This window comes from Heterocephalus glaber, unplaced genomic scaffold (genome assembly GCF_053883595.1).
Source record: "Heterocephalus glaber isolate CG9 unplaced genomic scaffold, H.glaber_assembly_v1.0 deba00000594, whole genome shotgun sequence".
NCBI lineage: Eukaryota > Metazoa > Chordata > Mammalia > Rodentia > Bathyergidae > Heterocephalus > Heterocephalus glaber.
Genome location: NW_028258151.1, coordinates 7,541,891 through 7,683,301, shown reverse-complemented (window position 1 = coordinate 7,683,301; position 141,411 = coordinate 7,541,891). Strand labels below are relative to the sequence as shown.

General features: G+C 38.3%; 1 protein-coding gene across 6 annotated transcripts; it reads left to right on the top strand.

The window, feature by feature from the left end:
- Positions 1 to 20,305: 20,305 nt before the first annotated feature.
- On the top strand, positions 20,306 to 92,767 carry Phf3 (PHD finger protein 3). Of its 6 annotated transcripts, none has more exons than XM_013072690.3 (16): positions 20,306 to 20,562; positions 31,172 to 31,440; positions 57,735 to 57,896; positions 61,054 to 62,803; positions 68,226 to 68,535; positions 71,627 to 71,822; positions 76,734 to 76,881; positions 76,962 to 77,118; positions 79,702 to 79,818; positions 81,788 to 81,919; positions 82,953 to 83,088; positions 85,745 to 85,940; positions 86,332 to 86,479; positions 88,427 to 88,516; positions 89,992 to 90,187; positions 90,399 to 92,767. In XM_013072690.3, exons 2-16 carry the CDS (start codon positions 31,197 to 31,199, stop codon positions 92,519 to 92,521), a joined length of 6,105 nt encoding a protein of 2,034 aa, XP_012928144.2. In that variant the 5' UTR covers positions 20,306 to 20,562; positions 31,172 to 31,196; the 3' UTR covers positions 92,522 to 92,767. The 6 variants fall into 6 exon arrangements, with proteins under 6 accessions (XP_012928144.2, XP_012928145.2, XP_012928146.2 ...); XM_013072691.3 differs by having other exon boundaries at positions 20,307 to 20,562; positions 71,627 to 71,804; XM_087205149.1 differs by lacking the exon at positions 20,306 to 20,562 and adding an exon at positions 26,327 to 26,907.
- The last annotated feature ends 48,644 nt before the right edge of the window (positions 92,768 to 141,411 follow it).

Sequence of the window (141,411 nt, the reverse complement as noted above, 5' to 3'; positions counted from 1 at the left end):
ACTTTCAGTCTATGAGTTTCATTTTGAATTAAGTGTGTTTCTTGTATGCAGCATATTGTTGAATCTTGCCTCTCGACCCATTCTGCCAGTCTATTTCTTTTGATTGGTGAATTGAGACCATTAGCATTGATGGTTATAACTGATACATATTGCATTATCATTGCCATGACTTTTTCTTTTTATTGGATTCTCCCCCTTTACATTTAATTTCTTGTTGTGCCTGATGGGTTCATTCTGTTGTGCTTCCTGGGGTTGTGATCCTCATTGTCTGTTCCTAGGATATTGTCTCAAAGTTTTTTGGAGTGCTGGTTTGGTATTCATGATGTTCCTAAGGTGCTCTTCGTCATGAAAGTATCTTATTTCTCCATCGATTTTGAAAGATAGTTTTTCAGGGTACATCAATCTGGGTTGGAGGCTGTTTTCCTTTTGGGCTTGAAATACGTCACTCCAAGCTCTTCTTGTCTTGAGGGTTTGTGTTGAGAAGTCTGCTGTAATTCTGATGGGTTTTCCTTTTGTATGTGATTTGTTTCTTTTCTCTAACTGCTTGTAGAACTTTGTTCTTCTGTTGAGTTTCTGTAATCTTAACAATTGTATGCCTATGTGTAGATATTTTTCCTTTTTTTTTTTTTTTTTTTTACTTTTTTGGTACCGGGGATTGAACTTGGATCCTTGCGCTTGCACAGCAGGTGGCAAAACCACTGAGCTAAATCCCTGGCCCAATGTGTAGATTTTTTTTTTTTGATCAAGGCTAGTGGGAATCCTATATGCCTCCCTTATGTGTATGTCATGTTCTTTTTCCCTGCTTGGGAAGTTTTCTGCCATTACTTCCATGAACAGTTTTTTTTAATGTCATCTGCACTCTCTCCTTTTCTTCATTGACTCCAATCAGTCTTATGTTATTCTTCTTTGCATCATCTAGCAGCTGCTGGATTCATTTCTTATGGTCCCTTACAATTTTGAAGCAATTTTTCTTTTCTTGGTTACTGATTGCAATCTTATCTTCTATATCTGAAATTCTGTTCTCATATTTCCTCATTCTGCTGTGTAGACTTTCAATGGAGTTTTTGATCTCCTGGAAATCTGTTTGCATCTGTTTTATGGATTCCATTTATTTCCTATGTTGGGATTCCATCATGTTCCTCAGCTCCTCTCTAGATTTATTAATCATATCTTAAACTATGAGCACAATCTCTGCTGTTGTCTGAGAAATTATTTCTGGTTTCATTTTTTCCAGATCCTCTTTTTTTGCCAGTTCAGGGAGTCCATGTGGTTAAGTATCAGAGTGTTCCATCTCATTTCTCTTTGGGGTTGCTGTAAGTGATCTGGAAGTTTGGTTTTGAGACTTGTTTACATGTCTTCTTATTTCAGGAGGTGGGGGGGGTTGGAGGGGGTGCTATTGGTGCCCATGCTGCTCACTTCCTCTGGGCTGGGGGTGATGGAATGGTATCCCAGAAGCCCCTTCCTCTGGGCTGGTAGTGGTGGAACAGTGGCCCAGAAGTGCCTTCCTCTGGGCTGGGAGCAGTGGAACAGTGGCCCAGAAGCCCCTTCCTCTGTGATGGGATCGGTGGAATACAAGCTTTCCATTTTTGTATGGAATGATTTTGAAAATTGAAAGCCCACTAAAGTAACATTTACATTATTAAAATAATGTTAATATTGCTTACTATATAGTGAAGTTAAGTAAGACTATACTTTGCTCTAAGTCCAATAACTTTAACTTATACCAACCAAAGAATGTTCCAAATATTGAGGTAAATATTTTCTTTTTTTTAATTTATATATTAATTGGTACATTTTAGGTATACAATACATTTACATTTATCATTGGGTGTTTGTACCTGAATGTAATGTATCTTAGTTCTTATTTTTTTCCCCATTACCTATGCCCCCTTCAGCCCCACCACCCTTCCCTATTTATATAGATTTTGTTTCCCTTTTTTTTCCTTTCTCATAATTTTTCCTTTCCTTTCTTCCCTTTTCCCTTCTCCTCCTGCCACCCCTCCACCTTTGGACCTTTTCCTATTTCAAATTATCAATTATTCATTTTAATCATTTTAATCCTTATTTACACTTTCAGTTTCTGACACTAGAGATACTATTCGGTATTTACACATGTGTGTTCTATTTATTTCACTTAAGAGTATGGCCTCAATATGCATCCACTTAGCTATAAATGACTCTAGTTTCTCATTCTTTATGGCCCAGTAGTACTCCATTTTATAAAAAAAACCACATCTTCTTTATCCAGTGTCCAGTCGATGGGCACTTGGTCTGTTTCCAATCCTTAGCTATTACAATTTGTGCTGCTATAAACATAGGTGCACATATATTGCTGTGGTATGATTCTTTTAATTCTTTGGGGAAGATACCCAGTAGGGGAATAGCTGGATCAAATGAGACCTCTAGTCCTAGTTCTTTGAGGTATCTCCATACTGATTTCCACACTGGTTGCACCAGTCTGCACTCCCACTAACAATGGAGAAGGGTTCCTTTCTCTCCACATCCCCACCAGCATTTGTTATTGGTTGATTTCTTGATAGCAGCCATTCTTTGTGGGGTGAGGTGGAATCTGTGTTATTTTCACCTGCATCTCTCGAATGACCAGTGATGTTGAACATTTTTTCATATATTTATTTGCTGTTTTTACTTCTTTGTCTGAGAAATGTCTGTTCATTTTGGATGCCCATTTTTGAATTGGGTCTTTGAATTTGGGGGGTCTGATCTTTTTCAATTCTTTATATATTCTAGATTGTAGACCTTTGTCTGAGGTACAGCTGCTAAAAATTTCTTCCCATATTGTAGGTTGTCTCTTAGCTCTGTTGGTAGTTTCTCTTGCAGTGCAGAAGCTTTTTAATAAAATGAAGTCCCAGTTGTTGATTCTTTGTGCTAGTTCCCATGCTACTGAAGTTTTATTCATAAAGTCTTTTCCTATGCCAATGTCATTGAGAGTTCTACCTAACTTATCTTCCAGCAAGTTTACTGTTTCTGTCTTGATATTTAGCTCTTTAATCCACTTTGATCTTAGTTTAGTGCACGGTAATAGGTATGGGTCTAGTTTTAATCTTTGGCAGGTTGAAATCCAGTTTTTCCAATACCATTTATTGAGCAGGCTATCTTTTCTCCAATGAGGGCAATTGGCTCCTTTGTCAAAGATGAGGTGGCTGAGTATGTCTGGAGTTGTTTCTGCATCTTCTAATCTATTCCACTGATCCTTGGGTCTGTTTCTTTGCCAGTACCATGCTGTTTTTATCACAGTAGCTTTGTAGTATAGTTTCAAGTTGGGGATTGTGATACCTCCAGCCATGTCTCTGTTGCCCAGAATTGCTTTTGCTAGTCTAGGTTTCTTCTGCTTCCAAATGAATTTTTCTATTGTTTTCTCTAGTTCTGTGAAGTATATTGTTGGAATTTTAATAGGTATTGCATTAAATCTATATAGTAGTTTTGGAAGTATGGCCATTTTCACTATATTGATTCTTCCTATCCAGGAACAAGGGATATCTTTTCATTTTCTTGTATCCTCTTCGATCTCCTTCTTCACATTGCTGTAGTTTTCAGTGTAGAGGTCTTTTGCTTCCTTTGTTAGGTTGATTCCTGGATATTTCATTTTTTTAGATGCTATTGTAAAAGTAATTATTTCCCAAATTTCTCTCTTAATGGGTCTGCTATTTGCATATAAGAAGGCTATTGTCTTTTGAGCGTTGACCTTATATCCAGCTACTCTACTGAATCTGTCAATTAGGTCTAGAAGGCTTTTGACGGAGTTTTTTGGGTCTTCTATGCAAAGTATTATATCATCAGCAAATAATGACAGTTTCACTTTTTCCTTTCCTATCTTTATTCCTTTTATTTCTTTCTATTGTCTAATTGCTATAATATTTTCTTTACTTCTATTAAATCCACTATTCAAATCATTCCATATTTTGGTTTGTTTTATATTTAAACAATCATTTTTGGGCCTGGGATTTAGCTCAGTGTTTCTGTCGTCTGCCTTGCAAACGCAAGGTCCCGAGTTTGATCCCGATTGCAAAAAAAAAATCTTTTTTATAAATCTTTTATTACTTTGTATATTTCTGGGGTTTTTTTGGTCTTACTGAGAAAAGAAACAATCCTTTCCTATGCTAAAGATTATATAGCCTGTGAAAATTACTGTCTGTTGCAGTATTGTTCCTTTGGATTCCTTGTTTCTACCTGGACAAATTTTGCCTTAATTTTCTCCTGGCTTAGCTTGTTTTTACACTATCCTCACTTTCAGTTTTATTCCATGTTTCTCTAAACTATATATGTAAATAAATGTGCTCAAGAAAGGTGATGTAGAGGTCAGAAATATTTCAGAATATAACTGATATTACTGATGTCCCTGGCATCAGAATTTTGTGGGATTTGCCCACATCAATTAAGAAAATAGATATTTTGTAGCCAGATGATGTATTCATAGCTATGTGCTCTACTTTAGATTCATATCTTCTCCCAATAAGAATCCTTGAGACAGCATAAATCCCTCTAACTATGCTTCCTGTCCTTTTATAGTTCAGCGTCTGTTTTGTTTATCAGCTCATGTCTTCCATTCTGGCTAAATAGATAGATGTTGTCTTCAGCATCTTTCCAGGCATCCCTAAACTTGTGCATGAGAAGTGATTCTCTGAGCACACTGGTCCCCGTCATAAGCAGTACCTCTAACACCCCTTAATATGGTTGATCTCATATGTCCCAGATAGACTTGCATGGAAGGCCCGATCCTAGCCCCTCATGCTATTGGAGGTGATGGCACCCTTAGGAGGGGTGATAGTTAACTGTAGTGTCAACTTGAATAAGAAACACCTACAGATTAGCTTAGCACAGCTTGGGATGTCTGCACAATGGGCTTACTGAAGAGGAAAGACCCACCCTGGTGTGGGTGGCACCAGCCAATAGGCTTATGTGTTGGATGGAATAAAAAGGGAAAAAAGAAGGAAGTGTCCCTCAGCTTCTTCAGAGGAACTTAAGTCTTGACTATTGCCTTTGGATGTCCGTCTCCAGGCTTTCAGTGCAGACTCTTCAGCTTCTTGATATGGATTCACATGGGACTCTGCAGTGAGCTTTAAGCTTTGACTTTGCACTGGATCCTCCGGTTACCTGCTGTGCAGACAGCCCTTTTGTGCCCTTCTGTACCTGACTCTGCAGGCATCCATGGTAGGTCTACCTTGTAGAACCTTTATGTATCATAATATAATATATTGTGTCTGTTCCGCTCGTGACCCTAAGAAAGGAAGTAAACCCTAGTAGAAGGAAATGAGGTCACTGGGGATGTACCCTTGAAGAGGATATGGGTACCTTAGCCCTTTCCTCTTTTTTGCTTTGCTTCCCACTACCAAAAGATAAACATACTTTCTCTACCACACACTCCCACCATGATACACTGTGTTATCACAGGCCCCAAGTAACAAGCCTATCACCCATGAACTGAAACCTCTGAAACTATGAGGCAAAATAAACCTTTTCTCCTAATAAGTTGATTCAACTTAGTGATTTTGTCACAGCAAGGGAAACCTGACTAAAACACCCAGTAATATATGCTAAACATGTCATTTGAATTAATTATTGACATCTGAATACCCACCATACGGTATAGGTTAGCATTCCAAAAATATTATGACAATATCCTAATGGGTTTTATATTTTGATTGTGTGTGTGTGTGTGTGTGTGTGTGTGTGTGTGTGCTACTGTGGATTAAGCTCAAGACCTTCTCACTGAGCTACATCTCAACTCCTTTTTTTTTTTTAATTTTGAGACCAGGTTTCATTAAGTCACTAAATTGCCCAGGCTAGGCTTGGACTTGGAATCCTCCTGCCTCAGCCTTCCTGAGTGCTGTGATTATAGAAATGTCTCTCCATGCCTGGCTTGTACTTTGTTTTCAGCTATGCAACTTCACTGATATTATGAAATATTTGAAGGAAAAAAAAATTTTCATGGGATTTTATTTTTTACATCTGCAAAGAATTAAAGCAATAATTAATCTTGTCAATTTGGATATCAGAATTGCACTTTAATGTTCTTATATAAACTGTTCAATGAAAATGAAATATCTGCTATTATATATATGAAAGGCTACTGAAAGAAAAGAAAGACTTTGCAGATTACAGTATTACCACAGCAGGGCTTACTAATAACTAATGATGACCTGCAAAAGAAGTTTATTTGCTTCTAAAGAAGTGACAAAACTGACGTGTGAAGAAAGGGCAAACATTTCTCATATGACCCCAGCGTAGAGATCTTCCTGTCATTTAATTCCGAGGAAGAATCTGGAACTGGTAGGCACATCATATAGTGAAAGATAAGAGTGAAATGGAAATTCAGAGATTATTTTCTTCCCTTGAAGCCCAATCTGCCACATTTTTAGACTCAAAATTTAAAACATTTGTATAAAGCAAGGAGTTCATGAAAATATATTGATACACAGTAACTGTATGTGTGTAAAAATAATAATCTTTTTGGGGAGAAGGGAAAGGGGAAGGGCGATATAAAAAGGATTAAGATGTGTTATGTACATGTGCCAAGTCCCCATGTTGAATATAATCATTATGTACTGCATATATGAAATAATAAGAGTAACAATTAAAAAACTTTTTAAAATTTCACTTATTTTGGAATTTTTCAAACATACTCAAAAGCAAATACAGAACAGTATAATAAACCACTTTGTACTTGTCCCTAAATGTACAATTACAAGCATCTATTCATTCTAATTCATCTAGTCTCCATCCATGGATTTTTATTTTCTTTTCTATAACATTTTAAATAAATTCTCAGATAGCTTATGATTTAACCCATATGATTTCCTACAAATCTCTAAAAAGATAAGAGTTAGAGAAAAAACATAGTCCATTATCACACTTGACGTTTTAAAATGCCTTGCATATCCGATCTGTGTTCAATTTTCCCTGATTGTTTAAAACACCTTTTTGTCTATGCATGAGGCCCTGGGTCCAATTTTCAGCACTGCAAAAAATAAAATAGTCTATTAATTATTCAGTTATTATTTTCTTTTTTTTTTTTTTTTTTTGGTACCACAGATCGAACTTGGGTCCTTGCGCTTGCAAGGCAGGCAATGGAACCACTGGGCTAAATCCCCGGCCCAATTATTATTTTAATTATTAGTTTGCTCAATTGCTTATTAGTTTGTTCAAATCAGAATCCAAAAAAAGATTCACACATTGTATTTACTTTATGTGTCTTTTCTTTATCAATAATATTTTTTCCTCTCCTTCTGGTTCTTTTTAAAAAATTTCATTCATTTGATGAAGAAATGTGGTCTTTTGACTTTCAGACATTTCTACCTTCTGTGTTTTCCTGATTGCCTACTCAAGGTGAAGGCACATCAATCTTACAGCTAGTGAAAATGATCAAAGTTTTCTTCATGAGTAAGTACACAAAGCTTTATAGCACACAAAACATGTATCAAAAGCCTCAAAGCAACCTTCAAGTTAGAAGTAAAGTTATTTTCTCAGCCAATTACTTCTGAAGAAGAGGGGAAGCTTAATACACTTATTAGCAACATCACCATCAGTAGTGCTGACACTGACAGACCTAGACATGGAAAAATAACTCATCCAACAATCTCAATTGAAAGTAAGCTGAGGCCGGGGATTTAGCTCAGTGGTTTTGCCACCTGCTGTGCATGACAAGGACCCAAATTCGATCCCCTGTACCAAAAAAAAAAAAAAAAAAGAAAGTAAGCTAACACAAAAACCCCAATTTGATACTTAGTCTTACAAATTTACACACAGTGAGCATAAGGGCAACACAATATTTGAGCAATGAACCATTATTATTATTATTATTATTATTTTTGCAATGTGAGGTAAAACGTCAAAATTGGGCTGCTGGTATTTTTAAATAATACCTTCTGTAATATATTTCTAATAAAAAATTTTGTTCAAAGTTTCAGATTATTATTTTCTAGAGGTTGATGCTTTCAGGGTACATTTAGCTTGGCATCACTTTTTGGTGAATATTAACTGCCAGTCAGCAATTTGGCATTTGCCAAAAAATGTTCAGGGCCAAGGATATAGCTCAGTGGCACCATGCTTGCCTGGAAAGCTCAAGGTCCTGAGTTCAATCCCCAGTACCACACACACACACAAAATGTTAATCTGTGCATGTGTAAATATTTATTTAATTTCACCATGTGAAAGAGATGCCTACCTCCTCTGATCCCAGCTGGAGATGGTGTGCTCCAGTCCAACTGTAATGTATAGAAATTTGTATAGAAGTTCAGTGATACCATATTTAGAATATCATTCATTCCTCCTGCTACCTTTGTAGGAAGCTGGAGGCCAAGAGTCCAGTAATCCCATAAGGACTCTCAAGAGCTAAGACATATGTTTAGACATATTGCTTTAGTCTGAAAATTAGTGGCTTTCACAGGAATTCAAAGGCTGCTTGTGCTACTCTGCTCCAGCTTTCCTCCCTTATGCTCATTACCTACTAAACTGCTATTACTTCTGTATGTGCATGTACGGAAGGGGACACTGTGACAGTTGTGATGGCCAGACTGAAGACCTCTCAGAGATACCAGAACTGCCAACTCTGAGGTGCCAAGAAAGCACCATATTCCCTGCAATCTTGTAGCTACTCCAACAATGTATATTCTACTCCAGAAATGGGGTGATGCCTCCTCCCTCTTCCATACAGCGGTTGGCCTTCTGTACTTTCTACCTTCAAATTGCATGAAGTCCTTCAGGGAACACATCTATCTCCCTTGACTTCACTCTCAGGAATGCAGGAAAAAAATTATACTGAACCAGTATCCATGCTGTTCAGTCTCCATCCTTTGATCCTTGGTTCCTGGGGGCTTTGGGGCTGGATGATTGGCACATGGGTGGGGAGGACAGTGTGAAAGATGAAAGAGGACATGCAACCAGAATCCCTTCTCAGAGGTTCAAATCCTTGTGAAAATCCATTCTTGACAGATGTAGGTCACTCAGCCAAGGAATGTCTATTAAATTTCTACTGAGCCATGTGTCATGCTTAGAGAAAAAGGTTTGAGCAATACATAGCCTTGCTCTTTTGAAGTTTATAATCTATAATTGCATAAGATAATTAAACAATTATTTTATATATCCTTGATTAAGTAATCATGGTAGATAGAGTTAGGTAAAAGTTCTGCCCCGGAGAATACACCCACTGAAGCTGGGCACAGAGACCAGGACTCAGGCCTGGCTCCCTATTCAACTACACATGACCTCTGCCTTTCACAAACATCGAGTGAGCCTGGTGATCAGAGAGAAGACATTGGCGCAGTGCCTCTACTAGCTAGTGCATTGTATAATGTCAACCTGTAGATCACCAATCAGAGCTCTTTATGCCATCTTTTCATAAACTGGATTATCTTAATAAAATTCCTTCTGGGCTGGGGATTTAGCTCAGTGGTTCCGCCACCTGCCTCAAAAGCGCAAGGTCCAGAGTTTGATCCCTGGTACCAAAAAAATAAAAATAAAAATAAAATTGGGGCTGGGGATTTAGCTCAGTGGTTCCACTGCCTGCCTCGCAAGCACAAGGACCCAAGTTCAATCCCGGTACCAAAAAAAAAGAAAAAAGAAAATTTAAAAAATCCCTTTTGTACCAACCACTGCCTTTTTTTTTTTTAATTGTTTGAGACAGCATCTTGCTATGTTGTCCAGGCTGGACTTGAACTCACGATCTTCCTGCTTGCTGTGATTATAGGCATGTGCCACCACACCCTGCCTCTACCATTGCCTTTGCCTCTGGACTAACTGGCTTCCATATTGCAGCAAGCAGACTAAGGCTTTGTCCAGTAGCACCATAGTGTGAGGAGTTAGGGAAAGTGTCCCTGAGGAAACATTGTAATGTTAGAACTAAAACAACAAACAGCAGGTTTCTAGTTCAGTGAAGTGAGCTTTCAAAGATCATTTCAAATAGGAGAAATATAATATGCAAAGGTTATAGAGTGGAAGAGAACATGGTATTTTATTATTGTTATGGGATTTTTAAGAGACAGGAGAGACCAACCAGTGATACAGAAGGATTTTTTCCAGGTTTTAGATGCACACTGACTTGGCAGACTAATGTCTAAAGGCTGAGCCCTGTACAAAGAAAAGGCCCCAGTTTTTATTTATTTTTTTCTTAAATTCTTTTATTGGTACATTTTAGGTGTATAATACATTTGCATTCATCATTGGGAATTTGTACCTTTACATGATGTATCTTGGATCTTTTTTTTCCCCATTCCCTGTCCTCCCTTCACGCCTTCCACCCTTCCCTATTTATGAAGACTTTGTTTCCATTTTTTCCTTTTCTCATATTTTTTCCTTTCCATTCTTTCCTTTCCCCTACCCCTAACACTTCCTCTACCTCTTTGGATCTTTCTTTCCTATTTCACATTTACTAATTATTCACTTTAATCCTTATTTACACTTTCAGTTTCTCACACCAGAGAAACTATTAGGCCCCAGTTTTTATACATGTGGCCAAGGGGGTGGTCTTTCTAGTGGCATGAAATTCGGGGAGGGAGGTAGACAAGCAAGGTTATAGAAGCTAGACAAAAGCAGACAAAAGCAATTAATTACCCTGTGATAGTCTTGTAACTTAGCCTTGAAAGAAGACAGAGCTTTGTGAATCTTGTGAGAACAAGATGTCATAAACTTCCTTTACAGGACATGGTTGTCCATTTTGTCTGTGTCAGAACAAGGAGTTATAGCTATGGGGTGTTGGTGGTGGTAATCTCAGTGGGGACTGTCCAAGGCTGGAAAAACTTGTTTTCCTTCAAGTCCTGCTTTTTTTTTTTCTTTACCTTTTGAGACAGGGTCTCACAATGAAGACCAGGCTGCCCTTGAACTCACTAAATTTCCCAGGCTGGCCGTGTACTAGTGACCCTCCTGCTTTATCCTCCCGGGTTCTGGGACCACAGGAGTGTGCCATGGGCTACGTCTGAGAACACAGTGTTTTGAAAAAGAGAGGAGTAACTAGGTTTGTGACAGTTTGAGCCAGGCCTGGACAATTTAATGAGACCCTGTCTCAGAATAAAAACTAAAAACAGGGTTGAGGATGTAGCTTAGGGTGAAGGCCCTTGGTTCAATCCCCAGTTTGCAGGTGGGGGTTAGGGGAGTGGGAGAATGGGATGGGGTGGGAGTGGGGAGAGCAGTGGAGCTGAGAGGTAGAAGTTCAAGTGTAGTGTCAGCAGGGGCCAGATCTTGCAAGGTCTTGTGGTCATTTTAAGGACTTTGGATTTTACCCTAAAATCAATAGGAAGAAATTAATCAGATTTGCATTTTAAAAAGATAATTTTGGCTTCAACAAGAATAAATTGAAAGGGAGGAAAGATAATGAGCCTTGATTTGGGTAGTGACCATGGGGATTGGGAGAAAAGATTTACAGCTTTTCAAGAGGTATAAAGCTTGGTGACTGATTAGAAATAGGGGATGAGGGAGAAAGAGAAGTAAAGCACGACTCCTGGGGGACCTGGCAACAAGGACAGTGGAGGAAAGGTAAGCTTAGACGGGAAAGTTATGAATTTAGTTTTGTGCATTTAAAATTTTCAGTGTTCTTTAAACCCTTGCATGGGGATTTTGAGTAGTTCCTTTGTTCTATGGGCCTGCAAGTGAGTTGAGAGGTGTGAACTGGAGGCAAAATTGGGTATTTTCAGCTACATACTGCTTAAAGAGTGTAGCAAATATGGAGAAGTAGAAAGGACAGCTTTTTTTCACAATAAAATTATAAGTCTATGTGGATTAGTATGTGTTATGTACATGTACCAACTCCCATGATGATTGTAATCACTATGTCCTATAGGCATGTACTAATATAAATGAAAATTGAAAAAATTTATGCATGCTATATACTATGTGGATGCTATATACTCTACATTATATTTAATCTCAGGTTCTCAGAAAATGAAAACTATTTATTGAATAAATGAAGCCAATTTAGCTGCTGATCATCCTCTAATAGCTCAGATATTGATAACTTGCTTTGTTCAAGTTCCCAGGCTATGCCGCATTTCAGAAACAGGATCCCCTTTTTAAGGTATGCTCCCAAAGGATTATCTTGCCTGGCTTCATGTGCCTGATTAGTCAGATACCCAACACCTTTTGACAAACTCCCCTTTCAAAGATATTCTTCCAATGACTGGAAGACAACCACCAACCCCTACTCTTAAAGTTTCAACAGCTCCCAATAGTGACACGGAAATAAAAGTCTTTAGGAGACATTTAAGATCCAGCCTTAGAACTCTCCTTCACATCCCTTCCAATGTATGCTCTAAATTCTGATTTGTGATCAATGGTATCTTATGTATTTCTGTTGTTGGGACAACCTGAGAAAAATTTCCTCATAGGCTCTAATAGACTCTCCAAGGAAAATCTACATTTTCTTGATTCCTTCTCTCTCTAGACCTTAAATTGTACATATGATTTGTAAATTTTTCTTGAGTTATAGTTGGAATTCAAATATAAATTATACACACATTATTGGCTTTTAGTGATGTAATCTGAAAGAATTATGAACGGGCAACCTATCCCAGGTTCATCTCCATAAGAAAGAAATCCCATAACCTGTGTTTTGAGGCAGCTTTGCCTAACGAACATGCCTTCTGTTGTTGCTATAGTGCCGAGAGCTTCCTGGTGAAGCTGCTTCCCCACCTCTGAACTACCCTGATGCAGACCGACTGCATCTCGGAAACCTGCAGGCTGAAGAGCTGGGCAAGTACCAATGCCCAAGGGACTTGATTACCATATTAAGAAGTTTAAATTTTTATTGTTTACATTTTGGAAAATTGTAGAAAGATTTGAAGTAGGAAGGTGATATTGTCACCGAGGGGCATTATCAAAAATGCTTTTTTTTCTCCACTATTAAGTTTATTGGTACATTTTAGGTATAAAATACAGTTACATTCATCATTGGGATCTTGTACCATTACATGAGTATCTTGGTTCTTACTTTTTTTCCCCCTTCCCCTGTCCTCCCCTCCCCTCCTCCACCCCTTCCCACTTGCAAAGATCCTGTTTCCATTTTTTTCCCTTTCTCATATATTTTTCCCCTCTTTCCTCTGCCCCCCACCTCCCCCGTCCCCCTAGACCTTTACTGCCTATTACACAATATCAATTACACATTTTTAAAATTAAAATATCAAGACCTAGGAGACATTACCACAGATTTTACAGAATTTTAAAGGATATAGAAAACATATTTCAAAAATCTGTTTTGAAATAAATTTGACAACTTCTAAGAAGTACCTTGGAAGACAAATTAATGAAACTAACTCTGGAGGAAATATAAAATTTGAATAGCACCTATTAAAGAAAGTATATTCCTAGCTTGAAAACCTACCTATATGACAACAACAGGCTCGTATACATTTTAACTGATAAATTATATCAAACAAAGCAGAAAAAAGAAGGAACACTTCTCCCCTCATTTTAGGAACTCAACATTGTGCTAATCCTAAAACTGGAAAAAGATAATAGAAGAAAAAAGTATGAACACAGATAAAAATTTGTTTAACAAAACAAACTATTAGAAGTCAGATCTGGCAGGATGTAGAAAGTGGTTTTGTTACAGGGATGGCAGTGCTGGTTCAGCATTGGAAGATCCACCCCCAAAAGTCATCATTTTAACAGAGGAAAGGAAAAAGCCATATGATTCTGTCACTGGTTGGAGAAAAAGTATTGGACTAAATTCTACAGCTGTTCATGGTAAAAGCTATCAGGAGACTAGAAGTAGAACAGAACCTTCTCAACAGATCAAAGACATATACTCCATACTTCCAGTGAGAACGCCTTATATAAATGGAGAAGATACAATGCTTTCTCCTTAAGGTGGGGAACAAGGGCAGATATGTTTACTCTTTATCTGTCCATTAAACTTTGAAACCTAGGCCCAACCAAAATAGTCTGCAAATAAAATGACACATTAGGATAGGATCAATTTTGAAGCAATTTTTCTTTTCCTGGTCACTAATTGCAATCTTATCTTCTATATCTGAAATTCTATCCTCACATTGGTTCATTCTGCTGTGCAGACTTTCAATGGAGTTTTTAATCTCCTGGAAATCTGTTTGCATCTGTTTTATGGATTCCATTTGTTTCCTATGTTGGGATTCCATCATGTTCCTCAGATCCTCTATTTTTTATCTGTGTCCTCCCTAGATTTATTAATCATGTCTTGCACTATGAGCACAATCTTTGTTGTTATCTGAGTAATTATTTCTGATTTCATTTTTCCCAGATCCTCTTTTGTTGCCAGTTCAGAGATTCCAGGTGGTTGAATATGAGATTGTTCCATCTCGTTTCCCTTTGGGGTTGCTGTAGGTGATATGGAAGTCTGTTTTTGAGGCTTATTTACGTGTCTTTTCATTTCCACTGGGTGGGGGGTGCTCATCTCCTCTGCCCTAGGAGCGTGGAATGGCAGCGGGGGAGCTTCCTTTTGGGTGCTGGGACTGGCTCAGCTTCTCTTCCCTAGAAACATGGAATGGCAGTGGGGGAGCTTCCTTCCTGGTGCTGGGACTGGCTTACCTTCTCTGCCCTAGGAGGGTGGAATGGCGGTGGGGGAGCTTCCTTTTGGGTGCTAGGACTGGCTTAGGTTCTCTGTCCTAGGAATGTGGAATGGCGGCAGGGGAGCTTCCTTCTGGGTGCCGTGACTGGCTCAGCTTCTCTGCCCTAGGAGTGTGGAATGGCGGTGGGGGCCAAAAATGCTTTTGAAGGGCTGGGTATTTAGCTCAGTGGTGCTGCCACCTGCCTCCCAAGCTGAAGGTCCTGAGTTTGATCCCCAGTACCAAAAAAAATGCTTTTGTTAAAAGATTTTTGAGTATTTTTATGATGGCACCACCATGGCCAGTTCAGACAATGAATCTTTTGTAGTTCTTGAAACATACCAAGTTCCTTGTTACTTTTTGGCCCTCAAGGGCATTCTCACTGTCAGAAATGTCTCACTCCAGGCCGGAGCAAATATGAATACATATACCAGGAGGCACCATAATTGTCTACTGCCCATCTTTCCTATTTTTCTGAGTTCCTTGAACTAAGGAACAATATGTTTATGTCTGAAACCTATTGGGGTGCATAAAGGAATGGCTAAATAAGATGAAACTGTGGGTTGGCAGGAAAAGCCCTATGGAGGAGTTGAGAGGTCACAGGTTTGAGTATGATTACAAACGTGGTGCCTTGATCTCTCTTTGCTCCTGTTCCTTAGAACTGCTGAAGTCTTCAAAGGTGCCTTATGCTGCACAGTCCTTGGTGCAAGGAAAACTTGTCATTATTTGACCCAGTCTTTCTAGTTCTACCCCTCATTTGTATGAGATGCAAATTATTTACCCTTGAATGGGGCATGCACTTCCCTTTACTCATTGATTACTGCTGAAAGTAGGCATCTTTTTGGAGAAAGTAGGTAAATAAATGTGTAGAATGGAGAAAGCCTGACAATGTAAGAAAGGGTTCTTGGTTAAGCCCCTAAGTCTAGTGATGATCTTAGTAAGATAAGTTGTGGATATTTTGTATTTTATTTCTTTTTATTGCAGTACTAGAGATTGACCCAGGGCCTTCACACTGAGTTACATTCCCTAGCCTTTTCTTCTTTTTTGATTTTGAGACAGAGTCTCACCAAGTTGCTAACTTGCCCAGGCTGGGCTTGAACTTTGAATCCTCCTGCCTCAGCTTCCCAGAGTGCTGGGGTTACAGGTGTTTGCTACCACATCTGGTGCCGATCTTATGTTTAAGCATAAAAATATTTAAATGTACTCTAACATGAAAGCGTGTTATGTAGAAACTTTAGAAGCTAGACACAGTGATGCATACCTATAATCTCAGCACTCAGGAAGCTGAGGCAAGAGGATGGCAAATTTGAGGCCAGCCTGGGCTACATAGTGAGACCCTACAGCAAAACCAAAATGAAATAAAATGTTTTCCAGAGATAACTCTATTAAATAAATTTAATATTTTTATCAATTTTATGCTCATTGCAGTTAATTTTTCCAAGTTTTTCCATTTTTGCTACTCTAGGGCACTGACACTATAGAAACCAGCATTTCAGTGATGACATCTTTCATATCAAAACTGACATTTATATTAGCACTGTGTACTGTCTTCCATGGCCTTAAATTTCCATGATCTTACCTTCTAATTCTTCAGTTTTCCTGGGTCAAATGTTATCAATTTTCTTTCACATTTTTAAAAAAGTGTTGGGGATTGAGCCTTGGGCCTTTATCAAAGAAAACCTTTTATATTACACCCCTACCATACTTTTCTAATGAAAAGATGTACTTTTGCATAACGCTGGCCAGCTGTGTATCTCAGTAGCTGTGCTGAGGGAACACAGGAAGCAATGTTTGTGTTTAAGCATTTGGTATGATGAGTGGCAAGATGTATGCACATGTGTCAAAGTATAAACAGGTGAGTTTTACCCATGTTATACACCATGTTACACTTTTGTGTTCATTAATGTTTCAATGTTTTATTAAATGTTTCCTTTTAATTTTTCTTGTAGAATTAGCCCAATTCAGTACAATATTGCACGAAAATTTGCTTTCACAGCTTTGGGAGGAGGGTGAAAGTGAGTCATCAGGTGAGTGAGTCATCAGTAGCCAATGACTTGGATCATGTAAGCCAAAGAAGATAGCAAGATTCTACAGATGGAGAAGTACAAAATAAAGACCTTGATTCAGAAGAGGAAGAAAACAGTAATGTAAATCAATATCTGACTGCTTAAAATGCTACAAAATGGTCATGTATATCCGAACAAGCAGAAAATGTTATTAAGTTCTTGCCAGGGATGAAACCTAATGGATGGAATGGCAACACTGCAATTCAATGCTGGAAATTGTTTGTAACGGAATATATGCTACAAGATATTTTGCAATACACTAATAATAAAATATAAATAAAATGTTCTGTATGCACCAATAGTATTACTCAAAAATATATTTATCATGACATGTCACTGTTTGAAACAAAAGCCTTCACAGCAGGACTTTATCATTCTAATTGTCAGAACCTAAAGGATTTATGGAGAAGTGACAGATGTGGGATTGAGGGTTTTTTTTTTATTAAATTCTTTTATTGGTACATTTTAGGTACACATCACAATTACATTTCTCATTGGGAATTGTATCTTTACATAATGCATCTTGGTTCTTATTTTTTCCCCATTCCTAGCCCACCCTTCCCTATTTACAAAGACTTTATTTCCATTGGTCCCTATTTTTCACCTTTGCCCAGCCCTCCCTTCAACCCCCCCATTCCTCCCTATTTACAAAGATTTTGTTCCTATTTTTCCATTTTGTCATATTAATCCCTTTCCCTTCTACCCTTTCCCCTAGCCCTCCCATTTCCTTCCCCTTTGCCCCTTTTCTTCCTATTTCACATTACCTATTATACATTTAGTCCTTATTTACACTTTCAGTTTCTCAGGCATTGAGATTTTTAAAACAGTAATGACACTCAAGAGATTTAGTTTCCTTCAAAGTTGCCGACATTTTGATGACAAAAAGACCCACCAAGAAAGAAAAAAAATCTGACAATTTGGCTATTCACTCATCTTTTGCAAGCTTTGTTTTGTACTGTCAAGCAATTTATACACTGTCTGAATACATAACAATTGACAAACAACTTGCATCATATTGTGGTTGCTGAAGGTTTCAGCAATATATGCCAAATAAACCTTCCAAATATATTACAAAAATATATGCTCTGGTAGATGCAAAGACATTTTACATCTTGAATTTAGAAATTTATCCTGGAACTCAGCCACCAGGTCTTTCTTCATGTGCAGTAATAAACTGTATGACTTTGTGAATAGATCTGTTGTATCTATTTCAAAAAGTGATCCAAATGTCACATTGATAATCGATTCACTCATTACCCATTAATGTTGCACTTGCTAAAAGAACACCAGTTGACCAGCACAAGAACTATTTGCAAGAACAAAGGAGAAATTCCTGAAAAACTATTGCAAGTTCACAATAGAGAAATGTGTAGTACAATCTTTGGATTTCAGAAGGACATAACATTGGCCTCCTATATAGCGAAGAAAAACAAAGTAGTATTGATTCTGTCAATGTTACACCATGATGAAAAGATTGATAGTGAAGCCAGGTATGGTAGTGCACACCTGTAATCTCAGCACTGAGGCAGGAGGATCCTGAGTTCTAGGTCAGCTTTTGCTACATAGTGGGTTCAAGGCTATCCTAGACTACATAGGGAGACCCTGTCTCAAAGAAACAAAAACAAAACAAAAAAGATTGATAATGAAAACAAATGGGGCCAGAAATGGTCACATTTTACAAAACAAAAGGCAGAGTAGATGTTGTTGATGAGTTATGCAGTAACTATGATGTCACTCAAAACACAAAGCGTTGGCCAATGGTTGTGTTTTACTCAATCCTAAACATGTCAGGCATAGTTTCAGTTTACAAAAAAAAAATTAGAAGCACAAAAATATCACAGAAATTTTCTTAGAGGGTTGGGACTGGAATTGATAAATGAACAATTATGACAGAGAAAGAATAATATGTATCTGCCCAAAGAATTCTACAAAAGAATACTGGAGCAGACTGGTGAACAGGATGGGTGAAACATCACAAGAACCTCCTAAGAAAACAGGAAGACCAGCAAGATGTCAAGTGTATCCTACCAAAGGAGACAGGAAAACAAAACACATGTGCTATCAGTGTAATCGAGACGTGTGTGGAACATGCTGCTGTCATGTGTGAAGACAGCCTTAGATGTGATAATTGAAGCAAAGATTATTTTTGTGGTAGAGTGTTGTTTGCATTTTCACTGTAGTTCATATAGGAATTTGTTATTTTTTAGATTTTATAAGCAAGTCAACAGATGATGTTGAATATGTTTATTCAAAACACTCATTACACATTAACATTTAATATTTTATTTTATTGATATTTTAATTTCCTATTAAGTACATTGCTTAATAAAATTCATAAAATAATTATCAATAGAAATATTCTTTAAGTATTCAAGAGGCATTAAACACCCCCTCATAATGCGCCTTTCAAAGAATTTGCCATGATGCCCTGAGGGTTGCAAATAAAGTCTTGAGAGGTTGAAGAGTCAAGGCAGGGGATGGAACTCTTGAAATCCTGTAGAATCGCGACAACAGAAACCTTCGTGGAAGAACATCTGGTATTAGGAGTGCTTAAAACATCAGAAGACTGGAGAGAGCACAGAGAAGATCTGTACTTGTGATCTGTGCTTCCCAGCACTCAGCTTACCTTATTCTCAACTCTGGTAGGTATGAGGATACCAAGTGAAGGTTTTAGCAGAGTGCAGGCCACCTGGAGGTGCTCAGCAGGTGTTATTGTAGTGGTCTGTGCAGTTAGAAGACACAATTCCTGTTCTTCCTTATGGGGCTCATTTTGGTCAGAGTGACAGGCAACACTTGCAGCAAGGTGCATATGAAGGGCTGGGATGGACTTAGGCAAGCCGCTGTCCAACACCTAACTGACCAGTGACTGCAAAGATTTTGGGCTCAGAATCTCTACACACTCACAAACTAAGGGACTCCTCAAGAGCTTTTTTTTTTGTATTACGGGGGATAGATCCCAGGGCTTTCACAGTGAGTACATCCTCAGCCCTTTAAAAATTTTTCTGACTCAGAGTCCCGTTAAATTGTCCGGACTGGGCTCAAACTTGCAATCATGTTGCCACAGTCTCCCAGAGTGCTGTAGCTACGCCTGTCTCCAAGACGTTCTCTTCACAGTATACGGTTGTATCTACTGGTATTTGCCATTTTTGAAGTTAAATGTAAAACATTTATCACTCAACAACAGCAAAACCCATTGAGTGTTACTGTAAGCAATAGATCATTAAAAATATATCACCCCAGCAAATTAATGAAAGGCGTGGCATTGTTTAACTTTTCTACAAGTACCCTTCATGCCTAGCCTTACAGGAGGCCGGGTTCCGTATTCATTGTTCCACAGTCAGCTCTAGCGGACAGGCGGGAAGACGCCCTGCCTCGCCGGACACCTCAGAGACGGCCGCTGGACGCTCCCGGCCCCAGAGACGCGGCCCGGGGGCGGGCTCCAGCTCCGAGGCGGACAGCGCTGCGCGGCACCCCAGGCAGAGGCCCGAGGCTAGGTTGCGATGCGGGCCTTCCTGCGATCACCCGGGGTCCTCAGGAAAGTGCCCAAGCGCTAGGGGCAGCTCAGAGAGGCGGAAGTCCTGCCCACCCGGCGGGGCGCGCGCAGGGGGCGGAGCCCTCGGAGCCCAGCGCGCAGGCGCAGCGGCTACGGCCCGGAACGGTAAACAGTACCGTCACGTGACACGCCGCTCCGCCCCGCGCCGGCGCACGCCGATGGCCGCGGGCTCTCCGGGCGCCTCGGGTCTGCGCGAGGCGGGCGAGCGTTGGGCCCGGGCGGCGGCGACTGCGTGCGCGAGATTGGCAGGCCGGGCGGCGGGCAGGGCCGGTGGCGGCGGCGCCCCAGGCCAAGGAGCGGAGGCCGCGGCAGCGACGCTGACGTCCCGCGCGCACCCCCTCGCCGCGGCGCCCGGCCCCTCCTCCGCGGCGGCCTCCATCTTCCCTGGCTGCCCGCGGCGGCGCGTCCGGCGGAGCGGGTGAGTGCGGTCGGCCGCGCGGGAGCGGGCCCTTCCCCGCCGCCCCCCTCCGCACGCACGGCGCCCTGCGGCTCCGGCTTGGGCTGCGGCTCTCGGGCTCGGGTGGAGGCGGCCCGGAGGCCGGGATTGGGGGCTCGGCCCCGGCCCCAGCCCTAGCCTGGCCCCGCCGGAAGCCGGCCCGCGTCCGCCAGGCCCCCGGGGTGCAGAGCCGCTGCCCTGACGCGCGCCTTTGTGCTTGGGCCTCGGGGCGCGGGGCGCGGGGCGCGGGAGGCCGAGCAGGGCCTCCCCGGAGCGCGGGCCGGTGCGGCCTCTCCCGCCTGCGGGCTGCAGACGTCTCTCTCCCGGCCTGGGCTGCACAGGTGTGACCGGGAGCGCCTCCCAGCAGTTCTAGCGTCCAGCCTGCAGTGTGCGGAGGGCCTTGGAAGGGACCCTGGATGATTGAACCTTCCCCCGGCCTAAACTTCACTGCTTTAAACATGAAATGTAGAAACGGTAGACGTAAACGACTTACATTGTACATTGTTATATTTAGTATTTTGGGGCCGAACTTTTGTCCACTGGTTGTTCTAGAGGCCAACTGCTTACCCACTACACCATACTGCCTTTTTGTCAACTGGTTGTTGAAGATCTTCTAGAACTACACATCAGTCGCACATTTCATTTCCCACCTTTTAAAAAAAAATTCTTGAATGAAACAAAATGTAGGTGTAGATGTGTTTCATAGAGATGTGAGTCACAGAACCAGGTTATTTTCTATTGTAGCATGCTTGTATTTTTGAATTTATAGCTCTGCCAGAGTACACAGGTGTCGAGTAAAGATTATTGTTATTCCAAGTGGTAAGTTTTTAGCTTTTATTACCTCTTAGACCTTTTCTTTACTTTTTTCTTCCCATTTTTCTGTTCACTACCACAGTGATTCTTCCCTAGGCTACCGTTATTATTATCCCTGTTGTTATTTTTAAATCTGTACTCTGCTTTTCAATGATAGTAATAATTTAAGGGGGACTTTTAAGAACTGTTGTGGCTCTGATTAAGCCAGAAAGTCATCAGTAAATTCCTTAAGAACAATACTTGTACTTAGATGAAATGGGCTACTTTAAGAATCGCAATTTTAGGTTTTCAGCTTTACTTGATAGCTGTACCAGTGACTTGGAGTGAAAAACAAGTGAGTTGGTGATGGGAGCCGTTTTCCCATTTTCCTTCTGTATTTTATGGGTCCATCGATTGAAGAGCATGAGAAGTGTAGTGTGTTATGTTGCTTTTGCATCTGTGTGGGAGAACAGTGAAATTCTCTTACACTGAATTAGTAACAAGTGTGTTGTTGGAGTGGCCTTAGATAACTATCAAGTTGATCTGATGGTATACTTGGGTGTTGTATATTTCACTAGGTCAAATCTAAGAGAAATGGCCTGTATAAATGTAGGTGAAAAATAGGTTTGGTCAGACAGCAGTTTCAAGTGGAAAAGTTGAAAGAAAATTGTAAATCATTTAAAATCATCTTACTAGAATTGAAATTATATCGAGTATTGAAATGAGCTAGGAAAGGTTGATAGTCTGATTTATGTAATGTATTATTGATAAAATTTGGAATGTAGCAAATGACTGTTTTGATTGTAAGCTATCTTATAAGATTTCAGACTTTTACATAGTATGGGGGATACGTGGGAAAACTGGTGAATGAAAATTATGAATATGGTTGTGTTTTGGATGCTAATAATAATATTTCCTTGATAGGCTCATATGCTTTTGAGTTCCTTTATAATTTTTCATAAAATTCTTTTTGGTATTTTTGGCAGCTTATATCTTTTCTATTTTTAAATGAAATAATGGAGCTTTATTGATCAGCAGTACCCAGATTTTTGTATTACCCATAACTAATTCACTACACAGTATCAAGGAGTTAGGGGTTCTTAGAGTGTGAATTCTAAACAGTATTCATTCATCCATCCACATTTTCAGTATTCTTGCTGACAGATGACTTTTAGGTTTTCCTTTCTAGATAAGATCTTGGGCTCTATTTCTTTTTTGTTTCTTCTTGGAGCATCCTCTGAGAATCCTGGACTGTGTTTTCAGAAGCACAGCCATCTTATTTTTTAAATTACAGAAATGCCTTGCAAAATGTTACACATTTATGATACAGTCAGAATTTTGTAAATAGTAAAAGCTACTTTCTTTTCATTTTTGCTAATTAATTACACCAGGAAAGCTACTGACAAATGATTTAATTAAAAATGTTTGAGACTTGGGTGCTGTTTCTACACTTAATGAATATAATTTAAGCTGGAGAATATGAGGTATTAAATCAGTGTATTAGAGGTTTTATTTTTTTTTTTTGGTACTGAGGATCAAACTCGGGAGCTTGCACTTGCAAGGCAGGTGTGGCAAGGCGCGGTGCCACTGAGCTAAATCCCTGGCCCTGGTGTATTAGAATTTAAAAATGCATTTCAAGAGTTATTAGGCATTGTACTAGGCATGGTACCACATACCCGCAGTCCTATACTCTGGAAGGCTGAGGCAGAAGGATTGAAAGTTTTAGACCAGCCTGAGTACCCTAACAACTTAGTGAGAGCCTGTCTCAAAATGAAAAAAAAAAGGGCTGGGGATGTAGGTCAGTGTGAAAGCTCTGGGTTCAATCCTCAGGACTGTAAAAAACAAAGACAGAAAGGAGTTACAAGGCATTGTGTAAACTACCAAATAAATTCTCATACATTATGTTTTTAAGTTAGGTATTTTTTAATGGTCAGAGAATTTAAACTATTTGTATAATGAGAACATGTAGAGGAATTGTTAGAATTTAAAATATTCCTCAGAAGTTTTTATTTGTGTGGATAATCTTTATTAGATAATTTTGAATGGGATAGGATGTATAGAAAGACTAAATTTAATAATTCACAGTTGGTGTGAGTCGGACACATGAAAACATGACACTTGTCTGTGAAAATAAATTACAAAGTTTTTAGTTGATAACTTGACTTTTCCTCCAGATGATACTGTTCACACATAACTGAAAATAGCGTTTTTGTTTTAGGGTGGCTAATTGTGTATTTCCTGCATTATTTTGAAAGAAGAGTGAGTCACTTTCGTTTTTAGTATTTTAAAGATTTTATTAGTATGTTAAAAGCAGAAAAATTAATACCTGGTATTTAGGTAGAGTGTATAAAGTCCAGTAGTTTAAAAGTGCTGCTTAGGAATCACTGTGGGTTTGAATTTGAGAATATTGGGTATATAACCTTTGGAGAATTGTGTACTTGCTTGGGCCTCAATTTGCTGTTCTGTAAAAGAGAAATAATAATTGCACCTACTTTACAGAGTCCTGGTAAAGAGCTAAGGAGATAATGCATACAATACACTTCCCATACATAGGACCTGGTACAGTATGTAGCAAGTACCAGTAAGTACATATTGGTGGACCTAGGCCCTAATTTCAGTAATGAGCTAGTTCCACTATTCTGTCATTAATTCAGTTGTCTGATGCTTCATAAAATGTCAGTTATAAGGGCAAAATAACTATATGCCAGTTTCAGCTCTACCTGGTGATCTTTGGTGTCTTTGTGCAGCAGACGCTTCATATCTTGGACTGTATACACCCTTTTACCAAACACTTTTGGAAAAGTTGTTTTGAGCCTTGCTTCCTTTTATGAGGTCTTGACAACAGATCCTAACTAATGAAGCTGGACCAGAATTTTGCTATAGGTGTGAGAAACAGGTGATGAGGGTGATTGCTTTGCTGAGTGTACTTTGTAGAATTGTATCATAACATGTGGCTTAACATTTACTAATTTTCTTGACTCTAACATGGTTAACTTATGACTCACCTTTAATGTTTTTTTGTCACAGTAGTGAAAAATTGACCTTGGTGTCATATAGCTGAATCACAGCTGTCATTTATTCTATAGTAATGAGTGTGACTTTGCTAGCTTTAGCCCTTCTCTTGTAAGTTGAGAGTAATAGTAGTACCTGCCTAATTATGTGATTGTGAGGATTAAATGGTATAACACATTTAGGTTGTTTACAACAGTGTCCTGCATAATAAACATTTTAAACTTTAAAAAAGATAACATAGGGTAGTAGTAAGCACATTGAGTCTTTTTTTGGGGTGGGTACTGGGGATCGGACTCAGGAGCTTGCAGTTGCAAGGAAGGCGGCGGCACCACTGAGTAAATCTCTGGCCAACGTTGAGTCTTGAATGAAATTTTCTGGGTTCATATTTTAGCTCTACCACTTATTATAGCAAATAACTTAATCTCCGTAATTCCAGTTTAATATTTCTGATATAATTATTAATAAAATACAGGATTGTTATAGTAAATGAGTAAGTGTAGAGCAGAGTTTCTTAGTCTCGGCAGTGTTGACATTTTCGCTGGACAATTCTTTGTTGCAGGATTTTTGTACAATGCAGTGTATCCTATTTACTGTTGCATGTAGTACACTTTCCAGTTGTGGTAACGGAAATGTCTCTGAACATAGCCACGTGTTCTCTGGCTTACCTTTTGCCTCTGACTGAGGATTTTACTGAGGCAAATCATGCATAACAGTGCCCCATGTGAAGTCAGAGCACATTATGTTTTTTTTTCCCTAGGTACTAGGGATCCAACTCAGGACCTTGCGCTTGTAAGGCAGGCGTGGTGCCACTGAGCTGCATCCCTGGCCCTACCACATTGTGTTTTATATTTTATTATTGGCGTTAGTTCATTCATTCATTCATTTCTTCATGTATTTATGGGTATGAGGGTTTGAACACAGGGCCTTTGCAATGAGCTACATCCCTCCCCCTTTTTTTGTCATTCCCAGACCTTTTTACAATTTTTTAGTTTGAAACAAGGTGATGCTAAGTTGTCCAGGCTAGGCTTGAACTTTTTTTTTTTTTTTTTTTTTTTGGTACCGGGGATTGATCTTGGGATCTTGTGCTTGCAGGGCAGGCAGCAGAACCACTGAACTAAATCCCTGGCCCATGGGCTTGAACTTCTGATACTCCCTTAGCCTCTCAGTGTGCTGGGACTACAGGCATAAGTTACTATGTGCAACATACTTTATTCTTTCACTGCTACTCCCCTTAGAAACTTGTTCATGGTAAGCTTGTTTGAAATTGACAGCTTAACTTACACTGAAATGTAAAGGATGGAAGTTATCTAGTGTGCTCCTCCGTTTCCAGGGCCTTTGCACATCTAGGTTTTGTCTGGATTGCTCTTACCTATTTATGCATCCATCACTCCTTCATTTCACTCAGTTTTGGCTAAAATGTCATCCTGTTAGTGAAATTTTCATTTACCATTGTATATAGACGGTCCGCATAGAACTACTATTACCATTGTCCTAATATTTTCATAGGTTTTATAATGTTCTGACACTGTTTTGGTCCCCGATGCCAGCCCCTGCACAAACATTACAGAAGACAGATCTTCATCATAGTATAAATTTAAAGCTCTGATAGCTTTAATAATTTGTGTAGACTTATTTGTGCTTAAAAAAAAAAAGGTACTGTAGTACTTTGAAAATTTTTTTTTTTTTTTTTGGTACTGGGGATCAAACTTGGGTCCTTGCGCTTGAGCAGCAGGCAGAGAAACCACTGAGCTAAATCTCCGGCCCTTTTGTAAATGTTTTTAAAAATTAAAGTTGACATTTTAAATCTTAAAGTGGGTTTTTATAGAAATGTATTTTTTGTTATAAATTTGTACATTTTAAAATAAATTATTTTATCATTCTGTTTGTACCTGAAACATGTAGAAAATAATATAATTTGGTTTTATTATTATGTACTGAATTTGGCTGTAGTATAATTTTTTGAGTTACTGATAAAATATTTTTCTTTTGTTTTTTTGGAGACAGGATCTCACTGTGTAGTTCAGGCTGCCTTGAATTCACTAGCCCAAGTTGGCCCTGAACTTGCAGTGATCCTCCTGCCTCAGCCTCCCCAGTCCTGGAATTACAGATGTGTGCCACCATGCCCAGCAGAAGCAAATATTTTAAAATGGGAAATATCTTTGGGCTTAAAGTTTAGTTAGAATGTTAGTACTAAGTACTAGTGTACTTATATTCCTAGTCTTTATAAACAGTCTGTAGCCATTCGTAATTAGCATCTGCTTTCCTTTCACAGGGAGGGTCCTCTGGACACTTAGGATCCAGCTCCTACATCTCCTAATGAGCCTTTCTTGACCTTTTATGACAGTACCTGCTTTACTCCCATATGGCATTTCACATTTTGTTTAGATGTTTTACGTACCTTTGTTTTGGTATATTTTTATATCCTGAGTTCCTTGGCCTTGAGCCTGGGTTTTGTTTTTTTTTTGGTACTGGGAATTGAACTCAGGACCTTGCACTTTCAAGACAGGCAGCGGAACCACTAAGGTAAATCTCCAGCCCAAGCATGGGTTTTTTTTCACTGGTGCTAATGATGATGCTTTGCCACAGGTATTTAATAAATGTAAGAATGAATGGGTAATTTAAATTGTAAGCAGATTATCCATCTCTGACTTAGCTACTTGCAGTCTCATATCTGTAAACAGGTCTGATTCTGAGCACACAAATAATTTCTGACTTTAGTATGTATATTTTGACATTGATACTGCTTTAACTAGATATACACATATATTAGGCATTTAAAATACTCTGTGGGGGCTGAGATTTAGCTCAGTGGTGCTGTGCCTGCCTTGCAAGCGCAAGGTCCTGAGTTTGATCCCTGGTTGGGGGGGGCTGCACTCTGTGTAAACTTGCTATGTCTTAATAAATTTAGAATGATAAATGTTAGGAAGTATTTAGAATTTCATTTTAAGAAACAGGAATTTACCCCTCCTGCCCCTCAGACACTTTCCTATCAATAAATATCTTCCTACTTTAAAAAAAGAAAGAAACAGGAACTTGATAAAATCAAGAACTCTGAATTAACAAAGATACTAAATCAGTTATTTTTGTCCTTAATTAGATCTCATTATCTTTGTTTTCCTGCATTACTATGTAATATTTTGGAATAATTTTAAATGTACAGGAAAGTGGCATTGAGGGTATAGATACCTTGGATACCCTTCACTGAGTTTCCTTGATTTTTTTTTTTTTTTTTTTTTTTTTTTCTGAGACAAGAGTCTTCCTGTGTTTCCTAGACTGGCCTTAAACATGTGGACCTCCTGCCTCCACCTACTGGATCGCTGGGGTTACAGGTGTGCACTACTGCACCTGAAAATCTCCCTAATTAACATCTGACATAACACTCTAGTGCCTTTAGCAGAACTAAGATTACTTTTACTACCTTACTATTAGCTAAATTGCATACTTTATTATGATTTCACCAGTTTTTAAACTGCTGTCCTTTTTCTGTTCTGTGACTCAGTGCACATTGCATTTAGTAGATTAGTATGTCCATTTTGACTAAATATTTCCACAATTAACATTTGCTCTTCCACTTAACATTTTAATTTTATTATTTATAGTGAGCATTTAATATCTGAAACTGACTTTTTAATATAAATTGTGCCTCTGATAAATGTTACTTTCAAGATAGTTGTGTTAGATGGCTGTGTTAGCATTTTGAAGAGTTTTTTCCTTTGGAATTGGTTGCACAGCCAGGAAGCACCTAAAGAAAAACAGACTCACAGTTTGTAACAAATTTTCCTTAAAATGTACTTCACAGAATACTAGCTTATGATGGATGTATCCCTTTGAAAGTGTCTTCTTTGGATCCATAAATTTGGGGTGCTTTATATTGTTTTGTTTTAGAAGATTCCCATTCATCTAATAAAGTGTCTCATGTAGTGGTAGCTGTTTAGTAAAAATCAGTTGAATAAAGAAAAGGTATTGCTAAAGAAATGTAACTTTGTTATACTTAGTCTTTCTCCACTTTTGACCATAGAAACCTTTTTTCTTGATAATCCCTATCATGTCAGTCTAGGGAAACACATCTTGTGAGCCATACCTACCAGCTTTGACTACAAAAACTACTGGAAAGTATGATTCACTCATGTAGAGCATGATTTACTTTTTTGTATGTTTGGTTCTTATTTTTTCTTTTTGTTTTGATACGGGGATCAAACTTGGGTCCTTGCACTCGTGAGGCAGGCGGTGGAACCACTGAGTTAAATTCCTGGCTTTCCTTTTCTTTTTTTTTAATTGGTTTGTAAAGACTAGGTCTTATCTTTTGAGTTTAAACAATTGGCCACAGCCTCTGAAGGCACTTTTGGTTAAAGATTTTTAGTATGTTTTCTTTTTTTTTTTTGGTATTGGGGATTGAACTCAGGAACTTGTGCTCGAGCTCGCCAGGCGCTGGAACCACTGAGCTAAATCCCTGGCCCTAGTATGTTTTCATAAACAGTAGTAGTATTGGGGAAAACTCTCACTCATTTAGAAGATTGTTTAGAATGGGCTGGTCTTCCATAAAGCTTTGTGATCTTGAGTTGGGTCATCATAACTTCTGAGGGTTCTGAATGTTTCCAAAACTTGAAAGCCCACAATATGTTTGGTGTAACAGAAAGACATCAGATGAAGTTTATTGAATTTATTAGCCTTGTGTTGCTATGGGAATAAGTGTATTTTTTTCCAGTAGATTCAGCATATGATTTTTATTTTATTTTTTATTTATTTTTTTGGTGCTGCGGATCAAACTCAGACCTTGCACTTTCAAGGCAGGTGCCGGAACCACTGAGCTAAATCCCCAGCAGCATATGATTTTTAGAAGGGAAATTAGCAATTTATTTCTAGAGCTGGAGTTGCCTTTTTCTTTTTGATTCATCTGAGGAAAAATGACTAGTTGGATGCAACTCTGAAGAGAGAGTAGTTTTGGCTTGTGTTAAAGCTTGGAGTCCAACATATCCAGATAAATGAATTAATTGGTAGTCTGGTCTACTTAATTTTGTAAACATTAGTCATTGCTTTTGATAATTTATTTTTTGTTTATTTGTTTTGTTTTTTTTTTCCGGTACCAGGAATCAAACTCAGGACCTTGCGCTTGTGAAGCAGGTGCGGTGCCACTGAGCTAAATCCCCAGCCCCCGATAATTTATTTTTAATTAGATTTATTATATTGGAATTTCTTTGGAGCCAAAAAACAAAGTAGAAGTATTGGTAATGTATAATTGAATCTTTCTTAGGTGCTTAGATCATGTAGCTAAAGGGAGTTCTTAAAGGAAATTTTTCTAACTTTTGGTCAGCAAGAATGCATATAAAATAACCAGTGAGTCAGTAAAATAGTTACTCACTTTCATTAATATTTCAATGTAAATACATAGCCGACTTTGAGAAGAGACACCACAGTCTTCTGTGTAGCAAGGGGTCAACCTCTGTGCGCAGAGGTCCTTCAGAGTCAGGCCTTCCTGGGTCCTTCTTAGTGCAGTGTGAGAACCTGGCCTTTACGTTGGCTCAGTATCTGGGCTACACTTTGTGGCTGTGGGAGGATATTTAAATTAAGTGCAGTTTTTGGTAAAACAAGGTGTGGGCAGTTTAGTGAGACTGTGTCTCAAAAATGAAAGGCGTGAGATGTATCTCAAAAAGAAAGCCCTGAGCCCAGTCCCCATTCCTGTAAAATACTAAACCCAAAGCAACAACAGCAACAAAACAAAGATGATAATAGATTCTATTCATTTTGGGGGTTAAATTATAAATTTGGGCAAGATGTTTATCACAGTGTGGCATATGATATATACCCAGTAAACGGTAGAGTATCTGAGTTTTCTACTCTCATTTTTATAGGGGAAGAATTCAAGGCCAGTTTGAGAGTTTCGGTAGATTTGTAGCATATCTAAAATACTTTGAAATTACAGAGCTCAGGATATTCTGTTTAATCAATGGAATTTTCTAACTGAATATTAATTTTTTTGGTTGATTCCTCTTCATGCCCTAAGATATGTTGGTTCAGCTGTATCTGAAACCAGTATGGAAAATAATTCAATAATTGAATTTATAGTTGATTCTCCATTAAAATTTGAGATAACTTGCTGAATAATAAATACCTTGTAGGTAAAGTTCAAGTGGGAGACTAATTTGCAACTCGTGTAGATAAAACTCACTAAAATCAATTTAAATACGTGCGATTGTTTTCTTGTAATTCTTTTCATTTTGTCCTAAAAGGGGACCCGCAGGAGAATATGTTTGCATGTGCACGCCTTTGAGTGCCTCTGTAGTTTTTGTTTTGGTTTGTTGGGTTTAATATTTTCTTTGCATTTTCCTCCTCTACCCTTGCAAAACAATTTTTGGTTTATACATTACCTTCCTGTAAATCATTTAAATGATTGGATTTTAGTTCTTGTACGTGGACCTACTCTAAAAGCAGTGTTTGATTTTTAATTCATGAAAGTGTTATGGTTAAAACATATGGTTTTATGTTTAAGCCATGTAATTCTTTCAAATGTGACAAATTAATGAACTATACATGATTTTTTTCCCTAGAAATAATGAATTGAGTAAACATCTTGTAGGATTTCTGGTAAAATAATACATGCATGATAAAGATAATTTAGTAAGGATTCGTTCCACAATTCCAAATGTATATTCTAAAAACAGTGAGGACTTTTTTTAAAACAAAAATTCAGAAGTGTGTTCTTAGACTCAAAACTATTAAAATAATTTGGTATAGGTGATTTTCAATTGGTAGCTTTATTTCTTATGGTATTTTTTTTGTCTTTCTATAGGGCTGAAAGACACACAGAAGTCTTCATGGATATAGTTGATACATTTAATCATTTAATTCCTACTGAACACTTAGATGATGCCCTATTTCTAGGATCCAACCTGGAGAATGAAGTCTGTGAGGATTTTAGTGCAAGTCAAAATGTCTTAGAGGACTCGCTGAAGAACATGCTCAGCGATAAGGATCCTATGCTAGGATCTGCGAGTAACCAGTTCTGTTTGCCTGTTTTGGATAGCAATGATCCCAATTTCCAGATGCCTTGTTCAACAGGTAATTCTTACTTTTTTTTTTTTTTTTTTAGTCTGCAATTTAAAATGAAAAGAATTTTCAGCAACTTTTTTTTTTCTTTTTGGATGATGAGGGTAGTGAATTTAGGGTTCTTTCCTTTGACTGTAGAGTTGCTTTTCCAGGCATCAGAATTAGACTTAATACTGAATTTTCTTCCAAGGAGTGTAGAGTCATCTTTAAGGGTATTACAGATATAGGTAGAGGGGCCATAGAACTTGTCATCCAGAGTCGAGTACTTGTGAGAATTCCAGCTGGTGCTATTAATAATGATGTTGTTGTAGCAGGTGTAAATAGGGACTCTCCCGAGCACATAGGGGATTGCCTTGAAAATTGGGACATTGCATTCCAGGCCTGCTGTCCCTCCCAGCCCTACAAAGTTGGTACATTCTTTGCTCCAATTTTGTATCATATTTTGTATATCTACCCTAAAACCAGAGAAAGAACTCTAGACTTGTGCTGTCCTGTACAGTAACCACTAGCCACATATAACTTGATATCTTGAAATAAATCTAGTCTTATTTGAATGTGCTGTAAAATGCACAGTAGAATTTGAAGACGCGATATGAAAAGATTAAACTATTTTATCAGTTTTAAAGTTGATTATGTGTTAAAGTGATAATTTTGGATATTGTTGGTTAAATTAATTTTTTATGTTTTTTTATTTTTTACTTTTTTTTTTTTTGGTACCGGGGATAGAACTCGGGACCCTGGGCTGTTTTTTTTTTGAGACTGGTTCTCTCTATGTTACCTATTCCAAAATTCCTGGGCTCAAGCAGTTGTCTTGCCTCAGCCTTCTGGATAGCTAGGGCCACAGCCCCAGGATTATTTTGTTTTTTCTTGGCCAAGTGGCTGTTTAAAAATTCAAAGTAACACATGTGATTTCTATTATATTTCTGTTGGACAGCACTGTTCTAGAGTCTGTAGTTTAAATAGCTGGAGGAATAAGGATAGTAGCTGGGCGTGTGACTCACATCTGTAATCCCAGCACTGGGAGGTTGAGGCAAGAGGATCAAAAGTTCAAGTCCAGCTTTGGCAATTTAGCAAGACCTTGTCTCAAGAAAGAGGCAGGGGATATAGCTCAGTGAGAAGGCCGTGAGTTCAGTCCCCAGTACTGCAGTAAATAAAGGAAAGAAGAAGGTTATTAACTTTATGCAAGGCTAAACTATTCTGAATTAGAAATTACTTTGGTGTCATGTTAGTACATAGAAAAATAAGTTTTTCTTTTTAAAGCAAAGAAATTATTACTATAAACTTTGGAGCAATAACTTCTGTAAGTTCAGATTAGATAAAGGTAAATCAGTCTCACATGGAGAAATAAACCAGGCTTTCTCCCCATTTTCTAAGGTAATTCATAGGTTTATGTGATGTTGGTTTGTTTTTCAGTGATTCTAGACTTCTCCTAAAGTGCAGTTTTCAGTATATTTTTCATTTCCTTTTAACATTTTCTGTCTTTTAAGTTATGTGGTAATTTTATGTAGTAATATTTAAAGTTTGGAATGGGTGGTCTGCTGTTGACCCATGAATGTGTCAGATTACTCTGCCTGAAGGCCTCAACACTGAGTACTAGGAATCTTTTCATTTTAACCACTCTTTAATATTGGGGGATTTTGAATTGTTTGCTAATTATGTACCTTTGAATTATGTACATTGTGTTATGTTATTGAATAGGCTTACATTGTTGTTGTATTCTAAATGTTTTAAAGCTTTTAAAATTTTGTTTCATGTATACATTGTTTTAAGTTTTTTACTTTGGTCTTTGTGTCAGTACAGTAGTTCTAATTATCTATTGTTAATATTAACACTTTAGACAGTGTTTGGTTGTATGTACATTGTTTCCCAGTTTAGTCCAATACCAGGCTAAACATTGAGTCCGTACTTCTACCAGGATGTTGTGTACGATCTGGAGTTGGAAGTGGCACATGTATCAGCCTGTTATTCCGGCTCTCTAGTAATACTGTTATTCCTACTTGGTGCCCTTTTTTAAAATTGGATGATTGTTGAAGAGTTTTTATTGATATGGAAAGTATTCAGTTTTGGCGAACATTTCTTTTCCTGTTAGAAGTTTTAAAACCCCCTCATTAGAGTATTTAATTTTTTTGAGGTTTATTAATACTTATTTTTAATTCTGTTTTAAAGTTCGACTTAAGTAGTATTGGTTTCTGAATTTTCTTATCATTTGTTTGCTGTAATTAGATTCTGTAACAAAACTATATTCATGTGTATGTAGTAGGTGTTTTTAAGATGTTAGAAAGTTATATGAGGAAGCTTACAATAATGATAAAGCTCTTGAGCTTAGATTATTTAACTTTCTTTGTGCTATTAGGGAGAGGATTTATCTTAATTGGTTCAAAGTTCTTTTTTTTTGGTACCAGGGATCGAACTCAGGACCTTGAGCTTATCAGGAAGGTGCTGTGCTGCTGAGCTACATCCCTGGCCCCAAAGTTCTTTTTGCCCTGTGGAATATTTGGTTTAGTAAAAAGCCTATGCATTTTCTAATGGCCACCAAATAAAAAACACTTGAAAATTTTTTAGGTTTTTGTTTTGGAAAATCAGATTCAGGAGAGCGTTTCAAAGAATAAATCTTATTGTAACTGTTAATAAAAACAATGTTTCGGGGCCAGGGATTTAGCTCAGTGGTTCTACCACCTGCCTTGCAATTGCAGGGACCCGAGTTCGATCCCCTGTACCACAAAAAGAACAATGTTTGGACAGTAGCTTTTTTTTGAGACAGAGTCTTGCGATGTAGTTCAGGCTGGTCTTGAACTCACTGTATAGCCTGGGCTGGACTTGAATTTGCAGTAATCCTCCTGCCTCAGCCTCCTGAGTGCTGGTATTAAAGGCATGTACTACCATACTTGGCCAACGATAACTTTTCAGCTATTCATAAATTACTTCAGCTTTTTATTATGAAGTAAAAATGACACAATTCTTACCTGGTTGTTTTTGCCTGAATCTATAGGTTTTTACTAATGGCCTTGACTGGAGAATCCAAGAAGGGAAATGTCCACATTCCTCAGGACAGGAAGATATGTAGATTGCGGTTATGATTTTCCCAGTGCTGTAAAATTAGCAGACCAGTAGCTGCTCTGTTTTGTTTTCTGTGATGCTGAACTAGATTGTATTTTGTAATTGTTAAAAGGCCAAGTTTTTGTTCATGTAGTTGAGTGGTTTGCATTGTTTCATTGTCTCAGAAGTCTTAACGGGTTTTAGAAGTTATAAAAGTAGGAAACAAAATTACTATTAGCACTGTGAGAGGCACAAAAGATGGTATGCTGATTGATTTTGAGAGACCAGCCAGTGGAGCCCTGATCCTTTTTGACTCTGTGGTACTGTTTTACAGAACGCTTTTAACTGTGTAAAGTACTAGTTTGCATCTAATTCTTAGCTGTGCTGCCCAGGAGGAAACACATGGTTTGAAATATTTGACCTCGAGTGTTGGTATTCATTTGTGTTTTTGTGCCAGGGATTGGGCCTAGGGGCTTCTCACTGAGCTTCATCCCCATTCCCTTTTATTATTATTATTTTTTAATTTAAATTTTGAGACACAGTCTTGCCAGGTTGCTGGGTTTCCCAGGCTGGTCTTGACCATCACGTCCTCCTGCCTCAGCTTCCCAGAGTGGTGGGAGTACTGTAGGGGCATGTGCCATCTGGAAGTCATTTATTTCTCTGTACAGGACATTGAAAGGTCTTATGGCTATAATTTGACTTATTTTCCCTGTGTAGACAGCGCTGCCCAGTGATGCACACTGCAGGTGTGTGTACTGAGAGCAGCCTTTTCCTCACAGCATTTTTACACATTAAACTTTTAAGTGAAATGAAGATGCCCTTTCCAGCTGTGTCATGGCATAGAAACACCCCTCCTATAACATAGTTTTTAGAGATTAAGCAAATTAAAAAGATCATTGAACTCTTAGAGGTACCCTGCATATTTCCTAAGAGTTGATTTATATTATGTACTTAAATGTTTCTGCAAAGGTAAAGGAAAATATCTAACATGCACATGTGATGGTTGTTTTCCAAACTTTAAGAAAAGAATTTTAGCTTGTGCTGCTTTCCTTCTGAACAGTGTATTGTAATACACATTGACTGGTTTCACAACTTTCTTGACAGTCATGTAATTTAGTCCCACTTTTTGGAACACACATTTTTTAATGACATATAATACACATATTTATGGGTAAAGTGTGATAATTTGGTATATGTACACAGTGTGTAATAATCAGGGTAATTAGCATTTCAAAGCTCCGCACTTAGCGTTTGTGTTGGGAAACTTGGAATTCTTTTAGTTTCTTATATGTAATAAATCATTGTAAACTAACTATAGCACCTACTGTGCTGTGGGATATTAGAACGTGGCTCTTCCACCTGGCCTTACTTCGGTATCTGGTATTCAGTGACCCCCTCCCTTCCATCCCCTTTATCATTCCTAGCCTTGAGTGACCACACTTCTCTTTTCTCCAGTGATAGCCACATTTTTAGCTTCCCCGTGAGTGAGAATGTGCATGTTGGTACATAGTTTTAATTTGGAATCATGCTTCTGAGGTTTGGAGCTGCTCCATCATTAGAGACTGAGTTTGACTGTAATACTGGGAACATACTGCACTCATTCTGGAAAAATGACTGTGTGGCCTGTTGTGTCACTGAGATGAATTTAGAAGACATTTGAAAGTTTAATAGCTCCATGCATGCTGCTTTTTGGACAGCATCTTTGATCGGATAATGTATTAAACCTAAGCATGGCGATTATTTTCTAGTTCAGTAAAACCCAGTTTTCAGTACTTATTTGTACTTTTTCTTGGGAGGTGTGTAGGAGCTATTTGTGTAAATTAATTATACCTGTGGATCCAACTGTATATAAAAATTCATGATTTGCCCTGGAACTCTCACTTTTTGTTTATCCTGAATACTAATTGTTAGTGTTTTAAAACTTATTTGCTTTGATATACCTCTTACACCATTGGCCAGACTTTTCAGGATCCCCTTTAAAACAGGAAAAATACAGATTTAATACATAAAAGTCATGCACATATTATGAAAATACAAAGTGTACTCTTAATTGAATATTAGAAAATTTTAACTGATTTTCTAAACAAATGCATGGCCTTTAAGAATAAAATTTTATTTCTATAAGATTAATGTTAATATTAAATGCCATTTGATATTTACTTTGACCTTAATATATTCCATTGCTTCTTTATAAGAAATATAGCTTAAAAGCAATGTGATATCATATAAGCTGCTTTATTATTCATTTTGTTTCTTGCCATCTTATTTCTTGCACTTTCTCTGTGTTACAGCCTTAATTGATTTAGACATTTCTAATAGACTGTCAGTTCTTCTCAAAACAAGTATTTTCCATTGGTCATTTCTGCAAGTTATCTTTTTTTTTTTTTGGGGCCGGGAATCGAACTCAGGTCCTTCCGCTTAGCGAGACAGGCGCCGAAACCACTGAGCTAGATCCCCAGCCCTGCAAGTTATCTTTAAAACCAAAAATAAAAAAATTAAACTCAAAAAGATGGAACAAATAATATTTTTAACATAAATGCTAAAATATCACTCATTAAATTCAGAGAGAATTTTGGCCCAAGGCCAGAGTTTTCCAGTTTATTTTATATATTAGATGTTTTCTCTTTTATTTCTACTTGATTCCATTTACTTCTGCTTTCCTTAGCTTGACATATGATAAACCAAGTATATTTTACTTTGCATTGACTATTTAATTTTTGTTCTTCTTAATTTAAAATGTGAAATAAAATTAACCTTATTTTTCATCACTATATCCCTGATATCTTGGTTTCTTTTATTTAGTGCTTAACTTCATTTCATTGTTATTTTTGAAGCCCATTGCTTGTTTCACTTAAAATGCCAAGCAGAAAAATAACCTTGGGCTGAGAGAGGCACAGCTTTATCCTCTGAGTTGATGACTATACAATTTTAAAAACTTGGTTTCTGTGGTCATCCTAACTGGCTGCTTTTTGGGAAGGCTTGATGTGTTCTGGGGTTCTGTTAAGCTCACCTGTTTCTTTTGCCTCCCTGGATGTCCGTTCTTCTGTCTTCCTCCATCTGGCATTTTTCTAGGCCTGTTGCACCTCTGTCAGCCCAGAGCGCTCTGCTCTCCCTTGCTTGTGCATCTGTTCTCCTGTATTTCTCTTTGCTTCATGAAATCATTATTTGACTGCTGGTTTGTTTTTGTGTAGAGTACAAAGCTGGATCTCACTTTCCCTTCGCCTTTTCAGGTATTGCTAGTTGGCTTTCTAGCCTCTGGTTCTGCTGATGGGTTGGTTGCCTTATAAAGACCGTTGCATTGTTTTGTTTTGTTTTTGTACCTGGGATGGAACTTGGGTCCTTGCACTCTTGATGGTGGAACCACTAAGCTAAATCCCTGGCCAAGACTGTTGCATTGTTTACGAGGCCTTCCCCAAGGCCTTTCCTACGCACCAGCCTCAGGGCTTTTCCTTGTCTTCTGGTGTTCTGACAAGTTAGTGATGTTTGTAGGCTTGATTTTCACTTTTTTGAGGGGGCACTTAGTGGGCCTTTTAATTGGAGAGTGATTCTTTCAACTTTGAGAAATTTTTTTCTCTGAACATGTATAATAAACATGTTGGCTCATGTTTTTTATTGCATCTTTTCTATTTTGCTTTGTGTCTTTTCAGAGATACATTGCCATATTTCTCTATATTTGAATATTTAATTGTGAAAATTATTCACTATTTCTTGGACTCTTGTGTTCTTTTTATTTATACCATTTTAACTAGCAGTCTGGTCAAAGGGATGCGTGATCTCATGTGTTCTGAATGAATCTTTTATTAATTAAATTAATCTTTTTATGTTGCTCCTTCCATAGTATTGTGGGTTTTCCCCAAATGTCTGATTATCTTTGATAGGTTATGTTTAAACTGAGAGCAATAGGAAATTGAGTTGTGCTGTGGGATAAATGGTGTTAGCTGGATATCCTGCAGTTACTTCAGGGAACTTTTGGATAACAGAATGAGAAGCATCTAATTAGCTTAGGTAGTGTCTGTACTGTTTCCTCAAATTTGGCCAGTGTCAGCTTAGGGATAAGAAGTGACTTTCGTGCTTGGAATTCAGTGCTTATTTGTAGGCCTTGGGAAGTAATGAAGTTGGAAGAGTGGGAGCTGACCTAGCGGTGTTTAGGCCTAAGTTAATTTCCTACTCTGGCTGCGCTCACTTTGTATGGTCTCCGTTCCCCATTTTTGGAGGCTCAGAAAGGTTGCTGGACACATTTACTCTCTTTTAAACTTTAGATTTGATTCCCTTTGATTCTCAGCTCTCATTTTTTTCATGCTCTTGTATTAATGTCTGCTACTCAGTTTTCTTTTCATCTTCTAGAAATCTTTCATCTGCTTTTGGTCTTTTTATTCTCTTTATTGTAACAGATTTTGGCTTTTATTTTTTTATTCCTACTTTAATGAGATTTAGGGAGCAACAGAAGATAAAAGATGTATAAAGCTTGCTATATTGAACCAGTGACTCTTAATTCAACCATACTAAATATAAAAATTACTGATACCTAGTAGTTCCTAAGGATTTTGGAATTTTGTCCATTATTGTCTTTGTCAGTGGTGAGTTTTAAACTGTTATTTCTTCCAAAGTTAGTTTGCATTTGTTTCTTTGCTTTCAAGATCTTTTTCACCCCTTAGAAATGCCGTTTGTGAAGATAACAGAGCTATTAACATACTTTTCAGAGTCACCAAGTGTACTCTATTAGAGTTCTCCAGAGGAACGGAACTAACTGTATGTGTGTTGGGCTGTGCATTTACAGAGTGACTTGTTGAAGGAATTGTTTACATAGTTATGAGGGACTTCCAAGCCAAACTATGCCAGGTAGCCTGGCAAGCTGGAGACCTAGGGGAGGGTGGATGTTACAGCTGAGCAGAAGGCACTAGGGGTGCCGAATTCGCCTTAATCCAGGGGACAACTGTCTTTTGTCTCTTGAGGCCTGCAGCTGATTTAATGGGGCCCACCTGCATTGAGGAAGGTAATCTCTTTTACTCAGAGTTTGGTGGTTAAATATTAATCTTATCCAAAAAGTGCCTTTACAGCCACCATTAGATTGATGTTTCACCAAATACTGTGTTCCAAATCCTAGCCAAGTTAACATAACATTAACCAGCACAGCAAGGTACCAAAATTTGGGGCTATGACAAATTATTTGAATTGTTAACTTTAGTCTCAGAATTTTTGAGAAAGTAGTTTAAAGGTGAGTTTGCCAGCAGAGGCAGTTTATAAAGAAAACCCCCATTTCTTTTCTCACAAAATACATAGGAAGTTTATAAAACAATATGTGTGTACCAAGTACTGTAGAAAAGTACTGGCAGCGAAGCCTCGTTAAGTCTTCACAAGAGCCTTAAGAGCTTAAATACATACTGTTATTAATTCCACTTTATGGTTCAGTAAGTGGAGGCTTCCAGGATGATGAGTTTTCCAGGTTCACAAATCAGTGAGGCACAGTACTCAGATGGGAATAGAATCTTGTTTTTCAGCCTCTCGGTACATGAGTACGGTTAAGATCAAGATTTCACACTAATCCTCAGATTTTATTTACTTTGTAGTCAACAAAATTAGGATTACTTTTCTTAAAATTCTTTTTACAAAAGAACAAAGAGAACAGTTCTTTTTCTTCCCTTTTAACATATTTGTAGGAGAGGTGTATTGTGCACTGATAATTATTAAAGCTAGGCGGCTTACGGGGGGAGAGACAGTCCCTAGCCAGTGAATGAACTGAGCATGAATACTACTAGAAAGAGGCTCTAAGGTGGTGCTAACAAGTGTAAAACACTACCAGCTGCCCTGAACCACCTTTTTATCAGGTGAAATGCTCACTCAGGATGGGGAAAGAAAAACCCATCTTTTCCCCTGTAAAAATCAGAAAGAAAATTAGTAATTGTAAATATTCTCATTACAAAAGAGGAACACTTAGGATAGAAAGAAATTGGACCAAGGAAGACTAAAACCCAGCAGGACAAAATGAAACTCTGTAGCTCTGTGTCTGACACCTGGGCAAGCTATGGGGGAAGCGCTCTAGCAGCCTGGCCCTGTGGCCTGCTAGTTGTAGCCCACACGGCCCCTCTCTCTAGGGCTTGGCTCCACTCAGTCCCACAGCTCTCCTTGGCAGACATTCTGTGTTCTGGCATCTCTGGCCTCCCACGTTCCCACAGTACCTTTGGCACAGCTTTGTGCATTGCGCTCTTGGGCTCCTTGCCTGGCCTTCCAAGTCTTCCTGTGGAATCTAGGTGAAAGCTCCCCTGACCCCATAACTTGCATTCTGCATGCCAGTAAGCCCAGGACCATGTGGATGACATCATTATGGTCTGCTGTGAGTGGGAACAGAAGCTGGGCTTCCTTGGATCATGGCTGCAGTGGCCTTAGTGCCTGGATTGCTGAGCACAGTGAGATATGTCTTGGGGAATGAGTTCTCTGGGAAGCCCTTCTTGGGCAGGGTTCCCAGGAACACTTGAGAAGGAAGGCTGAAAGTTTGTGCTCCTGAGCCTGCAATGGGTGGGGTCTTGCAGATTGGCAGAATGCCCGCAAGGCATGTTTCTTCCTGTCCCTGTATGGAGTATTTGGCTCTTTTCAATAGTGCTGATTTCTTTAGCAGCCATAACTCCTTTGGCCCCAACTTTACACATGGTTCTGGGCCAAAATTTAAGTTTTTCAAGTTTTTCTGCTCTGCCTTTTACCCGATTCTCACTATGGATTTGGCTAGAAGCACTCAGTAGTAGCTATGCCATGGCCTTTTTCCCTTTTGCCAGCTGAGTGCATGGGTACAGGCATTATTGATCATTCATCACCAGGCTGCCCATGAGGTTGTGTAAGTTTCAGGGGTCTGGTAGAGGGATTTGTTTGACTAGGAGGTGCCTTGTCCCTGTGGAAGACGGCCAAAATTCTCCTGAAAGTGCTTTGCGAGTCCCTCTAATCAACAATAAACACATGAAGCCTTGTAGTTTCAGACTTAATTGAAGATCGTTTTGGCATAATTTCTGGCTTATAGTCCACTTTTAAAAGTGCAAACTTGCAAGTAAAACTCCCATGTTCCTTCTTACAGAATATATTGTCCAGTGATTATCTTTGGTGTTTTCCATTTATTGCAGGATTGCAGAATTCCTTGTTGCTATTTTCACTATTGTTGCTGCCTGGCTTGCTTTGGAACTCTGGTCTGTGTCTTCTAGCCTGTACTCTTCTCCCTTTATTTGCTTTAGTTGGAGAACTTCCCAAAATATTTCTGAACTGGAGCTATTGGCGTTTGTTCTGTTATTTTGACACCTTTCTTCCTAAAATACAGTACTTCTTTGCTAGTTCTGATCCTGTGTTACAGACTCTTTATCTTGACACTGACTGTACCTTGAATCATAAGTTAAGGAATGTATACTTACATAATAAGAGGGGTAAGCTGTCTTGGGATGCTTACACAGAAGTTCGTTAAACTATAGGAATGTCCAGAATGATGACAATGTTCAACACTTACTTGATCTAATAAGCCCCTTTCTTCCTGGTCAGGCCAGTTTCCTGTGATCAGATCCTGAGGTTAGAATGAAAGTATTATTCTACTGGCTGGGTTGCACAGCTCCAGGGGGTACTCATCTCAGAACAGAGAGGACAACGTCCCCTTGTGTTGATCGGACATTGGCTTGGGATAGTTCAGGGGAGTGAACATTATTTTTTTTTTTTAAACAACACATATTTAAGGTAGCCAGGAATCTGGCTTGACTCTGCTTTAGGTTGAAATCAAGTTTTTGGCCTGTTAGATTCTTACAGGGAAGCTGTAGTAAAAATATGCTTCAAGCTTGAGTGAACATTAATTTATACAGATACTGAATAATTATTTGATTACATGTGGTAGTTTTAATAGCTTTAAATTTTCTTCAGTAGGAGAAATGGCATGTGTGAAAAAAATTACATTGTAAAACTAGTTTGAAAACGTAGTCTACAACTAAGACTTTCTGGCTGATTTGTGGTATGCTCTAATTGCATGAGAAAAGCAAGGTGCTTTTCTTTAAAACTGTAATCTGATCATCCATAGCCGTCATTGGAATTAAGAAACATTCTTTTTATTATTTACAAATGTAATATTAATAAAATATAGTTGACAATATTTTGGAGAGAATGCAATTCAGATAGTAAAAGTATCCTAAATTGTATTATAATTACAAAATTGTATAAAATATAATTACCTTAACTTGTATACAGTTATAACATGACAAAAATGAGTCAGTTCAGAAAATGTGAAAATTTGAATTTATTTTTCTTATTTAAGGAAGATTAGAAATGGGTAAATTTCCAGCTTAGCATTCAAATTTATTTACTTATTTATTTTTGGTACTGGGGATCATGTGTTTGTGCAGCAGGCGTCGAAACTGCTGAGCTAAATCCCTGGCCCTCAAATGCATTTTGAACCCCTGTCTCTGCTGATTTAGAATAGTAGAATGAACTGTGAGTCCCAGCATTATTGTATAGAAATAAGAAAAAGAAGTGTTTTTAGACATTTTGAAAATATGTGAAATGCTTGTTAGTGGCCATCGTCAGTTTTAGTTTTTGTATTCTCCTCTTCTTGTTCTGCCTTTTCCTTTATTCCCCAATGAATTCATTTCAGTCTCATTCTTTATCTGCCCTCTAGGCATAGTAATCAGAATTTGTTTTCTTACCTTGTCTGTAATCTCAGTTGAGAATCCAAATGTCTGTCATGTTAGTGTATACTAGTGAGGCCTTACTGATCTTTAACACTTCCAGAACTATATGCATTATCAGAGATTTGTTCTCATTAAGTGATTTTGAAATTATTTGGTGTTAATATGTTTTAATGGGAAGTCTTTTGGGCAGAACAACTAGTAATAGTTTTAGTTTTGCTATTTCAACAACTAGTATTCTTAATGTGATAATTGTTTCAACCTGATCGCATATATTTAATTTATCATAATCGTGGAACATTTGTATACTAGATGTGTAAACATTGATATTTACCAAACTGAGATAGTTCATGAGCAACTTTTCAGTTCTTAAGGTAGTGAATTATTTTACTTTGCAATTTAAAAATAATTTTGGTGTTATGCACTTTCAGTCCTAGCTACTCAGGGCTGAGGTAGGAGGATTTCTTGAGCCAGGAGTTGAAGGTTAACCTGGGCAACATGGTGAGGTCCCCATTTCTTAATTTTGATATAAAGACTATCAAGGATCTTTGAGCAATCGTAGTGTTGAACTTGGTTTTTATCTTCTTTGTCTAACTCCGTAATTCTTAACACTTTTGTCTGTAAAGAAGAAAAGTGAATAAAATCTCTGAGCCCTTCCCTGTATTTTGAGGATGCTGAGTCAAAAATAATTCTGATAATAGAGAGCTGCATCTCTGATTCTCAAGTGATATGAGATAACATTGTTCAGCTGGGTGTAGTGGCGGGGAGGATGACTCATTGCAAGCCGTCTTCTCTCCTGGAGAGGAGCGTACTTGCATCCCGAGAAGCCTAATTTCCCAGTTCCTTGTCATTGACAGCGGTGGTGCACTTCGCAAGAGCTGTGACTTACTGGGTCATGACAGGATTTTTGACCTTAGTTTTAGTTAGGGTTAGTTTAGCTGAGAGGGATAGAACAAATGACAGTGATAAAAGAAGGATATTTCTTAGCTGTGGTGTGGTTCACACCTGTAATTTTAGCCCTGGGGAGGCTGAGGCAAGATAGTGATTTCGAGCTCAGTAATTTAGAACCTGTTTCTAAAAAAATGTTTTTCCCTTTGTCATGGCAGCGGTCAGTGAGAGCAGGCATGGATTCCCACAGTGCTGGGGATGGAGCTCCTTTCACTCTGCATTACTGTGTGTTCTGTGTTCCATGTCTCCTCCAGTGTGGTTCTCAGTCAGTAAAAAAGGGAGAAAGGGATTTAACGGCTCTTTCATGTAGATCCCTCCCGAATGGCATGTGCTGTATCTACTTCTAGCCCAGGCACTTAGGCCGCACTCACATGCACCGGTAAGGTCAGTTGAAAAGTGTCATCTTTGTAATGGATGACCACCTACCTAGCTGATGAAGCAGGAATGGCAGTGAGGGAAATGGCGAAATAGAATCCGAGGACAGCCAGTAGTGTGTCAGGGGCAGCTTCAGTGCGCCATTGTGTGAGGGGCCCAGATCAGTACCTTTCCTGGGTCCCAGGTCGCCTGGGAGCTTCGAGTAGTTAGCTTGTTTTCAGAATTGACTCTGCCTTGACTTTCCAGGGTGTGTAATTCAGTTCTCCTTTCCTAAAATCTGAATCTGTTCATAGAGCATGATCATTTACTCATCAATTTTAGAGGGATATTGAATTCTGGTAGTGTTTAACCCCAAAGGAGATGGATATCAAATTACTCCTTGTGTATCTGAGACTTTATTTCATTAAGTAATGGTATCTAAACTTTGATTGTTTATTAATGCGATTTTTCAGTACACAATACTTGCAAGCATGCTTATATACCTGCCCTACTATGCTAATTTATTAATGTCCGTTGTATAAGACCTATATTTTTAAGTAACCTATAGCTAAAATAAATATTCTTTAAAAATTAATTTAAATTATATAAGAACTTTTTGGGAATGCAGTGATTGCATATGCCTAATTATTTTTGAAAATTTCATCTTATCCTGTTATAGTTTTTATGCATATGGTTCTAATTGAGTTTATTATGATCCTGGAGTTCATTTTTTAAAAAAATTTTTCTGGATTTTTGAGACAGGATCTTGCTGTATATTCTAGGCTAGACTTGAACTCACTGTGTAGCCTAGGCTGGCCTCGAACTCCTGATGATCCGCTTGCCTTAGCCTCTCGAGTGCTGGGATTATAGATGTGTGCCACTACACTGAGCTGATCCTGGAGCTTAGTGTAGCTATCATAGCTGGGAAAGTAATCTAATGATAGGGTGTATTCAAATGGAAGAAATTCAGTGTACGTTCTAGTTACTAAGTTGCAATCCTAGTTTTGTTTCTATCAAATACATAAAGACTTGTATTGTTTAATTGCAACGTTTCTGCCACTTTTCAGTGTGCTCCTTATTCTTTTAAACTAATAGGAAGTCATTATGTTAAATTTGTTTTCAATCATTTGAGTTCAAAACCTATTGAACTGTTTACTGGAAGAATTTCAGTGTCCAGGTAAGAGTTCTCATTAAGTATTACATTTCTAGGAATACTCTAATGATGGAGACATATTTGAACATTGACTTTCTATTCTGTAAGATCACGCTGTACACCATTCAGTAAGGTTGTAAGTACACCAGTAGCTCTCATGTTACCAGATTCAATGGCTGTTTCTCTTTTCTACCTATTGGTGACATTTAACTTACTGATCTCTGCTTTTTAAAATGATTTATTCACTCGCTCCCTGGTTTATAGCTCTTGATCTCTCACCTTTCTGGCTTCATCCCCTCGATTTCTTCTATGCTCTTTCCTGACCTTGGTTGTTCTGTTTCTGCTCATTTTGTGGTGATATCACTCCCAAGTGTTTAAACTTCAGCTTCAGCTTCTTACCTGAACTCCATACACTTGTGTTTACTTGCTTTGGTTGTCTTTTGGGCATCTTTGGGTTAAGGTTTAAGACTGAACTTTTGATAGCCACCCCTTCCTGATCCTATTTTCTTGTACCATTAATTCCTACAGTCTTTTGCATTTCAACATGGCAACTACTACTTTCCAGTTGCTCAACAAAAAAACTTTGAAGTTGTCTGTCACTTCTCCCTTTTTTTCCACAGTCCACACTCAGTTTAGCAGCAAATTCTGTTGGCCCTGTTTTCAGAATACATCCAAAGTCTGGTACTTTCTTCTCTTCAACCGTGGCCTTAGATGTTACCATCTCTTGCCTGGATCCTTGGCAGTACCCTATAACTGACTTCCCTGCTTCTGCCCTTCAGAATCCCTTACAGCCCTGTTGTCAAAAGAGAACCACAAGTGAGCTCTTGATCCTCTGAAGACGAGATCATGTCGCATTTTTGCTCAGTGCTTTAGTGACTCAGCGTTCTTGTACAGAGAGAAAGTGTCATCTTTGTGTTCTCTAGGACCCCACTCACCTTACCTTTTGTGCCACCTGTCTTGGTGGTGGCGAACCTGTGGTGCTCATGCCACAGCAGGCTGTTTGTATCATTGCAAGCTCTGAAAGGTTTTCATCACTGTTCTGGGTACTCTGGCTAGAAAGCCTTTCTTATAAGGCATCTTCTCGGAAGTTAAAAAAGGGGACCCTCTTGTCCTGTGGATGCTTTGAAGAGCAGATACAATCCCAGGCTCCTTTGTCCGTACTCTCTCCATGCTCCCTTTGACTCCACCATTCGCCTGTTCATTTGGGTGGTTTGGTTTGGTTTGGTTTGGTTTGGTTTTTTGAGACAAGGTCTTACTGTGTATTCCAGGCTGGGCTTGAATTTAATGTTGCCATGTAGTCCAGGCCAGGCTTGAAGGTACCGATCCTCCTGCCTCAGCCTCCTGAGTGCAGGGATTACAAGCGTGCACCACTGCATCTCGCTACTTTTCATTTTATTCATGTAACTTACCATCTCACTTGCTACGCATTTTGTCTCACTGTCGATACTTGTTCAATTTGTTTGTTTTTGAGAGGGCATTTCACTCTAGCCAAAGCTGGCCGTGAACTCGAGCTCCTCTTCCCTCAGCCTCCTGCTTAGTTGCAGTTGTAGCCGTTTCATCATCATTAAAATGAAGCTTCATGGAAATGTTTTGTTTTTGAGGCAGGATTTCACTGTGTAGTTCTAGCTGGCCTTGAATTCGTGGATCTTCCTGCCTTAGCCTCCCAAGTTCTGGGGTTGCAGGCGTGTACCATCACTCCTGGCCGGGAAGTATTTTCAACTTTATTTTATGGAAAACATCAAGCGCATGGAAGCGGTGAGAATAGCATTGCAAAGCTCCACCTACTGGTTATTTGGTGTAAACAGTTACTAACTGGTCTTGTCTCATCTGTACCCCATTCTGTTCCTCATGCCCCCTTTTGCTTAGGGTTACTTTGAAGCACAGGTCAGAAATAGTGTGATTTTCTCTCTATCTTAGCATGTGTCTCTGAAATACAGTGCTTTGGAAAAAACAGCTACGGTAACATTATCCTGCCTAAGATGTTTAGAAGTTATTAATATTTTTATATAGTTTGCTTTTTGTTTATCCAGTTCCCTCTATAATATTTTTGCAATTTAAATCAATTGAAGTAAAGGTAGTACATTTGGTTAGTTGGTATGTCATTTAAGTGTTTCAGTCTGTATCTTTTTTTTTTTTTTCTGGACATTTATTTGTTTATGAAGCCAGGTTATTTGTCTTGAGAATTCTGTATTCTTGGTATTTAGAATAAATTAGGACAGTTTGTGACACAGTAGGTGCTCAGTGAATATTTTTAAAGGAAATGAAGGTAAATAACTCATAGTATTTAGGACAGAATTAAAATACTAATTGCTTGATAGAATAATCTTGGTAATCAAAATAGGTTGGGTCTTTGGGTAGGGGTAAAAAGACAGAATATGGAGAGCTATAGAAACCCTTTGAGATATGTGCCGTGATGTATTAGTAATGACCATCACTCTTTGAAGATCTTGTTGCTTGCATATTAGGCACTGTATTTGAAGATATATTGGTTTATTTTTATAGCAACCAGTGAAGGGTGATTCCATCTACATTTTCCCAGTGAAGAAATTGAGGCTCTTAGAGGGAAGTGGAGGGAAAGTAGGTCTTCGTGTTCTGTGTTCTGGAAAAATTTTTAACTGAACATTTTTAATACAAGATGGACTAGAAAATGTGAATAAAAGAAGGGAAAAAAATCTGTGAAATAACCATTATTCGCATTTTGTTATATGTATGTTCTTTTCTGGGGGATTGTATGAGACTAAGAAGCCTAGGAAACAGTTACATGATACCACATATGTTTATTTTCCTTATAACATGTCCTTAATACATTGAAGACTGAAGTTTTGCAGTGAATACACCAAACTTGCTTTATTTTTTAGGCTTATTAATAGAAAACTGTCTTTCTGAAAATATCTAAATTCCATTTTGGCAAAAGTTGAATATTTCTGATCATTTAGACATAGGACTTTAGAATATGTTAAAATAGGTATAAATTACAGCAAAAAGGTGATTTAATAGTGTCGGAATAACTGAAGGTAGCGTTCAGAAGAAAAATTAACTTAGACGGATTCCACTCACTTAACATAAGCAAGAGAAAATACTTCAGGCAGGTAACACAGATATACCTAAAGAAGTCATGTCAGTTGTTGAGAGAAAAGTGTGTTAAGACCTGCACAGGAGAGTAGGCAGGACTCAAGACCCTCAGGAAGTGCAGTACATATCTGAAGTATATTCAGGCTTCTACAAAATCTGAATTCCAATGCCAGTGAGCTCTTATTTGGACCTAAAACAAAATTCCTTGAACTGTAAATTGTTTATCTTTTTGAAACGTCATTTGATGTGTCTACCTTCATTTGATGTGTCTACCGACCTACGTACTTTTACCCTATTATAGTAAAGTAATATATTCGTCTTCTTTGATTTAGTAAACACGTGCATAAAGTTTATTGTAAAGAAATTAAAAGGGGTAAAAAAGGTGTGTATATAGAGTGTTATCTTTTTCAGATTAGGAACATGATACTTAAAAAGATAAATCCTCCTCAAAATGGTCAGTTGTATTATTCATGGTACATGTTTTGATAAGAGTGTATCATGCACCAACCTCTTTTGGAGTGAGTATTAAGTTTCCTTGAAGGAAATACTCTTACCCAAGAGCGGGCCAGCAGAGGCTGGGTAGTCTGAAATTTTAGAGGAGAAAGCTGTGGAGATGAATCCTTATATTTTCTTACTCTACTTCAGAAACACAAGCCCCGAAAAGTAGATACCTACTTTTTATTGTTGTGATATTGCAAAGATACCCTTTTTGCTTTTTCTCTGTTTGGCACTTAACGCCCACTTTGTAATGGAGGAAGTAATTGACTTAGAAGTAGTTGAGCTGAGTGTTTGTGCTACCAGTACACCTAATACGTGCTGAACATGAAGAGCTCGCTAATGCTCCTGTCTTGTGATTCTCCCCTTTGTGTGATGTTAAAGTGATTTAAACAAATCCCAGTTGTTGAGAAATGTACCAAATTTAACTCCAAATGGTTTGTGGATGATGGTTCTCTCCTTTCTCCTCCCTCTCCTCTTCTCTTTCCCCTTCACCCCCCCTCCTTTCCTCTTCTCTTCCTCCCCCTCCTGTCCTCCCTTGTTTCTTCCTCCTCTTCCTCTTCCCCAAGGATAGTTTGGAATTATTAGTCTGGAGTAAAGTAGGGAGTAAAGTAGTATTCATGTCAAGGCAACTTGACTTAGACTTGGCTAGAATTTAGAGCACTAAGTCTGATTATGGTGATTTGGGGTTGTTATATAGATTCAGACTTAAGGAGATTTCTGAATGTTATCATAGAAATTATGCCAAATTTCAAAATGAGAATGACAATGTAGTAGTAGATTGTGTGAGGAAGAAGAAATACACTGCCTTTTCTGCATAATGTGAGAAGTATCTTTGCCTCCAGAAGAATCAGGCCATTGGCTTTATTTTTTTCTCTTTTCTTTTTTTTGGAATTCACACTGACTTTTTGGTAGATGTATTGAATGAGGCTGGCTTTTTTTTTTTTTTTTTAAGTCAGATATCAAATACTGCATCTTAGTTTTTGCTTTGTGTTGCCAAGAAGAGGAGATAAAGGTATTATCCAAGAATAGGCAATATTCTGGAAAAATTTCTTTGCACCTGTTAATTTTTCTTAGCAGAAGTACTTAACATCAGTGCCACTTATAAATATCAGTACTTAATTGGGAGAATTTTAGCCAGAGATTATTTATTCTGTACTGTGAATATTTTTAATCTGATGAAGATATTGGAAGAAAGAAATCTCAGGTACCTTTTTTAAAACTGATTGATTTATTTTAGAGGGAGTTGAAGTCAGGAAGATGCTTATGTGGAATCTAGAAAGAAAATATGACATAAAGATAGAAGATAGACTTTTTAAATTGATTTTATTGCTACTCTTTTGATACACATGATGACATTCATCATAGAGAATTTGACCTGTACATGATATATCTTGATTCTTCTTTTTTCCCCAGTCCCTCTTCCCCAACAAAAGCTTTGTTTCCATTTTTTCTTCTATCCACCCCCCTCCCCCTTGTGCACCTTTCCATTTGAACATTTTCTTCCTACTTCCCAATATGTATCAACCATTTTGGTCCTTAATTCACTTTCAGTTTCTCAAGCAAGAGAAACAGTGCAATATTTAAACATGTATGTCCCATTTACTTCACTTAACAGTATGGTCTCAAGGTGCATCCATTTACTAAAAAAATGTCTCATGTCCATCCTTCTTCGTGACGGAGTAGTACTCCATTGTGTTAGAAAACACATCTTTTTTATCCATTCATCCATTGATGGGTATCTGAGCTGTTTTCAAAATTTAGCTATTACAAACTGTGGTGCTATAAACATGGGTGTGCATACATCACTTTGGTTTGTTGCTTTAACTCTTACCAAGAAGGGGAATAGTGGGGTCAAATGTAACCTCTAGTTTTAGTTTTTTGAAGATTTCCATAGTGATTGTACCAATTTACGCTCCCAACAGCAATGGAGAAGGGTTCTTTTCCCCCACAGCCCCTCCGCCATTATTGGTTGATTTCTTGATAGCAGCCATTCTTTCTGGAGTGAGATGGAATCTCAACATTGTTTTCATTTTCATCTCTCCAATTACCAGTGATATTGAACATTTTTTATGTATTTATTTGCCATTTCTACATCTTCATCTGAGGAGTATCTCTTCATTTCAGATGCCCATTTTTGGACTGGGTCTTTAAATTTGGGAGGGTTGATTTTTTTGAGTTCTTTATATATTCTAGATATTAGTCCTTTGTTTGAGGAACAGCTGGCAAAATTTCTTTTCCATTTTGTGTGTTGGTGGTTTCTTTTGCTGTGCAAAGGCTTTTTAAGAAGATGAGATCCCAGTTGATTCTAATATTTCCTGTGCGATTGGGGTTGTTCATAAAGTCTTCACCTACCTCTATGTCTTCAAGAGTTCTACCTATTCTGTGTTCCAGCAGATTTAGTGTTTGTTTTAATGTTTAGATCTTTGATCCATTTTTGTTTTAGTTTAGTACACGGTGAGAGATATGGGTCTAGGTTAATTCATCTTTGACATATGGACAGCCGGTTTTCCCAGCACCATTTATTAAAAAGGCTATCTTTCCTCCAGTGAGATGTTTGGCTCCTTTGTCAAAGATAAAGTGGCTGAGTGTGTTTGGAGTTGTTCTGCATCTTCTAATCTGTTCCACAGATCCTCAGGTCTGTTTTTATAATAGTAGCTTTATAGTTTAATTTCAAGTCAGGGATTGTGATGCCCCCTGCCTTTTCTTTGTTGCCCAGAATTGCTTTTGCTATTCTAGGTCTCTTCTGGTTTCAAATGAATTTTAAGACTGTTTCTTCTAGTTCTGTGAGGTATGCTATTGGTATTTTGATTGGGATTGCATTAAATCTTTATAACAGTTTTGGAAGTATGGCCGTTTTCACTATATTATTTCTACCAATCCAAGAATCTTTCCATTTTCTGATGTCCTCTTCAGTCTCCTACTTCTGAGTACTGTTCAATGTAAAAGTCCTTTACTTGCTTCATTAGATTGCTAAGTATTCATTTTTTGAATGCTATTGTGAAAGATGCTGGTTTCCTAATTTCTTTCCGAGTGAGCTTGTCATTCTTTTACAGGAATGCTGATTGATTTTTGAGTGTTGATTTTGTATTCAGCTATGCTACTGAATTTGGTTATTAAATCTAGAAGTCTTGGTAGATTTTTTGGGGTCTTCTATGTGGAGTATCATGTCATCTGCAAATAATGATAATTTAACTTCTTTCTTTCCTATCCTTACTCCTTTTATTTCTTTCTCTTGTCTCATTGCTCTGGCCACTGTTTCCAGAACTATATTGAATAAGAGTGGTGATAGTGGGTGTCCGTGTCTTGTTCCTGAATTTAGAGTGAAAGCTTTCAGGTTTTGACCATTTAGTATGATGTTGGCTGTTGGTTTGTCATAGATGGCTTTTATCAGATTGAGATAAAGACCTATTTTAACTTTCTGTAATTTTTACCATGAATGGATGTTGGACTTTGTCAAACTTTTTTCTGCAACTGTTGAGATGATCATAGGATTTTTGACCTTGGTACTGTTAATATGGTGTATTATATTGATTGACTTGCATATGTTAAACCATCCCTGCATCCCTGGGATGAATCCTACTTGGTCATGGTGTTTTACCTTGTCGATGATTTGCTGCATTCTGTTTGATAGTATGTTATTGTGCATTTTTATATCTATGTTCATGAGGGAGATTGGCCTGTAGATCGCTATTTTGGTTGGATCCTTCTCTGTTTTTGGTATCAGGGTAATGCTTCCTTGCAGGAATGAGTTTGTGAGTATTGCTTCCCTTTCAATTTCATTAGAGTTTGAGGAGTAGTGGCATTTCAGAAGATAGACACTTTAAAAAGATGAAGGGAATTGGGAAGGGAGAGGACAAGGATCGGGGAGTAATGGGAGGTAGAAACAATTCAAAATATGTTGTGCATGATTTGTATGTACAAAATATACCAAAATGAAACTTAAAATTCTGTGTAATTCATATATACTAATAAAAAAGGGAGAAGGAATTCATAATTTTATGGTAGCATGGCTGAGGGAGAGACTGAAGCAGAAATGTTAACAACATGGGGCTTTTTAAGTGCCAGATATCATTCTTAGTACTTGTTATGTTAATGTAATCCTCATGACACATGGAGAGGTTAAGCAGGTATTTCAGTTGTGGGGGTCTTGTTCAGCATGAGAACCCTAGAGTCTTTGGGAGCAGGTAGTTTGATTGATCGTAGGATGGACTTGTGACACAAAGAAAACGTGAGTCAGGTAGAGCAGGGGTCCAAAAAATGATGCTTTTGGAAATCTTACTTTTGAGGAACATCTCAAATATAGTCTTAGTCTTTTTTTTTTTGGTACCAGGGATCGAACTCAGGACCTTGTGCTTGCAAGGCAGGTGGCAGAACCACTGAGCTAAATCCCCAGCTTAGTTATTCTGATTGTAGGTTGTTGACTGTGAGATTTTTGATTTGTTCTGTTTGAGTTAAAGTTTGCTAGCTTGTGGTCCTTGGGGGCTCATAAGTCCCAGAGCATGCTGTGTCCATCTCTTAAGAGTCTTGTTGCATCTTAGCATGATGGAAGGAGGCGTCACATGATAGCATGCATCTGTTAGCCCCACCCTCATGACCTCATATAACCCCAGCTAATTTCCAAAGGCCTCCATGCTAAATATGACCAATATGAATTTGGGGTGAAGTTTTTAATACCTCAACTTTTGGCGGACACAATCAAACAGTAGCAGAACCTCTAGGCTTCACTTAACTTCCAAGATATTTTCCATTGTATGCAAACATGGTTAGAGCTCTCATTTTCCCTCCTTTCCTTCCTTTCCTTTCATCTCTCCACTTCCATCTTTTGCTCTGCTTTACTTTCAGTTCCCTCACTTACATTTCACTGCCTTCTTTGGAAAGAAAGTGAACTCTACCATACTGCCTCCTCTGCCTTTCTCTGTCACATATATGGAAAACCATCTTTTGTCCCTTTAACTTCCTGCAACTGATTGTCCCCTTTATCTTTATTTGCTATTAAAGTTATTTAAAAAATAAAAATGAGACTGTAGTTACATTGTCGTTATTCACGTATTCACTTCATAACTCCTTTTCATCTGACCCTCTCCTCTTTTGTGCAAAGCTCTCCTCCCTTCATTCTTGATGTATCCTTTCTGATCCCTGCTTCCTGGAATTTCCCCTTTCTCTTTCTCTCTTACTCTTTAATGCTTCCTTTGCCTTCTCTGATTCTTCATGTCGTCAGTGTGTCCAAAAAGTGAAGCCATTGTCTTTTAAATTTGTTCTTCCAGTTTCTCTGTTTGGATTAATGGAAACATTTTTCTCTTTAGAAAATTAAAATTTTTCCAACCTATACTTTCCTTTTAGTTAGTTTATTCAGTAAATATTTCTGGAGTACCTCATTATATACAAGATTGTTCTAGGTTTTGGTCTTTGAGCCACAAATAAATTGACTTCGTGGCACTTAGACTTTGGTGGATAAAATAGGTATGAAGTGTCATAACTGTGGTTTAGAGGGAGAATACAGTGCTGAGGTTCAGTAGGCAGTGATGTTTTATGTTGGGTGCTTTCTCTGGGAAGGTGAGAGTGAGCTGTGTTGATGTCTAGGAGAATAGCGCTCCACTCAGAATGAATGGCTAGTGCAGAAAGCCTGAGATGGTCTGTGCTTTCTTGTATTCAGCAAAGGTCTGTGTGCTTGGAATGGAGTTAATCAGCAAGGTAGGTCTCTAGGCTCTGGGTAGCATTTTGGACTTGAAATCTAAATATGTTGGGAATGCTTTGGAGAGTCCTGAACAGGAGAATGTGGCAGCCTCAGGAGGATGGCTGGGTAAACTCTCTGGGAGAGGGTGGGGAGTAGAGGAACTGTTACAGTGTTGTCTTGAGGAGAGAGGGTGGTGCTTGCTACAGAGTATTAGCAGTGGGGCCCACAGATGAGCGGAGAGCTTCGCAGGTAGAGCTAGCATGGAACTTCTTTTGTTTGCACAGGGGAGAGGTACAGGGAGCTGCGCCAAGGGTGGCTCTGGTTTTAGACTCAGACCAGGTGAGTGGAGGTTTTGTTTACTGAGCATCCCCTGCAAGGGGTAGTTACTTGAGTGTGGGGAGGATGGGTGAAATTGTTATTTTCAGTCGGCTGGGTTTTTGAGACACCTGCTAGGCAGCCTAAGGAGATGACAATCTTCCAGCAGTCAGGTGTGGTTGTGGGCCTGGGAGCCCCTGGAGTATAGTGAGACTAGGTGGGGTCACTAGGACTGCATGAGTGTGAGGAGAGGACAGATGCAAACAGCCGGACTGCTGGGTTCTCCGGTTATATGGATATCTGCAAGAAGAGGAGGCTCTGGGGAAAGTTGTTGAAGAGGACTGGCTGGTGACAGGACAGTAGAATGTTCTAGAAGCTGAGTGAGGAGAAAGGGATTGAAAAGGGGAGAGGAATCAGCTGTTGGATGCTGCCAGGAAATAAAAGTAACTTACAACTGGGTAATTGACCTTTGGATTTGGCTGAATCCTTTTTCTGCTTCGCATTATATCTGTTCATAACATACCTTTTCATTTCCTGTGAACAAATGCTATTTAGCTTTTTCTCCTTTTTTTGATTGTTCCCTTTTCTCCTAATTGCAATAAAAAAAATACATGCACATAGCCAGGGATTTAGCTCAGTGGCACTGTGCTTGCCTTGCATGTGCAAGGTCCTGAGTTTGATCCCTGGTACCAAAAAAAAATGCTTATTGTAGAAAACTAGGAAAACAGAGAAAGTATAAGAAAGATTAAACTGTGGTATTTTTTATCCACCTTACCACTGGAGATAATCACCGATAACAGTCTCATGCATTTTTTCTTCTGCATTTTTATGCAGCTTTGTAATGCAGTTTAAGTGCTTTCATATAAAATGGAGATGAAAAGTAGTTTAAAGTTTGCTTTTTAAAATGAACACAGTGGACCTACTTATCTAATGTCAAAAATTTTTTGAGATTGTTTGTCAGTGTGTGGCCACATAAGTATTCCATCACGAACTGGACTTCCCATTTATCTTTACCCTAATCTTAAATAGGTCCCGGTTAATTTTCCTAAGGTGTGTGGTCCACTAAGCTGGCAGTGTACAGAATAGTGGTTAAAAGCGTGGGTCAGCTTTTGAGAACAGTACATTCTTATAGCAGGACATTTGGAGAATAAAGAAAAGGTATATGTTTATCTTTTATAGATAAGAATTACTACTTATGATTAATGGATAATTTTCATCTTTTCCTGTCAATCCTTCCGCCTCTCTGTCTAAATGTACAGTACATGCATTTCATTTGTTTGTTTCTAACAAGGATCAGATTGTGTTTTCTGGCCAGCATTTTCTTCCCAATCCATTCTTTCCTCTGTTCCTCCTAATTTATCAGTCAGATTGTATAAGTAGCCTTTATTTTCCTTTTTTTTTTTGGTACTGGGGATAGAACTCGGGACCTTGTGCTTGCAAGGCAGGCACCGGAACCACTGAGCTAAATCCCCGGCCCCTGTATGAGTAGTCTTGTGATTCTGTTTGTCGTCACATTGCTTTTCAAAAAGATTGTACCATTTGAAAGTATACTTATAAAGAATTTTGTTCTCTTTAAATTTTAGGATAGACCACTATCTTGTTGAGCTCTTTTTAAATGAAGTTCTACTTGGATACAGAGAAGGGGACTAGATTACTTCTTGAGGTTCCTTCTAACGTAGGATGAAGATAATTAACATTTGTGTAGTACTCTAAAGCTTACAGAGTGAGTTGTCATACTTCATCTCACTTGATTCTCACAACAGCCCTGTGAGGTAGGTAGGACAGGTATTGTCATTCTCATTTTAGCGATAAAGACAATTAAGAGAGAAGCTACATCACTATATGTTCTGGTGGGGATTTGAATGCAAATCTCCTCTGAATAGTCCCATTCTTTGTACAAGGTTTCATATATGTATGCATTTAGACTGAATCACAATTAAGTAGCATTTGTTCCATACAGAAACAAACCTAATGACAGTCTGAATACAGTATTCATACTTCTCTCAGAGTCCATCTTTCTGTAATGTTCTTTCCCTCTCCCTAGTTAAATGGCTTTGTCTCTTTTAATGAGGAGAAAGTAATTTAACTGCATAGCTATGTTAAACACCTGTTGTCTTCCCCACTGTTTTGAGGAAGGGAAGTTGTGTTTTTCATCTGCCCTCTCCTTTTGCTTACACTCAGCATTGTCCACATGAAGTATCTAAGTGGTATGATCCGGTTAGATTACTTGATTGTGGCAGGAGCGGCAGATCACAAGCTTTTCAGAGGATGGGGCTCTGTTTGACTACTTCAAACAACATGGGGATAATGGACTATTCCAGGTAGAGCTGCCCGTTGCATTCTCAGGGGAATAGCAAATGATAAATGACAGTGGTGATAGAGGTCAAATCCTGAACCAGCATCACAGATCTTCTCTTTGATGAGTTACCTCACAAGGGAGGAGTTTGTTATACCGAATTGATGTGGGAGTTCGGCAGTGGTAGTGGCAACACCACACATGTTAGGAGTAGACCTAGATTTTCATGACAATGGTATTTTATTAAAACTCTCACATTGTTTTCTGTACTTCCCCACAGTATTTTAAAATTAATTTTTTGTTGTTTTTGTCTTTTTCTAGTTGTTGGTCTTGACGATATTATGGATGAAGGAGTTGTTAAAGAAAGTGGCAATGATACCATTGATGAAGAAGAGTTGATTTTACCTAACAGGAATTTGAGGGACAAAGTAGAAGAAAACTCAGTGAGATCACCAAGAAAATCACCTCGTTTAATGGCACAAGGTAATCCTTCCAAAGAGGTCCAGCTAGAAAATCAGAGCTCTAGGAACAGGTGTGTTAGCTTATAAACTTTCTAAGCAGAGATCATATTTTTTTGATGTTTGCTGGTGAGCATTCTGATAATCAAAACTGAGATTATGTCAGTTTGTTGTACAAGTTTTTAGTAACCGTCACCCATTTTCCTATCCTCAGAGGAAGGCACTGTTAACTCTTTGAGTTAATTTTGATATTTATCTTTGATTCTGTAGGTAACATGCATATATTGCTTCTACTTTTTTTGACTGTACTGGGGATTGAACCCAGGACCATCTTGCTGACTTGCCCAGGCTGGGCTCAAATTTGTGATCCTCTTGCCTCAGCCTCCCAGTGTGCTAGGCTTGCAGGTGTCTGCTCCGATTTTGCTATGCTGATTTTACATTTATTTCATTTTTTTTTCTTTTTCTTTTCTTTTCTTTCTTTTTTTTTTTTTGTGGTAAGGTGATTGAACTCAGGACCTTGCACTTGTGAGACAGTCACGGTACCACTGAGCTAAATCCCCAGCCCTGTATGTATGTATGTATGTATGTATGTATGTATGTATTTATTTATTTATGGTACCAGGTTCAAATTCAGGTCCTTGAGCTTGCAAGACAGGTAGCAGAACCACTGAGCTAAATCCCCAGCCCTGCATTTATTTCTTTATGTCACACTTTGGATATTCTTCTTTCCTTTTCCTATCCCCGTCACACAAATGTATACTTTTACATCCTTCCAATACATAGTTTTGTTAGATCAGTAGTAGTTATTAGGTTACTGTGGACTGTGCTGCTAGAGGTGATTCAGTTAATGAAACTGTGGTTACTTTTCCTTTCCCCTATAATATTTTGTCTTTCAGATTTGATTGTTTTTACTTTTCACTTGTGTACTGTGGATCTTACTCTACCAGTTGTCTAAATCTTTCCCAAAGAAATGTGTGCCTGTCAGTACTCTTGTCCTCTTCATTTTATTAAGGCAGCGTCTCCGATGCCTCTGCCCACTGCTAGGTGCTTGGGGCTGAGCCCTCTAACCTGGTGCAGGTCTGTCAAGGGTGTCCCTGTGCCATTCACTTGAAGCGTATGCACTTGGTTCCTTCCCATTTGCTCCTCTTCAGTTGAACTCCTCCTTGGTTGTGCGATGCACCTCTCCCAGTAACTTGTGAGGGAAAGGAATATAGAGATGGACTTTTAAAACTTTTTCTGTTTGTAGATTTATTGAGTCTGTTCTCAGAATGGAGTCATGGTTTGGGTAGACATAAAATTCAAGACTGAAAATTGCTTTTCTTTAGAAATTTGAAGCTGTTGCTCCATTTTCTTCTAACTTAAGTGTTCGTAAGAAGTTTATTCTGATGTTTTGGAGATTTGTTGTCTACTTTCTACTGGAAGTTTACAGAATCTTCCTCCTCATCTCTAGTTCTGTATTTTGATATTTCATGGTAATGTATGTTGGTATGAGTGTATTTATGTATTAACCTGGTATTTAATTAGATCCTTTACTCTGAAAATTGTTTTTCATTTCTGAGAAAATTCCTTGAATTATTTATTTCATTGTTAATTCTCTTTATTTTCTCAACTCTTGTTTTCTGAAAGTCCTTTTATGTAATTGGTCTTTCCATTTTCTTTACTCTGCCTATTCTCCACTTCATCTTTTTCCTTGACTTCTGAAATTATCTCGTACTTATCCTCAAACCTTTTTATCAAGTTTTGTACTTGTAATTTCCACATGTTCTTTTGTTTTGGGAATGGTCCTTTTGTAACAGTCTGTTCTTATTTTATAGATGTAGTATCTTATTTTTATTGAGATACTAAAGGTGTTTCAAAAAGTTTTTATTTCCTTGCATAGTTTTGTTTAAAAGTCATTTTCAAAAGTTCAGCTTCTGTTCCGTATGTTTGAGGTTTTCCTGAGTGTTAGATCCTCAACTGAAGCTCCTGTGTGAGGACGGGAGCTGGGACTGAGGTGGGAGCACTGCCATGTGAGCGGCCTCACTCTCCACTGCCCCCAGCAGCACTCAAGCTCTAGTGCTCCATGGGCAGTGTCTGCAGAACCGGGATCTGAGAGAAGCCGTCAGTGTGCAGCACATGATTTTCAGATTTCTGTGTATTGTACTGCACTGCCATTTAGGATAGAAACAGAGGAATTTTACAGATGGGGAAGCTTTATTACATTTTTCATACTATCCTTTATTTTCTCCTATGATACCTTTTCTTGGTTGAAGTCTTCCATTTTTTTTTTTTCTTTCAGTGATCTGTGTGTGGTACTCTGACATACAGTTCACTTTTTAGGAATAGCTTCACTGCTAAAAGATGATGTGAGAAATACATCAAAAAAGGAATTGAGACCTTTTGAAGTTGCATCTTACAGCTTACAGAGATCCTTTTTGTGATAGGATCAAATATTTTTGGCATTTAAATTTTTTAAGACAGGGTGTTTTTTTTTTTTTGGTACTGACAGTTGAACTCCGGACCTTGCGCTTGTGAGGCAGGTGGCGGAACCACTGAGCTAAGTCCCTGGCTAATTTTTTTTAAACTTTAATTTTTGCAGTACCAGGAGTTGAAACCATGGTGCTCTATCCTTGAGCTGCATCCCTAGCTCTTCTTAAATTAAAATTTTTTTGAGGCAGAGTCTTGCTGTCTTGTCCAGGTGGGACTTGACTTGGGTGATCCTTCTGTCTCAGCCTACCAAAGTGCTGGGATTATAGGTGTCCATCACCACAGCTGGTTTTTTTTCTTAAAATTTAGAAATATTTAATGTTTAAAAATATATACTATTCTTTAAGATGGGCATTCATGGTAAAGGAAGCTCATTTTACTAACTTTTATTTCCAGTGTCTTATGGAAAAAGACTAGATGAAAACATATCTTGTCTTAAGTTACAATATCGTTCTGAATTTCATAGTTTTTTCCTCCATCAGAATTCAGAGAACTTTGATAAGTATAAAATTAGCATGTACACATTAAATTACATATATTTTAGTGTATGTGATTATGTTAGGTTATATAACTGAGTACTTTTTTTTTTTTTGTTAAAATGATGAAATAAGTTTTTTATAGGTCAGAATAAAGTGATATATTTTAAATTTTAGTGAAATGAAAACACATGGCACAATAGCTAAGTCATTTTTATTTATTTTTTCCCCTTGTAATAGAACAAGTAAGAAGTTTGCGACAAAGCACTATTGCCAAGCGTTCAAATGCCGCACCATTAAGTAGCACAAAAAAAGCATCTGGGAAGACTGTATCTGCCCCAAAGGCAGGGGTGAGACAACCAGAAAGATGTCAGGGTAAAGAGGAAGTCTGCGCATCTCTAAAGCCCGAGTACCAGCGGGAGAACAGAAGGAGCAGCCGGCTTACTGGACAAATAGAAGTGGTACCAGAGGTAGCAGTGACTTCAGGCCACTCTTCAGCACCGTCTTGCCTTGAAATGAAGGATGACGCTGGGTTGGAGTCCAGGCCTGAGTGTAATAATCAGGGAGAAGCCCCTGTGCGATCTGGTGAATTACATTGTCCACTTCTTTCAGAGACTTGTGTTCCTATTGAAGAAAAGAAAACTGAAGCTCTGATGGAATGTAAAATCCAGACTGATAGCAGCCCGTTGTTTAAGTTTTCAGATAAGGAGGGAGATGAACAGAATGATTCCATTTCAGGTAAAATGGATGAGACCATTGAAGAAAATATGGTGAAGGAAGAACCTGAACAGGAATCAAAGGAGATAGTAAAATTATCCCATGAAGATGACCAAATTATTGAGGAGCCTGAATCTTCTGCTGGTATTTCTGGTGATGTTGCTTGTATAAATGCAAACAGCACAGAAAAGAATCTTGTAGGTTTGTCTGGTTCAGTGGATGAAGAGACCGATTGTAATTTGAAACTGAGTACCATGGATGTTGATAAAGCAGAGAACTCCCTTCTGAGAAATAAAGTGGAGCCATTGGGTTACTGTGAAGACACAGAGTCTAGTGATACACAGTTAAAGAGCACCGAGTTTAATAAATCAGTGTTAGAGGTGGTTGGTTCTAATGCTTTCGAACCAGAAGGTAATATTTTAGAAAATGCTGTTTGTGATGTGTCTGACCAAAATTCAGAACAGTTGAACATTATTGAAAGTATTCAAATGGAGTCTCAGGCGACAGCAAACCTTCAGAATGACAGAAGCAGCCAGTCAAGTAATGTTTCCGGTGTAGAATCAAAAAACAAACCCAAACATACAAAACCTGTAACTTATTCTAAGCAAAACATGACCACAGATACCCTGAGGAAAATTGTTGCAGCAAAGCATGCAGTAGTGCATAACAAAACTAATGTCAAAAGTGTGAAACGAAATGCAGATGAACCAGAATCCCAGCAAAATTTTCATAGGCCAGTTAAAGTGAGAAAAAAAATTGATAAGAAACTAAAAACTCAAAGCTGTAATTCTGGGGTTAAGGCTGTGAAAAACCAAGCTCATTTTGTACTCAAGAAAACATCACAGGATCAAGATTTAGTGCAAACCTCCAAGCCTGTAACTCATTCTCTGAGCGATAAGCTTGCTCACAGTCACCCTAGTCCTGCACACGTGGGACACTCACTGCACCCCAGCCACAGGCAGGGCCATAGGCCTCAGCTGCAGGCACCAGCAGCAAGAGTCACCAGTCACGTGAAGGAAGAGCCAGAGTACCCCATCCTTGAGCAGTGTAGGGATGAAGATAAGCTGAGACTAAAAAAACCCGAGAAGAACCTGCAGCCTCGGCAGAGAAGAAGCAGCAGAAGTTTTTCTTTGGATGAACCGCCATTGTTCATTCCAGACAACATAGCTACTGTAAAAAGAGAATGTTTGGATCACAGCTCCGTGTTTGAGAGCAAATCCATGTGGGCTCCCAGCAAGCAGTGTGGGTTTTGCAAAAAACCACATGGCAACAGGTGTGTGTGCGTGCATATGCGTGACGTGTGCATGGAAGAGAAATTGTGTTTTGGAGGGTGGGGTTGGTCTGAGAACTTTTTTATAGAAAGAAATTATTTAATATACAAAGACGTTTGCAAAATCCTCAGAAACCTTCATCAGCCCTGGATAATGATAGAAAGATGGAGCTACTGAATTCCTAAATTGTGCCATCCCATTACATTTTTAAAAGTGTAGTCTGATCAACAGCTGATACAATGGACATGTTTTGTCTTTGTAACCAGATAGTGTAATTTAGTCATTACATTTGAAAACAAAACCAAAACCTTTTTCCAAATCAGAAAACTTATGCTGTCTTGGGACTGCATTTTAATTGGCCAGAGAAGACCTAGCAATAAAAAGTAAAGATGATAGAGGAAATTCTGTTTTTCTTTTGAAGGTTTTTTAAAAGATGCACATTAAAGACAATACTGTTATCTCAAAACTCAGACAAGCTTGTAATAAAATTTGATAGCTAAAACAACTGTTTGATAACCCAGAAGAATTTGTATGTAACATGAGATAGAGTGAAAATATGTACTACTATCAAAATGTTTTAGTGATTCCAAGAATTTCTTACGAATTCAAATCTTTCAAAATTTTAGAGTTGATTTTAGCATTGCTTTTGATTATTTTTTAAGATTCCATCTTTAATAGTTCTGTGACACTGCCTTCCCCCTCCCAGTGTATTTTTTTTTATTTGCTAGCTTTTTTAAGAAAAGGAAAATGAGATGAAATGGAATGTGCATCTACAAGATTGTCCTCATTAAATGTTCACATTGCTGTTGGAGCTTCTATCAACACTAAGATAAAAAGAAATAACTTGAATGTTAATATTGGTGACATTTTCCAGCATTGTTAGAGTACATAAAAATTAAACTCAAAATTTAGAGGACAATTAAGTATTTTGTAGTACATTATTTCGGTGGGGAGGGAGTGGTTGGGGAGCATAGGAGGGGGGTTATGAGGCTATCTCTAAAATACAAGTGCTGTGTTACACAGCTTCATTTATGATTTAGCTCAAGCCCAAGTTTCAGTGCTAGGGTTTACTTTGTAACAAAATACAGCGCCATTTTAAAATGCAGTAACTTGTTTGGATACAGTGCTATATTTGTGCCACTTACAGACTCCTTAGAATTTTTCATTTAGAACACTTCATTCAGATACTGTAAAGTGAGCTTACTGTTTTTAGACGTGAGGGAATTCAGATGTAGATGGTGCTGTTAAGTGCCCTTTTAATAAAAGCACCTTTCTGTCCGCTAGAGTCTTCTAAGCATCACTCTGAAGTGGTTAGAGAAGTGAGAATTTTTGACATGGAGTTGGAAGCTACTTTTTTATAGATATGCTAGTGTCCTGATGGCCCAGTCGTCTGGAGTTTGCCCAGACTTTTTTCTCTTTTTCTCTTTTTTTTTTTTTTTTTTTTGAGACAGAGTCTCACTATGTAGTCCAGGCTAGCCTTGAACTGACTATGTATGTAGCCCAGGCTGGCCTCAAACTTGCTGCAATCTTCCTGCCGCAGCCTCCCCTGTACTGAGATTACTGGTGTGCCCCACCACGCCTGGCCTAGTCCAGACTTTTTAATGATGGGTGTATTATTTCATCAACATCAGAAGTTATTTTCTAAAGTGACAGTTTCATGTAAAAAAAAAAAAATCTTTTTTTGGTACCGGGGATCAAACTTGGGACCTTGCGCTTGCGAGGCAGATGGCAGAACCACTGAGCTAAATCCCCAGCCCCCCCCAAAAAATCTTTATAACTCAATACTCTCTTTAGGATCTTCTCTATAAAATCCAGTTTCATTGCTGTAAGTCTGGAAAATGACTTAGCATATTAGATGTATAGAAATTTTGGGTTCACCTGTGCCATTGATTTGGATAACATAAAGTGACACTGGAAACGGCCAATTTTGAAAGTAGATTTTGAGATTGCTTCAGTCTTGTCAATAAAGAAGCCTGAGTGATATTTAACTAGTCTTCACTACTACTTTATATTGTATTTGCATATGTTGAATTTACTCAAAAAATGTACCTTTCACACAATATGTAATTTTCCTATTTTAATCCACACATAAGAGTATACATTTATTAGCAAAATAAATGGAAATAATTATCTTTAATTTTATGCACTGGTCACATTGAAGTCTGTTAATATAGTAAGTGTGATAGTTTCTAGGACTTGTGACAGCTTTGCTTCTGTAAAGACTTTAAACTCTTTAATATCTTGTAAGCACAAGGTCCCAAGTTCGATCCCTGGTACAAAAAACACAAAAACTCTTTAGTATCTTACACATTTTGCAACTGGGATTAGTTTCCTCATGCATCCAGTTGGAAATTACATTTTGTAATACAGCTACTCGTGGCATAGCCAGATGCAATATTTAACAATAAGCAACTTCTGTGTATGTTGTATTCTGACAGATACTGATCCTTCACTACACCAAAATGGATCTTTTGATTCCATTTTCCTGATTCAGTGTTAACACCAAACATTATTTTAAAAACTAGACTCTTTAGTCCTGTGTTTATTTTCAAATATGACTTTTGAACTTTTCAACATGAGTGTTTGGCATTTTGAAAGGAACCAGGTCATAGTCTTTTCATATTATCTACCTTGTTTCTATTTCCCCACTTCTCCAAAAGATACTTGTATCTTTAATTTGCGTTGTACTTTTTTGGACCATGTTGTAGACTGGGTGACATTTTAAACTCGAAAAGAAAATCTCAGGAAAATGGGTTGTTTTAGGCAGCTTCTTAAACAAAACGTTCACAGTAGAATCCTTGCATCTTGGAATAGTGAGGACACCCAGTCTCAATAAAACGGTCTAGGACTGTAACAGACCCATCTTATGTAGCACCTGCAGTGTCTCATTGAGTTTGGGGTATGCATTTGTTAAGATGAGGAGGCTTCAGAGTTGCCTCTGTAAGCTTGCTTTGAAGAAACTTGAAAGATTTCCAAGCATATGTTTGGCTTTTGCGAAAATATAGATAAGGACTTTAAATTGTTTTTTAATTGTTGATCTAGTTTAGTTTTTTGTTTTTCATTTCTATATGAACATATAATAGAAGAAGACAACACAAGTATTGCTGCAGTCTTCACTTAGCTGATTTATGCTGATTTGATCCAGTTAACTGACCCAGAGCTAAATGCCACATAACGTTCATTCTGCAGTCAGACTTACTGTGTAGGTTATAGTATTTTCCTAAAGGTGATTTCTTCTTTTGGTAATAAGAAATTGAAGGACAAAGTCAGAAATGATAGAATAATTGTGAGCTAACTCCCCTACTGCAGTTAAGTCTCACTACTGTGTCCCTCCCCCATTTCTCATGTTTTTTAAAGTAGAGTAGTACCTTGACAAGGAAACAAAAAGCATATTTTGTGTGTGAAGCCATCTTTTTATTTTTTTTAAACATAGTTGAAAAAGTTCATGGTACTTCCCAGTGTTAGACTTACACATGATCAGTATTTACATTTTTGTGTAATCAGTTTTATTTTAAAGTGAATTTTAATTTCCTGTACGATGTGGTCATTGTCATTTTTTCCCGATTTCTCAGAAAATTTTATTTAACTGCATTGTTTTACATTAAACCCGATGTTATCTTAATAGTTTAGAGGTTTGCTTCTCAGGCCTCTCAAATATGAGTGGGACTTTGCCAGAAAAAACTTTGAACAAACCATGGTGTAATAATTGATAAATTTTATGATCGTAAAGGTTAAGTAAAATAAAAGTTTGGAAACACTTTTGTGCTTTGTAATTTGATATTTAGAATTGGATTTGAGTCAAAAGCATGGTCTAGGTTTTTACTGAAACCATTCCAGACTTGCTTTGAAGAAATCGTAACACAGTTTGTGAGAATAAAGGAACATCCCCATTTGCTTTATCCTTCAGTATCTCAAAGCTATTTCTATTAGATGGTTGCTTTCAAGAAATAATTCTAACTTTGTAACACCTGAAATGGAACAACATTAAAGATGTTGTATTATTTAAAACATTTTTCTTGTTGGCTAGAATATAGAAACTGAAACATGAAGCTATCAGAATTCTGAAGCCTACAGAAACTATTTCTGTCTTAACAAATATTACATTGTTTGAAAGTTTTCTAAACTTGGCTTGTAAATCCGAAGCATTTTATATTTTTATTTTTCAAACAAATTCACTGTTGGAAAGATGAGGACTTAAATGCTAATGCTAGCAAAGCATCACTAGTGAGGGTTAAGACTCATTGTAGACTTTGAAGACATGACGAAGCCGTAAAGCTAGCAGTAGTTTGGCACACAGTGAAACAGCCTAGGGGAGGAAGAGAGGGAAGTGCTGCCAGTGAGGCTGACTAGAAACACCATGGGAGGGTGGCGTTCTGGTTGCTGTGGTTCTAACACTAAACCAGGACCTCTGCTGTATTTAGAGTGAGTTGACCGTGTCCTATCAGCATATTACCTTTAACATCCTATTGCACTACAGTATTTCAGAGATGTTTGAGACTGGTGGTGCCACAGCTATGAAAATCATTGGCACAAAAGCTTTTCATGTTGAGAGAACATACTTGAATAACTCATTCAAACATACCATGAATTACTGGCCTGAAGAAAAAAAGATACTAAACATGAGTATATGAAGTGAGCTTTATAGCTTAATGAGCTAAAATGTAAAAAGGTAATTTCCTCCTTAAATTGCTATTATATATCGTGATTTTACTCAAAAGTTAACTTCTAAATTAATAGCTTTTTCAGAACCACAAATCTTGTGCTTTTTCACTTAATGGTTAGGGAGGTTATTTCTTAGTTAAAATGCAATAAAGGGGAAAACTTAACCACTCAATTTAAAACACATGGGTATCAGTGAGAAAATCCATCCCCAGTAGTGCATAAAAAGATTGTTTAGCTGAACCCATGTGACACCACGTGCCTCTGAATTGCTTGAGCTTATGTTAAACTGGTTAATAAACAGTTTGAGAGGCTCTGTTAAGTTTTGGACTTACTTTTCTTTTTGTCATGTGACAATCTTGCATAAGCACTGCTTCACAGTTGAGTGTGTGATTTCAGAGCTTAGGTAATATAGGTGTAACTTGGATGGATGGTGGGATTATCACAGAGATGTTGCCACCCCCACTGCAGAGGCCTTACCCTTTGTTTTATATAGTATTCCGTATTTCCAAAGACCTGTTCTTTGTTTTTATTCAAATGATAACCCTCGAAGTAGTTTTTCACTTGCACCAGAGGGGAAATATTTGAAGTCTTAAAGGTTCCATTTTCCTAGAATATTCCTTGAATGTTGCTCCATGTTGAATTTAGAAATGAGTAAAGGTGGAAAGCATGCAAAATAACAAAATCACATTGAAAATTTATTTTAGTCTCACTTTCAACGTTAATTTTTCAACATACTTCTCTCTTTCTGCCCTTGCTTTTCAGGTTCATGGTCGGCTGCGGGCGATGTGATGACTGGTTCCATGGGGACTGTGTCGGGCTCAGTCTTTCCCAGGCTCAGCAGATGGGCGAGGAGGATAAAGAGTACGTGTGTGTGAAGTGCTGCATGGAAGAGGATAGAAAGACTGAAGTTGTAGACACAGACTTTTTTGAAAATCAAGGTACAGTTGAAGTTCATAGTGAAGATAAAAAAATGGAATGCGAAAAGCTCGGATTATCAAAGCACATGACAACAAATGACAAAACCAAATGTATAGATGATGCAGTGAAGCACAAGGTCAAAATTTTAAAACGGGTAAGCTTTCCATTAGTTATGTTCTGTTGTTTGGAACTTTGTATGGACCCTGAAATTTTTGAAGTTTCTTTTTTGGATTTTGTTGTGGTGGTGTATACTTTGAAATTTTTTTTTATAAAAGTATATTGATTTTTATTTAAGATTTGTTTGGCATTCTGAGTGAAACCAGATAGTGACATAGAGCACAAAAGCCTTATTTCCCATCATCTTTTGTGCCAGTTTTAGGCTGTCGTTTGGTACTTGAATTTTCTGAGATAAGGGGTGTGTGTGTTCTTGTGGCCTTAGGTAGAAGTTGTGCTTGCTAGATGTTTTTAAAAATAGCTTTCCATTTGGCCTGTAACCCTAACACTCTGGGAGACTGAGGCAGGAAGGGTGCAAGCTGGAGCTCAGCCCGGGCAAGTTAGCCACTTAGAGCCTGTCTCAGAATGAGACTGGAGAAAGGCCTGGGAGTGTAGCCCCGTGGGAAGACATTAGCTTTGACCCCCAGTGCTGCAAACAAAACTTTTCAGGCTGTCACTGTCTACCAATCCTCTAGCCATTTGGCAGTGTTATTTTCGAATTGGAAGAGTTTTTGTTGTTGTGTTGTTTGTTGGTAAGGAAAGTAATTTTTTTTACCCTCTTCTTATATTTTCTTGGGAACTCTCATAATTTTTCTCTTAAAATGTGAACTCATAGAAAGTTATCAGTTTTCCCTGGTCTTATACTTGTATTTTAACCATATTCTGAAAGTATTTTTAAAACAAAGTTCAAAGCGCTGAGGACGTAGCTCATTGGCAGAAGGCTTATCTGTGTAGCGTGTGCAGAGCCCTGGGTTTGATCCTCAATACCACCACACACACACAAAGAGTAAACGTTAAGGTATTTAGTCTTTAACAGGAGAAGTGTATCACATACCCCATTTTATCTGATAATTGAATTACCTGTGCCTTTTCTGATCCTTGATTGGTTATAGAGTCCTGCTGTGGAGCAAATACAGTGGCAGCACATGTGTAAACAGACAAGTACAAGGGTCCAAGAGGCAACATCAATTTAACTGGGAAGAAGCCTAGAAATCTTTTAATCAAAACATTCCTATTTGTTAATATGCTCTACATTTCTAGGAAAAGAAGCTCTAGTTCCCATTTGAAAAGCAGTGTGAGAGAATGTTTTCACTTTAAGTAGATCTGATGTTGCGAAGCTTTTCAGTTTGAACCAAAATTGCATCCCTGAAAAAGTTTTCTGAAGCCTCCCTATTAAAGCTAATTTTTCTGCATGATAAAGGAAAGTAGTTCAGATTGAAGAGCATGAGCCTGTTTTCTCCAGAGTCTTCTCCATTGTTTACAAACTTAATTCTTTCAGATTGTCCTGTGTGACAAATTGGGATTGAGTTTCAGGTTGCTGAGTCCTGGCAGGATACAACATTTTCTGCTTGCCAAGACTGCATGCATCAGATTGTATCTTTCTGATACTTTTTGTTGCTTTGTTGACTTGGTCGGCATCAAAGTAATTGATAATATGGACCTGAGAGCTCTATTAAGAACAGTTTATGTCAGGTCTCTGGGGGGGAAACTTCTGTGTATCATTAACTTAATAGTTACCTCTTGTGTATAACTTCTTGGCCATTTAGAAATATATTGTATTATCATGAGTTGTTTGTCTTGCCTGAAAAGACATTAGCATTGTTAATATTAAGAAATTTCTCTATCCAGTATCTGTATCAAAAAGAAGTCTGATTTTGTAAATACATGTACCTTCCACATGATCATTACCCCCTTTTCATTTCATGGTGAACTATTGAATCTTAATCTTTCTGATGTTATTTTATGGAGAATGCTTTGCATATGTCACTTTTTATCCTTATATTTTTATATGAAACCACTTACTGAGTTTCTATTGTGTGTCAAGCATGGTACAGTCAGACTTAGTATATACCTTGAAATGTGTTTGTACACTGAAGGAAGTTTTTTTGGGGAGGTAAAAAACGTGAAGAAACAATTATAGGGCTTCTGTTCTAGAGAAAATCAGGTATATGTACTCTGTCTTAAAAGTTATATGTGTATGCACAATATTCTTCCTCCTGTCTTTTAAGCACATTGATATGATGTGGTTAAATTCTCCTAGGGTCTCAGAATTCCAGTTTCACTAGTATAGTGGTACCTCAGTTTATGAACTTGATTCTTTCCACGATTCTGGTCACAAACTGAGTTGGATGAGAACCGAAGGTAATTCAGTGGGTTAGTTCAGTGTTGACCTTATGGGGAAATTTGATTCGGTCCTCGTCCAGCTCAGTTTTTGACCAGAATCATGGAGAGAATTGAGTTTGTGAACTGAAGTACCACTGTAATTCTTCGTGGGTTATAATTAGGGCCAGAGTCGCAAGTATATTTATTGATGGTTTACTCTAAACACACTGAGAACTTCTTTGATACACTTGCTTATCAACAAGTGTAACCTCATTTCCTTTAGAAATACATTGAAAAATGTAGGTGCTTGTTTCTCCACAATTTCTTTTTCTGACTCTACAGCCAATTGTCTACGGCCATACCACCCTAAACGTGCCCAATCTCATCTGATTCTACAGCCAATTAAGAACTGTTTATTACCTTATATCTAATTTTTCCTAACAGTTTTGGAAACATGAGCTGTTACGTTACTGTTTTCCCTCTTTTATAGGCTATTGCGTGTTCTGCAGAAAATAGCTGCTTATCAAATAGATTTTGAGTGAGAATGAATCTTCTTTTTACTAATAGGACCTATTTTTATATATCTTTTTAAAATCTTTAAATGTTTAATGGGCTGAAATATGTTTGTTTTCTTCATGTGTTGTAACACTACTGCTTTGGTTAAAATTTTTTTAATCTGTATACTTTTTTGGGTTTTTTTTTGTGTATGTGGTTTTTGGAGACAGGCTCTTGCTCTGTAATTCAGGCTGGGCTTGAACTCTGCAGTACAGGCTGGCCTCAACTCATGAAAGTCTTCCTGCCTCAGCCTCTTGAGTGCTGGGGTTAACTGGCATGAACCACCGTGCCTGGCATTACTACTGATGCTTGCTTTGTATTTAAAGATTATTTACTGGTTTTCAATGTTAATGAATTACGTACTGTTTTTCCAGGAATCTCCTGAAGGCAGAAACTCATCAGACTGTAGAGATAATGAAATTAAAAAATGGCAGCTAGCTCCTCTTCGAAGGACTGGACAACCAGCTTTACCTCGGAGATCCTCAGAAGAAAAGAGTGAAAAAATACCAAAAGAAGCTACAAACATTATTTGTACAGCTCCAAAACCAGGCAGTGAGATTAACAGAAATTGTTATGTACTAACTTACGTCTTGTTTCATGCACAGTTAGTGTACAGTAAATCCCTGGTTAAGAGCACGTTCCATCCCAGGAGACTGTTCCTAGTTGGAGACTTACTATATTTAGGGACATATTTTAAATTAACATTTTAGTGGCAAATTATTGGTCTTACTGTAATTAAAAAGAATTACTTTGAATTTTGAGGAAACAGTAGTGAACTTAAGGCTCTTGCCTTACTAGCCCTTGGTATTTCTGGGAGAAGGCAGGACAGGAAGTTGAAAAGTGAGCAGGCAATATGCTGTTTTAGAGACTGCGAAGGAAAGGTGTGGTGATGGGCAGAGAGCCTCAGGAGGGAGAGAGGTGGAAGCAGTTTAGATGGAAGGAGCTGGTAACTGGGATTGAAAGGACGCAGAGTGTTTGGACGAGGATGTAGGTGAGTGGCACATAAAATGTAAGCTTTGTGGAAAAACAAGCTTGGCGTTGATCTGAGGAGTTAGTGTGAAGGGAGTGGAAAGTAATGTGTGAGGGGTAGAGTGATAGTAGAAGAAGAGTTCAGAGACTATTCTGGGAAACCCTTAGAAAGTTTTACTCGAAGGAGTGGTTGCTCTGTGAATGCAGACCTACAGGAAGCAGGAGAAAAAGCATACCACCTATGAGTCTGAAGCAGTGTTCTCTGAGAGCAGTGACAGCGGCAGGGGATAGGTGCCGTAGAGGTGGTGAGAAGTCAAGAAAGAGGTGCTTCACAGTAGAGTTGACAGAACTCACTGGTGGACTGGATGGATATAAGTAGATGAGAGGCTTAGAGGATATCTGGGAAAAGTGTTGGTGTCATTTATCAAGAGAAAAAAGAGAAAAAGACTTGGGGAGGAAAATTGAAAAATTTTGGTCATTAAAACTGTTAGACATCCACCTTGAGATCACACTCTTAGGTGAAATAAATCGGACACACATGTTTAAATACCTCGTTGTTTCTCTGGTGTGAGAAACCAGAAGTGGAATAAGGACCAAAATGCATAATAGATACTGGGAGATGGGAAGAAAATGTTCAAATGAGAAGGGGAACAAGGGAAGAGGGAAAGGAAAGAAGGAACAGGGAGAGAAAATGGAAACAAAGTTTTTGTAAATAAGGAGGGGAAGAGGGGTTGAAGAGGGAATGGGGAAAAAGAAGCAAGTTATATCATGTACAGGTACAGATTCCCTATGATAAATAAGATCATTATATCTAAAATGTGCTGACAAATGTTTTGCTTCAAAAAGAAACTGTCAGACACCCAGGTGCAGAGACTGAGCCCACTGAGGATGAGTCTGGAGCTACAGGGGGCTCAGAGGCCGGTGTGTGTGTCCAGTGTGCTCCGTGCATGGCCGTGGTCTTGAAGGCATGGCGTGGTATGCACAGCGATAGAGATCTGTTATGCAGGGTAGAAGCAGAGCCCTTAGAACAGCAGCTTTAGAATTTGGGGGGCTGGGGATTTAGCTTGGTGGTTCCGGTGCCTGCCTCGAAAGCACAAGGTCCCGAGTTCGATCCCCAGTACCAAAAAAAACAAAACAAAACAAAAACAAAACAAAACAAAAAAAAAAGAATTTGGGAGAGGAGCGTCCAGCAAAGTAGGCTTAACAGAAGAGGTGAGGTCCTGGTAGGGAAGAGGAGAACTGAGGAACTGTGGTGGCCCAAAGCCAGATGAAGTTTGTCAGTACATCTGGATGTCTAATAAAATGAACACACACTGTTACATGTGTGATTTAGTAGAGATAATTGCCAGGCATGATGGTGTATGCCTATAATCCCAGCGCTCAGGGAAGGCTGAGTGAGACAGGGATTGCCAGGAGTTCAAGGCAGCCCGAACTACATAGTGTGACCCTGTCACAAAACAAAAAAAGATCATTGATGACTAGAATGGCTTCAGTGGAGCGGTAGGGACAAAAACCAATTGTAGTAGTTTGTAGAAGAATGTAAAGGTAGAGAACAGATAACTCCAGTTTTATCCAGGAGTTTTGCTGTGTAAGCCAACAGAAATGGTGTGGTAGCTAGGGGAATGTGTAGTCAAGGAATTTATTTGTTAAAGAAGATGCTATGGTATGTGTGTTTTCCAAGAACCATTAATTGAAGAGTCTTTTTCCAGTGTAAGATCTTGGTTGCTTTTATTAAAAAATCAGTTGATTGTAAGCTGGATATGGTGGTGCACACTTGTAATCTAGGACTTGGGAGTCTGAGGCAGGAGAATCACCATGAGTTCAAGGCCAGCCTGAACAACATGGCCAAAAAAATGTGGTTGTAAATATGTGAATTTACTTCTGGATTGTCTGTTCTATTCCTTTGGTGTATGTGCCTGTTTTATGCTATCACCATGCTGTTTTGGTTGCTGTCTATTGTGTATCTTGAACTCAGAGACTTTAATGCCTTAAGCTTTGTTTGTTCTCTTTGCTCAGGATTGCTTTGGGTCTTTGGGAATCTTGTGATTCCCTACAAATTTTAGGACTGTACTTTTCTATTGCTATGAATGTCATTGATATGTTGATAAATATTGCATTGAATCTGTAGATTGATTGGGAAGCGTGGACATTTTAACAATGTTATTTCAGTTTGTGAACGTATGGGTCTGTCGGGGGTTCTTCAGTTTGTTTCACCAGTGTTTTGTACTTGTCATAAAGATCATTTACTTCACTTGTTATTTAATTTCTAGAGAGCTATAATTTTTTGTAGCCATTGAGAATAGAATTGCTTTCTTGATTTCTCAGTTTAGTAAAGTTTTCATTTCGTAGAAGCTGTTTATTTTTATATATTGATTTTACAGTCTGCAACCTTATTGACTCATTTATCGTTTCTAAGAGGTTTTCAGTTAAGTCTTAAGGTTTCTAATGTATAAAATCTTGTCAGCTGACCCCTTCCTTTCCTATTTGGATGCCCTTTATTTCTTTTGTCTTGGTGCTCTGGCCAAAATTAAAAAGTTCTTGAGCATCTTGTCCATGCTTAAATCTTTCAGACTTGGGATTTTTGGTTTAGGGATAATGCTCACCGTAAACGTAGTAGGGAGGATTGTACGTGGTAAGATGGAAGAAAGAAGACTGACACAGACAGGGTCACTTTGGTGATGGCAGGATGTGTTAGCTGACATTTTCTATTTTCTCAGTGAGATGTGAGTGAGCAAATCAAATGAGGTTGAAGGTGGGAAGCAACCGTTATTGGCTTGAGAGGACGAGAAAAAAGTGTGAAATTTGTGGTTTGAAAAGTGGGAGAGCAGGTTTGTTGGGAAATTTTAATAGGGAAGAATGTTAAGTTACTTACTTTGTGTTTATGATTATAAATTTAAAATGAGATCTGTTAAGTACCGGTGCTTATTTATCTCTAGTTATTTTCAGATGTTTGTAGCCTGTGTGTGTGAAGGATAAAAGTTGGCTTTCATCAAGGTTCTGAATGTTTAAAGGAGAGAGTGAAGGTCTTTCATGTGCACAGGAGTGGTAATAGTGCTGTACTGTGTGATTTGGGTTATGTGGGAGAGAAGGCCATGGAGATGGTAAAGGTGATGGACTTAAGCATTGTTGGAGAGACAAGTACATGAAAAAAAATGCTTTACATCTCTCTAATCATCAGACAAATGCAAATCAGAACCACAGTGGGATTATCACTCATCCCAGGGAGAAGGCTGCAGGTCACAGTGCTGGTGAGGGTGTGGAGGGTGTACACCCTGGTGGTGGACCCGTACCTCAGTACCGCACCACGGAAACAGGATGTTCTGCCATGTGCTCCAGCAGTCCTGCTCCTAGTCATGCATTCACAGAAAGTGAGATCAGCATAGTGAAGAGTTGTCTGCACAGCTGTCTTCACGGTGGCGTTATGCATTAGCCAAGAAATGGCAGTGCCCATCAGTTGATGAATGGATAAAGGAAATGTATACATACACAATTGAATATGCTGCCATAAAGAAGAGTGAAATCCTATCAGTTGCTGCAGCATAGATGGAATTGGGTGCACAATCTCACCTGTATTTGGAATTTTAAAAAGTTGGTCCTCGTAGAAGTTGGGACTGGAATGTCGATTAGCAGAGGCAGAGGAGAGTAGGGTATGGGGAGAAATCGGGAAGTCTGATGAGTAGGTATTGAATTATAGTCAGAAAGGAGCAAGGAGTTCCCGTGTGTTATTGCACAGGAGGGTATTGTAAATAACGATAATGTTCTGTATATTTAAAAAATCTAGAAGAAAGGATTTTGAATGTTTTCATCTTTATCCAATGGCCAGTGTTGAAAGAAGTAGATATATTTAATCTGATTTAAACATTACACAGTGTGTGCATGTACCAAAATATTACATAGTACTTTGTTAATATGTATAATGTTTGCTTTTGTGTATCAGTTAAAACCAAATGTTTTTAAAATGCCAAAAAAAGAAGAAAGAAAACGATTGTGGAAATGAGAGATTGTTGAACAAATGAGCTGGCATGACAGATCAGAGTAGTGCGATATTTGACATTGAGACTTTGGAGATTTGTGGGAATTAGTAATGATAGAAAAACCAAGCGACAAGCTTAACATTCAAATTAATATCAAATGTAACTAGGAAAAGAACTTACTATTTTTATGACTTTGTAAGGTCATTAAATTATCTGTTCATCTAATAAGTTCAGGTAAATTTTCTAAATAACTTTTTAATGTATAGATTGTTAATTAATGCATATATTTGAAAAGCAGCTCTGAACAACCATTATCTAAATTGGGAACAAAGCATACACGGTTTAAAGTTGTAGGCCCACTTTTTCATCACTATTCATTTTCATTAGAATTTCAGTGTCAGGAATATTTCAGTAGAGACTGTGGATTCCAATTTCAGTAAGGACTATGGATTATGTCTAAATAGACAATCAGTTAATTTTGATTATGAATTATGTTTTTGAAAACAGTATAATGAGTTTTGATATTTGTTCAAATCAGGCACCCATGAGAAGCAAGAGCCAAAGAAAAAGAAAGCTGAAAAGGGGACACCTGGTGTGCATCCTGCCGCTGCTCCAACTTCCAAGCCCTCTGCGGATCAGATCAGGCAGAGCGTCAGACACTCTCTCAAGGACATTCTCATGAAAAGGTAACACACATCTTTACTGCAAAGGATTCAGTAACATGCTTTGTGTGCCCTCAAAATAATTAAATTGTTCTGCTTTTAAGACTTACAGACTCAAATTTGAAGGTACCAGAGGAAAAGGCAGCAAAAGTTGCCACAAAAATTGAAAAAGAGCTTTTCTCCTTTTTCCGAGACACAGATGCTAAATATAAGAACAAATATAGAAGTTTGATGTTCAATCTGAAAGACCCTAAAAACAATGTGAGTACGTCTTGTTCATGTCTAGATAGTTATGCTTTCAGCTTTGCTGTTTACGTGGGGATGAGAATGTGCTGGTACAGATGCACAGCTCGTGGGTGGGACCCCGCTGTAGATCTCCCTTCCTCACCGGGTGTGCAGGACCGGCAAGGCACGCACTCGTCACTCAGCTGCTTGCTGGTCCCGAGCGGGATTGTGGAGTCCAGATTCATGGGTTCTCTGCAGTGATGAGTAGTTCTGTACAATGCTGTTGAATACACTGCTCATCTTACCCCATTTATGTCAGTTTTCTTTCTTTGACTCTCCCTTGTATAATGCAGATTATTTTAAAAATTCATTCATATATTTTCTTTAGAAACTCCATTCAGCTAAAATTCATTAAAGCTTTATTACTGCTTTTGATGTAAGCCTAAAAGAGAACTATACTCCTTAAAAACCTAAATAACATTTAGATTTTTAAAAAAACCTAAATAACATTTAGATTTTTTAAAAAACCTAAAACTGGGCCTGGTGGCATGCATCTATAATTCTACCTACTTGGGACGCTGAGGCAGGAGAATTGTTTAAGCCCAGGAAACAAAAACAGCTTGGGCAAAGAGGTGATACTGTTGGACAGGAAGAAAAACAATAATAAAACACAATGACCCTCCAAAATGATTTAAAAACTTTTACTAAAATAACTTTAGTTCTAACTCTTTTAGCAATAGAGTAAACATTAATATAACCTCTAATTTTTTGAGAGTTAGGAAATCTAGGTAGACTCCCCCCCCCCATTATTGGAGATTAAACATGGGTCTTTTGCACTGAGATATTTTAATCCCTTTTAAAATTTTGAGACATTCTCCATGTGTTGCCTGAGCTGGGCTCAGACCTCAGCTTCCCAGGGTGCCATCATAGCAGGCTCTGTTACGCCTTTGATGAGTACCTTAGTGCAGCCGTGCAGTTTCAGAATTCCAACACATTTTCAGGACATTTTCAGAATTCCAACATATTCGTCCCTATTGTGTTACATTTACTTAGGTTCAGCAGTAATTTTTGCTACCAGTGACTCCAGGTTATAGAAAGTAATGAGATGGAACCTCCTTACTTGAAGTTTTCACATGAGTGACAGAAATTTGTGTAAGGACATTTCCTACAGTCCAGTCAGTCTTCCATATACAGCAGGTCAAACATACTTTACAAAATTGCACCTGTACTGAACATGTATACAGATGTGTTTTCTAATCATCATTCCTTTAGCTGTGCAGTGTAACAACTGTGTACGTAGCACTTACATGGTGTTAAGTTACCCTAGAGATGACTCACACTGCAGTCCCATGTTCCTTACCAACAGGGATGTACTCCAGAACATTCATTGTTAGGCATTGTTGCCTTGCATAAGCATTGCAGAGTGTATTTACACGAACATGTTACCTGTCCCTTGGTGATAAGTTCTGAGTCCACTGTCTTACATGTGGTACATGTGACTGACTGAAAGGTTGTGTGGCACATGATTGTCCAGGGATATGTGCCGAGACACATGCGAACAGTGCATCCTCTGTATAAGAGACCTGAGCATCTGAGGAATTTGGTTCCTGTGGGGGTCCTGGGACTAATTCCCGGGGATACTAAGGGAAAACTGTCTGATCTGAAGTATTTCCTTGAAGCATTCAAACAGTTACTTGAGAAAAGTCCATACTGTACAGTCTGCTTTTGTGGTCCAAGAGGAATTAGATACTTCTTCCTTTGTTTGTTTGTTTTTTGAGACAGGGTCTTGCTGTATAGTTCAGACTGGTCTTGAACTCACTATGTAGTACAACCTGGCCTCAGATTCGCAGTAATCTTCCTGGTTAGCCTCCTGAATGCTGGGATTATAGGTGTGCACCACCATGCGTGGTTTTAGATACTTCTTGAATTATACAGCCCAGTAGCTTTTCCTTAGTAATTAAATAAGTGTTTATTTCCTTTAGATTTTTTTCTTGAAGTTGATCCGTTGTTCTGGATCCAATTCAAGACTGGATTTAAACATGTAAGATCTTAGACATATGGAGGGATTAGACTGAGTAAAGGTCTTTGTGTAGTACCTTCGTACACGGCAGCTTGGTCATGACAGATGCTTCTGGGTAGACTGTTTACTTATTTACTTAGGTGCTACTGGGGGTTGAACCCTGGGCCTTCACAATGAACTACAGGCCCCTTGCCCTCTAAAAAAAAACTTAAAATTTTAAGACAGGGTCTCACTGCAGTTACTGAGTTCCCCAGGCTGGCATGGATTTGGTATTCTTCTGCCTCAGCCTCCCAGAGTTCTGGGATTACAGGCATATGCCACTGTGCTCAGCCCCTGGACAGACAATATAATTTTGGGATGCGTATATAAGGTTCCACTATACATGCCTCCCCATTTGTTGGTTTTTATATGAGGTGTTTTGTTACCTTAGGATTTGAAACCTCTGTCTTTAATCTCTGTATAGTAGGTAATATATAAATCATGAAATATTTGTAAATCAGGCATCAAAATTGTGTCTTTATTTATTACAAGTTTCTACACAGTAGCTCCTCTTTCTTTTTCACTTGTTTGTCTCCCCATCCATTTTTATATTATTTCAGATATTATTTAAAAAAGTATTGAAAGGAGAAGTAACCCCTGATCATCTTATAAAAATGAGTCCAGAAGAACTGGCTTCTAAAGAGTTAGCTGCTTGGAGACGCAGAGAAAACAGACATGTAAGAAGATCTACAAATACGTGTTTGGTGGTCGTGTGTTACTTAGTCATAGGGAGAAAATTATACAGAGATAAATCACTACACAGCACACAGTAATACTTTCTGTTATCAAATCACTTGCTCCTCTTCCTTCCCTCACCTTCCTCACCCTCTTTCCTCCTTGTTCCTTCCCTTCTCCACCCCCCCCCCCCCGGCTTCTTTCCCCTTTCCTTCCCACCTCCCCCCTCTTCTTCCCTCCTCTCCCCTCTCCAGTTGGGGGTCTCATTATGTTGCCTAGTCTGTCCCTTAACTCCTAGGCTCAAATGATTGTCTTGCCTCAGCCTCCCAAGTTGCATCACCTACTGGTGAATCGTAATCACATGTACTTTTCATAAACACAGTCTGAAGGTATGAATAGTAATTTATAAAACCAGATGAAGTAAGTCCAAGTAAACATTTGTACAAGTTTATAATCCCAACTTATTTAAAGTTTCAAGTAGCAAAACTCCGGAAAAGTTTGTTCTAATTTAATTTTTTGATTAAACCTGATGAGTTCCATGTGTAAATGTTCACATTCACAGAAATACTGTATGTTTATTTTTTTTAAAAAATATTTTTTGGTACCAGGGATTGAACTCGGGTCCTTGTGCTTGCGAGGCAAGCAGCGGAACCACTGAGCTAAATCCCCGGCCCTGTATGCTTAATCATCTGATGTTGTTTCAGATCTAATTGGAACACATATTATTTGCATAATACAGTTTGTGTACTGTACTGCATTTTTCAAACTAAAAAAAGTTCTGAAAGGTGTAGGTGCCAAGAGTTTTTATTTGGGAATTGTGAATGAGAAGAACCTCTGAAGATAAGTGAATATGTGACTTAGAGCTATTGTTAAAGTGAAACATTATCAATACTGTTACTACAGTAGCCTCAGAATGTTACCTGTTCATTGTAGAAAACAGTGGTTATTTATTTTAGCTCTACATGGCTAACCTTTTGTCCATAATACCTACTGCTTAGCCATCAAATCTCTGTGTAGATCATGTTTGAAGAACGAGAGGCCTTGATTTGATACATCCTGTTTATCTACATATTTCTTCACCTTCACTTGTGTAATTCTGCCTCCTTTTATTTTTAAACACTCGTACTGCTGCTTTTCTTTTAAAACTCCATATCCCAGATATACAAAATATGCACATGTATCTGTACACTGCAAGTGTCATCTGCATTGGAGATCAGCTAGGTCTTGGGGCACATACCTGATTTCTCTCATCAGGGATGATTCAGTGAGCAGAGCCAGCCTTACCTTCCTTCCCATTGTCCCCCCTCCCAGTGGCCTGTTCCTCACTGCTGTCCTGGCTGAGTGGTAATGACTTGTTGCTGAGCTCATTCAGCTATGAATCACCACTGTGACTAAGCAGGCGCAGTCAGCGGACCACCAGTAGGAACTGTCCGATGATTTTTGATCTCTCAGTAAATTGCTATTGTGAAGGATGTTAGAGCATCAAGTTAGGATCTAAGAGCAAGATGGTTCTTATTTCCCTGTGGCAGCTGCTAAAAAGCACTAAATCAGCGCTCAGGTTTCAGATATAAACATCATGTTTCACTAATTTCCAGATTGCATGGCTCTTCAGTTGCTCTTGGTCTAATGTACGTGCAGAGGTCTCGTTGCTGAGATCTGGAGTCTACTTCTTAGAACTGGAGACTTAAAACAGTCTCTGGCACAATTAAACACTCAGTGTATGTTTTTATGTATGAGAGAACAACCTAAAGATTAAAAATCAAGGGCTGGGGATTTAGCTCAGTGGTTCCAGCGCCTGCCTCGAAAGCACAAGGTCCTGAGTTCGATCCCTGGTGCCAAAAGAAAAAAAAAAAAGATTAAAAATCAAGTATGATGCTGATTTGTGTATTTTTAAGAAAGCTCTTTAATATTTTAAGTGTACACTTGGAAATCCATATTTCAAATTTAATCTTTAAAAAATTTTTCTCTTAGACCATAGAGATGATTGAGAAAGAGCAGAGAGAAGTGGAAAGACGACCAATCACAAAAATAACTCACAAAGGTGAAATAGAAATTGAGAGTGATGCCCCAATGAAGGAACAGGAAGCAGCCATGGAAATTCAGGTAATGATTACAGATGTTCCATGTTTGATAGCTCAGAACAGAAGTTAGAAAAGATGTGTTTGCCTGGTGTTCCTAAAGTAGAAAGAATTTTTTAAGTTTCTATTTTAAAGTAGTTTTCTGATTTAATGGCTTTTTTTGAGGTTGATATGGTTGAGTATTGTTTCTCTTAGAGTACAGATTACCTGCAATGTTAGGTATCTGATAAAAATGTCAGTGTAGATTCCTGGGGACAGAAATGTAATTCCTTAGTAGGCTTAGGAATCTGTAGATGCTTCTTTTTTGTTTATTTTTTTGAGACAGGGTCTCACTGTGTAGTTCAGGCTGGTCTTGAACTCACTAGGTAGTCCAGGCTGGCCTGGAACTCAGAGTAACCCTCCTGCCTCAGCCTCCTGAGTGCTGAGATTACAGGTGTGCACCATCACACCCAGCTGCAGGTGCTTCTTAAGAAAGCACAAGGTCCCAAGTTCGATCCCCGATACCAAAAAAAAAAAAAAAAAAAGAGACTATACAGGGTTCTCCAACCCCAGGCTGAGAACTGACTCTGGGGTATGGCCTGGTAGCAGCCAGCCGGAGGTGCGCCCTGAGCCAGGGAAGCTTCATCTTGCCTCGAGCCTGAGCTCTGCCTGCTGTCAGATGTGAAGGGTGTTAGATTCTCATAGGAGGGAGGAACCCTGCTGGGCTGGGCGTTCGAGGTGTTCTAGGGGTGTGTGATCCCCCAGACGTTATCCCCCTGCCTCCAGCTCAACCTGAACTCAGCCTCTGGCTGAAGAGCTCTGAGATTGCAGCACTGTAGCTTGAGAGGTGGTGCAGCGACGGGTGATTGACAATCCTACTGAAAGCTTTGAAGAAGGAGAAATTGTGATTTCTTTTGTTCTATTTTGAGTAGTAATAGCTTTTAAAAAACAAATAAAGCAACCTATGAATATAATAATTACATTTTGGGAAAACATCAGTGTGAAATATAAATTGATTTTTTATAACTGAAACCAAATTGTATCAGCCAAAAGTAACTTTTACTCTCACATTACATTAGGAGCCTACAGCTAGTAAGTCACTGGAGAAGCCAGAAGGACCTGAAAAACAGAGAGAGGAGAACAGCTCCATGTCTGCAGACACTACTAGTCAACACCGACAGCATCTTTTTGATCTTAACTGCAAAATCTGCATAGGTAACTAGAAATTTCTTTTCCTAAAATATTGCATTCATGGTTAAAGAGGGAGTACTTTGGTACTAATGTTTGTAATTTAAGTCATTTTGTTCCTCTAGTTTTGGTGGTACAGCACTCACTGACTCTTTGAGCAGCACATTTTTTTGTATGACTTTCATTTTCAGCACTGAGGTATATAGTTTTTTTTTTTTTAGCACTGAGGTATATTTTGATGCAATAGTTTAGTTTAATATCGAGAATTAGCTGTATTATATGTGATCTTCACCTCCCAGCCCTGGCCCGGGTCAGATCATTTAATACCTAATTAAGGATCTTCAGTGTCTTTTCATGACTTCGTAGCTCATTTCTTTTTTTTCACTTTTCTGGTTCCTGAGATGTCGAACTCAGGACCTTGTGATTTCGAGGCAGGTGTGGTGCCCCTGAGCTCAATCCCTGGCCCTCATTGCTTTTTAGTACTGAATAACTCCATTGTTTGTGTGTACCACAGTTTATTTTATCCATTCATTTACTAAGGGACATATTTATTGTTAGTTATGAGTAAAACTACTATAAACAGGTGAAATTTCTTATGTGGATTTAAGTCTTCATCTCCTTTGGGTAAATACCAGGGAACACAATTGTTGGATCATACAGCATGTCTTTTTTTTGTAAGAAACTGACTTAGAGTCTTCCACAGTGGCTGTACCATTCTGCATCCCTCCCAGCATGAGTGAGTTTTCCTATGGTCCATATCTTCCCCAGCATTTGCTGTCCTGTAGGTTTTGGGCAGTGTTGTCTTGCTGCTGTTTAGTTTCTGACTCCCTGGTGCGTGATGTGGAGCATCTTTCCCTATGCCCATTCGCCACTGTGTTGCCAATGAGGTGTCTGTTCAATTGTGTGCCTCCTTTCTTAAGTGGGTTGATGATTTTCCTCTTTCTGAATTTTAAGAGTTCTTTGTGTATTTTGGATACTGTCCTATCATATATGTCTTTTGCAAATATTTCGCCCAGTCTGTGGCTTGTATCTCATTTTTTGTCATTATTTTTTGCAGAGCAGAAGTATTTAGTTAAGAGTCCAGCTTATTCACGCATTCTTTCGGGATCATGCCTTTGGTGTTTTCTCTGACTCATTGCCATGTCCAGGGTCATGATTTTTATAGCTTTGCATTTTACATTTAGGTCTCCGATTTATTTTAAGTTAATTTTTGTGAAGAGTGGAAGGTTTATGTCTAGATGATTCTTCTGGTTTTGTTTTGTTTTGTTTTTTTTGCATGTGTATGTCTAGTTGTTTCAGCATCATTTGTTGAAAAGATTTTTTTTAAGAATTAATTTTATTGATACATATTAGGTAGGTATATGTTGAAAAGACTTTTTGGTCCATTGTATGGTATTGCTTCTTTGTTGAAAATAAGAGCAAATTCAATTAATTACATATGATGTCCCCACTCTGTTCTGCTCCATTTATCTGTTTGCCACAGTGTTTTGATTACTGTACTTTGTAGTAAGTCTTAGCCGGGTAGCTTCAGTTCTTTGAGTTTGTTCTTCAATATTGTGTTGTTTACTCTGGATCGTCTGCTCAGAAATTACCTTTTCATGTGTATTCTTATTTTGATTATTCATTTAGTAAACATTTGGTGAGCTATTCTCATCAAGTACTTTGCTGAGGGCAAGGAATACACTGGTAAAAAGGTCTGATGTTTTCTTGGCCTTACAGGGTGAAGACAGCCAAATGCCTGTCACTGAAGTGCAAGTGTGTGTTTGACAGGGAAACATTGCCTCCACTGGGGGTTTGTGTGTGTGTGTGTGAACATTGAAGCAGAGATGCCAAAGTTGAGAGGTCCTGCAGAGAGAGGGCAAGCACATTCTAGATCCTGGGAATAACTAATATGAACTTGAGTTAAATTCAAGAAAGGAGAGGGGCACATGGTTTGTTTGAAGATATTTATAGATCATATTTTCAAGTGTCTCACAGTCATTTTTAAACTTCAGATCATGACTCAGTTACAAGCATTGAAGTCAGGGTAGTAAGTGGTGAGCAGCACTGCAAAATAAAAACGAATGGTTTTCATGCCTTAATATGTAAGTAGCACTATACTGTGTATGTATAGCCATAAACTGCTGCTACTTACAGCACCAAGTATGGTACAGATTTGTTTTACAGAGTTCTATAAATGCTTCTCAGTATTACTGGATTTTGGTGTACTTCAGGTAAACATTTGAATCAAGAAACCTATTTTATGTTCTTGTGTAACATTTTCATTGTAGTTTGTCTTAGTTACCTAACATCTATTTCCTAATTTTTTTTGTCATTAAGAAAGGAATAATATTGAGCCCGTGTTTACTCACAGGTTTTATGTTTAGAGGGTGATGTTTGTAAAATCATTTGAAAGAGAAATTGAAGTGTGAGACGGAGGAGCCCTGCACATGCTGAGGCGTGCATCTGTCCTGTGGGAAGGGTGGCGGGGGAGGACTACACTGGGACTCTGTCATTCTTCAGTCCAGGGGTAGTAAAACTTAACTGTGAGAAGTGACGGTGTGTGGGGAGCTTGACATCATCCCAGACATGGTCACCCCATAACTGGCTCAGGTAAACCACAGAACTTTACATAGTAAAGATGGATTAAGTTGTAAAAATTGCAGTTAACTGCAATCATGTATTCGGTGTCTTCTGGCTGTAGGTCGAATGGCACCACCTGTCGATGATCTTTCTCCAAAAAAGGTCAAAGTTGTTGTTGGAGTAGCTCGCAAACATTCAGACAATGAAGCAGAAAGTATAGCGGACGCATTATCTTCAACTTCAAATATTCTGGCATCTGAATTCTTTGAAGAAGAGAAACAAGAGTCTCCAAAGTCAACATTCTCTCCGGCTCCACGGTGCTTTTCTCTCAGTTATAATTTTTACAATAATCAGAGGCTTTTACTAAATTACACCTGGAAGTCTTTGAAAACAATGAAGTGACATTTCTTAATGACTTTTCTTTTGAGAAACTTACTATATTTTCCTGTACTCTAAACTAATGGAAATAAAAGAGTGAGAGTGAAAGCTGAGTGTGAGTGGTTGGAGTGCGGGACGTGAGTGTGGGCACTTGCCCTCTTGGTGTGGCAGGGCGGTGTTACAGAAAAGTCACTCGCATATCCCTGGTCCTCTGTCTGCGTAAGGCAGATGACAGAGGACGACTTTAAATTTGACTTTAATGATAACTAAGTAGAAAGTAGACCTCATGTCGATCTTTAGGGCTCCTAACTTTATAATCTCATTTTCTAGCCCAGAGATGCCTGGAACTGTTGAAGTTGAGTCTACCTTCCTGGCTCGATTGAACTTCATCTGGAAAGGTTTTATCAACATGCCTTCGGTGGCAAAATTTGTTACCAAAGCCTACCCAGTGTCTGGCTCATCTGAGTACTTGACAGAGGTACTGTCAACTTTTCTGCCCTTTTGTCCATGGCTTGGCATGTAATTTCTGGAAGCAATAGGCAGGGAAATAACTGTAGTTAAAGATCCTTGAACAATTTAATCAGTTTCACAGTTGAGGAAAACTCTACTCTGAAAGTTTTAAACCTGTGTGCCTTATACTCTAAGATGTACTTTACCATGTCAGAGAATTAAAAATCAGTGAGTGTTCTGCATGGATGTCCAAGTTTGTCTTTTAATGTAGATTTACATAGAAGATTGACATTATTATGGCTTGTAGTATTAGCCTATCAGGGAGACTTCATTGTTTAACAGGTTTTTTAATTTCCCCGTATGCTTGTGTTTCTCCAACTTCGTGGCTGTAGTACTGCTTGTCTGACTGTTTCTGTGAATGTGGTGTACACTAATGACCATAAGACTAGTTGCTGCACTCAACCTTGGTTGATTTTACACCTGAGGGAATAGGAAGAATCTATATATAGTGTTCAAGGAAAATAAATAGCAATAGCATCATGATATTTTAATTAATGACAGAGTATGACATTTTTAAATAGTTTTGAAGGAATTTTTTTGTGTATCTTTTTTTGTTGTTGTTTTTTGGTACTGGGGATCAAACTCAGGACCTTAGGCTTGCCAGGCAGGCATCGGAACCACTGAGCTAAATCCCCAGCCCTCTTTTGTGCTTCTTAACAAAAGGAAAACAGTGCGAGTGTATTTTATTTATATTGAGATTATATTTGCTGCTATATTTGTATCTTAATGTTAACCTTTTTCATTCATTCTCACTCTTTTGACCATAAAGATAAATCTTTTACAAAATTGTCAGTATTATAAAAAGCATAAATCATATGAATGTTCTCTGTAAGTCTAACAAACTTTTGGTTAGGCTAAAATTAGTTTAATGTAATGTAATATGCTGATTTGTTTAGCATTTGTGTTTTTTATTAATAACCCAATTATTACATTTACATGTAGTTTGCTTGGTAAGTGATATTTTAGATATGTGAATTTTCTAAGAGAAAAATAGACAAATGCTGGTTCTCTTTTTGACAGTGTGTAGAAATTTAGTCTGATTAGTTCACAATGTAGATAATTCTTTTAAATTGAGAATTAGATTGTGAACTATGGAAACATTTGAATTTTAAGCACAACTATGCTTTTCCTTTCTGACCCACAGTTTTTACGTAGGTTGCTTTCCAGAATTCTACCTCTTCTTTCTAATTATTTTTAGTTTGATTGGGACTAAAATCTCAAAGTATTTAGTTAGTGATTTAAATAAATGTAATTGAACTTAATATCAGTTAATTATGCTTTTATAATATTTTCCTCAGTCTTCATGGAAAAAGCACAAAGTTTTAAAAATGTTCTTAATTGATTTTATGGATAGTTGTCTGTTTTCAGAAAGATTGTTCCTTTAAAAAAGAAGACTTGCATTATGACAGTGTTATTTTCCTCTGTGCAGAAAAAATATCTGTAGTTAAATTTGGTAGCCTCTGAAATTTTACTCAAAATGATTAAGGAATACCCTCTATGTACTTCTCCTGAACCAAAACAAAAAGCCTTGGAAGGGGAGAAGAGTTTCTCTGAATATTCTGAAGTGTGCTGTAACTTTTCTGAATTGGAGACGCAATGTGCTTTCTTTCTGTATGCCTCTGTCCGCTCACAGCCTGGAATGAGCACCTACTTCTTCTTAGTAACAGTATTTTAAGCACCATTCACTTGGAGTTGGCATTTGAGGCAGAGTGTAACTGCTGTCTGTGCACTGTGTTTCGTTTTGTGATGCCTTTTGTTTTCTTTTTGTGTGTGTGTTGGGAATTGAACCTGGAACTAAACACATGGTTCACTGCTGAGCTGTACCTGCAACTGTTTACTTCTGTGAATTAGGAAAATTATAATAAAGTTATTCCATGTATATTGAACACTTTCTTTTTTCCTTTTTTTAATATAGGACCTACCAGATAGTATTCAAGTAGGTGGCAGGATATCACCTCAGACAGTCTGGGATTATGTGGAAAAAATAAAAGCATCGGGAACCAAGGTGAGCCAAACATTTTCATAGTCCCATCTTAGGGAGAGGTTTACGGAGTAAGTTCCTCCAGCTTCCGCTGCAGGCCTGGTCTCCCTCACTGGCCTGGAGCTGAGGCAGCTCCTCAGGAGCCTAAGGAGCCTCACAGGCTGAGTGGACACCCCTGGCTGAGACTCAGGCAGCCGAGCTTCCCTTTCACTTTCTGCCTCTGATACGAGTTCTCTGGGTCTTCTGTCAACATTTTTGAAGAAGTACTTAAAGTATTCACCCTGGAACTCCACCTTTATTGTAGGCATTTGCTTACTTTAAGGCATAAATAAACTTTCACAACAAAGAAATGAAAATATAGGCCAGGGATTTAGCTCAGTGGTTCCACCGCCTGCCCTGCAAGTGCAAGGACCCAAGTTCGATCCCCGGTACCAAAAAACCCATAAAATAAAGCATTTATTTAAAAAAAGAAAAAAAAGAAACGAAAATATAGTAGCTCAAACATTGTAGTTTCTTTATCCTCTTTTGTTAGGTAGACCATTTCCCTTTTTCTTCCTAAATTTAGTCCCCTTAAACTGGACTATCAGTAAATTTGTATCTCTGTATATATATTAATTCTCCCTTATCTATAGCTTCATGAGGTTTCAGTTGCCCATAGTCAACCATGCTTCAGAAGTATTAAATGGGAAATTGCAGAAAGAATTCTTGTTTTAAATTGTCATTCTAAGTAGCATGGTGAAATCTTGCTCCCTTCTACTCTGTCCAACCTAGGACATTAGTCACCCCTTTGTACAGTGTGTCCAATATCTGTGCTGTGTGTACTACCTGATTGTTAGTTACTTAGCAGTCACCATGCTTATCAGACTGACTGTCTCATTGTCACAGTGACCCATCACCCTCACTTTGTTTGATAATGGCTTCAAAGCACAAAAGTGGTGATGTTGGCAATTTTATTATACTATACTGTTATTCTTGTTCTATTTTATTATTAGATTTGTTAATCTCTATTGTGCCTAATTTATAATTACATTGATCATACACATATATATGAAAAAATACATATAATATGGCTCAGTACTGTCCATAGTTTCAAGGATTTACTGGGCGCCTTGGAACATGCGATTTATGTAATTACATAGTGGGTTGATGGTGCCGAATACTGTGAATTCACAAAGTTCCAAGAACAGTGACCACTCCGTAGAAGTAACAGCATTGGAAATAAGGGCATAACTATCAAAAGACTGTGTTATAGTATCATCTCTGCCTCTTACAGGTTGTTTAACCAAGCACTCATTCATTGACTATCTTGGGATTCGATTTTTCTTACGAAAAATTTTTATGAGAAACAAACCTACCTATCAGTATTCTCAAGTATTTTGAAGTTTGTAAACTGTGTCATTATAATATCTAATAGATTATTTTTAATTGAGAAATAGTATTTAAAACCAAGGTACTTTTAGATTATTCTTTTAAACAACTATTTGTTACTTTTTAAATAGGAGATTTGTGTGGTTCGTTTCACACCAGTAACGGAAGAAGATCAGATTTCTTATACTTTGCTGTTCGCATACTTCAGTAGCAGAAAGCGCTATGGAGTAGCTGCTAACAATATGAAGCAGGTTAAAGATCTGTACCTTATTCCTTTGAGTGCCGCGGATAAGATTCCACACCCTCTTGTGCCTTTTGACGGACCTGGTAGGTACATGCTTAACACTAGGATGGTACTGAAATGTGTAGGGAGTGGGTCTGAGTGAGCAGAACGGCCACCATCTTTTCTGAGTCCAGCCCTCTAGAGGGCTCGACAGGCCTGGGTGTCGATTTCATGCCTCTTGATGAGCGAGATGCAAAGTGTTTCCCCTTTTATGTGATGACTGAAAACAACTGTCAATGTTTTCACTTCCTACAGGGCTTGAACTGCACAGACCTAATCTGTTGTTGGGCCTGATCATCCGTCAGAAGCTGAAGAGGCAGCATAGTGCTAATGCTGGTACTGGTCACACAGCAGAGGCTCCTGAAGGTGCATCGATTGTCTTGCCCCCTGACAAAAAGACTAAAATAGAGGCTTCTACAGAGGAAGCACCGGAAGAGGAAAATGACTTCTTTAATTCCTTTACGACCATCTTACATAAGCAGAGAAATAAGCCTCAGCAGACTCTTCAGGAAGACTTGCCGACAGCTTCTGAACCTTTCATGGAAGTCACCAAACAGGAGCCACCTAAACCTTTACGGTTTCTACCTGGAGTGTTAATCGGCTGGGAAAATCAGCCTTCTGCTTTGGAATTAGCAAATAAACCTCTCCCCGTGGATGATATACTTCAGAGCCTTTTGGGCACCACTGGCCAAGCATATGAGCAGTCAGCAGTAGAGCAGAGTACTGTTACAGAAATCCCATTTATAAGTGAAGAAATAAACCCCAAGGCAGAAAAAGTAGATAAAGTAGAAGTAACAGATGGTGAAGCCAAGGAGGTAAAAGTTACAGTAGATAGTCTTTCGGAACCTGCAGGTCACTCAGGAGTAGGTGGAGAAGAAACCTCACTAGTGGGATCCTCTTCCATTTCTCCAGGGCCTTTGACAGGTCTTAGTCTCAGAGGTAAACCACCAGATGTTTCTACAGAAGCATTCTTAACAAACCTGTCAATTCAGTCAAAACAAGAAGAAACTGCAGAGAATAAAGAGAGAACATTAAAAAGACAGCTGCTCCAAGATCAAGAGAATAATTTGCAAGATAATAGGACTTCAGGTAGTTCTCCATGCAGGTCTAATGTAGGAAAAGGAAACACAGATGGTAATGTGAATTGCAATGAAAATCTTGTTGCTAATACAGCAAGGTCTCCACAGTTTATTAATCTGAAAAGGGATCCCAGGCAAGCAGCAGGACGGAGTCAGCAGATAACTGCTTCAGAAAGCAAAGATGGAGATGGTTGCCGAAGGGGAGAAAAGCAGGCCGTCCCTGGTCTATCGCAGAACAAGGAACAACTGATAGAACAAATCAGTGTGGAAGAAAAGCCGTCTTCCACAGAGAAAAACTCATGTGTTCAGCAGAATGATGACTCAAAGCCTGCACAGAACTCACCATCAGTAGAAACCATACCTTCTTCCCAAACAGAACAAGCAAAAGCCTTGAAATCGCAGGAGGACATTTTAACACAAAACATTGAAACCGTGCACCCCTTCAGAAGAGGATTGGTGGCAACAACATCTCATTTTGAACTTGGAAGCACATGCCAATCAGAATTCCCTCCTAAAAGCATCAACTTCACTCCCAGAAGCACCAGCCCCAGAGCAAGTGCAAACTTCTCACCCATGCGGCCACAGCAGCCCAGCCTCCAGCATCTCAAGTCCAGCCCTCCAGGGTTCCCATTTGCAGGGCCTCCTAATTTCCCCCCACAAAGCATGTTTGGATTTCCACCACATTTGCCACCTCCATTGCTCCCCCCTCCAGGCTTTGGCTTTCCTCAGGGTCCAGTGGTTCCCTGGCCACCTGTTCATCTCCCAGGCCAACCACAGCGCATGATGGGTCCCCTTTCACAAGCATCGAGATATATGGGCCCACAAAACTTTTACCAGGTTAAAGACATTCGGAGACCTGAAAGGCGCCACAGTGACCCTTGGGGTAGGCAGGACCAACCACAACTGGATCGGCCATTTAACAGAGGCAAAGGGGATCGCCAGAGATTTTACAGCGATTCACACCAACTGAAAAGAGAGCGACATGAAAAAGAATGGGAGCCAGACTCTGAAAGGCACAGGCGCCGAGACAGAAGCCAGGACAAAGACAGAGACAGAAAAAGTAGAGAGGAAGGGCACAAAGATAAAGACAAGCCACGGTTGCTGCATGGTGATCGAGGAGCAGATGGGAAGGTGGGCCGAGATAACAGAAGTGTAGAAAAGAAACCAGACAAACCTAAAGGCGAAGAGCACGAAAAAGACAAAGAACGAGAGAAAAGTAAACACAGAGAGGGGGAAAAGGACAGGGAGAGGTATCACAAAGATAGGGACCACACTGACAGAGCTAAAAGCAAAAGGTAAAGCATGCAGGCTGCTGCAGGATGACATTTACATGGCTGCTGGACGCCGTACCTTGCTCAGCCTGCTGTCGAGACCGAGCTGCCTTCCCACCTCGCTGTCGGACTGCAGGACACCAGGCCCTGTCCGCCGCTCACTGTCCCTCCACACTGAATCTAGTTACAGGAATTTAATATTTTTGAAAGTTTTACATTGCTGTATATTCAAAGATTTGTTTTATTAATATGCAATAAAGGCTGAGAAATTTTAGTTTTTATTTCTTAATTGGTAAATATGGTTAACTATGGAATATATGTACTGCCACTAGTGAATGTCCTTTACATAATGACTAATTTGAGAGTAATGTGCTCTGTAAGTTTGTTTAAAATTGCACTGTTTTTAAAGAAACTGTAGGGGAGCAACAAAAAGCTGAGCCCCACTGCATAAGTAAGTTTTACTAATCATTCAGTTGAGCAGTTTTGACCAGGAATCCGAAGGCCAACAAGTACGTTTTTTACTTTAAATCTACACCCACTGAAGAAATTATTATACACGACAGCTTGTGGTAGGCCATTGTTTTCCTTTTCATTTTTTGGCTCTTCAGAAACTTGAATACTTAAGCTTGTACATGATCTTGTGTTTTGCTATCCTTTTTACTGTAAAATGTAAATATTTTAAGGGATATTTTGATTCTAAATATGATAAAAGAATTTCTCATCTATTTTGTGTGTGTGGTTTGAAATTCAGTAGTAAAGTAATCTGTTCTTGAAAGCTTTAATTACCTATAGACATTGTTTTCTTACTCAGCAGAGAACATGTGTACACAGCAGTCATCAGAGGAGGGCAGTCGTTTTTCAACAGAGATTGGGCGGAGCTAAACTGTATGCTAGAGGCTAGAATTGGAGCTGCTGGTGAAAAACTAAACTGCATCCTGTCTAATTGGTATATTTCTGAATACTTGTACACTGTAAAATTTTGTTATACCGATTCACCATTACAAGACCACAGAACTTTTACTTAAGTGAGATATGTTTTGAATCTTTCTGTAAAATGCCTGTTTAACCCTAATTGGCTTATGGGTGGTGGTGGCGAACCTGCATCAAAAAAAAAGCAGCGAGCTTTTTGTATCCTTGAAAACTCTGAAAGGCCCACTGTCACTTACAGGGCAACTGTACTGTTGAATATGCCAGTTTTACCTGAAATAGCACGTGGAGGCTATTGTTAACTCAAATCTGAACTTAGGCCCTAAAATACATACTGTATTGATGGCTGTGATTTAAAGCAATAGCTAGCAAATGATGCTGAGACAAAAAAAAAAAAAAGGAAAGAGCCAGTGTGTTTAACCTGTCTGTACCAATGAAGAAAAATGCCAGTACCCACAAAATTAAGAAGACTGTTTCCCTAAAGCTAAGAATTACAATTAAAAATAGTTTGGCAGCTAAATTAGCCTTGCAGTTTTCACTGGAGAGGAGAAGAAGTTCAGGATGAAATTTAATTTGCAACAACTTGCAACACTTGGTTTTTTAAAAAAATTTTATCTGAAATTTATCCTCGTGGGCTGGAGATTTAGCTCAGTGGTTCTGTTGCCTGCCTCACAAGCACAAGGACCCGAGTTCGATCCCCGGTACCAAAAAAAAAAAAACCAAAAAACTAACTGGCCTGCCTCAAAATTTATCCTCAGGAAAGTTCTAAAATGGAGGATTTTTATTCCAGTAAAGTTGGTTTAACTTCGGCCTTTTTTTTGGGAGATAAAGTTGTTAGGAGAAAACAAGCCTCCAGCATCCCCCCACCACACCCACCAAAAATCTAAGGTGGTCATTCATCTTTTGCACCATTGAGAAATTGTCAAGATTTTACAAATTCAAGAAAAGCAAACTTTTAGGTTTTTTTTAAAATTTCAAATGTGGATTTTGTCAGTAGATCTTTTACAGGTTTAGTATTTATGTTACACCAAATTTCAATGGTGCAAGAAAAAACAATGGGTTATTAAATGGAATAAAGCCTTTATGTTAGTTTTTGATCATAATTTCTTGTATATGTTGTGATGCTAACTCTAATTTTTTTTCTTTATATCTCAGTGAATCTCAGTAGATTTTAATACAAATTTTTTAAAATAGGCAAAGCCATTTCCTAGGATTTCGGTGCCCTTAAATGTTAGAACCAGGTTTTCTTTTTAATTTCCAGTGCTGGGGAATGAACCGAGGGCCCCACCCTAAAGTGCACGGTAGGGAGTGCTCTACCACTGAGCTGTACCCCAACCTAGGTGTCTTTGCCTCTGGTTGAAATATTGTGGAGAATAGGGAAAGCAGTAGTGTTTGAGGTTTTCCTGGTGAGGAAAGAATGGGAAAATGACAAATTTTTATCAAGTAATAGATCCAAACCTTTTTGATTTTCTCAAGTCCTACCTACAACCAGCCTTCAATGAGTGAAGTACAGAAATGTCATCTTTCGGGTTCCCCTGTTTTAGGAAAACGTGCTCTAATAACAAAAAAGGCAGGATATATCCTGTACAGGTGCAAATTCCCTATGATAATTATTGTCGTGTATGTCTAACATATACCAATAAATGTTTTGCTTGAAATGTTTAACATTTTAAAAACATAGAACCACCCTAAGACTGCTTGTATAGACTTCTGTTAAGTGATATATGCCAGGAGGTCTCAGGACCTGTAAAGTTGACCCTTAGTGGTCTTTGTGGCAGTAAGCTTCTGTGAGCCTGCTGTCTGTCAAACCCTGTGTTGAGCACTTTATGTAAAAATTGGCCCTGAAAGGTGAAGACTTCCCTGAGAGCTGAAGAAACTGGAACTTAATTGCTGAGGTTAGACTGCTGTTCTCAGCCGGAATGCAAGCTGAGTTTTGCTTTTTCTCCAGAGCCCACATACTTTCCAGTTTTGCTCTGAGAACTGAGAGTGAAAAGAGGAATGACACCTGACTATTAACTACCCCTTCATGACCTTCTTGGTTTTCATTCACTGACCTGTTTGTAACTACATTGAGCAATCTGGCTCCTCACTGTGAACAAGAAGACACCGCCAGCACCTTTGAGTTCTGTACATGGGCAGAAATTAATCACAAATTTCAATTCTCCAGGCCTCATATTTTCTTTGGCTGCTACGACAAAGTAGAGTAAAACCACATATTTAGAATTGTGAGAATCAGAAGTCTGGTACCAGATCAAGGTGTTCCAGAGCAAGGTCATTTTCTGGAGACTTTAGGGAAGAACCCGTTTCCTTACCTTAGGGCCCAACCACGGTCCTTGACCCACAGTCCCTTCCTCTGCAAAATGAGGCCAAGTCTTCTCGTGATGCCAGCTCTGTCAGGTCCTCTGTTCTGTTTCCCTCTCTCACTTCTAAAGACCCTTGTGATTACATTCACTTGCCCAGAGAGTCTCTGTTTTAAGGTCAGCTGAATAGTGTCCAAAATTGTACCTGTGACCTTAACTCCTCTTTGCTGTGTAACCTGTTTATAGATATCCCAGGGATTAGGATATAGACATTTTTGGGGGGGACTGTTCCTGTACTTGCCCTCACTAATTCTAGGTTAGTTGGTGACGTCTTGTTAGATTTTTGAAGTTACAGGACATCTGACTCAGTGCTAGATTTTTGGGGTTAAGGAATATCTAAAGCCTTAGTAAATAAACTAGAGTGATGTTAAACACCGTGGAATATTAGTGTGTGTTTAAACTTGATGTGTGCCATTTAAAACTAGCCTCTGTTAACATAAAATGGCTTGTTAACAGGATTTTTGTTGTTGTTAATGGGTAATTTAATTGTTCCAAAGTTTTTAATACTAGCTATATTTTTCAAGTACATGGAATAAGTTTAAATGCATCATGAAGGATTGGTAATGAACTAGATCTCAACTATTTTAACTTAATTTTTAACATTTGGGTGTACTTGTACTATTCCTCTCTTCATTCTCAGATCCCAGTTACTAATGTTTTATACATCACTTATATATATATATATTTTTTGGTACTGGGGATCAAACTTGGGACCTTACGCTTGTGAGGCAGGTGCCGGAACCACTGAGCTAAATCCCCGGCCCTATACATCACTAATATTACCAGGTTACTAATTATCAGTTACTAATGTTTTGCAAAGAACAGTAAGCCAACATTTGATTTCTGTTGCTCAAAGTAAATCACAAATGAAGTTGGTACTGTTTTTAAAAAGATGCTGAACGGGGCCGGTGATTTAGCTCAGTAGTTCCGGTGCCTGCCTTGCAAGTGCAAGGTCCTGAGTTCGATCCCCAGTACCAAGAAAAAAAAAAAATTGTTGATGATAAAAAGATGCTGAACACTCCCTGATCCTTGGATTCCTATTTCATGAAAAATTTTAGTAATTTCCGTGTAGAGGAAGAAGGTGGTGGGATGAGTTAAAAACACATATTAGGTCAATAGCTACAAGTGTCTTATTAAACTTGGGTCCACTCTTAAGTTTCATCTTAAAGGATAGATTCAGGTCATTGGAGGAAATCCCAGCATAGCTGCTTAAAAGGCAGTGGATCCAATATGAGTGTCAGATACCCCAGAATACCTTTTTTGATGAAATAACTAATTTGTATGCTTGTATGTATATTTTAGGCTAAGTTTTTGTTTTTGTGGTTTTTTTTTACAATATTCCTTAAGAGTATTACGTTCTAAATTAATTTTTTTCAGGAACTTTTCAAAAGGAAACTTTCAAAAGGTAGATAATTGCCATCCTCTGATTTAGGTAATTCACTAGAAAACAGTTCTTGTGTTTACATTCAATATTTTGAGAAGCATCATAATAAAATTTACAGTAAAATTATTTTAAAGTTCTTTTTATATCAGTTTTTTTTGTGTGTACTGGAAAAATGTATCACTTAAAAAATCTCCAAAACCCTCAGTAAGACAATAAAAACAGGAATAATGTTAACAAGTTGCCACAAGGAGTTTGCAGAGTTTTAAGGTGAAAGGGAAAAGTTTGCACCAAATTGTGTTCTACAAGAGAGGAGTAGAAGCAGTGCCTGTCCGGAAGTCAGTGGAGAGCAGCATGAGGAGGGACCCCCCTTGCAGTGCGGAGGGTGGCGACAGCTTCTGGGTAGATTCAAAGCTGTGAGGAGGGCTTGGGAAGTGGAGAAGTTGAACTTCAGTTCGTAGGACCCCTGCACTTGAAAATTGTTGAAAATATTAGAAATTAAAATGAGAATTTTAATGCTATTAAATTTAATGACAACCTTATGTGTTCATATAACATGTATGAAAACTTCGAGACTAAATCAGGTAAGAGGTGTGTCATTGTTTCCATACTTGCCTCAAGTCAGCTGGGTTGTTTTTTTTTAAGCTGTTTCTGCATTTAATGTTTAGTTTGAGTGTGGCACTTACCACTGGGAAAGGGAGGACTTGGGATCCCCTGAAAAGATCTCACAGGTCCCTTGGACCACACTTGGGGAGGTGCTACTTCATATAGTAAAGGACCATGGTATTGCAGTATGTGTGCCAACCTGTGGCCTAATGTGATGGGAATGCCGTCCAGATAGTCTCAGAAAGCTTTGGTGATTTCCACAGAGCAGCCTTCCAGGCTTCATACAGATTCGTATGTCTCACTGCCAGGTGGCTCTGATTCAGTTTTATTAGTAAAAAGACCAATAAAAGTCTTTAGATCCATTTGTATCTCCAGTGGTACAAGCCACTTGATGAGATACTCATATGTACCTCTAGTGGTTCAAGCTGCTCAGTAGGACAGTCATGTGTGTGCCACTGGTGGGGACATGTTAAAAGGCTCAATAGCTAGCTGCTGAAAGGAGAGCTTTTATGCTTATCTCAGTCTCCAAACTTTGGTGCAGTAGTATGGGCCTAACCTATTGGTGGAGTTGAGTTTCTGTTTAAAAGGAGAGAAACCTTTGAAATATATGTACACATTCTGCAAGTCTAGTTTACAGCCTACCCTCACCTGTTCTAATGTTAATAGGAACAGTGTGTCTCAGCGCTTTGTGCCCAATCAGCACCAAAGTTCTTAACTTTGTTCCTCGGTTCTTCCAGCAATCTATAGCTTTCTTATTGGAGTGGCTAAAATAACAAGAAAAAAAACCCCACAAAAATTCTGTTGAAATGGTTAAGTAACCTGGTCCCTGTGCGTAGGCCGGAATCTGTAGAGACATTAAAAGGTTGACTGTACTTCCATTATTCCTTATTTGTGTACATTCTTGTCTTCATTTTTATGATGGATAATTACATTTTTTTCTTTTAACTTTACATACTGCTTATTAATAAGATTTTTCCCCCATCCCCATGATCTATTCTGTTATTCTTCTAATTCAGCTATGTGTTGTCAGTTGCTTTCCTTGTGGTAAAATTGTCATAAATATCAAATGCTGAAAATGCTGAGTAGCAACAGTAATAATTACCTTCCAGTCTGCAGTGCTGACATGGGAGTGGAAATTGAATTATATCAATACCTTGTGTTTAGCAAAATGTACTTTCTCAAGCTTTTAATGGTAAATATATTGTCAAGACAGTTGGATTAAGTAGTTTTAATGACATTCACAAACTTTTATGCCCAATTTTGAGGTCTGTAGACTTGGCAACAAATGTAAATAAAGTTTAATTGTATATTTTGATCAATTTATAGGTACATGGCTTTAAAAATCAATTCTACAAGGTTTATAAACGAAAAGCAATGATCTTCAACACTTTTCTGTAGAGATAACCACTTTTAATCTTTTTGGCCATTTCTTAGGGTATTTGCCTTCATAAGTAACATGCAGTACTATTTTTAACAAAGTTACAGATATTTCAAATCTATCAATGTCTTATTGTGAAAGATGCAGCTCTTACCAGCCCACTCTGCCTCACGGTCTCCCTACCTACCTTCATGCAATGATCTTTAGTTTAAGACCATGTTTAATTAAGTTTTACATTATTGCAATCATGTAACTATTTATAGCTATGAGCCAAGTAGTATAATGTAGTTACATTTCCTTGTATAATTTTATCTTGGTTAATATGTCTTATTTTTCTTTGTATCTGTCAATTCATTCCTATTTGAATTTTATGGAAGAAAATTCACAGATTAATAAACTAAATGAACTAATGGAATTAAAGTAATCAATATAAATTAGTTGTAAGGAAAACAACCAAGTTACCCCTTTTTCTGTAATTTACAAGTTTATCAAAAAGATGTATTAGCATTTAGACTATTTCAGATAATAATAAATACTTGATTCCCCATTAACAATGTGACAAAATGGCTATCAAATAACATTTATACATATGTATTAAAATCTCCAGTGATAACTTATGTACTTAATTTTGTTCACCTCCATTGTAAACATTATATCCTTCTGCTTTAATTCAATTTTTTTTTGATCCTGGAAAAATACATCTTTGATTTGACCAACAAAATCTCTTTTAAAAATCTCTTGAGTAACAATATTTACCTTTTGACCATATTCAAAACGCCCTAGATAACAAATCCCATCATAGTTTAGAGAAACAAACTTTTTACGTGGACCAATGTCCTGAGAAAGAATTAGACTATTATTTAGATAGGCCTTGATAAGAGTTTGATTTTGAATTATAGCTACATGGTGCCATTTATAAAACAATGTGGCTTTACTGTAGCTCATAGACAGGGGAACTCTGTCTCCTAGGTTAACTGCTATTTTCAAGGTTTTGTTATAAAGACCAATTGCTAGAAAGTCATTTTCTTCATTTTGAGCTTTCCCCATCCGTGCAATTAAGCCCTCTGTTTCAGTTGTACTGAAATTTAAAGATAAAGTTGTGAACTGAAGGTTTCGTGTTCTGTGGTTTGTATCAGTGTAATGTAAGAGTTACCCGTAAATTTTGCAATTGAAAGTGAAGTCTTGTTTTCATAGTACCTTCCCACCCAACCCAAAGTACAGAGACAGCTGTAAGAAAATGACTGGCCAGGTATACATAGAGATTGGTGGAGACAGAAGTTAATTGAAACAGTGCAGAGACTGGTTATAGGTAGTTCTGGCCCAGTGTGGTAAACATCTGCAAGAAAAAGTGCCATTTGCTATATACATCTACCCCCATTTCTGCAGATACTGTACCCACAGGCTGTCCCATCACAGTCTCCTACATTTGAACCACCTTTTGCACCTAGCTCAGTTAATTGTAGTTCTCCATTATTTATAATTACTTCTTGAACACAGCCTTCAAAACCTACAGGTTCATTTGCTGTTGCCATGGGGTCTACAAGATGTAAGGATGATGCTCCACCAATGTAGAAGTCTGTGTGTGTGTCCAGAGATCTCATTTTAGCAGAGGCTTTGCCTGCCAGATTTATTCCATCTAGATGTAGGTAGCCTTCAGCACCAACTCTTCCTGCTTTAACCATATGCTAAGTACTTCCATTAATAGTTACTTTTTGGAGAGTTTCTAGAATGGTAGTTCTGTCACCAAGATTGTAACAAAGTTGAACAGAACCAATTACTAAAGAGATACATAAATCACCTGTAAAGAAAGATTTAACTAGTAAAATGCTATTGCATTAAAAAAACATTTTTTTTTTGGCCACTTGGGTAAGTTTTGGTTTTGAAAAAAAGGTAAGACCTCTTCAGCACAATTATGTTAGAAGTTTTATTTCTACTTACAGATCAAAACACCATCATACATATCCTGTATTCTTTCATTTTGCTCAAAAGTTGGCCACATTTTCCCTAATTGCAGATGTCAGTGAATCTTACCTAAACTGATAAGATACCTTAAATTGTTAATGGTGAATGTGTATAGATAAGTTGAGTGTTTCATTTCAAACCGCTTGTTCTATTATTATTATTTTTTTGGTACCAGGAATCCAACTCAGGACCTTGTGCTTGCAAGGCAGGCGGCGGCACCACTAAGCTAAATCCCCCGCCCTCACTGGTTCTGTTTTTGACAACAGATTGGGGAAGTTGGCAAGCGGGAAGGAAGGAGAGGTGTTAAGAATGTCATTTCCTATGGTGTAAAATTTTAAATGATCCAACCTGTTTTGCTTTTTTTGTATTTTTTTGGGTACTGGGGATCAAACTCGGAACCTTGCGTTTGCAAGGCAGGCGGCGGCACCACTGAGCTAAATCCCCAGCCTCCAACCTGTTTTTTGTTTTGTTTTTTTTTAACACAAACTGCAACTGCTTATTCCTTATAGTTAACATGTTCATGTTAATTACACATTGACATTAATATTGAATTAATATGCAAACCGAGTTTTCTTAGAGAATTTTACAAAACAATTATCATATTATAGGAAAAAGATGTTTTGCTTTCAAGCTAAAATTAGTATTTCCCTGGTCCCTCACTGCCACCCCGCTGCTTAACTGTATATAGGAAAAGCTTTTTACCATTTTGGAGAAATTGTGTATGCCTGTACATTTTTTTCCTCCAGGAAATGCAAAGATAATTCTAACTTTATTTTTTATTGTGTATGACTAGGCTTGAAGACTAGGGTTTTTTTTTTTTTTTTTTTGGTACCAGGGATTGAACTCAGGACCTTGAGCTTGCAAGGCAGGTGGCGGAACCACTGAGCTAAATCCCCGGCCCAAGACTAGGATTTATTTAATACATATTTTGGAGGATTATAAGTACTAAAATGAATTCAGACTAAATTATTAATACAATATGATTTTGGTATAACAAAACTCAGTGTTAATTTTTAGCAGATACATGTGAATAGGGACCCTGGTTTCATCACTTTTCCAAATTCATAACTTTGAAGTTATTTTGTTTTGAATTTAACACTATTTGATACTACTCAATTTATTAACCTCTAAAGAGGTGCAGAATCTTGTTTATTGGGAACTTGGTTTTCACATGCAAAAATCCACTTGGCTGCCAGGATCTTAATTTGTGAGTTTTGACATATGTGAACAGTTTAAAATAATTGTTTCTCTTAGCTGATGATTACCTGTGAAAGTTTGGTTAATGTTTATGTCATCAGACATGACTTTATGAAAAGTTACAAAGTACAGGACAGTCAGCTATATTTTATGCACTCGAGTAAATGAAACAATTCAAATGAACTTATACTTTAGAAATACTAAATATGCCACTGACTGGTAAAATACAGGTCTTTGCCTTTTATCTTGTAATTATCTTTAGGTTAATCTATGAATGTACAATTTTGATCCTAATATTTTGGAGTTTTACATGATTTTCTTACATAAATGTCATATCCATCATCAGTCATGGTGCAAAACTAATGAATTTCTATTTGTAAATAGTGTCTAGTGGCAAAAAGAGGAAAATCTTGTCATGAACTGAACTATGCACACTAAACAGACATAAGAAAGTGTGCTTCCCCTCCCATTGTATTAATATATATAAGCTTTATATTTCATTTATATACATAAACATGAGTGTGTATCCCACGTACTGATTATAGAACTATACTCCCATGTATCAGGCCTGGTTAGTCACAGTCCTGACTATATCTTGACTTTCTGTGCAGTACAAAGGTCTGCTTACATTAACCTTGTGTGAGCAAAATAACTTTTTTTTTTGGTACTGGGGGTTGAACTCAGGACCTTGCCCTTGCAAGGCAGGCACGGTGCCACTGAACCAAATCTGCAGCCTGGTTCTTTTAGTGTCTCTTTATAAATAGAAAATTTGCCAGCGTCAGGGACTATGGTGCTTCTGAACATTCTGATCATCGGTACACCAGGAGTTGGAAAAACCACACTAGGCAAAGAACTTGCATCCAGATCCGGACTAAAGTACATTAATGTGGGTGGTCTAGCTCGAGAGGGGGCATTATATGATGGCTATGATGAAGAGTATGAGTGTCCGATTTTAGATGAAGAAAAAGTGGTTGATGAGTTAGAGAACCAAATTGCAGAAGGTGGAGTTATTGTTGACTACCATGGTTGTGATTTCTTTCCTGAATGATGGTTTCATGCAGTTTTTGTGTTGAGAACAGATAACAGTATATTGTACAGGAGACTTGAAACAAGGGGTTATAATAAGAAACTAGAAGACAATATCGAGTGTGAGATTTTTCACATTCTTTATGAAGAGGCCATGTTATACAAGGAAGATATTGCACACCAGATGCCTTAAATGGATTATAAAAAATAGAAAAATTTCCTTTATGCATAGTTGTTTCATTTGAACCTTTCACAGGGAGATATAAAGTAATCATGAATTTAAAATCAAATATCAAATCTCAGAAGACCAAGTCTCATATAGTAGGTAGCTCAGTCATGTTAACTTTCCCTCTTTGAAATTATAAAATTTTCTTTTTGAAATCATTTGGAAAGTATTTCAGCAGTGCAGTGAGATGGAAACTGGTCTAATCCCCTGACAGTCTCATTTAACAGCAAATTATGATACCATACTGAAAACTAGAACACTGTTTTGTTGCTGTGAGAAACAAGCTGATTAATTATTTCTCAATACCAGGATTTTATTTTCTGAGAAACAAGATGAAAGAAAGTTACATATAAAAATTTAAAAATATTTTGCAATGGACATGTAACCATATATGTAAATGTTTTTGTCAGAATTCTGGAGAAAGTTATTATGAATATAAAAATCAAGAGCAAACTTATTTGGAGCATCTGCCCTAGATTTATTATTTGACTGACAGAACAACCTAAAAAGAATTTTTGGAGCTGTAAGTACAGATGAATACACCTGAAATACGTCAGCCATGCCTTCATTTCCTGTATCATATATAGATAGATAGAGATATATATTGTTCCTTTTGACATAGAATTATCATACTTAAAACCCTTTTTTATGAGGACTACTATCTAGAATATATAAAGAACTGAAAAAAATCAGACCCCCTAAATTCAAAGACCCACTTCAAAAATGGGTATCTGAAACGAACAGACATTTCTCAGACAAAGAAGTAAAAGCAGCAAATAAACATGAAAAAATGTTCAACATCACTGGTCATTTGAGAGATGCAGATGAAAACAACCCTGAGATTCCACCTCATCCCAGAAGGAATGGCTGCTATCAAGAAGTCAACTAATAACAAATGCTGGCGGGGGTGTAGGGAGAAAGAAACCCTTCTCCATTGTTGGTGGGAGTGCAGACTGGTGCAACCACTGTGGAAATCCATATGGAGATACCTCAAAGAACTAGGACTAGAGGTCCTGTTTGACCCAGCTATTCCCCTGCTGGGTCTCTTCCCCAAAGAATTAAAAAAATCATACCACAGCGATATATGTGTACCCATGTTTATAACAGCACAGTTTGTAATAGCTAAAGCTTGGAAACAGCCCAAGTGCCCATCAACTGGGAACTGGATAAAGAAGATATGGGTTTTTTTTTTTAATAAAATAGAGTACTACTCAGCCATAAAGAATGAGAAACTAGAGATATTTATAGCTAAATGGATGCACATTGAGGCCATACTCTTAAGTGAAATAGGACACACATGTGTAGATACCAAATAGCTTCTCTAGTGTGAGAAACTGAAAGTGTAAATAAGGATTAAAATGAATAATTGATAATTTTAAATAGGAAGAAAAGGTCCAAAGGGGTAGGGAAAGTGGGAGGGGAAGAGGAAAGGAAATAAGGGAAAGGAAAAATTACGAGAAAAGGAAAAAATGGAAACAAAGTCTTTGTAAATAGGGAAGGGTGGAGGGGGTGAAGGGCACACAGGTAATGGGGAAAAAATAAGAACCAAGATACATCATGTACAGGTACAAGCACCCAATGATAAATGTAAACATATTGTATACCTAAAATGTACCAATAAAAGAATTTAAGCAAAAAAAATCCCTTTTTTATGGGGCTGTTTTAAAGTTGAGCATATGCTATATTTGGATTTTGCTTTTTTTTTGAGACAGGGTTTTGCAGTGTAGTGTGTAGTTCAGGCTGATCTTGAACTCACTGTGTACCCCAGGCCAGCCTCAAACTCACGGCAATCCTTCTGCCTCAGCTTCCAGAGTGCTGGGATTACATGCATGCATCACCACGCCCAGCAAGATTTTGCTAATTTTAATTCCGAAAGCTCTTGCTGTTTTAATACCACTTATATTTTGAAGAAGCTAAATTCATAAGCATGTATTTTCAGTGACAATAAAAATATCAAGTGTTTATATATTTTGCAGACTGGCTTAAAACTAGAAAACATTATTTAACAGAAATTAATTAGAATTAAAAAAAAATTTCTACAAGGATTCTGCTAACCTTACCTAACTGTGCTTTTAAATGTTGTGCAGCATAACATTCGATGCTGTCTGCAGCAAGAGGTTTAAACTGCAGTTGAATATGTCTGTTTTTGAATACGAAAGGAGGTAAAAGACATCCAGGATAAGTCATTGCTTCTGAAAGATGCATCACTTATGGATAATGCTAGATAGGGTGAGGGGAGAGAGAGAGAGAAAGAGGGAGAGAGGGAGAGAGGGAGAGAAGAGAGACTGAGCCATCTGCTGAATTTTAAAAAGTAGATACATGTAATAAACTGCTTTATAATTACCTTAGTAACTTTAAGTCTAATTTCACTAGTTTTAGGCTTTTATAACAGAGCTACTTATTAAAAGCCTTCCAGGGAGGGAGGCCCCTTTGTCAGTCTTTATGTGGCTCAAATCTTTAGATTGCACAATAGAGTGGTATCAGATGCTTAACAGCCTAGGGAATGTGTTCATACTTCCAGAAGGGAGGTTCAAATAATGAAAGATGGAAGGAGAAACTATATAAATTATCTCTTTAGCTTCTATACTTAATTAAAATGCAGGGCATAGACTTGGCAAGATGAATTTTAAGTGATAGCATAAATGAACATAAATATGCCTCTACCTGACAATAATTTAGGTCCTCATGTCCAGAAAGTGCTTTTTTATTTTTCTTACTAAATATTAAGCATGAGGAGATTCATTTCAATCTAAAGTAGAATCATTAAGCAAATTTACAGTCACTCCACACTTGTGCTTCTGTGTGTGACCAAGAGAGAATTGTGAGAAAAGAAGGGAATGCAGACACACTTGGCAGCTCTCATCTCTCCAAAATCTTGTCTCTTTCTTCTTCCTGTTACACCATAACAGTGTTTCTTAGAGTAGGCCCTGGCTCAGGACGCCCTGAGGCATTGGTTTAGTTATTTAGCCTCATCCTCTTTCACCAGTATAGACTAGGAGTTTATCCAGGAGGATGTTGGCATTTGCTGAACTTTGGGCAACTCCATTTATTTTGGTGTATTGCAGTTTAGAATGGTAGGGTTAGAATTACTGATGGTTTTGCTAAGAAGGCAAAGACCTACACCTCACCCCTAAATGGCCTGACTTATTACACATCAAACTTGGATGGGATCCAGGGAGTATATTGTTAGTGAACGCCCCAGGCATATTTAACATAGGTGTTTCTTGGACCATGATATATTTTCAAAAATGGCTTATATTTTATTTTAAAAATACAGGGACAGTTTAAAAAATGAGTGTCCTTTTGAAATTTTTTGAAATACTAAAGTAATGCCTATTGTGAAACATTCAAACAACATAGAACATTTATGTAAAGCAAAAAAGTCCATTTTTGTTTTACTCCCTTAACCCTAGGAGCCACTGATATTTATGTTTTATATATATAAAAATACTGTTTGGGACCAGGATTTAGCTCAGTGGTTCTGCCACTTGCCTTGCAAGTGGAAGGTCTGGAGTTCGATCCCTGGTACCAAAAAAAAACCTATTTGTGTGTATGTATTACCTTATATAAATGAGACCACCTTATACATAAATTATGCATAATGTACTTGCTTTTTAATTCAGTAGTCTATGAAACATTGATGCTAACATATTTTCCCTATTCCTGTAAATACTTGTATAGTATTTTTACAGTAGTTTTTTTTTTTTAGCAGTTTTGAGTTCACAGTAAAACTGAATGGAAAATACAGAAAATTCCTATGTAACTTCTGCCTCCACACATATGCAGCCTGTCCTGCTATCAACATCCCTTACTAGGATATTACATTTATCCCCACTGATGAACCTATACTGACACATCACTATCACTGAGTCCATTGTTTACAAGAGTTCATTCTTGGTCGTGTCCATTCTATGGGTTTTGACAAATGTGTAACAACAGGTATTCATTGGTACAGTATCATACAGAATAGTTCTGTGCTCCCCTTGTTTGATCCTTCCTCCCTAGCCTCTGGAAATCACTGATCTTTTTTATTATCTTTCCTAGAATATTGTATAGTTGGAATCATACAGTATGTAGCATTTTCAGATTTTTTTTGTTACTTATGTTTCTAAGTTTCTTCCATGTCTTTTCATGGCTCAGTAGCTTTCTTTTTATGCTGAATAATATCCAAGAGTCTAGATGTACAACTATGTATTTACTCATTCATGTACTGAAGGACATCTTGCTTGTTTCCAAATGTTGGCAGTTATGAATAAAACCTCTCTAAACATCCATGTTCAAATTTTTGTTTAGACACTAGTTTTCTTCTGATTTGGATTAACATCAAGGATTACCAAATATCACAGTAAGAATATGTTTAGCTGTGTCAGAACCTGCCCTATTGAACTGCCTATTAAACTGGCTCTACCATTTTGTATTCCCAACCAGTAATGAATGAGAGTTCCTATTTGTCCACATTCTTGCCAGTTTTAGGTGTTGTCATTGTCTTGGATTCTAAAAAGGTGTTTCACAGTAGTTTCTTATTATTTTAATTTGAAGTTGCCTAATGACATATGCTGAGCATTTTTCTGTATCTACCACCTAGGTATCATTCTACATGAGGTAACTGCAGATTTTTTGGCCTATTTTTTTAACTGGAGTTTTCATTTTATTATTGAGTGTTAAAAGAAAGAACTTTTAACATATATATATATTTTTTTCTTTGTAAATGTAATAAAAGACATGCCAAATCTAAATACCAAAATATTACAAAATGGTGAAGTTAAAGAGTAAGCACACATAATATTCATTATTTGGAAGATTCGGTGTTGGTGACATATTAAGATATTTTCTTTCATTGTTGGTGTATCTGTGATACATAACATTTATTTGGGGAAGTGGTATGTATGCATGTTGCATCTTGGTAATTTTTACTTTCCTTCTGTCCTGCCTTCCTTTTTGCCTCCTTCCCCAGATCTTTTCCCATTTCCACAGTCTTCTAGATTCTCCAGTTTGCTGGGATATGTTTTCAACATAGTTTCTTATAATTGTCTGGATTTCAGGATTGATATAAGTCTTTTCCTTCCTTCTTTTGATAAGTTTGGATAAGACTTGTGTATCTTTTCAAAGAACCAACCCTTTGATTCATTGATCCTTTGTATTTTTAAATTTCTATTTTATTAATTTCTGCTCTGATCTTTGTAATTTCCTTTCATGTACTACTTTTGGATTTGGATTGCTCTTGTTTTTTGGATTTTGTTTTGTTTTGTTTTTTTCTAGGGTCTTCAGTTGCATCTTTAGGTTATTTACTTGGAATTTCTCTGTTTTTTAACAGGCATCTTACTTCTTAGAACTGCTTTCATTGCATCCCATTGGTGTTTTGTTTTGTTTTATTTGTTGTTTGTTTGTTTTGGTACCAGGGATCCAACTCAGGACCTCACGCTTGCGAGGCAGGTGGCAGCACCACTGAGCTAAATCTCCAGCTCTCCCATAGGTTTTACTATGTTGTGTTTCCATAGTCATTTGATTCTAGGAACTTTTAATTTCTTTCCTGGTTTCTTCTGTGACCCTCTGATTATTCAAGATTGTATTATTTAATCTCTATGTGTTTGCATAGATTCTATGGTTTCTTTTTCTATTATTTATAGTTCTGCTATGGTCTGAGAGAATGCAGGAAATTATTTTAATTCTTTTGTATTTATTTAAGCATACTTTAAGGCTTAAGATGTGGTCTATTTTGGTGAAAGTTCTAGGTGCTGCTGAGAAAAATATGTATTCTGCTGCTGGATAAAGCACCAGATATCTGTCAAGTCCATTTGTTTGATGGTGTGGTTCAACTCTAATATTTCCTTGTCTTTTTTAGGGGGAGGTCTGGTTTACTTGTCTATAAGACTGGGAAATTGACCCCCCCCACTATGATTGCATTGGTTGAATCTGACCTTTTATATCTGTACTTTTTGTTTCATGAAATTAGGTGCACCGGAATTTGGTGCATATATACTTATAATTGTTAGTCCTCCTGCTAAATTGTTTCCTTTTTCAGGACGTAGTGATCTTCTTTGTCTCTGCTGATCAGTTTTGGCTTGAAGTCCACTTTATCTGAAAATAGGATAGCTACTTATGCTTGCTTTTGGGCTTCAATTGTACGGAGTATCATTTTCTATACTTTCTCTTTCAATCTGTGTCTTTGTGGTGAAGTCTCTCTTGTGGGCAACACATGGTTGGATTGTTTCTTGATGCAGTCTGCCAGTCTGCATCTTTACATTGGGTAGTTGAGACCACTGAAACTGAATGCTATTATTGAAGATACACACAGAATTCTGTCATGGCATTATTTTTCCAATACTAATCCCTTTAGTTTTCCTTTAGTTTTACTACTTTCCCAATTAGAAATATTCTTTGCTTTACATTCTTTGGTGATGTTAACCTCTTTTTCTCTGTTTAAATTCCTTTCAGTGCTTTCTTCAGTGCTAATTTTCTGGTCATGAGTGTATTTAGGTTCTCTGTTGAGGAAATTGTTTATCCATTTTGAATGATTCTTCTGAGGGATATCACAATCAGGATTGGCAACTGTTTTCTTTCAGGGCTTGAAAAACTTCAAGCTCTCTTGACTTTTAAGGTTTGTGTTGAGAAATATGCTGTTGTTCTGATAGGCTTGCCTTTATAGGTTACTTGATGTTTTTCTCTAACCAATCTCTTCTTGTGCTGAGTTGCTAGGATTTTGACTATGATATGGCATGGCTACTTGGGGTTCTATATTCCACATCTGACTAGATATTGAATTCTTCCCCTAGATTTGGAAAGTTTTCTTTTATGATTTCAGTGAATAAATATTTTATACATTTGGTGTCATCTTTTAACCATTACCTAACTCCTTTAAGTCTTAGGTTGGTTTTTTTTTTGAGTCATCAAAGCTGTGGACCCAGCTTCTGAGGTGTCTTATTGTGTTTAGGGTGTCACTGAGCACATGGTATCTTACATCAGCCTTGCCTTCGAGTTCTGAGAGTCTCCCCTCAGATTGGTGGTTCCTGTTGCCCATGATTTGAATTGAAATTTCATATCCAGGATTTCTCCATTCCTTTTTATAATCTAATTCTTTACAAAAGTGGTCATTCATATTTTGCATTGTCTTCTTTAATTCAATCAATTTTTTGTGTCTTAAGCTTGTTAAACATTTTAATTAGATTATTTACATCATCAAACTCACTGAACATTGTATATATGTACTTATTTCTTCTCTGATCACTTAAAAATGTAATCATTTGATTTTTCAGCCCTTTGTCTGAAACTTTCTCCACCTCTGCCCATGAGATCAGGTTTTGGAGAGTTAACAGTTTTTGGAGGCATCATGTTGGCTGGTCTCCTCATGTTTCTGTTGTTTTTGTGCTGAGGGTTAATGATAAGTTAGGATACAAAACCTTTCACTACTGTGAAGATTTCTTCAGTTAGTGAATGCCTCCGTGTGATGTGACCTTGGCTTTGATTGTGCTTTGGTGCTCATGCACTTAATCAACTTGCTCAAAATAACAGCATCATTGCCAGTCACTACATCGCAAGGAGAGAACAAGTACCAGTTGTTTCAGTATCTACAGACCTAATCATATCTCAGCCAGATGATTTAAAACTTGTTCTAGCAATTTCACACTTTTCAATACCCCATGAGGACAGTGTGATAATATAGGGACAAGCAGGCTGAGATGTGGAGGATGAGGGAAGGAAAGAAGAAGTAGTCCAGAAATAGATCAGAAAAAAGGGGGGAAAAGAGAACAGCAAATGAAAGCAAGAAAAGAGGGTTTCAGTGGTGTTATTTTTATGTGTGGAATGAAAGGTGAGGGAGAGAGGGTTTGAAAAAAATTATTTGCAGAGACAGGGAAAAGATGGGGGAGTGCAGTTGGAGATTGGGGAAAGCTACAAGAATGCTGGAACCAATTAATACGCTTGTAGGAAGCTTGTATTTGAATTCTCTGTACACAGTTTTTGGTGGGGGTTTGACATAGCCATGAAAGACATTATCAAAGGGCCAATTCTTATTCTCTGTTTTACAAATATATATACACAAGATGAAAGAAGAAATAAAATGAACACATACAGTCACAAGAGTACTCTCAGTCCCATTTACACTTCAGTCAATTTGAGTATGCTTTTTCCCCCTTAGTTCAAATATAAGGAGACCTTGTCTTGTAGCAGCTGTAAGGGACTGAGCTCCAGTCCTTTGGTGTGCTAGGAGACTGGTGCTTGAGCTGCTCCCCCTCTCCCCTGGCTATGATTTATTCTCTTGCCCACTAGTGAGTCAGGTGAGAGTCTGGACAGACCCCTGAGCCTGCTGCTTCCCTCTGCTGGCAGAGATCTGTGAGGTTTCAGCTGTGCTCCTGTGCTTATGACCAGCTGGATGCTTTTATTTTGTTTATGATCAGACACATTCAGTTGTATAGGAGGGAGCCCTGTGAGACTGATCCAACACCCAGTCTTCCACTTATCCCTTGAGGGGCTTTGTCCATCCCCATGCTCTTTCCTCTGTGATAATCCCTGGAGCTGCTTACATCTGCTCCTTCTGTGCCTCTCCAGGTAAGCATGCTGTGTGATACCTCCTGACACCTTCCCCAGCTTTCTGCCTGCAGCAGACTCTGTCCAGCCCACAGATTCATTGTGCTTAGGGCTCAGAGGAGGAGGCCCTTTGGGAATTCAGTAGCATTTTCAAGCCCATGTGGGGAGCAGTGCGTTTTGGTGGGTGATAGAATGAATCTCTGGTGTTTGAAGGACGGGCAGCACACAGGCACAGAGCTTGGTGGTGTTTGGAGGAGTGTTAGGAGTGTCTCTCCTGGCACTGCTCTACTTCTGCCTGTCCCTGTGACTCACTGTCCCACAGATCACTCGGTGCCTCATCTGGATCCTTGATGAGGACTGTGCTCTTGTTCCTTTCTAATCTTAACTCAGTCACTGTCCTCTGAGTGATTCTCTCACCCACACCTGCATTAGTGCCCTAATCTAAGAAAGCCCTCTCCTATAAATATCTATGTCTGGGCTCTATCTCCCTGTGGGAAGGAGCAAGGGCAGTGGATACTGGGCAGTGCCTGCTAGTCTGGGTACCAAAAGCAGCAACCTGACTTGCTGTACTTGGCTTCTCCCCTCAGGGGGTTAGATGCTTTCCCAAGATGGTGTGTTCACTGGATGTTTTGGTTCCTTTCTCGGTGGGACAAAATATCCAATACTCACAAGTTAAAGGAGGAAAGGTTTATTTCAGCTCACAGTTTGTAGAGACTTAAGTCCATAGTGGCTAGCTCCAAGGCTGAGTGGCATGGCAGAGGAGAAATAGTCCATGGCATGGTAGGCAGGAAGGCAGCAAAGCAGCGAGTCTGCCTTCTTTCTGTCCTTTCATATTCCATCCAGGCTACAAGCCTATTGTTTGTACCACCCACACCCAGGGTGGGGCTTGCATTATCCACACCCAGAACTATGCTACACCAATTTAGTTATCACATACTCTAATCTAGCATCACACACCCATGATCCAGCCATCTTCCAAAAACCCCACCTATCAGTGTATGAGGCTTTGTGGGGGACATCTAGATACAAGCCATAACACTGGAGCTGTGCTGTAAGCAGTGCTGGGACTGGGAATGACAATGATACACAGTGTAATAACTATTGTTACTCTCATTATTTTGTTATGAAATTTTGTTTTATTGTTTCATAAAATAAAACTTCATGTGAAAACATGGTAATTATCTTGATTACAACGTCTATAAAATTTCTTCTAGCAATTAATGTATTAGTAAATCTAGATTCTGTCCTATTAGCTTTTGCTACATTTTCAGAGATTATAACAGTAGATATGAAACTTCTGAATCAGAAACAAAGACAGTTTATTACAGCATAGCAATAGATAGAGTAGCAGCATTTTTGAGTTGGTTCTGAGTCCTAATTCTCAGTGAAATGAGAAGACCAGATCACACACATACAGTGGGTTTCTTGGGAAGGAAATCTAAGTTTAGAAATTCAATTTTTTAATGCTGGGCAGTGAGCATGCCTATTCTTCCCTCCAAATGAAGACAATGTCTATATCTTCTAAGGCAGCAAGCAAACTGGCTCTTTGCTGTAAAGGAAGGTATTATCACTTCCAAAGATTTTTCTACACAAACATCCTTGAAAAAATAATCCAGAATAAATACAGCTAGCAACTTCTCAAAAGTAGAAACATGAGAGACTAAAGAAAACTGTCTCTTTATACATCGATGGCTCTAACTTCTGTAATAAGGACTCTGTCTTATACAGAGTAAGATGGGAACTCACTGGCAAGTTTCAGGCAGTGTCATGATCTGACTTAAATTAAATATTACTTTGGTCACTATTGAGAATAAAATGGCAAATGCAAGGACAGAAACAATGTCTGCCTGTCAAAAGTTTTCTACCATAATATAAGTAAGAGATAATTGTATCTTGGAATAGGAAAGTAGCAATGGATATCATGAAAAGTTGTCATACATTATACTTTGAAGGAAGAATTGACAAGATTTATGCAAAAGTCCTATGTGGGTAAGACAAGAAAGAAAGAGTCAAAGATAATTACCAGGTTTTTGTCCTGAGAAACCGGAGGGAGGATGTTGCCATTAACTAAATCTAGAAAGGCCAGAGAAGCAGATTTTTTTTGGAGAAATTGAACACATTTGAGATGAGTTTTATGCTTTTAAGGGGACAGTTGATTAGACTGATATATGATCTGGACTTTAGTGACTACTGCTTGATCAAGTAATAGAAATCAGTAAGGAATACAGAAGATGTAAAAACACGATCAACAAATTTAACATAAATGGCCTATAGTACATAACACTTCACCTTTCCAATACATATTTTTAAAAACACATAAAATGTTCATAAAATACTGACCACATACACAAGCCTCAAATACCAAGGGATTCATGATACACATACATTTGCAGATTTTCACAAAGCTCTGACTCAGAGGAGAAACAAGCTAAACCTGTGTTTCCATCAGTAAAGGGAGCCCTAGACCTCAGGATGACAGGCTTATTTTGAACACTTAAGAATTTTTGGTTTGTATTTTCCAGCAACATACTTACTGTGTCTGAATTATTTTCAAGATTAAAACAAAACAGAACAAAACAAAACAAGTGGTTCCATAGAAACAATGGCAATCAGAGTTCTTTTATGAAGAAGTATATAATAGAAAAAAAGAATTGTAAATAATTTTCCTTAAAATAAACTTATAGAAAAGTCATCATAATAAAAAGCTGATGTCCCCTTCACCCATGCTCTCCAATTATTTCTATTTTAAAGTTAAATTTATTTTAAAAACTGATTATAAAAACATTGTACATATTAATGGAGTCTCCCATGATGTTTCAATACATGTATGTCTTACATAGTGTTTAAATCAGGCTAACATATCTAATAAAAAATTTATTAGGCCAGGGATTTAGCTCAGTGGTGCCACCACCTGCCTCGCAAGCACAAGGTCCTGAGTTCGATCCCCAGTACACCTCTCCCCCGAAATGTGTCATTTCTTTGTGATGAAAGCATTCAACATTCTTGCTTTTTGAAGCATATACCACATAATCGTTGTGTATAGTCACCCTCTGTGCAGTAGCTCACCAGAACTTCTAGCTGTGACTTAGGGTCCATTGACCCCTCTTCCCCACCTCCTTCTTCAGTGCTCCTCTCTGGCTTCTTCTCTCAACTCCACACCACAGGAGTGAGATCATGCGGTAACCTGTGTCTGGTTTACTTCACTTAATCTCCAGTTCTGTCCATATTGTCACAAATACACGGTTCCATTCTCTTTTAAAGACTGATTAGTGTCATTACATTTTCTTTATCACTCAAAGTTGATGGACACTCGGGTTGTTCCCTGTCTGGGCTACTGTGCACACTGTCTCTTTGACACACTGATTTTACACCCAAGTTGGATTGCTGGACCATATGCAGTTCCTTTTTTAGTTTTTGAGGACCCTCTGTACCCTTTTCCATAAGGACTGTGTTCATTTACAGTTACCTTGTGACTTCTGTTCATGGCCATCTGTACCGGAGCAAGTGTGGTTTTGATGTCACTCCTGATGTCCAGTCCTGTGAGCCACTGCTTCTATTACATTGCATTTCCTCCCACTCTCCTCCTCCCTCTCTGCCTTTCTCTGTTTCTGTCACATGCCACTCATCATTAGACTTTTTTTCTAAACCCTTAAAGAGCAAGTTAAAGGTTCAGTGTCACATAACTTCCGGATGCTCCAGTGGATATTTCCCCTATAAAATCAGCACAAAGACCTCAAAATCATGAAATCAATATCAGTGCAATACTACAATATAAGCAATAGGCTGCCTTCAAATTTCCTCAATGCAGTGAAGAAATGTCTCCTTCTCCCTTCTGTCAAGAATGCCCTTGAAGAATAGGTGTTGCATTTATTTATCTCATCTCCTCAGATTCCTTCAGTCTTGAAAAGTTGTCTGTTTTATCTGATTTCCATATCCTTGACAGCTTAAGATGTCCTATAGTCTGTAAAATACCCTCAACTTTGATTCATCTGGTGTTTTTGCATTGTCATATTCAAATCATGTAATGTCAGTAAAAATGCTGTGTGCTTCAAGAAGTACACAATGTAGGTGGGTGTGGCACACACTCGTAATCTCAGCACTCAGGAGGCAGAGGCAGGAGGATCACCATGAGTTTGAGGCCAGCCTGGACCACAGAGCAAGTCCTTGTCCCAAAAAACAAAAAGTACACAATATAGATGTAGACCCATCTTACTACCTTGATTATCTGCTCATATTTATGTTTGCCAAGTTTCTTCACTTGAAATCCTCCATTTCCCCTTTTACCTAATTTGTGTTTTATAGGAAAGTATTCCAAGATTACATCAACACTGTGAACCTCAATTAACCTCCGCCCACCAGCAACAGTGACACTCACTGCTGACTCCAGTGGAAATCAAGCATCTTTTGAGATGGTTGCCACATACTGATGCTCTATTTACTACATTCCTTCCACCTTTATTTGTTTGGAGTGTACTAATACGCTAACATATGGAGCACCTATTCTCTTTCTGTCCTTCCCTGCCTATTAGTTCTATTATTGTTAGAAAACAGGGAACCCTCTGTTTTTCTTCAGTTTGGGCTCATTGTTATTCAATGGAGTTTAATCTTGCATCATAATGATCTTTTTTTCTCAAATTTTCCCTAGCTCTGCCAGTTGAGGTTCCTTCAAGTCAGTTCCCTAGTCCTTTTGTCTTGGGTAGTTTTCCTAATTGAGACAGAACTTTGTGAATAGGAAATTTACTGGAGAATGCTCCTGGAAACTGCACCTGCGGAGGAGAGAAGCCAGAAAAGGGGAGAAGTTGGTAGCTGGTTTCATAGGGAGCTCAGGAGGCAGTGAGGTCCCTTCAGTCCTCAAGAGATTTAGCTTTGACTTCTCTGCAGGCAGTATTTCCAACACCTGAGGGAGAAAGTACCTCCAATTCTGGAAACAAGTGTAGGGGTACCATCCATTTCAAAAGGATTCAACACTAACATTCATTGTACCCAATTTGCTTTAAGAATTAGAAAGTGAACTTTCAAATTTTATTATAGAATTTAAGAGTACATGAAAAATTTCAGTACTTTTAGAATCACAAAAATTCAAAAGATAACGATTTTAAAGCATAGTACCAATCTGATGAAAATGCTGTATTCTAGCTGTTTATATAAGACTCTGACTTTTTTGTTTTCAAAATGCCTTGCTCTTCAGCTGGCAACTCCCATTTCTCTTACGGCTTTGAAATTCTTGTAATTCACAGCTCTGTGTCCTGTGTTCCTAGTTAAGGGGCAAATCAGTTTGGATAGACAAGGCAAGTGAACATTCTATTTTTCTGAATCTGATCACACTTTATGAGACAATGTGTGGATTATCGATGATTTTACTCATGAGTTCTGATTTAGCACATTAAAATTTTACAGCTTAAGTAGGGAACAAAAAATTCTCATGCCTTTTGAATGTGCGTGGGTCTGACTGTAGAAGTGGTGAGAATCCTTAAGTTGGACTTCAAAGACTCTGACTCAGTAAGTAATATCTCCAATCACTAAATTGGCTGCCATATATTTCCTCCTTTATTCACTTCTGGGTAGGATTTGGAAAGGGTCAGGTTTTCCGGTGACTCATACATCATAGGTCTCAGTAAATCCTTGGGAGGTTTTGCTAATCAAAATAAATAAATAAAAATTAAAAAATCAAAACCAACACTTTGAGGACAGATATTATATCTGTTCAAAACATGTAAGAATAAGTGACATGGAATACCAGAGAGAGTAGAGTAAGCAAAGGATTGCTTCACGGATCAAGGGAAAAAACTTAAGGACTTGTCATATTTTGTTGAAAGGAGTTGGTAGGAGGTACTCACGAAGTAGCCTGGGCTTTCCCTGTGATAGTCCTTCAGATGTCTGTGGGCTCTGCATTTTTCTTCCTAATTATATCATGGGCAAATCCCTTAGCTCTTTGATCATTTTCAAGTCTCAGCGAGATGTTCTCATTTTCTTTTTTTGGGGGGGGGGGTAAAAAAACAAAGCCTTTAATCGCTAGCAAGGGGGACCGTCAGAAACTCATCTGATCAATGTCCGTGCCGTCCTTTGTTTTAACATTTCCTTTTATATCTTCTTTTAGCCATTACCTCATTTCTGGTGGTCTTAGTCAGTAAAATTTCTGTTTCTCTTTTACAACTAGTTCCTGTTAATGGTTATAGTCACAGACATATAACAAACAGATGGCGCCTAAAACTCATACATTGTAAACTACCCAAACATTTCTATTTTGCTTTTCTCCAGGTTAAATGTTATGTACAGTTAGGTTACAGGTCAAAGGTTCAGTTAACCATCACCTTAAACAATAAGAGTTACAGGAACGGTAAATCTTAAAGGAACAGATTACTTATTCTACTTCAGCTACCTTAATAACTAACCTATAGTTTAAATTTTCTCTGTCAGTGGCACTGGGGGAATATACATTTAGGTCAGGGATAAGTATGCCTACAGCACAATTACCCTGTATGTTGAGGAAAAGACTCAGTATAAGCCATCCTTACACACAAAGAAGGCTTGCACATACTCAGTTCAAAGTTTCAATGTCCTGCACTTATCTTAAACATATAAGAACCCAGAAGAGTGAGATGATACACCAATATATAGCAAGTCAGCATTTTAGGATGTGCTCCGGTCTTTTGGGGCACTAGCACCCAGAGCAGTGTCAAAGAGGAACTGAATTAGAACTGAACACACAACAACAATAACAAAACAATAATAAAATTAAACAACACAATAGTGGGTAGGAAAGTCCCAGTCAACAAGGCAGTACAAGTATTTATGAGCTTTTAGCCTTACATCAGCCTGTCAGCAGGTTTTTTTTTTTGGTATTAAACTCTTATATTGGTACATTGTAGGTATACAACACAATTACATTTCTCACTGGGAATTGCACCTTTATATAATGCATCTTGGTTCTTATTTTTTCCCCATTCCTAGCCCTCCCTTCACCCCCTCCACCCTTCCCTATTTACAAAGACTTTATTTCCATTTTTTCAATTTCTCATCATTTTTCCTTTCCCTTCTTTCCTTTCCCCTGCCCCTCCCACTACCCCTACTCCTTTGGACCTTTTCTTCCTATTTTACATTATCGATTATTCATTCTAATCATTGGTACATTTTAGGTATACAATATAATGACATTCATCATTGGAAATTTGCACCTTTACATAGTCTCTCTTGGTTCTTGTTTTTCACCCTTGCCCAGCCCTCTCTTCAACCCCTCCAGCCCTCCCTATTTACAAAAATTTTGTTCCTATTTTTCCATTTTCTCATATTAATCCCATTCCCTTCTATCCTTTCCCCTAGCCCTCCCACTTCCTTCCCCTTTGCCCCTTTTCTTCCTATTTCACATGACCTATTATACATTTAGTCCTTATTTACACTTTCAGTTCCTCACACCAGAGAAACTATTCGGTATTTACACATGTGTGTCCTATTTATTTCACTTAAGAGTATTGCCTCAATGTGCATCCACTTAGCTATAAATGTCTCTAATTTCTCATGTTTTATGGCTGAGTAGTACTCCATTTTATAAAAAAACCACATTTTCTTTATCCAGTCTCCAGTTAATGGGCATTTGGGCTGTTTCCAAGTTTTAGCTATTACAAACTGTGCTGCTATGAACATGGGTGCACATATATCACTGTGGTATGATTCTTTTAATTCTTTGGGGAAGATCCCCAGCAGTGGAATAGCAGGGTCAAATGGGATTTCCAGTCCTAGTTCTTTGAGGTATCTCCATACTGATTTCCACAGTGCTTGCACCAGTCTACACTCCCACCAGCAGTGGAGCAGGCTTCCTCTTTCCCCACAGCCCCATCAGCATTTGTTATTAGTTGATTTCATGATAGCAGCCATTCTTTCTGGAGTGAAGTGGAATCTCAGCGTTGTTTTCATTTGCATCTCTCGAATGACCAGTGACGTTGAACATTTTTTCACGTATTTATTTGCTACTCCTACTTCTTTGTCTGAGAAATGTCTGTTCATTTCAGATGCCCATTTTTCGATTGGGTCTTTAAATTTGGGAGGTCTGATCTTTTGAAGTTCTTTATAGATTCGAGATAGTAGACCTTTGTCTGAGGAAGAGCAGGTGAAGATTTTTTCCCACATTGTGAGTTGTCTCTTCACACTGCTGGTGGTTTCTCTTGCTGTGCAGAAGCCTTTTAATAAGAAGAGATCCCATTTGTTGATTGTTTGTGCTAGTTCACGGGCAACTGAGGTTTTGTTCATACAATCTTTTCCTACACCAATGTCTTCAAGGGTTCTACCTAACCTCTGTTCCAACTGGTTCAGAGTTTCTGTTTTAATATTTAGATCTTTAATCCATTTTGATTTTAGTTTAGTGCATGGTGAGAGATACAGGTCTAGTTTTAATCTTTGGCAAGTTGAAGCCCAATTTTTCCAGCACCATTTATTAAAGAGGCTATCTTTCCTCCAGTGAGGGTGTTTGGCTCCTTTGTCGAAGATGAGATGACTGAGTGTGTCTGGCATTGTTTCTGCATCTTCTAATCTGTTCCACTGGTCCTCAAGCCTGTTTCTTTGCCAGTACCATGCTGTTTTTATCACAGTAGCTTTGTAGTGTAGTTGCAGGTTGGGGATTGTGATACCCCCTGCCATGTCTCTGTTCCCTAGAATTGCTTTTGCTATTCTGGGTCTCTTCTTGTTCCAAATGAATTTTTGGATTTTTTTCTCAAGGTCTATGAAGTATGCTGCTGGGATGTCAATTGGAATTGCATTAAATCTATATAGCAGTTTTGGAAGTATGGCCATTTTCACTATATTAATCCTTCCTACCCAGGAGCAGGGAATGTCTGTCCATTTTCTGATATCATCTTCAATCTCTCTTTTCAGAGAGCCATAGTTTTCAGAGAAGAGGTCTTTGATTTCTTTTATTAGGTTGATTCCTAGGTATTTCAGTTTTTTGGATGCTATTGTGAAAGGAATTATTTGCCCTATTTCTCTCTCAGTGAGTCTGTCATTGGTGTAGAGGAAAGCTATTGATTTTTGAGTGTTGACCTTGTAACCAGCTACATGACTGAATTTGGTTATTAAGTCTAGAAGACTTTTGGTGGAGTTCTTGGGGTCTTCTATATAGAGTATCATGTCATCTGCAAATAATGACAATTTGACTTCTTCATTACCTATCTTTATTCCTTTTATTTCTTTGTCTTGTCTAATTGCTGTGGCTAATGTTTCCAGAACTATATTGAACAAGAGTGGTGATAGTGGACATCCTTGTCTTGTTTCTGATTTTAGTGTGAAGGATTTCAGTTTTTGACCATTTAATATGATACTGGCTGTTGGTTTTTCATAGATGGCTTGTATCAGTTTGAGGTAGAGACCATCTATTCCAATTTTTTGTAGGGTTTTTATCATAAATGCATGTTGGATTTTGTCAAATGCTTTTTCTGCGTCTATGGAGATAATCATATGGTTTTTGTCCTGGGCTCTATTGATATAGTGTATTACATTGATTGATTTTCGTATATTGAACCATCCCTGCATCCCTGGGATGAATTCCACTTGATCAGGGTGTATGATCTTCTTGATGATCTTCTGCATTGTGTTTGCCATTATCTTATTAAGGATTTTTGCATCTATGTTCATTAGTGAGATTGGTCTATAGTTCTCTTTTTCAGTTGGGTCTTTCTCTGCTTTGGGGATCAAGGTGATGCTTGCCTCCAGGAATGAATTTGGGAGTATTGCTTCCCTTTCAATTTCATTGAAGAGTTTAAACAGTAGTGGCAGCAGTTCCTCTCTAAATGTCTTGTAGAATTCAGCAGTGAGGCCATCAGGGCCCGGGCTTTTCTTAGTTGATAAGTTTTTAATTACATTTTCAATTTCATTGGTTGATATTGGGTTGTTCAGAATTTTTAGGTCTTCTTCATTCAACTTTGGTAATTCATATGTATCTAGGAATCTGTCCATTTCTTCTGTGTTGTCCATCTTATTGGCGTATAGGTTCTGGAAGTAGGTATTGATGATCATCTGGATTTCTGCTGGGTGTGTTGTAGTTTCATCCTTTTCATTCCTAATTGCATGGATTTGGGCCTTTTCTTTCCTTTTTCTGACAAGGTTGACTAAAGGTTTATCAATTTTGTTGATTCTTTCAAAGAACCAACTCTTGGCTTCATTGATTTTTTTGTATCATTCTCTTAGTCTCCATTGCATTGATTTCTCCTCTGATCTTTATAATTTCTTCCCTTGTATGAGCTTTGGGGTTGTCCTGCTCTTCTTTTTCTAGAAGCTTGAGGTTCAGCATCAGGTTGTTTAATTGGGCTTGTTCTGTTTTCCTAATATGTGTATTCACTGCTATGAATTTCCCTCGTAAGACTGCTTTCATTGTGTCCTGTAGATTCCTATATGTTGTATTGTCATTGTCATTTAATTGAAGGAATTGTCTGATTTCTTCTTTTATTTCCTCTGTGACCCATTGGTTATTCAGAAGTGTGTTGTTCAATTTCCACATGTTTATGAAATTTTTTGAGTTTCTTTTGCTATGGATCTGCAATTTCATCGCACTATGGTCTGATAATATACAGGGGATAACTTCAATTCCTTTGGACTTACTTAAACATGTTCTATGTGTGAGTATGTGGTCTATTTTGGAGAATGAGCCATGTGAAGCTGAGAAGAATGTGTATTCTGATTTTGTGGGGTGGAAGACTCTGTAAACATTTGTTAAATTCATTTGTCCAAGAGTTCGATTGAGTTCTATTATTTCACTACTTAATTTTAGTCTAGTTGATCTATTTGTGACAGTGGGGTGTTGAGGTCCCCCACTACAATTGTATTAGTGCATATATGGCTTTTCATGTCCGTTAGTATTTGTTTTATATAGTTGGGTGCACTAGTGTTTGGTGCATAGATATTTATGATTGTCATCTCTTCCTCTTGGATTCTTCCCTTTGCAAAGATGTAGTGTCCTTCTTCATCTCTCTTAATTAGTGTTGGTTTGAAATCTACTTGATCTGCAAAGAGGATAGCTACTCCTGCTTTTTTTCCCATAGCATGGAGTACTGTTTTCCACCCTTTAACTTTCAGTCTATAAGTTTCCTTTTGAATTCAGTGTGTTTCTTGTATGCAGCATATTGTTGGATTTTGCTTCTTGACCCATTCTGCCAGTCTATTTCTTGTGATTGGTGAATTGAGACCATTAACGTTGATGGTTATAACTGAAACATATTGACTTGTCATTGCCATGACTTTTTCTTTTTGTTGGGTTCTCCCCCTTTCCATTTAATTTGTTGTCATGCCAGATGGGTTCATTCTGCTTTGCTTCCTGGGGTTGTGATCCTCAACGTCTGTTCCTAGGCTATTGTGTAAAATTCTTTGGAGTGCTGGTTTGGTATTCACAAAGTTCCTAAGGTGCTCTTTGTCATGAAAGTATCTTATTTCTCCATCCATTTTGAAAGATAGTTTTGCAGGGTACATCAATCTGGGTTGGAGGCTGTTTTCTTTTAGGGCTTGGAATATGTCACTCCAAGCTCTTCTTGCCTTGATGGTTTGTGTTGAGAAGTCTGCTGTGATTCTGATGGGCTTTCCTTTGTATGTCATTTGTTTCTTTTCTCTGACTGGTTGGAGAACTTTGTTCTTCTCTTGTGTTTCTGGAATCTTAACAATTATATGCCTATGTGTAGATTATTTTTGATCAAGGCTATTTGGAGTCCTATATGCCTCACTTATCTGTATGTCAAGCTGTTTTCCCCTGCTTGGGAAGTTTTCTGCCATTATTTCTGTGAAGAGATTTTTTATGTCATCTGTACTCTCTTCTGTTTCTTCATTGAGACCAATCAGTCTTATGTTATTCTTTTTTGCATCATCTAGCAGCTGCTGGATTGATTTCTCATGTTCCCTTATAATTTTGAAGCAATTTTTCTTTTCCTGGTCACTAATTGCAATCTTGTCTTCTATATCTGAAATTCTGTCCTCACACTGGCTCATTCTGCTGTGTAGACTTTCAGTGGAATTTTTCATGTCCTGGAAATCTATTTGCATGTGTTTTATGGATTCCATTTGTTTCTTATGTTGGGATTCCATCATGTTCCTCAGCTCCTCTCTAGATTTATTAATCATGTCTTGCACTAAGGGCACAATTTCTCTTGTTATCTGAGAAATTATTTCTGATTTCATTTTTTCCAGATCCCCTTTTGTTGCCAGTTCAGTGGGTCCAGGTGGTTGAGGATCAGAGTGTTCCATCTCATTTCCCTTTGGGGTTGCTGTAGGTGATCTGGAAGTCTGGTTTTGAGACTTATTTATGTGTTTTCTCATTTCGACTGGGGTGGGGGGCTGTTAGCACCTGCATGGATTACCTCCTCTGAGCTGGGTGAGGTGGGCCAGGGGCCGTGAGCAGCGGTAGGGATGTGACCCAAAAGCCCTTTCCTGTGGGCTGGGAGAAGCCAGAGGGATGGTGCCTGGGAAACCCCTTCCTCTGGACCAGGAGCAGTGGGATGGTGGCTCAGAATCCCCTCCCTCTGGGCCGGGAGCGGTGGGAGGGATGGTGGCCCAGAAGCCCCTTCCTCTGGGCCTGGAGCAGCGGGACAGAAGGTGGCCCAAAAGCCCTTTCCTCTGGGCTGGGAGCAGCGGGAAGGATGGTGACCGGGAAGCCCCTTCCTCTGGACCAGGAGCAGTGGGACAACGGCTCAGAAGCCCCTACCTCTGGGCCGGGAACTGTGGGACTCAATACCTTGGTCTGGTGGTCTGGTGTCCTCTGTGCCTTGGTAATGTGGAGTCAGGTGGCTGCCTGTCTGCAGTGGGGTGATTCGGTGTCTTCCGCGTGACTCAGGACCTCGGTAGGGCGTGCACAGACCTCGATGTTCTCATTTTCAAGGCTTAAGAAATCTTCTTCAATCTGAATTAAAATCCCCATCTCTCACCTAACTCTGAACCTCTCTCTACCCTTTGTCCACAGCTCAGATCTGACCTGTTTGGAAAAGTGATGTAGGAAGTGGGATGAATAGTAGGTTTTTGGTATTTGTGCTGTTCATTGCTCTTCTCCATGACCTCCTACTCTGCGGCTTGTGCTTTTCCAAGGCCATACTGGGGGTCAGTGAAAAGAAGGAAGAGAAAGGGTCTTTTTTGTCAGCAGCTGAGGGTATCTCAACTTTCTATTGTCCTCTGGCATGCCAGACATGCCTTTGGATCTTTGAACACTCTTCAGCCCCGCACTGGTTCCTCTGCCCTGAACTTCTGGACTGCTGCTCATGCCTCTTTTTCTTCTTGAGATAATTTACCTTTTTGGTCTTGTTTCTTTTAAGGTGACTCAGGCCTGCTCATCTTGGTCATGCTCAGGACTCTTACCCTGTCCTCTAGAAGGGCACCTCTGTTCCCAGATACCCCAGATACCCTTAGTTGCCATTAGAAGATGCTCCAGCCAGTCTCTTGGCTTCAGGCTACTTTAGGTGTGGGCCAGGCCCCGTTTTAAGTCTTTCCTTGCTCCAGGGGACTTGGGTCTGGTTCTCCTGAGATCTTTCTCTGGTGCTCCTCTCTGGTTCCCCAGCCAATGTCAGCTCGGCAGAAACTGACAACCAGGGAAGGAAATGTTAGTCTTCCCTCCTGGGAAGGGCTTCTATTTTTTATTAATACTTTTAATGTTCTTCTCACTCATTTTTGTGGATATCATAACCTCTCTTCTTACTGCCAATGATCTTCTCCTAAAAAGTCCATTTTCTCTAACCAATTCTCTCTAAACCGATTCTCTCAATTTCTCTCCTTTTCTGCCTTGCCTAACCCCATAGTTGATGGACCAAGAGTGCCACCTGTTGATTCTATATGGATTATCTGTCACCTCTTTTTGAAGTGGAAGGAGCTGCCAAACATAACTTGGAATGAATAATTACTGTAGCACATCTGTCCATGAACTGTATGTCAGCTTAAAATAATCATATAGCAGAAATATGTTGTCATTGTGCTTTGTGTGAGCTATCGCAAAACCCAGTCTGTGTCAACTTGTCCCTGTTTTAAAAAACACCGGGTGGGCCTTTTCCTTAGGTGGGCCAGCCTGCTCCTGGAGAGATAAGAAAACAGCCCTGAAATTGTTTATGTAAGCCCCCAACCTTGAAGCTATAGAAAGCCCCTTGCTGTTTTGCCACGCAGCTATGTGACCGACACTTGAACTTCTTACTCTGTAAAAGGTATATAAAGGAAAAACTTTCTTAACTCGTGGTCAGTCTATAAGGACTCATTTCCTGAGACTGGCCATTGCCTGGCAACAAACTTCTTTCTTATTTTACCCAACTCTCCTCTCTCTGTAAGATCATTTCAACTCCCGATTTGCCACAACATTTTCACTCAACATAACACCCTTGAGATGCATCTGAGTGTATGCATGACTTGGCAGTAGTTTGTTCCTTTTCATTTCCGAGTGGAATTCTGTGTTTTGGATTGATCACCCTTTCATCCACTGAAGGACACATGGGCTGTTTCTAGTTTTTAGCTGTTCAAATAAAGTTGCTATGACCATTTATGTACAGTTTTTTTTTTTTTGCATGGACATAAGTTTTCATTTCTTTGGCATAAACGCCTCATATTGTGATTGCTGGGCTGTACAGTTAATATGTGTTGTTTTACAAGAAAGTGCTAAAACAATAGTGACTTACCATTTCATGTTTTATAAGAAATACATTTTCACCAACAATATGTGATGCATATTCTGCACATTCTCACCAGCATTTGCCATTGTCATTTCTAATTTTAGTTGTTCCACTAGGTAAACAGTGATATTTCATCTCCTATAAATATATTCAGACTTGTGAACTTACATGATGCCTGTTTGCAGCTTTGAGGCCTCAGCTAAAACTATTAGATAATAAGAACAGTTAAATTTTATACATTGGTTCAGAAAACCTTATTATAGCCTGAGATGCTCCAGGAAGAATTAGTGTTCGTGAGAAGTCTAACACAGGGTGGCAGGAGTGTCCCCTTGGCCTACGAGGTTTATTCTGAGGTGGATCGTACTGGTTGGGCAGAGTCTGGTAGAATGAAGTGTCTGCCCAAAATCTGTTTGCATTTAAAACTTAGACGTTTCCTAGATGATTACTCATCTCAAAGGAAGAGTAGGCATTCAGGGTAACCAGCCCTCCAAGTTTTCTGATAGAAGTCAGGGAAGATTTGTAGGCTGCATGATATTTGCCAGTCAGATTGGTCCCCTAATTTTATGCTCAAATTTGTTTCTTAAATTATATATTTGGAAATTCAGTGTGGGAAAGTGGAGGAGGTTGCAATTAAAGATACTAGAAGAGTCGTTCCTTACTAAGAGTCTGAAGACTTTTCAAGGTTTAAAATAGAACTGAGTGCGTGCTCTTGAAACCAAGCACAATATAAAAAGGAGTCTCCACACTACTGCAGATTAAACAAAACAGCACCTACAACAAAACACGTTGAACTGACACCTAGGTGTCTCCAGCAGCGACTGGTGAGGTCCTGGTAAGAGGGCTTCGTACAGTATGTCACTGGGCTGCAACTTGAAACAGCAGAAATGAGAGAACTGGTGTTTAAAAAAAATGTGTAGTCATTAGGGGAAACATTCTTTGAACAAATCAACATTTCCTCACTTTAGGCTTTCAAGGCAGAAAAGTGCTCTTAAATAGCGCATATCAAAGAGCACAATATGAAAAAAAGTCTTGATTCCACATGTTTTAGCAACTTCCTTTCTTTTTCATTATAATTTTTTCTACTTTGCCTAATATATCTTATTAGGTTCAAGCAAACTTTAATTTTTAGTTTATCAGTTGAGCTGTCTGCAAGTTACCATGACAATCAGTATGCATCATTTAAAAAAATAATCAAATGTAGTTTTAAAGGGAAAAAGGCTCAGGGCCTCCCTCTCTTGCTGCTTTAGAGTATGGGGTATGGGTGGCAGTGCTAAACAGCACTACGGGAGGACTGTCCCCCGTCACTGCCTGGGTGCAGTCTGCCCCTCAGGATGCAGGGGTACCGGCCTGTGGTCCCACGCTGGATTCCCTACCACAGTGACCTCACAGTCCTCCTCCTGTAGCCCTAGTTCATTATGCACACGTCTGCCATGAAGACTTTGAAACACTAAACCTAACTGTGGGCTTTAGAATTCAGCAGTACAGTGGGCTGCAAACACTGAAATGTGTGGATAGATTGGTATAAAACATATTTTGTTCAAATAGGAAGGGGAACAAGGGAGAAGGGAGGGAGAAAGGAAGGAAGGGACAAGAAAAAAAGTGAAAATAGAAAGAAAAAATGGAAACAAAGCTTTTGTGCATAGAGAGGGGAGGGGCTTGAGGGGGAAATGGGATAAAATAAAATTCAATTTATTTTAAAAATTAAAAAAATAAATGTAGTCTGCTGGGGGTGGGGGATATATTGTAGTTAACTGATGATATGGCAAGAAAAATATTCAGATGCAAAAAAAATTAAAAAAGATTTAAAAAAAGGAAATAGCAGTTAAATAGGTGGAATGACAAAACTCTGTTTTACCTTGAGAGTATTTGCCACATCTGCTAAACCCATACTTGAGTCTTCAACCCTTCAAGGGCATGTGGACAAGAAAGAAGTCTAGGGACACTTTGGTTTAATGTCCAATAGGAGGCTTTCCACTGAAAACTAGTTCAACTATTATGGAAATCAGTATGGAGATTTTTCAACTAAAAATAGAAATTCCATTTGACCCAGCTATTCCCCTTCTAGGTATCTTCCCCAAAGACCTGAACACATCATATTACAGTGATATGTGCATACTAATGCTTATAGCAGCAGGATTCATAATAGCAAATCCTGGAAGCAACCTCTATGTCCATCAACAGACAAATGGATAAAGACAATGTGGTACCTATATATAATGGAATACTATTCAGCTGTAAAGAAGAATAAATTTGAGACGTTTGTAGGAAAATGATTATGCCTGGAAAATATAATGATAAGTGAAGTAAATCAGACACACGAAGTTAAATACCATACAGCATTTCTCATTCAAGTAAGGCAAAGTATAACTAAAGAGTGAAATAAAGAATTAACAGAAGGAAACAGGGATAGATCTTTTGCAAAGGAAAAGGAGTCCCAGAGACCAAGGCAGAGGAGAAGAGGGAAAGGGAATGGGAAGTAAAAAGATTTGAGGTGTGTCATGTATGTGTGCCAAATACCCACAATGAATGTAAACATATGTCATAAACATGAACTGAAAGTGATAATAATGAAAATGAGGAAAGGAGATCTAGAAATGGAGGGAGGTAGGTGAGGAGGGGAAGGCCAATGAGAGAGGTAAGATGTGCTATGTACATGCACCTGCTCACCAAGATGCATGTAAGTCCATGTACTGCAAACATGTACTGATATAATTTTTTAAAAATATGGAGCTCTAAAGATACCCTCAGTGAATGAGTGAATTAGAAATAAATCACCATCACCGCCTTCCACCCCATCTTATATACACACTTAGGGGAAACTCAGTTTCAGTTTTTAGTTCCTTTGGGTATATAACTACGAATGTGATAAAGTAATGCTGTTTAATTTTGCAAGGACCAGTCAACCCATTTCATCTCCTACAATAACAACACTATTTACATTCCTGGAAGTAATATCTGAGGATTTCTCCAAATTTCCTTTACCAATTACGTATTTTCTGTTTTTTCTCAATATCATTCCTTTATTGTTAGAGCTATCCTAGAGCTGTGAAACAGTGTAGCATTTCAGTTCTGACTGGCATTTTTCTAGTGACTAATGAGGTGGAATGCCTTTTCACAGACTTTATCACCACTTGTATATCTTCTTTTGAAGATGTCTATTCAGGTCCTTTGCCCATTTTTTAAAAAGTTGAGTTCTTTTTATTTTGGCTGAGTTTTAGAAGTTCTTTATATATTCAGGATATTAAATTCTTATCAGTTACATGATTTGCAAATATTTTCTCCCATTCTACAGGTTGTCTTTACATTTTAAAAAATAATGTCCTTGGGGGTACCAATGTTTTTAATTTTGGTGAAGTCCCATTTATCTGGCTTTTTGTTTGTTGCTCATAATTTTAGTGTGTTATATCTAAGAATCCATTGTTGAATCTAAAGTCATGAAAATTTACCCCTGTATTTAAAAGCTTATTTTAGATCTTGTATTTCGGTTGTTGATTTGAATTAGTCTTTGTGCACACTGTGAAGGTAGGGGTATGTATCATTTGTTTTCAGGGATGTGGAGGAAGGGATATAACTTCTTTGGTACTGAGCTTGAACCCAGGGCCTTTGCTTGGCGCTAGATCACAGCCCTCTGTTTTTCGTTTTTGATGCAGGGCCTCAGGAAGTCACTGTGTCCCTGGGCTGGGCTTGAGCTCTCGTCTCGCTCAGCCTTTGGCGCTGGGAGCGCAGGTGTGTGCCACCGGGCCTGGCTGCCCTGCAGCCCCCTTGTAAAAGCTCCTTAATGCTTTATGCCAATGAGCATCTAATGGCAGGGAAGAGTGCTTTCCACCCATAACTATATGAAGTCTTGAGATTTTCCTTCTCCACTTCCCCCTAAGCAGTTTGGCTAATTCTGGGGAAGCCAGGAACGCACCTTGTTATCATAACCCTAAGTGGAAACTAGGTCTCCTCCCTGCCAACTTGGCTGACGTAAAGTAGCCAAAAGCAACATTCTCATGATAATATCAAATAATTATTTCACGGGAGAATTAATCTGCCAGATCATGACAAAGCTACTTTACTTATTTAACTTATGACATAAATACATCTACAGAACTGTGACTTAATACTGTGCATTGGCCTTAACTGTGTGTCAGTATAAAAAAAGATACACAATGATTCCTGATTCTCTAGAAAGTTGGCCTCAAAGATGACATATATTATGTTCTTAAATTTCTTCTTCCTTTTTAAATTAAGGCTTACTCAGTGTATTTTTATGAAAGTTCAGAATCAGGATGTCACCCTGACTCTGGTGTGTCCCTGGTGTGCTTTATTTACTAGGCAGTAGCTGCAGTGCCCTGGTTTATGCTGTTTTCTTGAGGCCTCCCAGAAACCCACAGCCAGCTTTACACTAAGCTGTGTGCCATGCTTTGGACAAGTCTTGCTTTGTCTTTGTTGTCCTTCCCTTCCTATCCTGGCTTTCTTTTTCTCTTTCTTCCTGTATTCATTTGGTATGAGGTCTATTTTATTTTTCTACCACTTTCCTGGTCACTTAAAAAATATAGTTTATTATGAGCTCTCTCTCATGCTGCTTAGAAGTGTCATAAATAATAAAGTCAGCCATTGAGGTGGGTAAATCCTACAGGAAGATTGACGGCAGTTTCAGGCGTTTTAAAGGCCTCTTTCCACAAGTCTCTGGGAGAGTCTGCTGATTTGGGTGTGCATCACCCAGGGTTTAATCACTGAATAATCATCTGAATTATAAGTGTCAATTGAGCACTGTCAGTAAGCAGTCCTGTTAATATTTTAATCCAATGTTCATTACATTTTCTTCTCTCTCCTCATGAGTTTTTAGTAACTCAGGCCTTCACTGTCACAATTTTCCTTGTCAGAGGGGTTTACTTACATATGCAAGTCTACCCTTCCGTTTTAAAATGCATTAAATAATTAACTATTTATTAATTGGCACACAAAAATGTGCATATTGGGGGCATCATGAGTTGCTTTGATACATGAATTTTTGTATAATATTCAAATCTGGGTAAACATTTAATTGCTCAAACATCAAATTTTTTGTGGTAAAAATATTCAAAAACCTTTCTTTTTTAAATGTTAAAAGCTTTTTTTTATTTAAAAGATTAACCATAGTTAAGCAGTATCTACTTTCAAGTATATCCATTGTTTTAGAATCTTTCATTCACTAATAATATAAATTGCATTCTTTTTTAGAGTCATAATATTTGTACATCTTTATTGTGGTGCACTTGGTAATTCAAAATGTGTACACCATGTAATCATAAAATCAGAATAATAAGTGTCTTTACCATGAGTCCTTTTCATTTTCTTCTCACCGGATTGAAATACAACCTGGATCGCTTTAAGCAGCAGTCTCTCTGCCACGCAAGACCCTGAAGTAATCCTCCACTTGTCTTGCTGCCGCCTTGAGCTTCTTTCTGTCCCCGGTCTGTAGTGACCACTATTCCATTCAACTCGTCCTCAAGATCGAGTTAAGTACTCTCCATGAATGGGTGTGAAAATATACCCATCCTCTCTGTGTACAGACATTTTTTTTTTTTTTTTTGGTACCAGGGATGGAACTCAGGACCTTGCATTTACAAGGCAGGCAGTGGCACCATGGAGCTAAATCTTGCGCCCTGAGGGAACTATTAAAATGTTTCTTAACATCAGGAAAATGTCTAAGTAGCTTGAACATTTGCCAGTTTCATTCAAAATACCAGCATGTGCATAGATTTTCTTACCTCAGAGAACAAGAAATGAGTGAAAGGAAAATTATGCTTTGGGTAGAAAAATGTAAGAAAACTAGAAATATTTTCAGTATTTGCTAGACTGAAAGTTAAAAACACACACATTATAAAATCTAACTTGGCTAAATGACAACAATGTTCAAAAGCTATAATTTAATAATACTGAAAGTAATCCAAGCAAAAAATGCAATTTAACAATACTATTTGGAAAATAAATTGAGAAGAGATTTCCTTTTCAGGAATGGATATAAGTACATTTATAAATCATAAATGCCATAAATAGGAAAGACAGTTATAGCAGAAGAAATGAGCAAATGAGCAACATTTGTGTGTATAAGGAAAAAAACCTGGACATATTATCTATCTTGCAAAATGTTCAATGCACCAGAATTCTGCTGCAATATTTTAATGTCATCCCTGGCTTTCAAAATATTACATCCAAATCTCTATTGTATAATGTAACAGAATCTATCTTTAATTAATCTGCTGTTCAATGAGGGTGTCACAAACTTTCTGTTTTTTTTTGTTTTTGGTACCAGGGATTGAACTTGGGTCCTTGCGCTTGTGCAGCAGGTGGCAAATTTCTGTTATTTTTGATCAAACTTTCTAGACTTTCTGTGAAAAAATTCTTAGTACTCATGATGTCTGTCATTAGCCCCCATCATATCTCAATGTAATCTACACACACACTTAGCATCTACTTATTTATATAAATACACATCCACATAAACTGTGGTTTATTCTTCCAGGCTTTTACCATTGAGCCTATAAGTTTCAGAAATCTAGCCTGCCCTATTATTATGTTTATTATTCTTTGTGTTACTTGTCCACTCTTTCTTTCAGTTTTTAATATTTCTTCCTTTGGAAGTAATAGTGCTCATCTTAGGAAAGTTTTGAGTACTTTTTTGTTCATCAAAGAACTACTTCATGAAAACCATCACAATCAGTTTTTATTCTTTTATAGCATCTAAGTTGAGATATTTAAGCAATTTTGCTCTGCACTGGTGCCAGAGATTCAACAACAATGAATGAAAATAGGCATGGTTATTGGCCTTAGGTTATGAAAGAGTCAAGAAAAGAGTCCCTCAAATAGCAAGATCTGAATTCAGATCTTAAGGATCAATAGGTGTTAGCTGGGTATAAGGGGAAGGTGAACGGAGTTTTAGGCTGAGGAAAGAGTATGTGCAGAATCCCTTTTCCAAGAAAGTGTGTGCCATTCTAGGAACTAAGAACTGTTGGGAGCCATTCTACATAATTTTTGGGAAAAAATCATTTCACAATTAAATTATGATCAGAGCCATTCTACATAATTTTGGGGAAAAATCATTTCACAATTCAATTATGATCAGGGCTGTCTGAGGCCTCAATAGTTCTGTGATGCTGTGATTCTCAAGGGCAACGTTACATCAGGTGAAGACATCCTAGTTCTATGAGACACGAGTAGTAATACAAAAAGAGAAAAGTTTCACCTGGGAAGGGACAAATTCATTATCAGCTTAACTCATCCCACCTACTACTGTAAGAACATCTTTGCTCATCTCACCATCCTAATTAACACAAGATCCTCATCAACCTAAAATCCTCATCAGCATAAGATCCTCATGGTCATAGGATTACAGCCACCCTCTGAGTCATCTGATACTTCCTCCAATTATAAGATCCTTGTCAATTTAGGATTATCACTGGCCTTTTTGTCATCTGATACTCCCTATGAATCCAATAAATAGTGGCAAGCTCTGGATGCCTTTGTCTTTGCTGCCCAGAGCAGCACTGATCAGGCCCCAAATCCAGCTTCTTCTCTAAGTCTCATTTCCTGTCTTTATTCTTATCAGATTTGTGTTGTAGTGGCTCACAGGACCCCAGGACCCACTGCAGGGGCTCTGGTAACATCCCCTTACCTGTTCCCTAGAAAGAACCATCATTTTCTAAAGATCAAGACCTGTCCCTAAGGCCATTACAAGAAAGAATGTTTTCTGCAATCCAGACACATGTAATCCAAACATTTCATTGTTTCATAGTCACACTTTAAGATGGATTTTAAATTTCTTTCACTAACTCACTAGTATTTTAACTCTCAAGTGCCTTCCATTTGTCAACAGTTTTGACTTTTGGAGGGGAGTTAAACATACACAGAAACTCAAAGGATATAGCAAAGATTTTTTTTGCATTAATATATTTGATAAAGTGATCTAAGAGAGATTATATTTGTTCTTATCTCCATATGACTACATTACAACAAAATCCCCAAATAATGGAAAGGTGGACACAACACAATTAGTGATTGACTCGTGTGCTCTTTGCATCCCAATCTCTGCCTAAAGGTGGGAAGAAGGGGTTAAAGTTTTATCTTTTAGGTGGAAGGTGAGACAAAATAGGGAAATAAGTAGGGCACTCTTAGGAAACCATGAGATGGAAGGTGGTCCCATGACTCCCAGATTTTCTGGCTTAACTTCATCAGCTTGATAACAGGCAGTTTCCTGGACATTCTGCTGCTATTCTGGAAGACTCAGCTGGGTTTAAAGGGATGATGACTCAGATCTAGAAGCACTTTTGGTACCACATGACGGAAAGAGCTCCCAGGGCATTGCTGTGCTCCCTAAGAGGCACAGCTGTAATTCATCTAATTGGTTAGGACATTATTGCTACTTATGCTTCCACTGGACTTGGGTCATTTCTGCCCTCAAGTCTCTCCTTAGTATTTCTCCCTGCAGTAATGTATCTGCCTTGCGAATTGCCCGAGAGGATTATTTTTTTCTCTGAGGAGTAAGGTCAGGGTTTTTGCACTGCTTTGCCCAGCTGCTTGAAAGGTTTTTTTCATCTGTATATTTTTATTGGTACATTTTAGGTATACAATATAATGACATTCATCATTGGAAATTTGCACCTTTACATAATCTCTCTTGGTTCCTATCTTTCCCCCTTCCCCTGCCCTGCCCTCAACCCCTCCTCCCTCCCTATTTACAAAGACTTTGTTTCCATTTTTTCATGTTCTCATATTAATTCCATTCCCCTCTTTCCTTTCCCCTACTCCTCCCACTTCCCCTTCCCCTTTGCCCCTTTTCTTCCTGTTTCACATTATCTATTATACCTTTTAGTCCTTATTTACACTTTCAGTTTCTCACACTAGAGAAACTATTCAGTATTTACACATGTGTGTCCTATTTATGAGAGTTTTGAATCAGATGGAAGTTACAGAAGGCAAACACTCAAAGATAAAGTCTTGTCCTAAAAGGAAGTTATGAATCTAAGCTTGCTTGGTTAACTATATCTAGCACAAAAGATCTAGACTACACAGACAAGGAGTTTCAGCTTAATAAAGTATACTAACAACAAAGCTATATTTTTGTACTACTGGATCTTGATTATTATTCTCCCTATACAATATAATGTTGAATATACTGGGGGGAGGGGAAATTGGGCTCTGCTGTCATATATTTCTCTTTTACTTCCTGCAAAGAAAACTAACTTTGTAGGACAGTGAAGGAGTTGATGTTTGAACTCACCTTGTTCGTAGTGGATTCCAGTGGTTCCCAGAGGACAGGAGCAGGTGTAACCATGAGGCAAAGGAATGCAGGTCACTCCTTCGCTGCACTTGTGTGGAAGGTGGTGATCAGGGTCACAGGAGGAGACTTTCTCCATGTAGAGCGCTGCTTCCCCCACCGTGGGATTGCTACAGCTATGGGTTAAGAGGGAAAAGTAGCCTAATTTAAACTCTTGTGTGGAACTGGATATACACTTACGTATCACCCTGACGTTCACTTGGTTGTGTTAACTGAGGTTCCAAGAAATCAAAGTGAATTGTGACTTAAGTTACCAAGATCCACTTTGTCAAAGGGAAGCACAGAATTACTGGACTCAGTATCAAGTATTTAATAAATTGAAAACATGGAAATATAAAAATTTACAAAAATCATTTCTTCGTAGAAAGTCACATTGTAAGTTGTGCTCCCTGTTCCCGCACCACCACTGGGAGTGGGGTTGGTGCCTAGAATTCCTGCCTCCTGTCTTCCAACCTAGAAAAAGTGATTCTGCAGGACTATGTGGGGAACGTATGTTTTCTGACTGGCAAACACAAAGGTCCAGATCTTGAGGGACTGCAACCCTGACAGGGGTGAGTGAATCTCAGGGAAGGGGTGTCTCATGAAATTGAGGACATATCAAAAAGAGCACTTGTCCAGGAGGCATCCTGCTAGCTGGAGAGAGCCCAGCAGCACGAGGCAGTCAGTTTATGGCCAGGGCAGAGTTGAGGGATAAAGAGAGTGCCCAGTTGGAAGAGAGTCTGGGTCTGGTGGGAGAGGCCCAGTGGGGGAATTGCCCATGGACCCACCAAAGGGGGGTTGCCAGACAAAATGCAGGTGCCCAGCTGAGTTTAAATGTCAGATGAACAATGACTTTTAGCATATCTCGTACAACATGTGAATTTCAGATAAACTATTCTTTCTGTTTCTCAGTACATGTTTATGTGGAGTTGGTCATGTACATGACACACATCTTACTTCCTTGAATTTACCTTGCATTTCCTCCTGACCCCCTTGCTCCATTTCTACTTCCCTTCTCATTTGCAAAGGATCTAACTCCCTATTTTATAATATCTACCTTTTATTTTACTCTATATTATTTATACTTTGAGTTTCATATGTAAGAGAAACCATGTGATATTTGTGCTTGTGTGTCTAATTTATTTCACTTAACATAATGATATTGAGGTGCATCCATTTTCCTCCAAATAACTCAAATTTATCCTTTATGGCAGAGTAGTACTCCACTGTGTATACGTACCACATTTCTTAGTCCATTCATCTATTGATGAATATATAGGCTATTTTGGGGCTTTTCTGTGTAGAGGATCATGCTATCTCCAAATAATGATAATCTGACTTCTACTTTCCTGTACATGTCTCTTTTATTTCTTTTTCTTGCCTTGTTTCTCTAGCTAGTCAAGTAATATACTGAACAGGAGTGGTAATACAGGACATCCTTATCTTGCTTCTGATTTTACAGGGAAAGCTTTTTGTTTTTCTCCACTTAATAAGATGTTTTCAGTAGGTTTGTCATAAATGGCTTTCATCAGATTGAGATAAGGTCCTTCTATACCTATTCAGAGTTTTTTTCCTATCACGAGTGGGTGTTGGATTTTAATTTTTCACCTTGTTTGGTATATTCATTCTATTAGGCCTTTTTGGTGTTGTTAGCTTTGTGGATGTCCTTGAGAAATATTTGGAGTGCTGGTTTGGTGTTCATGAATTTTTTAAAGTGCTGTTTGTATGGAAATACCTTATATATTCATCAGTTTTTAAATAAAGTTTTGCTATGTATATCAGTTTGGGTTGGAAGTTGTTTTCTTTTAGAGCTTGAAACACTTTGCTCTAAACTCTCCTGGCCTTTAAGGTTTGTATTAAGAAGTCTGCTGTGATTTAAATGGGTTTTCCTTTACAAGTGATTTGTTACTTTTCTGTAACAGCTTTTAAGATTCTGTCCTTGTGTTTGACTTTCGGGATTTGAATATGATGTTATGTGAAGAAGTGCTCTTTTGATTATGGCTATTCAGGGCTCTATATGACTCAACTTATCTGTATGTTTAATTCTTTCCATGTATTTGGAAAATTTTTTCCTGTTATTTCTTTTTTTTTTTCTGGAACCAGGGATCAAGCTCAGGACCTTGCACTTGTGAGGCAGGCAGCAGAACCACTGAGCTAAATCCTTGGCCCTGTCCTGTTATTTCTGTAAACATGTTTTCTGTGCCCTTTGTGTTGCCTCCTGACTTTTCACTTATTCCAGGTATTCTTAGATTAGCCTTTGTATTATCTAGCAGCTACTGGATCCAGTTTTCATCTTCTCTTGTTTTTAAGGCAGCTCTAGGTAACTGGTCTTTCAAAGCATCCCTATATTCTAATTTTGATATTCCAACCTAACATTAGTCACTTCTGTTGCTGATACTCTGAACAGAATTTTTGATTTTCTGAATTCCCTTTGATACTTTTCATGGACTCAAATTCTTTGCTAAACTGATCATTTGTGTTTTATATAATTTTTGCTTAGTTCAGCTAGCTTTTTATTAGTGTCTTTGGTAAATTCACTGATCATTTTGCTCATGAAGTCCATTATCTGTTTAGTTATAACTTCTTTGAGCTCACCAAGTGCTTTATTGATCTGTTTTTTATTTATTCTCCTCTGTTACCCTTTTGAATAATTTGACCATGTGGCTTTTGATTTCCTCTCTGTTGGTGCCCCATGGATCAGCTTAGGGGAGTTTGGAGATTTTGGTAGCATGTTGTTGCCTTGTCTTCTCATGTTTCTAATGTTTCTATCATTATTTTGTTTTTGTGCTGAGGTTTTTGGGTTGATTATAGTGGAAATCTTTCTTGTTAGTGTGGAGATTCTTTGGTTAGTGTCTGTTTTTCAGTGATGCACTGTGGGCAGGGATGACTATAGGTCTTTGCCTCTGTCCCAAAATGCAACCACTTCCATATATTTGGGAAGCGAGACTGAAGCATTCTGGCTCTGTACCCAGTTTTCCAGGAGTGGGTGCACTATTGTAGGTGACATGTAGGCAACCTACATATTGCCATACAGAGAAACCAAATTAATAGCAACAATGATGCCACTTTGGAAACAGCAATAAAATCAACAATGATAGCAGCAAAGAAAAACTGAATATTGACATACCCTAAGAACCAATTATATATCACTATTAACTATAGAAAATAAATCTATAATTATAGTATAAACACCAAGACAAACCAAATATTGACATATAGTACATATTTACTAAATGAAACAACTATAACCCAACTAACAGTAGAATAGCATAAAGCTAACAGTCTAAAGCTTCATAAAGTTTAACCAATATACTAATAGAGATAGAGGGAGTGGGAACTAGAGAATGAAAAAAGTCAAATTTGAAAAATTAATCAATGGAAGATGAGAAGGAGTGAGAAAAATGAGATGAAGGGTATTACTGAGTTGAAGGAAATTCACAGTATTAGATAAAAAGTAACAGAAAATAACAACCAAGAAAAAGAATAATGAAAAAGCAACCCCAAAAAAGGGGAAAAAATAAGAAAAGAAGTTAAAAGCAGAAGACAGAAAAAAAAGGAGTGAGGCCCAGGCCCCCCAAAAAACCAATGAAAAAAAAAAGAGAAATAATATATCTGTTCCTCTGTGTTATTATTATTATTTTTTTTGGTACTGGGGATTGAACTTAGGACCTTGCACTTGTGAGGCAGGTGTGGTGCCACTGAGCTAAATCCCCAGCCCTATTCCTCTGTATTTTTTTTTTTTTTTTGTACTGGGGGTCAAAGTCGGGACCTTGCACTTGCAAAGCAGGCAGTGAAACCACTGAGCTAAATCCCCGGCCCTCCTCTGTATTTTTGAATGAATGGTTTCTTTCCAGGATCTGCAGTCTTGGAATTCATCAGGTCATGATTTTCTACAATTAGCTTTATGGCTTGTGGGTTTATGAGGTGTTCTCCCTGCTTCAGAGGACCCTCTGTCCATACCCTCCAGACTGTGGCAACTGTCCAAGCTGAACCATATCCCTGCTCACACTGGTGGATGGGAAAGGCATTCAGTCTCCAGTGTAGGCAGGCAGTGGTGTGGTGGTTCAAACAGAATGCTGGTCATAATGCCAGCACTTTCAGATTCAGCCACCTCGGAAAGCCTCACTTGCTGGGCTTGGATTCTCATGCTAGAGGGTGAGGACCATGTCACTTCCAGCTGGAGCTTAAACTTCTCAGGCCATGTCCAGCCCACACTCTCTCTGTGGCTGCCTCCCATGGCTGTCCCCCACAGGTGTCCCTCACTCAGTCACTGTGAGAGGATAACACCAGAAACTCTGAAGTTGAGTTGTTCTATATTTGTTCTGTGGCTCAGTACTAAACAATTAACCTCTTCCTAAAATGACATGTGATTAAATACTCTCTGGCAATATAGCAGTTGCTCCGATTCCAGCTTGCTGTGAAGAAGTCACTTTTGGAGTAAAACGCCATGCTGTTTTTGTAGTTTTACTATAGCATTGGGCTTTCTTCAGTTTAGCATTGCTGGCCAGGTTTGTAATTTCTTTCTGGATCTACTGGCCCTCTGGGCTTACTTTCTTTTGCTGGGTGTTGGCCTCATCCACAGTCAGGTGGTTTGGTTGGTCAGCACCTGTGCTGCCCTGGGCCGAGAGGAAACAAAATTCAGAGGCAGCTCAGAGTTGGGAGGCTGCTGCGGTCAGTGAGTGGAGTTCATAGCACAGAGTTGAGGGGGGACCAGTGCAAGGGCTCACCTAGTCATATGTTTATAATTTTCTACTTTCGATAACCTACATTGTGATAAAACTCTTGTAGCTCAGTTTTTGCATATTTATGATCATTTTCTTAGGATAAATTCATGACTTCTAGGCTTTGGCTACATATTCCAGTCTGCCCTTCACACTAATTATACCAATTTACATTCCCATTATCAGTGTATGAGAATTTCCCTACCCTAAAAATAATAGATTTGTAAGTAAAAAATGGAACATTTTTACTGACTTTTTGTACTATATTTGTTAAAATAAAATGATTAAGTATATATCTACACACATTAAGAATACAGTAATTTAAAATTCCTATTTTTCTTCTACTATTTCATAATCTAGTCATATTTTTGTCTTAACAATTCACTTTTCATCTTATATGTCTTCTGGTCTCTCTCACACATAATATGTGCAGGTGTACAAAGTGAGTGGAAGACACATGAGGCATGAACTCTGGGTCCCAGAGGCCGCACCCCCCTCAGGCGCAGCTCTGCCAGCTTCAGGTGCTGGACTGAGTGAACAGTGTGTAGAGGCGCTGTGGGACCTGGAGATGGATGGGAGGATGGCCAACGTGACAAATGCACATTTGCCAGTGTGCTGTGTGACCATCAACTGCTGTGTCAATTTGAATAAGAAACACCAGAAGGATGGATCAGCACAATTCTGGATGAGGCTGAATGGATTTACTGAAGAGGGAAAACCCTCCC

What these genes read in the sequence shown, in the direction of transcription:
- Phf3 (XM_013072690.3), top strand. Translation starts at nt 31,197, where the DNA reads ATGGATATAGTTGATACATTTAATCATTTAATTCCTACTGAACACTTA. An exon ending in AAAAAACCACATGGCAACAG is followed by an intron (nt 62,804 to 68,225) that starts GTGTGTGTGCGT and finishes CTTGCTTTTCAG; the next exon opens with GTTCATGGTCGGCTGCGGGC. An exon ending in AAGCAGCCATGGAAATTCAG is followed by an intron (nt 81,920 to 82,952) that starts GTAATGATTACA and finishes ACATTACATTAG; the next exon opens with GAGCCTACAGCTAGTAAGTC.